At 41.5% G+C, this 144,179-nt stretch overlaps 2 protein-coding genes across 3 annotated transcripts; one reads left to right on the forward strand and one right to left on the reverse strand.

The window, feature by feature from the left end:
* Nucleotides 1-3,040: 3,040 nt before the first annotated feature.
* reck (reversion-inducing-cysteine-rich protein with kazal motifs) lies at nt 3,041-76,732 on the reverse strand. Its single transcript, XM_062379776.1, has 21 exons — nt 76,564-76,732; nt 56,843-56,901; nt 53,606-53,680; nt 49,990-50,026; nt 47,566-47,651; nt 41,654-41,701; nt 40,860-40,893; nt 40,275-40,472; nt 39,017-39,281; nt 38,730-38,903; nt 35,624-35,836; nt 34,603-34,739; nt 32,499-32,642; nt 32,217-32,405; nt 26,781-26,903; nt 26,079-26,250; nt 22,657-22,846; nt 21,151-21,361; nt 20,927-21,000; nt 15,932-16,087; nt 3,041-7,364 (listed from the first exon to the last, which is right to left on the reverse strand). The coding sequence occupies exons 1-21, from the start codon at nt 76,628-76,630 to the stop codon at nt 7,143-7,145; spliced, it is 2,874 nt and encodes a 957-aa protein (XP_062235760.1). The 5' UTR covers nt 76,631-76,732; the 3' UTR covers nt 3,041-7,142.
* A 41,781-nt stretch (nt 76,733-118,513) lies between these two features.
* LOC133932886 (holocytochrome c-type synthase) lies at nt 118,514-125,894 on the forward strand. Of its 2 annotated transcripts, XM_062379763.1 has the most exons (9): nt 118,577-118,632; nt 119,047-119,194; nt 119,819-119,937; nt 120,692-120,739; nt 121,091-121,224; nt 122,249-122,397; nt 123,381-123,500; nt 123,631-123,717; nt 124,532-125,894. In XM_062379763.1, the coding sequence occupies exons 3-9, from the start codon at nt 119,829-119,831 to the stop codon at nt 124,728-124,730; spliced, it is 846 nt and encodes a 281-aa protein (XP_062235747.1). In that variant the 5' UTR covers nt 118,577-118,632; nt 119,047-119,194; nt 119,819-119,828; the 3' UTR covers nt 124,731-125,894. The 2 variants fall into 2 exon arrangements, with proteins under 2 accessions (XP_062235746.1, XP_062235747.1); XM_062379762.1 differs by lacking the exon at nt 119,047-119,194 and having other exon boundaries at nt 118,514-118,632.
* Nucleotides 125,895-144,179: the final 18,285 nt, after the last annotated feature.

Here is a 144,179-nt window from a genome sequence, read left to right on the forward strand (position 1 = left end):
TGAGACCTCATGGGAGGACAGAGATGTAGCTTAGGAGGACCAGCTGATGCTATTACACACATTACATAAACATATCCTCTGGAGTATGTTTGTAACAATTTAATTTCTTTTGTTATCATTTTTTATTCTACAATCATCCTTTTCAGAGAGAAAAGACTAGTTTCTTTCCCTAGCCGACTGAACACAGACTGTAGTAATGTCCACATGATTTGACTTTGTACTTTGAACAGATATTTTCAGATATTCAAGACTGCAGGACTTCATCCTCACTTCATACTGTAAGTGTGTGGATTATCTCTGCAAACATGGACTGTGCTCGCCTGATAAACATTTTACCATTTCGCTTGGGACATGTTTAAACCTGGTTCAAATTCACGCTATTTAAATTATGTCCAATAAACAAGCTTCTTTAGAGTTCTTGTTAGATTTTCTGTTAGGATTTAGATCAAGAAATCAGTCTGCAGTTCACATACACTCAATTAACATAAATGATCTAAAGGCAACTACACTGTAAATGATAATAATAATTTCAATTTTTTTTTATTGGTGTATAATATGATTTAGGTTTAATTGGGGCGGCAGTGGCTGAGGGGTAGAGTGGTTGTCCTCCAAACTGAAGGTCGGCAGTTTGATCCCCAGTCTTCCCCATCTGCATGCCGAAGTGTCCTTGGCCAAGATGCTGAACCCTGAATTGCCCCACATAGAATAACAAAGTGCTGCTAATATATGCACTGTATGAATGTGTGTCTGAATGGGTGAATGTAAAACTGTACTGTAAAGCGCTTTGAGTGGTCATAAACTAGAGAAGCACTATATAAATACAAAACCATTTACCATTTAATTGATTATCGTCAATAGTCAATGACAAACATAAGATGATTTAAATGAGGTAAAGTGTATCTTTATCACATTAAATAGCAGCAATTTCTCTGCTTTAAAGACAATCAATTCCAGTGGTGGCGTTTTACTGTAATGAGACAACTGTTAAACATCATTAGAAAAGTTGCTTCCACCGTTTAAAACCTCAAGATGATTCACTGAAGAAACAGTGTCTGCGAGCCGTTTATCGTAGCTTAGCATCAAGACTTGAGGTTCTGGGAAAAAAGTCCCTTAACAATAGCTTATACTTTGTATTACATTTATTGAATAAAACTTGAAATAAGACGAAAAAATGTTTTTGTATCTTGCAGGCTAAAGCCAGCAGAGCCCATCAGCAGCATGGTCAGACAGTTATATGAACTTCTTTGCTTTACAAAAAAAGATGAAAGATTGTGGGTTTTAATTATTTACAATTGTTGAGTTTTGATTGGGTCTTTTAGGACTCTGCAGAGATCCAAACACAACGTCTAGTTTGTCTTAATCACATTGAATGTCAAAGATATCTCTACTTTAAAGAAAATCAATTTCAGTGGTCGCCTCTTTTATGAGACAACTGCAACACATCATTAAAAAGCTGTTTCCAGACATACACTGAACTCCAGAGATCATCCAGAGGGTGTATGTGTGAACGGAAATTTCTGAGTGAGAATTTCTGTGGACTTTCTCTCTCTGAAAAGTCTGCAGAATGTCCGGTGGAGCCGATGTGAGAACACAGCAGAGGAGCCTCCGCAGGATTCTCAGCGGGTGAGTAGTTGTGTTGATGATGTTTCTAGCATGTGTCAGATGCAAAAACGAAAAGACAAGAATTACACCACTGCTATTGTATGCCTCTGCCAACCAATGCAGTTAATATTTCAACATACATTTTTCAAGATTCATATAAAGGTCACTCTTACCTGTGACATCACCCCCATGAAGTCATGCAATTTCAGTCACATGATATCCATGCTAAACTATAGGAAAATTCCTATCGACTAGATTTAGTTAGAAATTGAAAATAAACAGACTGAATCTTAGGTTTGCCATATTTCACAATGTCCCAGGTTACTTGAACCCCCCTTACATTTAGATTTAATTATATTTAATTAAAATTCTCCTTCTCAGCTATAAAGCCCTTTATGTTATGACTCCATTATGTCTTCAACAGCTCACAGAACCAAAGTCTCCACAAGTAGAGTAGGAGCCAGAACCTTCAGCTATTTAATCATCTGTCGGTTCAGTAGACGACACCGTCTCTTCGTGGACGAGTCGGCTTGAAACCTTTACTTTAGGATAGAGCTGGTTCAGTCCTGCTGCTGTCGTCAGGGAACTGGTGTAAAATGCTCTTCACCACTCAAATGAACAATATAATCATGATTGCATGCTGCTGCTCTGCGTTAAAAATAAACTCAGATACACCAGACTTTGTCTCGAAGCGAAAGTGTCTCCAAGATACTGCATCACATACCACACAGCACAATGGTGCAAGACTGTCGAATAAATACATCAGAAACACATCATGAAACTAAGAAGAACTATGGGAGACAGATGTACTCCCACTTGTTGTTTAGTTACCTGATGAATGAGTTCTTTTCATCCTCAACTGACATCAAACTTTCTTTCAGCTCCTTCAGCTCTGACTAACTTTCAGCGTCTCTGCCAGTGTTCTCTGATCCGGCCTTCAAGCTCCAGACACATCTACAGAAGTACCACAAGAGTTCAGCTGATGCAAGATTGATGTAAACTTCAGCATAGTAATAAAACATGCTTCTGTAGGACTGGATACTTTAGCAATGATGTAATTATTCCACATTTGTGTTAGCAACCCTTGTGTTATACTTGTAATCACTGCATTATTTTTTAACTAAAAAACATAATTTTGCACATTTGTTTCCTCTGCACGTTATAAATATATATTATACTTCAGACCTCCTATGATTGTATTGTATACTGTTATGCTCAGGTTTTTTTTGGATCTCGGTGGATTAAAGATTAATGTCACACTTCATACACCTTCTATTCTGAAAAGTTGTGGGAGAGGCTTTGGTAATGTCTGTTACAAAAACATGTCTTGGTGTCTCTCAGCTTCAGTCAAATATGCAATCATATTAGTAACTGGTTCAATTGTTAAATATTGTTAAGATGGACTTTTAAAAATAAAAAAAATAAAATCCTTTTTTTAAGAACATTTTCAGTTTTTAATACATAGCACTTTTACAGGGTCAAACAAAGTGATGGAAGGGGAGAATAGACAAAAGAGAAATCCAACACAATATGAGGGACGACAATCCTGAGTGTTGTCATGACACAAACCATCGGAGGTGACTGGTGCCAGGTTCATATGCTCAGGAGGGACAGTCCACCGCTTCAATTTAGCTCCATTACACATTTACATCACATGCAAAGACAGGAGAAATTGGCTTAATGCTAAAAACTTGTCTTCGCTTGGCTTCCAGAGATAGCTTTATGACAAGTGATCATATCGTCGGAAAACTTTAACCTTCTGGGAAATCAAACTTTCTTTCTTTCTGATAGTGAGATATAAAGATGGTTACATGATAGCGTGTGCTCCCTGCACCAGCTCTTTATTGATGATCGGCTCATCGGCCTGTAAGACTCCAGAACCAATCACTTCTCTCCTTCGCAAAACACACCAGCAATCAAGTCATTTTCAATGTTAACTAGCTTGATAATGTCAAAGCCAATTTGCACATTATTGACAACATAACGCAAAACAAGCTGACTGCTTGAATTAAAAACTGTGTCAATATGTATCTAAATCTACCTCTGACTTTTCATAGGTTGCTGAAACTCAGCTTGTGGGATCCCTCAGTATTTCACATGCTAGACTTACATTATAGTGTGGGTTAGGTTCAATATGGACACTTCTACTGTGCTGGTTAGAGTAGATGTGTTTTTTTGAACTGTTGTTATTTAAGTTAGTTTTGTTGTGTAATGTAAGAAATGAAAAATAGTCTCATGTTCCTACAAATCCTTTCTGTAATACTGTAGATTTCTCGCTCAGCTCACAAGAGAAAAACAACAATGCTGCTCCTTCATAACATATTTCAGTGGCTTATTTGCCTGGAACATGTCACTGCAGCCTTTAAAGAAAATTCTAATTAGTTTCATCATGACATCGTGTTTAGCCATTAAATGCATATTTGAAACCTTGATTTCTGACTTACTCGGGACTCAGCAACAGCGACGTAAGTCTGAGTTTTCAACTTATGGAGCTAATGCACATGAGGTTGAATATAATTGTGAAGATAGAGCTCCGACAGGTAACTGCCTCTAAACCACCAAACTATGGTAACAAGATCAAGCTTTACACACATCGTTGTGTGTATATTGGGTAGATTTAAATTTGAAGGATGCAACTGTTTCCTGATATCAATCTTTTCATCTCACTCAAAGAAAGAAAGTAGAGAAGTCAACTTCCCAGCATGTTGACGATTCTCTCAGATTCATCAGGAGCAGAAAACTATGTAACAAAGTTTTAAAGTTTGACTGTGTGAACCCTTACATCTTAAGCTTTTCGCCCGAAATGACATGAAATCAAAGTGAACACAGAAATAAGGGAGCAAATCCTTGTTGGCTCCAGAGTACATCAACAAAGATACAACAAACTATTTTAATAATGATAATAATTATAATAATACTAGATAGAGGAGCCGTGGATAGGGTTCCCTGCTACAGAGCTGCCCAGCACAGTAATACTGTTTGACAAATGGACACATTGTATTTTACAGACAGAGACACACACACACAGACACGGGACAACACACTCTGTAATACATTCTGGAGTAAAACACTTCATAATTGTCATCATGCAATAAAGAATAGCAACTGTTTGTTTAAAATACATGGCACATAGATTGTTATTATCTCAACCCATATCAAAAACATATCAAATATAGAGACATTTCTTAACAAATATAAAGTTATTGCATTTTTCTTTTTTACTATTACTTCATATAAGACACTATATGCAAGGCATACTGTGGAATATCTTCTCTACCCAAAGTGGATTGTGGGTAGAGACTAGCTGATTGTCCTTTTGTTAATAAATGGCTTCTGGTTCAAATGTACAGAGAGAAAAGATCCCTTTTAATACTGTTCAGAGCTACTGGCCTCACAGAGGGAGCGATGATCCAGACGATTCTCCAACACAACAACTGAGCCTTCACCTGCCGTTCGTACTAAGAACGGTTCATAAGTGGTGCTCATAAGATTCTCTGTAACACTGTTTCCCTGATACACCTGTGAGCTACCTGCTGCAGAATATTTCATATTCTAATATGAATTAATTACACGCATTTCATAGGACAAAACCATTCATTTGGAATGTCCCTGCCAATTAAAAGAGACTATTCACCGTCCGGACTTTTCAGAGGTAGAAGCAGTCTGACTGCGAAAAGAGTTTATCAAAGTCCTCTGTGTCTCCAGAGCTTTGTTTAGTCTGAGAAAATAACATATTACCTAATACATGATACAATCAAGATTATGTCAAGTCAGTTTCAGACAATAATAACTTTTTGATCAAAAGTCTTTGTGATCGGTCGTAGACCGAGAGTTTAATGAAAAGATCATATAAGGGGCATGGTGGGAATTAGGATCAAATGCCCACTAGACTGAAAGTCAGGGTATGTCAGTGTCTCTTGTCGTCACTTGTGCCACAGTGGATTGGTGGAGAATCGTACTCGAAAGCACACAGTCAGATTTAAAACTTTTTCCAGGTGACTGTAATTTTGTTGACCCTACACTCCAAAGGGGTGGAATTATGAATGATTATTTAAAAAAAAAGTGAAGGGTGTAATCTGACCAGGAAGAGACCATTCATGCGAGTATTGATTTTGGAGAGCAAAATTTTGTTGACGGTCCCGCCCACTTGTCTAACTGCAGCTTGAACATAGAAACCAATGGTTTTCATCGAGAAAATAATGCTGTAGCTGGTTTTGTACATTACTCTCAGTTGAAGGAGGCTTCCCTTGTGTTCAATAAGTAAGGACATTACTTATTGATCAAAAATATAATAATAATATAAGGGGAAAAAACAATATAACACTAAATTAGACTTCTGGATTGGATTTTCTGACACATGGAGAACAGATTCTCTCAACATTTTCAGCCACCATGCAGAATAACATCTGTATTTACTATAAACTGCTTTTTTTACTCATACTCTTTATTCATCAAGCTGTGAAAGTTGTGTGTAGCATGTATTATTGATATTTTATGAGCACCACTTCAGGACAAAGGTTTTTGGGGGGAGAAAAGCTTCATGTTATCAAGTAAAAATGGATTTTAAATCGTGGATCATCAGTTCAGCTCTGATCTGCTTCACCACAGTGCTGTGTGAAACAGAGCAGCAACTGGGCTCCCTTACTTTGCAAACTTTTTGACTGGCATTTGAACTGGTCATGTTTAGGGACAAGCAGTTCAGTAAACTGACTTTGGAGGCTGGATTAGCTTCATCTGAGCTGGCTCAGTCCATGAGCATGGCACTAACACTGCTGAGGTTCAAACACTAGGTCCACATACACCTCACATGTATGTACATGATGCATTGTGGGGTACAGACTGTGCATTCCCATTCAGAGAGAGGCTTTGAAAGTGTCACTGTAACAGAGAAGTCGGGATGTAACACAGATCAGTTTGTTTGAGTGCGTGTGAAAAGAGTGGCCAAGGGAATTTTGGGTAATTTGTCTGACAGATGTGCTGCCAGACAGGGGTGCTTTGTCCTTGTCTGTCTCTGAAATCCAACTGGACACACACACACACACATACACTCAGAACAAGAAAGAGCGAGTCATGAAATTTACATTCCGACTTAATGGTTTCCCGAGGAGAGCTTGCTGCTGGGATTAATGGATAAACACTGCTGGTATAAAGTCAAATGCTTCTTAAAGGTCAGACATACACACATACACACAGACACATTCGCACACACGCTAAAGCAAACTTCACTGGAGGGAAACCCAGCGAGTAACTCATCCACTGAATATAATACTGTTCATTCGAAAGCTTTTCATAATAATAGCTTTTCCATCACCTTGATTGGTTGACGCGCACGTGACTAAATTGGAATGATTGTCGAAAGACGAGGCCTGCTTCTTCCTGCTCGGCCGCTGCCAAAACACACTCACCTCATGACACCCCTATCATCCTAGAAGAGGGGGGGGGGGGGTAAGGGTTGGTTGGGATGGGGGTTGGTTTGTTGGGCACTTTGGAACACGCAGCATAGGTGACGGGGCTGGGGGAGGGGGGGTACTAAGGACTTATTAGAGCTGATGGAGGCCAGGTGCTGCAGCGAGGAGAAGGCCAAGGAGAAGGCAGATGCCGGGGGACAGAAGTGAAGTCGGAGCACCAGCGGAGGAATGGATGGAGGAGGTCTTGATCTCGGAACAGAGGAACGCGGAGAGGGGAACGTGGGAGACCAGTGTGGGGCTGGCATAGTTGATGAGGGAATCGATCTTCTCGGCCTCTTTGCTGCAGGCTTCTATCTGGAAAACACAAGAAAAACACTCTCATTTTCAAACTTTTCTCAAAGGAGCTCTGTCTGCCTCTCTCGGGTTTTTATTATTGAACCTTTTATTTTTTATTCTGCTCATCGGATTAGCTAGAAGCAGGGTGTTGCCTTGTTGGTTTTTGTGTGTTTGTGTTTGTGTGGACAAAATAAGTCGACAGCAAATGGATAGATTTTCAACATAACTTTGTAGCAATATTATTTGGGAGGATATCTTTTTGAGGTATCTCTGCATCCTATTGGAATATAGACACAGCCTATACCCAGTCTGTGCTATAACTGCCGTCATGATGACATCTTTATGAAAAGCCATTATTCCAATATATATTGGAATGACTGCAATGCGGTTGTTTACCTCCAGTGCAGTTACATTCTACAGATAATGTTTTCATACTCGGATATGAGGTCACTGTGACTTTTATATTCAACAACGTAAAATCTAATCAGGCCAAGTGATCATTTGTCTGTTTGCCTTATCGTCCGCAAAACCAGGGCCGCGGATGCAGCCCCATCCTGGATTATGATGGTGGATTGCGTATCAGAGATCGTGCTTTATCGTGTTGTCATCTGATAGTGGTGGCGGACCACGATTGAGGTGGCAGCTTATGGTGGATCCTAATGGCGGAAGTGGACAATGACTGTGGACTATAGTGGCATCCGATCTTGATACATTATTTTTACCCTGTTAAAAGTTTTTTTTTGGTAGTTTATCCTTGTGATCGAATTTGATTGATTGATTTGTACTAACTGTGAGGATTTCCTGCAGGTGCTCCTGAGATATCGCAATCACAACACAAACATGCATTTTGTAAGGAACAGTTAACTTCAACTTTTACATTTTACAACGTATATCGAATCGGTTCATCCTTGGGTAAAAGTGAACATTTGTACCACCTATGAAAAGATTCCCTCAAGATGTCCTTGAGACAGCGTGTTCACAAGAATGGGACGGACCAATGAACACAAAACACGCGGCCTCCAACAACTGCCTGTCACTGGAATGGAGGCTGCATCTGAAGACTGATCCTTCGCAGGGGCGCGACAAGACAGTCCCAAATTCAAAGGCTCCCACAAATGTTTCTGTCCAACCCCAAGCAACAGAGGCTCCATCAGGTGTATCCTTCCCGGTCCAACATATCCCATGATTCATTGCGCTTCTCTGACTAACTGTTTCATAGAGGTAATGGCGAAAGCAATGATGTGGACAGTTAGCAGCGAATGTAAGTTAAATATGTAATAATCTGGTTGCAAATGGTCTATGCGTAACTGAGGTAAGTGCAAAAAGTGTTGCAACCAGCCCCACTCTCCTCCTCTGATGCTTTTCTTTTTCATAAGCAATTAGACTTTAATATATTTCTGTTAAGAACTTGATTTTCATCAAATCACCTCACACTGATACAAAGCTGGAGGGTGGGAATGTGTTCCATGGGAAGACTTTATAATCAAACAGAGATGAATAAATCTGATGATATCTCGCTCCCTGCTTCCTGATTTGTTCAACATTTTTTATTTAAGGAGAAATCAGGCACACAGTAAGGAGCACAGATGTGTTGAGCCATGTAAGACAATTTGAGTTGGTCGTCAGTAGTCAACCTGGGGATAACTATTTCATCACAATATGTGGGAGAAGCTGTTGCTTAGTAACAGCTAAAACTAAAAGAGAAACTGATGTTTGCTTTGCGTTTTCTCTTCTAGTTTATCCTTGTCTTTTTAGTACCTTTGCTATTCAGTCTAAATCTAATCCCCTACATACTTGTATCCTCTGCTTCTCCTTAGAATATTTTTATTTAGTTCCACTCATCATTCAAATTCAACAGTTCAGAATTGCAGAGTTTATTGTGCCCTATGTTTTGCTTTGTCTGTTCTCTCTGGAAATCTATTTTCCAAAGACTCTTCAGACCTCTACAGGGTCGTCTCCGCTTACTTACACTCTTACGTTTATTTTCTCTCAGCTTCAGATACAACTTTGTTAAAATCCTAACCAACTCTGCTCCATAAACTTTTTAGTATCAATGTATAAATGATGAATTATGTATCGGTCAGTCCTGCAGGTTTTGGTCCATTGAATGGGGGAAGCGAGGGAAGGGCTGGGTAAAAGTGAAGGCCAATAAACCCTGATGACATAATTACTGAAGAGGAATGTAGAGAAGCTTTCTTCCGAACTTAAGTGTAACCCAAGAAAATACAGTTTTAGATTATTTGAATATATTTCCCGGCAAACCTGCGGTTGCACAGGCAATCGGACCCAATGCAGCACTGAAATAAACTAGGAATGCCCTCAGACAGAATCTGCATGCAGGCTTAACCATTCACTAAGTGCTGCACTGGTAAAATGTTACTGACAAACAGATGGAATTATCCTTACTTGACAAATATCAGAGGGATGTTATATATCAACACATCTTTAGGGTAATTGCAATGATGTGTGGTGTATAATAGGGTTTTGTGCGTGTGTACCTGTATATGAAACACATTTTCCACTTTGCAGGACAGTAAAGTTTTTCTTGAATCTTGGAAACCATCAGGCACAATAATTACATATTGCTAATGTCACTTTTTAATGAGTTTGTAAGACTTTATGAGCAGAATATGTTTTAGTTTGTGGGCATATGTGAGGGGCCACTATTGATATTAATATTGTAGTTTAATGTTTTGACTGTTTCATAGTTTGATACAACAATTTAAAATTCATATATATGTTTTTTAATATGAATACAATCTGTAACTGACCTAATGACAATTTTAAATGTACATGTATATACATATATGTCCTTGAAATGTATTTTCCATGCATAAGCTTTAGAGTAAAACTGTTTTGTCCCATGCTGTCACCTTGAATAGTGCAGGTGCTGTATCCTGTCACCTTTATCCCCAAACTATTAAAGTTTTAACCAAACTGGGATCAATCTGCTGCAAAAGACAGACAGACAGATTTGCAGACAAGCAGATACAATATTCATTAATTGAGAGTTGTACATCTGCCCCTCTGATATGCTGTTAATCGCCCAAAATGTTTTCTGCTATACTGCTTTAATGAAGGTAACATCGCTGAAGACATCTGTGAAAATAAGTCGACCGTATGGCAAAAATGACATGTAATGGAGGGAATTAAGTGGAACATGAAGCACATCCATCTACCTTTCCTTTTCTATCAACTGTCATTTCTAAAAATAAAATGATGCATGCTTTGTTTTCGGTATAACCCTCCCTGGTATTAGCATGTGATTTGTACCTGGATAGTCTACATGGAGGTCAAAATAATTTTTGCCAGTATAGTAGACACGCACGCACGCACGCACGCACGCACGCACGCACGCACGCACGCACGCACGCACGCACGCACGCACGCACACACACACACACACACACACACACACACACACACACACACACACACACACACACACACACACACACACACACACACACACACACACACACACACACACACACACACACACACACACACACACACACACACACACACACACACACACACACACACACACACACACACAGGTTTAAATGTATAAGTATGGTTGGATATCATTCTCCTTTCAGCTAGCTTAAGCAAGCCTGGCAGAAGCTATAAGTAGTGGCACTATTCCTCTGCACAAAGGGATTCAAAACTAACTAGGGCTACGTTGTAGCACTAACGGGCCCGAGCACAGGCGATTTCAAGTCGGTTGCGGTCGGGGAAGAGAGAGTGATCGATGACCAAGCGCACTTCTCTGCCGTGCGTGCGTTTTAAGCTCTGCAGCAAGGATAAGCGCTTCTCTTTCTGTAGCCAGCAGATGGTGCTATCGTTTTAAATCATGGTGTCTAAGTAGATGTCATCAGGTCGCGACTCTTGTCTTACATGTCTGGTTTGGACTGGATTGGACCAAATATGTCCAAGATACAGAAGCTCATGTTTTAATGGCTTGTAATCAAACTTTGACGTCACGCCAAGGTCACACCGTGAGACAAGAAAATCGATCTTTTAATAACTTATCATCTCCATCTTGTTGTGATGACACTCAACTAAATTTCACGTTGATCTGATGAAAGCTCTACAACAAGTATATCAAAGTAAAAGTGTGGAAAATGGCCAAAATGGCTACCAAATAAAAAAATGGCGGGCTTCCTGTGTGGTTTAGCATATCTGCCCAAGAGACTTATTTCTTTGTCATGAAAAGACACATGTCCCTATCGATTTTTGTAGATGTAGACCAATCGTAGTGCCGGGGCTGCCCTTTAGGGGGCGATAGTCAGTTATTTTTGACACGCCCAATCTTTAAAACTATCTGTATATCTTCATGGGTGGGCTGTTGATACACACATGTAGTTTGAGGGAGCTGGACCCATGAACACGGAAGTTACAGCAATTTCCTGTGTCATGGCGAGTTGAACTTTGATGAAACACCATTAAAAATCTGATGATGAAAAGTCAAAGTAATCGTAAGCCTACATTATCAATGTCTTGAGACCCATTTGACACAGTTTGACATGGTTTCACAAAGTGGATTAGGAGAAATACATCCAAGTGTAAAATGTACCAAAAACAAGACATTTCCTGCTGCTACCAGGAGGCGCTGTGATTTTAATTCACGATTTCTGTGTCGATGTCTTCAGGTCGCGACTCTTGTCTTACATGTGCAGTTTGGAGTCGATTGGACTAAATATGTCTCAGATAGAGAAGCTCGTGTTTTGATGGCGTTTCATCAAATTTGGACGACACGCCACGGTCAGACGGTATGACGAAAAGTTGATCTTTCAATAACTTTTGATCTCCATTTTGTTGTGATGACACTCGTCTAAATTTTAAGTTGATATGGGGAAAACTCTACGAGAAGTACATCAAAGTAAAAATATGGAATATGACCAAAATGGCCACTTAATCCAAAACGGCGGGCTTAATTTTTTCATAATGGTCCTTGAGGCTTTTTTGTGCATCTGGTCATGATACACAACGTTCTTGATTTTCGTGAGGATCGGTGAATGTTTAATGAGAGGCTTTTCCGTAGGTGGCGCTGTTGAGCCATTTTGCCACGCCCATTTTCAAATACTCCAGAATACGTAAATTTACACCACTTTCTAATTTACAGCAAACTTTTACAACTTTTTGAGCATGTTTAAAAATTCTCAGAATAATCCTTTCAATTTCAATAGGGTCTCCCACCGGAGGTGCTCGGGCCCTAATGACTGCTTTCAATGACATCGCCCTCCTGGATATGGAAAGCACATCACTCAGATAATGTATTCAGATACAAAGCACATGTTAATCAGATGATAACAGGGCCTGAAGCTCAAATGAAATCAAAAAGGTCTTGAGAGCCGCCTTACAACTTTGATGGTAGAGTCAGATGTCAGACAGCTTGTTTTATTTGTCAGTAACTGTCTGTACAAATGACAATAACAACATTCAGCCTGTAAACTGAACAGATGTGTCAGCGAATTGTGGTTTTGGGCAAAAATGTATATGATTAGTAAACTCTTATCGAGCATAGCTGCAGTGGCAGATCAAAGGTTTTTTCAAATCAGTTACACAAAGGGGTCACTCGTATGTCCACTCCCAACTCCTGATTCAGTTAGGTGCACATTGAAGTCATACCTCGTTTACTGATCGCTCTATGGCTCCGAGCATTCATTTTGTTTTGAAAATGAGTTCAAAGGCTAAGAAATTCTAAAAATAACTGAAAAAGTTTAGAGTGGCTCTAATTGTTTTTTGGATTATCGCTGGATTATGAAAATGCTTTTACTCACAGTACTGACGCTGGTGTGATTGTGAGTCAGCAGAGGTACAGAGACACACTGTGAACTGTCGGTTCCCACACACTACACACACCTAACCCGTAACACAGGCAGAAGAATGGGTCGAGGTGCTGTAGCCAGGATGTGTCGTCTCACCTCTCAAAAGATACAACGATAGAACTGTCAGGAAACACCTTTGTATTTCTGTGAGACTGGAGCTTTCAGATGCTCTATACAGTATATTTATAACTCCTTTTATGAAGACAGTTAGTCCTTGAGCCCAAAAAACACTTTACAAAAACTGAAATATCTGTGCCGTCACAAATGTACTTTCTAGGCCCTGCAGCTTGCTGAAGAATTTTCTACTGCTGCTGCTGCACTGTGCTGATTTCTCCTGAAAAGATTAAACAGATGCAACTCTCATTTTTGATACATTAGCTCTGCAAGACTGCTTTGAGAACGGTATTCTCCGCTGTTGTTTCTGCTGTTTACAACAGCAGAAACATATTGAAAATATAGCATACATGTTTCTGTATGCTATATTTTCAATATAGCATACAGTAATGCAGATAATGCAGATGGTGACCAGAACCTTGAAAGTGTATATTGTTAAACTGTGAATATTCTAGATTAAAGCTTCTTAAACGTGAACAAATTGTTTTGATGACGGAATTCAAGGAATGTTTATGAATGTGGTATTTTTCTCTTGATGTCTTCATTTTTTGTAGCTTTTGTATAAGGCACGTTCAGCGCTTTCGGGCATTAACTGAATCTGGTCTAAGATTAGATCACCACCAGCAACAGCGGCAGCCGCAGTTGACCACGCGCCCGAAGACATCCCAGCTCCAGTGAGAGTGCGGCAGCTGGACATGTTTCTAACCCACTCACTGGGTGACACACATAAACCTCTTCCTGTTACATTGACTTAACATGACCCCCTTTCATGATCTGAGGCTAAGACAGGGGGGAAAGATTCAGAATGTGCTCTCCTATCAGTCACAGTTATACGATTGTTTCACTAAGCTACACATTTAGTGTAATATAAAGAGCCTTATTTAAAGCTAGGTTCTTGTCAGTAGAGGTATCGGCAGTGTCCTGGTTGGTCTGGTGACTTTAACTAATCTTTATTGTTCAAATTAAATTTAGAGCTACTGGAAAGGGCTGCATCAGTCTTACACGTAATAAAGCACGTGACATGATAGTGATGACAATGACATAAGCCCTTAAAACTATGGCATCATTATACCTTAAAGAGCTCATAGCACCTTATTACCCCACCAGAGCCCTGTGCTCCCTCGATTCAGGCTTGCTCAGCCAGCCAGAGCCCTTAGCTATCAAGCTCCTCTCACAGACACACCACCTCTACATCTAAGACTCTACATCTAACCCACTTAAAACCTTCTTGTGTAGGGTTATAGTTGTTAAAGGTCTTTGACCTGCTCTTAGCTATGCTGCTTTCAGTTTAGATTGTCGGGGGACACATGATACATGAGATTATCTTTCTTCTTTTCCCTCCTCATCAAAAGAATTCCTCGTCAATACATGTTACTGACTTGACCTCTTCCCCCAAAAGCCTTGTGGTTTATCTTTGTAGAGCAAAGATCTTAGCTGTGGCCACATCGTGGATCATGATGGCAGCTTTTCTTGGATTATGATTACAACTGTATCGATTAGATGTACAATAAACCTCACATATATTGGCATTGTTGGCATTACCTCTATCATTTTAGATAACTGTGTACCTGCCTAAAGACTAAAGATAGAAATGAGCTGATAGCTACATCTGGCATATATCTTCTCTTCTCATTTTGAGATTATTGTTTTTTGTGCATTGTCCTTGTTTAATAAAGAAAAGAAAAAAACAATTGTCCTGCTCCCTATATCTTTTTTCCATGTTAAAAGGTTTTGTTTTTGTAGTTTTCCCTTAGTCCTGTCGAGTGTTAGGGGAAGAGGATGTCGCCCCTTATACAGATTGTTAGGGCGTATGAGAAAAATGTGATTTAACAACATAGGGTCTACAAAATGCGACTAATAAACTAATCAAAATTGATTGCTTGATTGCTTGATAAGCATGTCAGACTCTTATATGGCAGTTTACAAAGTTGAACCTCTATTATCTCAGTAACACTGACAAGTCTGAAGCAAATGCCATCTGCCGTGTTAACATTCAGGCTGCAGCACAAGGTTAAACACGATAAATGATGATGATGATGAGGTGATGACATGCAGAGACAGTTATTCCCATCGGGCTATTTACTTGTAACAATGCTCACACTGGCAGGCACATTTTGAACAAGCTAAAAGTTACCAATGCAATAAACAATTATGACAAGAAAGTAATGCAAATGAAGTGGAAGAGGGTGAAGTGAGACACCGAAGAAGACAGATGCATCCTCCCTCTCAGTTCACCACTTAAATCCCTGTGAGCATGAATATTCATGTCCAGAAGCAGCAAAGCAGGTAAATAGCAAAGCTAAATCTAAGCAATGTTTTGTAATCTCTCTAAATTGTTGTGTTTAGAATGCTTGTGTAGTTTAGACTCCATCTTCATCTACAACCTTAAAGGACGAGACTGCTGTTATAACATAATAATACAGTTTCTCATTGAAAAAACAAATCAGTATTTTTCTATAAATGGACAGTAATGCATTATTCAAACAAGAGGAAATAACGCACTTGCTGTGGATTATTTTCAGGAGCGGATTTATAAACTTTTGGAACTTTTTAGGCAGAAGAAATGTGTATATAGGAGTTATCTGAATAAACTAATATATTTGTGTGTGTGTGTGTGTGTGTGTGTGTGTGTGTTACCTGCAGGGGGGTTGGCTGCTGGTCCACAGGGGCGATGAGGACCACCAGCTCATGGTCGATGCTCAGGTAGCCGAAGACGTCACACTGTGGCACAGAGACATGATGCCTCAGGAGCCGCAGGACATCATGGACCGTCAATGGCTGGTTCTTGTTCAGCTGGACAGAGGTGAAAGGTCAGACTGTAGGTCTGATACATTGTGAGCTATTGTTAAGGTAAATTTGTGACTTTATTTAAATATTAAAATATAGGGGTAACTTTGTGAGGAAGAATGCCATTGTATCATGTCACTAAGTCATATTTTCCAAATACCATATCAGTCTTTTGAGAGAAAGAATTTGACTGTTCATCAGTCATAACTTATTATGAAGTAATACTGTGACATATCCTATTTTTTTTCCACCACAGTCGTTCTAAATATCTACATTCAGTCATTTGGTTGATTTCTTATTTGTCTTACAAATGTGTTTGCCACTGTTTGAAATACCAATTCAATTAGTGTCAAAACTTTAGCAGGGAAATAATGGACAGCAAGAGAATTTAATGCAAGCACTGATGTTTATATACTGAATATATTTCTAATTTTAATGTAAACAGCTTTGTGTTCTTCATCTTCTCATTAATCATGCATGAGAAGAATGAAATAATTAACAGCAGTAAATAGCTGCAGAATGTCAGAGAAGAAAACTAAGTAAGTATAAGAAAGTGATTTTAGCTTGAGCAATTAACTGAGGCATTTATCTCCTCAGACTCCCCGGTGTTATGATGACTCCTTTGATATTTAGAGGCTGCAATTTCAGGGAGCAGCACACATGACAAACATCTCCAAGGGGATCAGATCAGACGTACGTATCCTGCCTCCACACGTTGGAATGATAATAAGATTAAATGGTGTGGAATGCAAATGAAAAAAGATATGTATGTAAATCTAGAGACAAGTAGGGAATCAAATATCTAACACAGTACAAGTATAGATACATTGCAGTATAATAATATTAATATGGCAGCAGGACAGATCATATCCTCATTACTGTTGTGCTGTATTACTTTGCTCCTAAATGATTTTCTGCCTCTGCTTTCATTTGAATATCCAGCAGTTAAGTTGTGTCTTGAGTGAACGTTATGATTCGAGAACATGAATAAAGCCACAGCATCTGTTGCTACTTAAGAAAAACCTCCTCGCTCTGCTTCAAACAAACTCAATCTTTTCTACTTTGCCATTTTTTTCCCCGAAGCAACACTGAGGTTGTGTCCTCAGTGTTTCATCATCTATTTGGAGGGTTTAATGAACCTACTTTAAATGATTGTACCGTCAGATTCCTATTTTGTTGACTTTGTATATTATATTATTTTATAAACAAACAAGTAAGGAATTAATTGTTTCCTAATAATAATTTAATTCCTTGCAGTGTGCAGGGATTAAAATAATAAAAAGAATCTAAATAACAATAAAATAAGGATTTAAAGGCTCCATTGCTCCTTTGCTTATTTTGGGCTCTGAGACTCTTTTTCAACATCCTGGCTACGGCCTTGTGAGATTCTGGGTATGTTTTGTCTTACCACTGAAGTAATTAAAAATAAATAAAAAAACATAATAATCATAAACTGTGTCAAGCAACTATTTCAGCTGCAACACAATGCTGTATAATACAGATATATTACTGGCTCAATGTAGTATTTACAACATCAGGCTAGAAAAGAGCAAATCCATCCTGTGGCAAACAAATGCAATAATTGGATGCTTCTTTCTTCAAAGCATGGGAGTGGTTAAATCACATGTGCATGACTCAAAACTTCTTATGCAAATTCTACCTCATTTGATTAACACCTGACTCAATCAAATCTAGTTCTTGGTAAAAGATTAGTTGTCACCAGATAGTGCTGTCCAGTATGGCTGATATGTCTGACATCAAGCTATGCTGTTATCTATGAAAATTATATGTTTTTAATAGGATTTGAAGGTTAACTTACCCAGTGCAATATGTCAAATCAAATATATATGAATTTTTGACAATATAAATAAGTACAATTTAGGGTAGTAACATCTATTTTCTTATTTTTAGAGAAATATTTTTTCTATTACCTCTGAAACTGTCATTTTTGGAAGTTTTGCCAGCTTGTAGTGATATAGTGATTTAGCCTTAGTTACACATTACAGTCTTTATAAACTGAGAGGGACGCAGCACAATTTATTATATTATATCAACGATATCATTAAATCCTGCTACTCCCACTAACTAAAATATAGTTTTATGTCTCGCTGACCTAGAAAAGCTTGTCCATGCTCGTCTTTTCCCTTTTGGACTATTGCAATGTACTTTATAAATGCCTGTGTCACACCTCAGTAGCTCGTTTGCAGCGTGTTTAAAATGCCTCTGCTCGTATTTTAACTAAAACAAACCGTTAGTCTCATTATACACCAATCCTAACATCTCTTCACTGGTTGCCCCTTAAATTCAGGATTGATTTTAAGATTCTTTGATAACTTTCAACGCTCAACGTGGGCTGGCCCCTAATCACGTTTCAAAGCTCTTGATTCCCTACGATCCCAGGCCTTCCTGAGATCGGCCAGTCTGTCCTTGTTAGATGTCCCTAGGTCAAGGCTGGCTACTCAAGGTGACCAAGCTACTAGTCATTTTTATAGGAAAGCATTTTTAAAGTCGCATTGGTAGCTTTTGTGCTACTGTGTGTTTTTAATTCCTTTTATCCCTTTTATCTTGATTTCATTGCAAATATATTTTATATAGTTTCTTAAATGGGAGCTTTTGACTGTTCTTGCCTGTGACAGAAGGGGTTTAGTTTAAAAGGCATAGAGGTAATGATGTCTGATTTACTGAGCTTTTATAGCACTGCCATTCAAGCCAGGAGCCAGTCAGATTTACCTTTAGCCTCAGCGAACGCTCAGGTTCGGCTTCATAACTTTATGAGTAAAAGGCCAACACACCTGTTGACAACTAAGTACAACTGAAGATTATAAGTTTCATTATAACAACCAGTCTGGCAGAGCTTAAATATGAGGTTAGATCAATGTTCCTTAAAGAACACACAGATCATTAATTTTGAAGCCAAGTTGAGGTAATTAATGGGAAACACTATATATAAATAAAGCAACACTTCAACGGTTAACATGGGAGAGATTTAAATAATGCTGGTGCTGATCATAAAAAGAGACAAGGACTAGTACGAGTACTATACCAATCAGGCATCTCTAGTACTGCAAGCCCAACAATATAGGTTCCTGTGCGGTTGTAAAGTATGCCCCCCCGAGCAGGGACGTTTTCCGGGAACAAAACGATTTCCCCAGATCTTAATTCAGATCCTGGTCTGTGGAAATTCCTGCAAAGGTTCCGACTTCGTAGGGGAGGAACTTCCTGCTGTGTAAATGTGACTTTTTATGTGGAGGAGGTAAGAGGTCCCCTTTATGAGCCAATGGCCCTAACCCTCCATCTATCATCTGTGAAACTGTAGCAGCAGCCTGTTGCTGAGCACACAGTGTAGAGGTGCTCTCAGCATGCTCAGCTTTAGTCTCTCAGCAGCTGCAGATTAAATCAGCTCTGCTTGTGTTTGGTGTTTAACGGCTTAATGCTGACTCTTACTATGATTCTCTTGTGCTGAGGATTACGGCCAAGTTGACTTACAGCCAAAGCTTTGTTGTATAATTAAGCTGATCAGAGGGAGATGCCAGTGGGACTTATTAGCTACAAACATGTCGGTGTTTAGACACTGACAGCCTTTAGCAGGCTGGGCACACGCTCAGGGAGGCTCAGGGGATGACACTGCAGTTACAAAGTAATCACTTCTGATTGGCACAGAGAGGATGTTAAGTCAATAATGTTGTCTCAAGATAAAACCTAGGGAGCTACACTGCTATGACGTGGTCAATTATAGCAATTAGTTTGTTGGCATACAAGTTAAATGAGATTTTAATTTACAGTGCACTGTTCAGCATGGCCATCTCTGTTCATTTGACTATAACGTGGACATTTAATAATTTAACTAAGTAAGTCAGAATATTTGAACCTGAACACCAAAGAACTGTGTTTATACTTTGTTAATATTATTTTTGGGGTGAAAGAAATGATTATGTAAAAAAGATGTAAAATCCTTCAGTTGAAAACACTCAGATCCAGCAAAAATACTTAGAATTGAAATGTGACAATTACAGAAAGCAGTTTTTTGACGGAACAAGTCCAAACATACAAAATCCTACTTAGAGGGGACATATTATGAAAATTCCACTTTTGTAGTGCTTCTACACGTTAATTTGGATATTTGACATGTCTACCGTCCCAAAAACTCTGGAAAAAAACAACTCCCGCGATTTGTTGTGGTTCCTCTTTGTCAGAAACGATAAGCTAGAGTGCATAGAATGGGAATACGACCGAAATAAACGTCACAGGCACATAAAACAGGTCAATCTGAGGAGGGCTGTTTTAGACAGGGTAAAAAGGGTGCTGTTTTAAATGATCCTTTTAAACATTTCATTAAGACCCCAAGGAACCATATCAACTGTGGTAAAATGGGCATAATATGTCCCCTCTAAGTAAATTTGATCTAAAGTGTGTATTAAATTTACAAATGTGATAATATTGGTTTTGTAGTAAAATGCACATGCTAAGGCATAACTTTTATTTAGTCTAGTGGTTGCCAACCTAGGGCTCGGGCCCCTCCAAATGTAAGAAATAAAAGGAACCAAATTGTATGTTTGCATTTTCTCATCTTTTGGACTTTCTTCTTAGCTTTGCTCTTTTGGGAGATATCTCAACATGGGTCTCAAACTATGACCCCAGAGTGTTGTTTTATAGGGAGATCAGACAAAAACACAGGGACACTCAGATTCAATCGGGTCTGGGCCTTGTGTCATCATAAACACATCATGTTTTCTGCATCTGAAATTAACTACTAACTCACAAGATATATTTAAACTGAGTAAATGTAACTTGTGTCATAGAGGATTCATGAATACATTACTACTAGACAGTCAGATAAATCCTTACCTTAGAGAAAGAGTTCATCTGATCTTTGTTCCACAGGATCTGCAGCATACTGGCACAGATTGGACAACAAGCTCCTGAAAAGGTCAGTGGTCAGGGGTTTTCATTGCAAAGTCTTAAGAATAAGTCATGCTGTGTTTCATATTCATTCTACAGCTTAAACCTGTGTGAGGATGGTTCGTCCACTAACCCTGCAACATTTCTATCTAAGGTTTTGCTCTACTCACCAGGTGGTGTGATAGGGTGGCAGCCTGGAGTCGACAGAGGTGGACAGGGAATCAAACTGCAGGCGGACTCGGGGGCCCCGTCAGACACGGCCCCCACAGCATGGCAGGAGCCCTCGTAGTCCACAGCAACACGGTCAGAGAAGGCATCACACACTGTGTTGTAGGTCTCGCCGTTATGGCCGCAAACTTCCTTTCGCTTCCTGCAGGCATCCTGCAAACACACACATACGCACGAAAATACACATTGTGAATTATATTTCATAATATTTACATATTTTCTTCACATTACGTGTCTTTTAGCCCTCTTTAAGGCCACATTTTCATAATTATTTTCTGTCTTCTGGTATTAAGTTTTGTTTTTGTCTCTATGAGCCTTTATGGAGACTACAATGGGATCATCTTCTGAGGAGCAAGAATAGTCAAGTTTGATCGTCTTGTCGGCGCATCGCCAGGGCCGTGACCTACTCCGGCGGGGCTGATCTGAGGACCTCATTAAACCATCCAATCGCTAGTCGCAACGGGGGGTGTGTACAAAGGGCAGGGACTTTATAAACGCGAGCACATTCCCCATCCATTTATTTCCGGTAAAAAATTATCCAGGTGCTCATGCAGGAAGGCGGTTCAGTTCAGTCTTCGATATCTTGTCTGAAATTTGTCTTGCAGCAAAACTAGACTTTGTCCAGTGATTTCCTTTTCTCTGTACCAACACTGTGAGGGTTGTTGACAAAGTAGGAAAACTATCCTATTTTGTGTGCTTAGAACTTTTTTCGTTTTGCCGAGTTATCCTAAGGGGCATCTTGTATCATTGAAGTAAAAAATTACATTTTAGTCTTTACTTTTGTACTTAAGAACATTTCAGAGCTTTGGAGCTTTCTTGCTTTTACTTGAGTGAAGGAGTTTAATCAGTACTTTTATACACAAGTATCTGTAATTCTACTTAACTAAAGAATGTTAGTACTTTTGCCAACTCTGTATAAAAGTAAAAAATGTTTCTAACACAACTTTATCAAGAAATGGGATAGTAGGGTTAACACGTTGCCTCTTTCATTTAAAAAATGTTTAGTGGCAAAAATCCAGTGGGTCTATGCTACTTATACTGTGTCCCGTGCATCAACCAGAACAAAAGCGCCAAAAACAAATTAAAAAATAACCACCATCTCTGCAAATCGGCACTAAACACTGAAAAAAAAATCCACAGATTTGATTTAGAACTTTCCTTTTAGTGGCACCAGCAGGCTAATACTTTTCTGTCTCCCTGTGACCGCTCTAGCCTCTACCCCATATTGTGTTGACTCTGAAGGTGACAGCTAACTGAGAGGATTATTACCTTTCGATGGAGGACTGCACTCTGTTGAGTGCAAATTAGTGAGGGCTGCACATTGTTAAGCTCCCAGTCAGAGAGATGCATTTTAGAAACAGCAAGAGAGGGTAAACACTTTGTTGAGCAATTTACTCGACACAACAATCCCTGAGCCTCACTGTCTCCTGCTCTCCGGTGTAACCTACCTGGCAGTGACCCATGTAAGCCAGAGCTTTCCCAGCCTGCTGCAGATGGCACAGACTTGGGTGGACCAGGCCGTCAGTATCACAGGCGGGTTCCACGCTGTTCTTATCACATGCCGCCGGCCGGCCAACACACTCAAACTGTGGGCAGTTTGATGAATCACTCAGACACACACGGAACTTTGGGAGGCACCTGGAAATACAGGCAGAATTTATATTTATCCATTCATCTTTCCACATTTGAGTTGACCAGCTGAGAAGTTCAGACTACAAACATTACACACACGTGTTGACACACACCTGTGTTTTTCCCCTGCTACGATGTTTTTGTGGTAGTCTACCTCACTTTTGAGGGTTAAGGGCAGAGAATGTTGCAAGATGTAAAGCCTTATGAGGCATATTGTGATTTGTCATGGGCTACACAAATACGGCGTTATATATTGATTTATCATTACACAAACCCAGTGAAGGAGGAAAACATTGCATATTCAGCAGTATATTTTGGTTAAGAAAAGCAGAAACAAAAGAGCAAAGTAACAGGAGAAAAAACATCACGAATCTGCTATATCACCATAGCAACAAGTCTCCAAGGCTGGGCACCAATCAGGTGTTCAGCAAATGGGAATTGGCTTGTTGACTTTTACTGCAGTTTACCCTTTCAACAAAGGTGTGTGTGTGTGTTTGTGAATATATGTGAGTGTGAGTGTGAGTGTGTGGAGATACCTCCAATCAGTGCGTGTTCAGGCTCTGAACAAAGAGAGTTTATGGAAGTTTGTGCTGAAGGATAAAATACCTCATCATGGGACGCAAGTGAAGGACCTCAACATGCCAGTGTGAGAATGTGTGTGTGTCTGTGTGTGTTGCGGGAGTGTTTGTGTGTGTAAACATTGAGAATAAGAGGACTTAAACAGAGATATAGTCTTCTAGTTTTTAACACTATACTATGCTAATTGAAAATTCTGGATTCTGATTGGTTGTGTGGATTTACGTTTAGTATATCCATACGTATATATAGATATAGAATCCAGTTAAGCACAGAAATAAAATGAGTGTTGTTATTTTTTGCTATTCTAAATAAATGCACACCCCCTTAATTGTAGCAAAAACAATAACAGCTGAGCATCAGGTGAATCTCAGGTTAGCTCTGTTAGGACCACAGATAAACTAGTAGCAGAGAGAAAAGACCTGACAGGAAAAAGAATATGACCAAATCAACACAGGAAATAAAGAGATGGAGTAGTGAGGGAGTGAGAGTGACAAAGTGACGGTGCTACATGTCTCTGTGTCTGAGGGAGGGGGAGAGGAACATCATGGAATGTTATCTCCAATGGACACATCATTTTAATGAGATCATAAAAAGGAACACTTGAATGTTGTCTGTTCTGAAGACCGACATGAATCAGGGAAATCTCTGCTGCCCGAGTTGATCCCCCCTGTGTAACAAGATATTTTCTTGTAAAGCAGCTCTGGGGCACAGGAACAAAATTTGATGATGTAAAACATTGGAGAGCTAGATAATATGTAGTAAACTGAGTACATTAATGACCGATATCTTTAATTTGATTGCATATTGAATCATATCCTCTCTATATAGTGCCATTTAGAGATAAATATTAATTGGAAATTAAAAATAAGACATTTAAAATAATAATAATAATCGAAACAAAAGGTAAAAGCAAGCACATAAGAAAATTGTGTTTTGTGCTACTTGGGCCATATTCACAATTTACTCCATGGGCTGCTTTAGGTTCAAAACCATTTGTTCAGGCCATAAGAAGGCAAGAACTGTTGTATCATTGCCAAGTGGCCCGCTGGGCCTTTCCTTAAATGAGCCGTCAGACCACAGCTATTCCTGAAGGAGGTGTGGAGCTTAAAAACTAAAAGTAGTTGACTTAAATCTTTTCCTTAGACTGACTTGGTTAACAGTAGAGCAGGGAAGAGGCCATGGGATTATATCCACTGAGCCCGACTCTGAGGGATTCCAACATTTAAAATCAAAGATTCAAGGATATATACCATCATCATACTCAGGTAAAAGGAAATTTATTAAGATGCTTCTCTTTCCAAGATGGCTTTATGTATATTAATGTAAATAACAATTTATAGAAATATAGTATAAAAAGATAGTGGCAGCATCAGCAAATAACTTCATATAGAATAACCCTATTTACAAATATTTCTGACAATAAAAATCATATTTACAAGTAGTGCAAATTGTATAACTTGTCTGTCAATGACAAATGGAAGTATAGGCGTGCGTTGACCTTTTCAGTTCCAAGTTAGATATGCAAAGTTCCTCTTCACAGTTGTTATAATGAACCTGGAGTCTAGTTGTTCACTGCCTACACTCTCTTTTCTCAGCAATGTGGAATTCATCCATGGTGCTTTTTTCCTTACCTTGATCTTCATTGGGGAAATTGCACCAACAAAAACTAACTTTAAAACTGAAACTTTCTACAAGATCCTTGACAAAAAGCAGAAGGCAGAGCCGGTGTGGGTGTTGTGAATGCATACTGCACAGGTGTTCTGGTGGAAAAAGCCATTTTTGATTCACCCCTTCAGTACAAGAAGTAACATAGTGTTTGTTTGATTCCCTCCAGAGTTTACGAGGCTGCGTTTAAACATCACAAAAAATGACTCGTCAAGATGTTGTGCTGAGTACAACACTAGACGTGATGCTCACAGTCAGGGCTACATACACAGAATTTAGCCTACCTTAACATATTTTCTTTTTGCACTAAATGTGCCTCCAGTGGCTTATGGATTATGCTCTTTGAGCTGATGAAAGACTTTTCAGTTTAAAGGAGTTCACTTTAAAATAGTGATTGAAAACAGTTTTTCTGTTAGACAACAGAAAATGGGAGAAGTAGAGTTGAGATGACAAGTCTCTGCATTGTATTGGATTTAATGAGATAACAACTGGAGAATATCTGTAAACAAGGAGATATATAAAATAATAAGATGTAGGTTTAAGAGTGTAAAAATAATTAAATAATATTGTCTGCATGACACATTGCATTTCACTTTGTTTAAAAGGCCATGTAACAAATGAAAGTCTGGGTTAATAAAGGTTTCTTTGAAGCTGAGCTAAACAGAGAATTAAAAGAAACTTCAAAATGCCATTGGTTTGTCAATGCCACTAACAACGCACTTTGTTAATAAAAAATACAGAAGTAATCGATGTTTCCTGTCAGGTTGGAAAAACCTACAAAACAATACTAAGATCACTGGTGAGGGGTCAGAACTAATGGGTGGAGTCCAGGGTAGAGGATGATTTAGGAATGAAAAGGTTAAAAAACAATGAAAATGGTACTGTTGCCACAGCCACTGGACTGTGCAACACGCTGTCAATCACAATTGCAGAATAAGAGATGGCGGGGGAGAAAGAGAAGAGAAAGGAGGGGGAAATGTGCAGCCGAACCCACCTCTGATTTCTCTGGCATGGTTTGTCGGCACAGGGGTTGCTCAGGTGGCACTGGCCAAAGACAAACTGATGGTCCTTGAATCCCATACAGCGAGCCACACAGGCAGAGGGGTAGGTCCGCCCGTTAGAGGCACACACTGGGATGAAGCGGTCCGGACAACTACAGGGCAGACCTGGGGGAGAGAGGGGGAGATACAAATTTTTATGAAGGAGGAAATAATTAATTCCTTCACCTAAAATGCAATGAGTGGACAGGATGACTGGGACGCATTTAAATCATGTGATCCCATAGTTTTCACAGAGGAACCTGCATAGGTTCTTCTGTAAATTACGGAAAAAAGACAAAAAACTTAACCATTTAAAAAACAACTAGGAGAAAACCAATCACTTAATAAAAGCTTAACAATAGTGTTAAAGAGAGATTGACTGTTGAAAGACTGTTGAAAGACAATTCATGTCCACATGAATAAAGTAAAGTGTTAGTTCAGAAGTTGAGTGAGTAGTTTGGGTTATCGAATCACAGCCCTTGATTTAATACTGTGTGCATGAACAAGAAAACTGTCGCCTCTCCCACACCAACTGTGCGCAACAAAGACAATGATTTTATAAAGCAACTTTCCATTTTCTAGATCCTTCAACTGGTGGACTTATTAAATGAAATGACCAAAACATACAGTATAATTAATCCATTACACTGACGAACCAGTAAAGTGTCGTCGGTCCTCGGCTGAGTTGTCGAGACGGAGACATTCTCTGGTGGAGCAGATGGTGTTTCCAGCGAAGCAGGAGCAAGTGTGACAGTCAATCCTGAAGGATGTCCCATGGCCTGGTGGTGACACAAACAGGACAACAACATGTCATTGTTTAAATTCATAAAATATCAAGATGTGACAGAGGCATTTACTGTGTGGTGTTAACATGTACAACTAATGTTAAGTTAGAGCAGGTAGCAACCAGTGCAGCTCGCAAGGTATTAGTTTGAATTCTGTTATCATTTGAGAATGTTTTATTGACTTGTTTCTTAGTTTTCGTCAGTAGTATTCATTTCAACGAACATTAATGCACACCAAAAAAATGACATGAAAAGTTTTGCAATAACAAAAAACTTTGAATGTTATTACGTGAAATAAGTTCAACGTTAAAATCTAAAATAATTAAATGTGCTGCAAGCAGAGGAAATAAAGGAGATTATCTAATTCATATGATTGGATTGAGTTCCACTGAATGCTTTGGTTGAGACATGATGAGATGGTGTAGTTATTGAGCATGCTGGATAACACTGTGATAAGTATGCATACACTAGGGAGGATTTTAAAATGTATGGGGCTGTATAGAACTCTTCTCATTATAAAGTGTACACTTTTCACATAAAGAGCTGCATCATTCATGGAGGTGAGCAGCTGCAGACGAGTGATGGACTATGACAGCGTTCAGGTAACTTGATTCATCGCCTACTGAGTAATGGAGTGTGTTTTTGACTTATCGCTTGTTATTGGTGTCAAGAATCATCATTAATCTACACATTCCTACAGGAAAGCAGTGATTTATCACTACCATTAATATCCTGCTGGCTGGTCTTCTATTCATTAAAAATTCATATATCTTATCTTTACAGATGTTAAAACTCTTGATAGGCCTTGGGGATACCTGCACTCAGAGAAACAGCCACACGCCAGGCAAAGTTAACTTAAAAATAAAAAAAGCTCATTTACTTTGCTCCACAGTTTGAGTTTGCTTGCATCAAATGAAACCTGACATTCTGTTATAGTATAAACATCCTGCTGCCATTGAAGAGGGAAACTAATAAATGCATTCAGCTGATAGAATGTAAATAAGGGCTGTGTTCTCTCATGGTGTCTGCACTTCACACTTGGAATGTTCTTTCTGAATAATTATCAATAAAGGAGTGCTGATATTTGTTTTCATATGCATTGACATTATATAATTCAGCCGGTGATGCACATCAAACTTAAGTAAGTGAGAAGAGAACTGATTAAAATTTAAAAAACATTAAATACTGTTTCCCTCAACTCATTGTAAAGGTTGAAATCTCCCTTTTCCCCTTTAAGGCTACATGCAGGCTGCACTAAACCTCTCCACTAACCATTTTAAAACCCCCCATTTAAAGGCCTTTAAAATGACACACAGAAAAATGAACCAATGCGGAAAGGTAGGTCAGTGTGCATACACAGCACTATCCATTAGGATCTGAGACGCGACCATTTATATACTGCTGCTTTACAAAAAAGCTGCACATGCTTTTATCTATTCTCCTGTTGATTATTTTAATAGCTTTCGGCCAGGGCTTCTCCAGCTGAAGGAAGACGCTGCATGCTGCACTGCAAAGAGGCAGGACCACAACACTTGTGTTTTTGCAGATTTTAGCAATGTCTTGATTTTAAATACCTCTCAGATTGTACCCTGCTGGTTAATCTCAGGTCACAGTTTGTGACTGAGGTTGGAATTTGCTATTTGCTATTGCAGACCCAACATAATGGAACGCTACTGAACTTAGGCTCAAGCTTCTTTAAATCTTTCTTTTTTTCTTTTTGTGAATGCTCTTGGAAATGGCAAGTCCTATTTATTGTATCATATGCATTGTATGGTTTATCCTTATTTCTATTTGCCTTGCCTGTGGCTCAGGAGGTCGAGCAGTTAATTCCCTAAACTGAGGGTTGCTGGTTTCACCTGCTCCTCTATTCCACATAAAATCCAGAGCTTTGCCTTTCACACATGAACTACGCAGCAGGAGATTCTCTGTGAATACGCTGTCACATCAGCAACCAATCATCCGCATTATTCAGCAAGAGGTGGTGCAGCCAGGTGCATTAGACAGAGGAAGGGAGTAAAGTATTAATTCCGCTCAGGGATCAAGGGATTTTCTTCAAGATCAAACAGACACCAGCCTCTGCTCTTATCGCCACAAATTCTTTGGACATCTTTGTCATTATCGGTAGATATTTGTTTTCTTTTCATTTTTACGTCTGTCGCTTGTTAGAAGCGTCATCAACCACCCCCCCACACTCTCTCGTGGTGAATCCAGGGGGGGACTCCCGCTGTGTTCTCACATTGGATTTTCTTGACTTCCATGCTGACTTTACACTGGGGGGCCCAGCGGAGAAAGGTCTGCAGATAATCCGGAGGCTCTCACTTGGACCATGTCATTTTCTGCCAGACGGGGTCTCTCAATTTCAATATACTTTCAATTCAATTTCATTTGTATAGCGTTAAATCATAACATAAATTATCTACATATAGAGTTGACATCGAAGTCACTATCATAGTCAATTTCTCTCACAAGGTTTTTACTATCTAGATATGCACCTTTGACAGGTGACCGAATAAAATTTCAAATGTATCAACCTTTGAATATTGCTGGAAAATGTTATATTATGTTTACAATCTATAAACAATTAACACAAAGAGACATACAAACATATACACATGACATATTCCACATTTAGAAGGACCACCCTTTCACTGTGATAATGAAAACGGTGGCAAAAATCACTAATAATCGATGCGGAACAAGCTCACATGCAGAGAGCAGCAAGAACCGTCTGTTCCTTTACCCCGTGAAAGCAAAACTGTTATATATTCACAAAGTGATGTCTTTTCACAGAGGAATGCCTCTGATTCAGTCGCTGTCTAACTTCTTCAGCAGCATGTTGAGTCCTTGCACCTTCTGTTCTCACTTATTTATATTGAAGTTAACTGGTCTGTTAAAAAGCCTTGGCGTCAACGTCCAGGTTGCAGCTATAAGAAGGAAAGTCATATTTTTCTAAGAGGTCTGACTGGAATCTAAACAATACAGAAGAGCCAAGTAGGCACATAAATATGGATGAATGACGTTTCTCGATGCATATTTTAAACCCTCACAGTAACAACTCTGTAAAAATTAAATAAGCTGTTGTCGGATAATGAATAAGAATCTTTCCTATCTATAACATCCATTCCATATAAATGGAATGACCTCTGCGCGTGTGAATACCATAATAACTACCTAAAATCATCTGTGTAGTTGCCTCAAAGAAGTTATTTTTCTGTTTGACAAAAATGGGAGTGTATAGATGTAAAGCCTGTGAAATCCTTTGAGAGATTTCTGCTCTGATCCAGGTGCAGCTGACAGACGTTACTGACATGGTCTGTGGCACAGATAATACCACTCCACCTCAGTCACCACCTCAGAGGACATTTTGATCTTCAGTGCCTCATTTGGCAAGAACCACAACTCATTAATCTCCACCAGAATCATCTGTAAATGAATTTCTGTGGTGTCTCATGTCATTGGTTTTGAACAGGAGTCTGATGACTGATAAGACTCCTGGCTTCTGACAATACTGTTTCTTTGAGGCTAGCCAGGTCTCAGATTGAGACTGGATTACAGATAACTGCAGACTACGATACAGAGTTTATGATGCTATGCTATGTGAGGCACTGTGGTTGGGTAGATTGCTTAGCTGCATTTTTTAGGAAGTAACCTTTACGACAAGCCATGACATTTAGAAATTAACAACCAAATACAGTCTGGGGGAACTAAACCAAAGATGTGAGCTATAATTAAGCAGATTAAAGAAACCTGGTATGGGTTGCAACAGCCATCCATCAATACATACTTATTTTGCAGTGGTGATTTATTAAACTGGGTTGCGCCATTATTGAATTATCGAATCACTGATTTTAAAGCAAAACTGTGTCATTATTTCACATTAAAAAGCAGATTTAAAATGTGTTCGATGGTACACTGACTTGGAGTAGGGAGAATTGTGCAGCTTTCATTCCCACTCGTCACCCTCTTGCATTGTGTAACTTTGGTGAGTGGGTACAATCTCAAGTTCAAGAGTAATGCTGAATTATAGATCAGTTAAAAAGCTGAAGAAGTGATGAAAAACCTGCATTGATCTCCATACTTTCAGCCAGGAAATACTTTCAATATGAAAAAATCCAAACAGAGTTTTACATAATTGCTACAGCGACACCTTGTCTGGTTCAAGAAGCAGGGGTCCATGGGTAATATCCACCATTCTCTTGGGTTTTGGTTAGATTGATGGGACTGCACAGTCGGTACTCTAGTTAAAAGTTTGATCGTTTTTTCTTTTCTCAGAATGGAAACCACGTTTTCGCTTTGACACCGAGCCCAACAGGATTCATCACAACATGTGGCTGCAGAGGGAAGAGTTTCTCAGTATAAGTTACATAGTATTGATTTAAAGTCTGTGATGTGCAATAAAGCAACTAAAGGAATTCAGTTTGGGAAACTTGAATTTTGGATGAATTTAGCATTTATCTTTTTTTCCCAGCTGCAAACATCAAAGTGTGAATTTTCCACAAGCTCCAATTGATGCCTCTGATCGGCTCCGTTGTTTCCCTAGCAACAGCAGCTGATGCTCAAGCTTGGTATAGAGCTGCATGAACCTACAAAAGTGGAGCTAAAATCGTAAACCTACAGAGTGTGTGGGTCATTTGTGTAAACAAAAGCAATTTGGAAGGGAAATTGGTTGATAAAGTGAATGAATGAAGTAACGTTTTAGTTTGGAAAACACCAGTAGTGAGCAAACAGGGAGGGAAACAAAGAAAATAAAGCACATTCTAAAAGCTGTCCAGAAACTGAGGGATCTCCACACCTCCCAACTGACAGCCAGGCCACCCAGCACAGATGGCTAACATGAAAGGGTCTCTGACATCAAAGATACACTTCTTTACAATTAAGCATCCACTTCCATTTCCTGTCCTCTACTGAAACCACATGCCGTGATGAGAAGAGTGCCCCACTGCTCGACTTTAGATGACGAAGATTAATTATACTTGTCCAAATTTCATTCCCCTCTCAACAGGAATTGATGAGTCTAATGACTTACATCAAATTATTTCCTGAGTAATAAAATAAGAGTCCTTGAGGGATGTCAGTTCACCAACAGTGGCCTTTCTTTCATCGAAAATATCTCAATGACACCCAGCAAGCAGATTTAGTTCATAAAAGTCAATAAGAGAAGTTCTTCAAATTTGAACTTTTGTATCTCACCAGTCTTAATAAACATTTCAAAATCTACTCTGGTATTTTAGACTTTTCAAAGACTTTTGACTTCTAGAGTATCTGTGGAATCATTTAGGACAAAGAGAGACTTGAAGGGGGTCTTACTCTTCCTCTGTCCTCCTACGATGCAGGGCTTGTTAATGTCCACACAGGGCGTCTCCACACAGTTCTCCAGACGCCCACTGGGACCGCAGCTGCACACTTCGTAGCACCCAGCAGGACCAGCGCGAGTCGGCACCTGGATACGAGAATCCAGTGGCACAAGAAACTCAGAGGCTTCACCCAGTTTACAGCCTGAGAACACACACACGTACACACAAACAAAATTACTGCTTTGCACAGTTTTACGCAGTTAAGTTGCTGATCTGTAGCAATGTTTGGTAGTACCTGGTACACAGAGGTATGGCTGACAGTTGAGTTCATCAAGGCAACCCTTCCTGTTGACCTGGCACAAGTGGTTGCTGGGACAGGGGTTGGGGTTGCATGGATGGACAACCTCCTCAACAATGCTGTCGCCAATGGAACTGGGGGCTGGAGAAAGTGTTGGTTTGGTAAAGGCCTAATTATAGTCCTGCGACTGCAACCGCGGAAGGCCACGCAGCTGCATCGACCGATCCGTTTTGGTTTATGCTTTCTAAATGTGTTGCATGTGTTGCAGCGCAATTCACCGCCAGAACACTAGGCGGAGTAACTTTTTTTTTCGAAAACAAAACACACAAAGAAGAGACGTCTTCTTCTTCGTCGAATGTTTATTTACATCGCCACTCCGGCTCCTCATAGCCTATTTCTGGCGGATAAATCGGCCAGTCAGTGACGGGTTATACAAGTGGTCATACTTTCGGATCTCTTCTGCCAAGTGCTCTTCTATTTGGTCCATATTCGTTCTTCTAAATCTTCCGTGATTTCCGCGTATTGTGGGGCATGAAACCGGAAACTAGACTCCGGACGGGATGTAGTAAGCCGACCAATCACAAGCCTTGCGGGCTGCGTGAGGCTGGCGTCGTTTTGTCGTATAGTTCGAAAAATCGACAGACGCACGCAAGACGCCAGAGGGCACGAAAGGGGCGTGTTGCGTGTCTTATGTGCATGCGTGCGTCCATGCAACACGAGTATAATTCGGCCTTAAGGGTTCGGAAAGGGAAAATGTCTTTGAATTTGTATTAAATGGAATTTTGTATTAATCAACCTTAATATACAAGGTGCCTTCAGCGCCTCATAACAAAGAATGTGAATTAGATATAAGGGTAATTGTAGACTCTAATTTAACCATAGGTGTGAATGTGAGAGTGAATGATTGTTGATGATTGTGTGTCTCTAACCCCGCCTCTCGCCCCATCTCAGCTAGGATTGGCTTCAGTCCCCCAGCAACCCTGAAAATAAAGCTACAGGTATAGCGAGTGGACAAATGCTCTGGCACTATACAAATACATTCTATTGAATTGAAATCAACAGCCAAACTAGCAGGAAAGTAATGTAATGTAGAATGTAATCGTTTCTATTGTTATTTAATATAACATGATAAAACTAACTAATTGGCCCCTGAGCTCTTTAGCAGAGGTGTGGACTCACATCAGAGTCGAGTCATGAGTCTGATGACTTAACACTTGACCTACCAAATACAAAAATATTTGATTTTCAACTTTGATGTAAATACCAGTGACTTGAGATAAATTTACATCTCGAACACTGAGAGTTGTATGGAGGATATAGACTATAGCTGTACTGGCAGCCCTGTGTGGATACAGTGGTGCTTTGAGCTAAGTAATGTGTATATTTCTGAATTTCAGCATGCTAACATCCTGAATTAAGATTGTGAACATACTGATTTAATCAGAATGGTTTCCTTTTGATTGTGTTCTTGTACATGCTGATTTTGAGGCAGATGGAAATGTTAATAGTTGCTGCTTTATTATTATTGATTTTACAGGTGACACAATTCAACCTGAGGAGACCATGAATGTCAGAATCAAATTGTAAATGCAATCCTTTGAGGGTTTAGACGCTAGTTCAGATATTTCACGATTGAACTTTATATATTAACCTAATGATGGCACATCACATTATGGTGGTGAAACGATCCTTGTCAGGTTGCCAGAATCACAATAAAAGGATATGATAATGTTTTATCATGTGTCTGCTGAATGTACAAATTGTAATTTTTTTGTAATATAAAACCCAAACAGCTTTTTTAAGATAAGGTGTCGTGTCTTTCAGCTTCTCAGCTTCTGTGTTCCACTGCCCTCTAGTGGCTGCATATCAATTTACGTACAGATCAGGCTGAATGAGCATGAGCCAAGGACTAGGAGTAGAATGGATAAAGAAGAGCAAATAGAAGTGCTTTAATGCCTAGTTTTTTCCTAGTTACACCCTTGCATGGTATTTCCATCTATAACTAAGTCCTTCTACAGGGAAATAAATATTGCTGCTTTACACTGTGAGACTCACAAACATTGCAGGTCTGAAAAACATGTCTTGCACTGTGGGCACTCACTGAGGTATCTGTGGAGCGGGATGCAGCGTTCAGGGTCGTCAATGGGTGACAGAAGTTCGCAGATCCTCTCTGGTGTTTGTCCTTCATTGAAACGTTTCCTGTCCCCACATTGGGTCAGGATGTCCACACAGTCTGACCTGAGGACAGATCAAAGTGAACAGAACATAAAAACAGGGTGAACCTGGACGTACAGTATAACAGTGATTAACATAACATGTCCTTTTATGATAAGTTAGGGTTTGTAAGGTAGACAAGGTGCAAAAAAAAAGAGGCTCTCCCAGCACACACGCACTGTGGCTGGATGTGTGATGGTGTAATATGATTCAAGACATGTGGAAGATTACAACCTGAGAGGAAGGCTGTGTCTGACAAATGACTGAACAAAACATATATACGCCGTGGCCTAAGGGCTGAAGCAAACTCACACCCACACACACATATGCGCACATACACCCCAAAACACACACACACAAACACACTCCAGGCACGACAGAGCAGGTCCTGAAAGTAGGATAAATGAAAGACAGATAAATTCATGCTCTTATCTTTTGTTTACATGACTTTATAATGTGCAACGACGTGATGAAGAAAATAATGACAATAATTCCTTAGAATTTATTATTATTTTTAGAATTGTTGCTGCTGCTAGTAAGAGGCTCTTGTTTTGACATAGAAATAAAAGACTGTTCCTACTGCAAGCCATAGGTCTATTTCTCTCTGCCAGTTAGGTAAATGAAGGCCCTGGCCACTTGAGAGTTTTTGTTATATGAACAATAATGAGCGGCTGGCAGATTAACCAGAGGGTCGCTGGTTCGAGCCCCGATCAATGTCTTTGGGCAAGAAACTTAACGGCAAAGTAGTGCTGTATGAATGTGTGTTTGAATGGGTGAATGTGGCTTGTATTGTATAGAATGTTGAGTGGTTGATGAGACTAGTAAGGCTCCATATAAATACAGGCCTTTTACAGTCTACATCTATTTAAGTTAATTGTAGAATGCATGTTGAATGGGAGTAGACCTACTTGCATATGACACTCCCTCTGAACTTGCTGTGGCAGGGTTTGATCTGCAGGGAACAGGCTACGGCCTTCCACATGTCCGGGAGACACTTCCTGATGTCCAGCACGGGGATGTTCATGAAAGGCATCTTGATTGTTCCATTGGACCACAGCTTGATGTCGTTCATGGCTCCCTGGTCTGACTGGACATTACAGCTACGGAACAGCTCTGTCGGCCTGCAGACAGAGACACAGAGAGTTATGTTTAAAAGAACTGAAGAGGTGAATTAATATTTGTTTGCACTTTTAAAGTAAAAAATAAAAAATAAACAAGATAGGGATTATGGAGAGGTGTGCAACTGGCTTTTGTCAGAATAAAGACTGCTGTCAGCTGTAGCCTTGTAGCCCTGCAGAGAGAGCTCAAGTCCCTCTGGATAATGTGAGGGTTGTTTTCCTCTTCCACTGCACCAGGAAGTGTCTTTCATGTCTGATTGGTGGGTTTGGTCTCAAGTGAGACAGCTAATTGGTGGTTTACAGAGAGAAGGTTCCAAGCAGAAGTTCTGGGTGTGGTTCCACCATTCAATTTTCTCCTTATGAGTGGCTGCTTTGTTTATCTTCTTGCGACTCTCTCTCTCTCTCTCTCTGTGTGTGTGTGTGTTTGTGTGTGTGTGTGTGCGTGTGGGACTACTGATACTGTCTTAATGCAAAATTGTAGAGAAATGCAGATGAGGGCACCACTTTATGAGTTCCTTTCATAGAGGCAACTCATTAGGACACAGCTGCAGAGATGTAGAGAGACTATAACTTCAATGCTCTGTCAAAGAACATTGCAATGTTTCATTATCCCCATTGGGGACTGATGGGCTCAATGTGAATTCAATAAACAACAAATTAAACATCTAATTAATGAGGACGTGAGTGAGTTACTTGTAGGTTTTTGTACACCAAACCATTTCGGAGACAAAACTCTTAATCAGGACTGGCATGATAGATTTGTGTCTAATATTAAGGTTCAAGAGCTGTTCTTTGTCTTACACCCGCACAGAAATAGACAGACACACATACACAAACATGTCTGAGCCACATGCACTTCATCCTGAAAAACCACCTCCTGGCCAGTGTTTGTATTCCATTCTGCTCAAGGCTACACATCACAGCGTTTTAACCCCTCAGGGGAGGAGGAAGCCATACAAGGATCTTCTGGAGCCCATCAAAGGAAACTCTGAGAAACTTTGACGCAGCTTGTTTGCCTGAACCTCAAGTCCCACAATGCCACAATATGGGATCCATGCCATCATGATCCAAAACCACAATTTGTCGTATGCTCTTCTTTGTGAAAAACAACAGGAATATAAAAAGCTTCAAATTCACTTTGAACAAAGCATTGAAATATTTAAAGAGTATTAACATTGCATGTCCAGTATGATGAGATATTGTCTAAATCATGTATTTTTCTGCAAATATCAATACTTTTTACACAGTGGGTTTGTCGGTCGAAATACATTTGCAGTTGATTTGTTTTTATTTAAGTGTAAACCTCATTCAAGTGTTCTCTTTATGTCCGGAAATTGTCTTAAAAATGTCCGCTCTAGTTGAATCTCTCTTGAACCTCCTGAAAAAATCCGCAGAACACGCTGTGAGCATTCGCAGTTGCCTCGCTCACCAGGTAATCAGCCGACTGCTGTGTGTATGTGTGAAGTGTATTTGAGTTTGTTTTGATGTGTGTATTATTGTGACTTCCCGGCGAAGCCTTTGAATATCAATCAGTCAAATTTTATTTGTATAGCCCATATTCACAAATTACAATTCATCTCATAGGGCTTTAACAGGGTGTGACATCCTCTGTCCTTAACCCTCAGCAAGAGTAAGGAAAAACTACAAAAAACCCTTTTTAACAGGGTAAAAATATGTAGAAACCTCAGAGAGAGCCACATGTGAGGGATCCCTCTCCCAGGACGGACAGAAGTGCAATAGATGCCACGTGCAGGAGAACATCATCAATAATCAAAGTCTCTAGCAGCATTGATGAAGCACAGTCCATGCTCAGCAACCATCTAGACCACGATCAACCATCCAGACCAGACGCCACTTCAGTCCTCAGTCACCGTCCACCGCCGCCCACCAGGAGGACCCATCACAAGCCTCCTGGTGGCTTGTGATGGGAAACACTGCAAAAACAAAAGACAGAATATAAATCTGTCTTTTGTTTTTGCAGTGTTTCTTTGTTTCTCCTGGTCCTGTTGCATTTGCTCAGACTTTCACAAGTATGGTTACAAAATTTAAAATGACAAACAAATTGATAAAGACAAACTGAAAACATATCATTGTTTTGTGCATGTTAAATATTGTATGGGTGTTGAGCTGAGGGCATTTGAAATTCCCGAATCAAGTCTGAATTCCGTAACCATGTAAGAGCTGCAGTTGAAAAGTTGGTTTATACTGAATTTTTTGAAAGTAAATGACAGTAAGTTATTCTGTGAAAGAAGCAAATGAGTGATATTTAGATGTTTGAAGGCCAGTTGAACTGTAAAGTGAAGTGGTACAGTCAGTGTTAGAATGTGAGCTTCTCTGCTCACATTCTAACACTGACTAATGTGAGCTTCTCTGAAATGTCAGTTGAAATTGTTGAATTGTCAGCTTAAGGGTAGAGCTCACCTGACGGGTGATTTGAAATTCAGCAAAATAAAGTAGCTCACTTGATAAATGATAGAGATACGTTGACAATACAACTGTTATCCCCTGCTGGAACAAAGTGACGGCATTCAAACATACAGTTAATCTGCTCTTCATTTACTGAATTAAAATGCAGCTGGAATATATAACAAACGAAAGACGTCTGGCCTTATGGACAATGAAATGAGAGGGTGTATGTCTCAACTGTCTGTTATGACGTATAATTCAGCTTAAAAAACAAATTAAAACCAAACTTAACCCAAAAATTTGAAGACGTGTGTTATAACAACTACCTAAAATGAGATTTGTGAAGGAGGCAGGATTTATTACTATTACTGGAGTCAGCCACCAGGTGGCAATCAAGACATTTTGGCTCCACATTTGGGGGGGGGCAGTCTAGTTATCCATCTTTACTTATGGTCTCTTGTTTAACCGTGCAGCATGGCAGTAGTCTGACCTGTTGTTGAAGTTGGTGCAGTAGGAGAGGTCCTTGCAGCCCAGTTGGCAGGGTTCTCGGACATCGGCCAGGCAGTTGATGAGCTCTGTCTCCACTGGGTTGTATTCACAGAGCTGGTCGAAGTCCTGCCACGTTTGGCTGCCCCAGTTAGTGCTGATCTCCTGACACATGTCCCTGTCAGAGCAGGGCACAGAAAAAAATCTGAAAAAACAAACTAACACTCTTCAAACTTCACTCTGTCTTAGAATATATGGGATCTATCTAGTGGACGTCGTGCTTAGCAGTACCTGCAGAGTGAGGTGTTGGCCTTGGAGCAGCAGTGCAGTTTGGCACAGTCCATTTTGGCAGGATGGGGGGTCTCTTCTTCAGGTGGGGGAGGAGGGTTAGCGCTGCCCAGAAAGCATTGCCACATGGGTTCCTGAGGGAGGGGCTGGGAGCCGCACTGATCGATCAAACCCTCCATGATCTCATGCTCTGTGCTCATTGTGCGAAGGATCTTCCGGCAGGCGACCTGGCAGTGGGTAGCCTCTGCCCGGTCACAGCAGTACAGACCTGGATATGAAGGATGGATGGACTGCTGGAAAATGTACTGTAACATGGTGGAATATATAGTAACTACTTCATGTAACCATCTGTCAAGAGTGTCTATACTTCTTTCCACACTTTGCCTCTAAGGATGGAGGCTCAGCCTTACCTTTGTTGAGGTCTTTCCTGTTAATAACAATTATATTATTTCCTAAGTAGCATATTCATGCTAAGAGCTGAGGTCCTACTGTCTTTTCAAAGTTAAGTGGAGCATGAATGATGGATACAATTAGGGATGGATTGAGAGAACATAATATAAAAAAAAAGAAATATTGAGCATTAATAGATCGCTCCACTGTTTAAGGGCTTTTGATAATATCACATGAACTGGGATTTATATTCCTGACATCCTGATTTTGTGAAACACTACAACTAATCAATTTTATCAGAAATTAATCAGAGGCCTCAGCAGACTGACTTAGTTACACCAAGATACCTTCCAAAGTGTTTCTAGTGCCTTTTGACTTTTTTGTTCCCAATTACATTCATTGGAAGCATGATGGCAGGGGATGTTTTAATGGGAGTATGGGCAGGAAGAATGATTACAGCAAACATAAACTGTTTTGATGTTCATGGGCAACTGACTATTGTTTTACTACAGGCTGATACAGCCGTAAGTCCATTAGGAATTGGCTGCACACACAAAAGTGTTTTTTAATATTTTGTGGAGAAGAACTTGGGTAGGAAAAATGTGGTTTATGCTGCAGAAGCGGTTTCTGAGGTGTCTGTGGATATCAAAACCAACATTTCCCTGTGACTCTGGGCCTTGTAACGTTTCTGGGAGGGGGCAGGATACAGACTTTTCACAGCACCGCTTTCATCTCAACAGGGGGTGTCTATGAGTTTTGATGGAGTATTCCCACTAGCTACTGCCGACATGTAAAATACATCTGCTGTTGAGAGTTGATTCTAATACTGCTCTAAAAAAGAATATCCAGTGTAGTGAGCAGACACACTTACTGTCTATGGGGCTGCGTATGGGGTAGGACTTTGTGAAGTTGCTGACACAGCTGAGCAGCTCAGGGTTGTGACTCTGACAATACTCTTTGACAGCATTGATCTGAGACACAGTGGGTGTTGAGTCGGTCCTGAAGATGGCTTGGCAGTACTCCCTACAGGTGGTGTGACGCCCTGCATAGCTGCAGCATGTAGAGCCCACTGAAGGGAAGCACACGTACACACACTGCATTATTTAATTTTGTTTTACCAATGACTGTATGCTGAATTCAGTGCTCAGACCCTCGAGCAGATAAAGACTCATTACAATGCATTATTCTGGCTGATACATTCTGCCAGCGAAATGACATGGCTCTGCTATGTGTGTGTGCATCAGTGCATGTTGTGTATTTACAATGTGTGTGACAGTGCAGGAATGAGACAGAGAGAAAAGAGCAGAGAAAGAATACAAACAAGCCCATCTATTGGTCTACAAACATGGCGATGCGCCACAGAGGTTTATTTATTTGTTGGCTGGAGGTAGAGATGAGGTCTGTGAATTTGTTTGCTTCTTCTGGCTTGAGCTTGTGTATATGAGCAACAACTTACTTTCATTTTTGGTGATGCAGCTGTAGAGGGAATTCTAGAACAAGAAGAGAAAAACTGAGGTTAAACTGGACTATGCTATTCAGCTAACTTCTTTAAAAACAAACAAAAGTTCAAGCACTATCTCTCTGTTTCCTAGCAATTTTGAATGCTTAAGGAGACTATATCAAAGGCTGTAGAGAGTGACGAGCAGATCCACCGAAGAGAGATTTTTTTTTTTTCAGATTTCCTGACAAGATAATGACCGAGCCATTCTGGCTGCAAGAATTGCGCGTGTTCATTGTGGGACCTTTTGCTTTTCAGTTCAGTACTTATGCTATCAGGCACATCCCCTGAATGTGAGCCTAGTTGCTCTTCTACAGAGTCAGGGTCTCGTCTATTTCGACTATGTCACAAACCTAAATATACCTGTACCTGTTTCAAAGTAAAGCTCTCTAGCGTTTCTGTTGACTGAATCCATTCATTTGTTTATGGTTATAATTAGAGTCCTGTTGAGTATACAGTAATGGTACTAGAAGTAGTAGTAGTAGTAGTAGTAGTAGTAGTAGTAGTAGTAGTAGTACTAGTAGTAGTAGTAGTAGTAGTAGTAGTAGTAGTAGTAGTAGTAGTAGTAGCAGTAGCAGTAGTAGTAGTAATAGTATACTGGAAGTTCCACTAGTGCTGTGAAAATACAGGTATTAGGAATGGTGATTTTATCGCTTCTTTACTTGAATTAGTTAGGTAAGAATATTAAAAACCTTTTAGGTTAACCTGCATATACTGAACTGGTTTTACATCTCTGAAACTGCTGGACTTACCTCTGTGATCTTTTTGCAAACTTTTGTTATGTCATTTTTGGATGTTGCCTATAAGGAAAAAGAAAAGAAATCAAAGTAGGTTAAACTCTTGAATGAAAACAAAGTAGAAAACTTTAGGTTACATTCGTAACCCTGGTTCTCTGAGTAGCATGAGTGAGATGACTCACTATGGGATACGCCCCGTCGTGACGTCCGCGTCAAGGTGCCGCACCTTAAATAAGGTGGACGCGGCGTCACACGTCATTCATAACAAGCACACCTCTTCTCGCTTCACCCCAGTAGCAAGAAGGGCGGTCTGGTGAGACATCTCACTCATGCTACTCAGAGAACCGGGGTTACGAAAGTAACCTAAAGTTCTCTTTCTTAGCATTCGTTTCGATGTCTCACTATGGGATATGGAGACTCCCGTATTGCCAGACAAGCTTATCTCGGTGACTGACCACCAGCCCCCCCCCTCACTTAAAAGTGAGATCCACATTGGAGCCCACGCTCAAGACAGCGTGGGTCAGGCCAGGGGATGTGACATCCAACCTGTAGTACCTCGCAAATGTGAGGGGAGAAGACCAGCTAGCTGCAGCGCAGATGTCTTGGATAGAGACTCCCTTGAACAGGGCCCAAGAGGTCGCGAGACCTCTAGTAGAATGTGCCCGTAAACCAGTCGGAACCTGAAGGCCTGAGCTGGAGTAGGCCAATGCAATGGCATCCACTATCCAGTGAGAAAGTCTTTGTTTGGTGACAGGTTTGCCCCAGTGGGGCTTAGCCCAGGACACAAACAACTGATCCCCTTTTCTAAAGCTCCTCGTCCTTTCCACATATGTGTGTAAGGCACGGACAGGGCACAGCATGTGTAACCGCTGCTGTTCTGCAGAACCATAGGGAGGTGGCTGAAAAGCTGACAGTTCCACTGGGGAGCATGGTTTAACAACCTTTGGAACAAATGCAGGATTCGGTCTCAGCGTCACCCCAAGGTTCCCCGGGGTGAACCGCATACATGCTGGATTTACAGACAAAGCGTGAATATCACTTACACGTTTAGCTGTAGCCAAAGCCAATAACAGAGCCACCTTCAAGGATAACGTTTTCATGTCCACGTTATCCAATGGTTCAAAAGGATGACTAGAGAGGGCTCCAAGCACCACTGCTAGATCCCATGATGGTGACATAGTCTTAGAGATGGGCAGCAACCTCCGTGCACCCTTCATAAAACGACAAACCAGAGGATGTTGACCCACTGGTTTTCCATCAAATCCAACATGGCAAGCAGAAATAGCTGCCAAGTAAACTTTGACAGTAGAAAATGCCCTCTTTTGATCAATCAAGTCCTGCAGGAAGGACAGGACTGTACCAACTGGACATTGAAAAGGGATTTCCTGTGCCTTAGCACACCAATCCTCAAACAACCTCCACTTACAGTCATAAAGAGACCTAGTGGATGATGCTCTGGCATTCTGAATTGTGTTAACAACATTATTTGATAATCCAGTCAGGCTCAGATTAAACCACTCACGGGCCAAGCCCACAGGGCGAGGCGCTCCGGGTGAGGGTGAAATATCTGTCCGCGCGCCTGGGAGAGCAGGTCCCTGCGCAGCGGGAGAGGCCATGGGTGACCGTGGAGGAGCTGCCTCACTTCCGCCAGCCAGTGCATGGACGGCCAGTGAGGAGAGATCAAAATTACTGACAGACGATTCTCCCGCACCCTGAGCAGTGTCGGGGGAATCAGAGCCAGAGGTGGAAAAGCGTAAAGCGGGACGCGCGGCCACTCGTGAGCGAACGCATCCAGCCCCAGCGGTGCGCTCTGGTCGTGCAGGGAGAAGAACAGTGGGCACTGTGTGTTTCCCCTCGACGCAAACAGATCCACTGTTGCGCGGCCGAAATGTGACCAAATCTGAGCTACTACAGCCGGGTGAAGTTTCCACTCCGCGTAGAGAGGATTTCCCCTGGACAAAAGGTCCGCACCCACATTCTGAATTCCGGGAACGTGAGTCGCTCTCACTGAGAGGAGATGCTCCTCGCTCCACAATATCAGTCTGCGTGCAAGAGTGTGTAACTGTAGAGAACGTAGACCCCCCTGACGATTGATATACGCCACCGTGGTCGTATTGTCCGTCCTCACTAACACATGATGTCCCTGGAGGAACGGCAGAAAATGTTTCAGCGTCAGAAACACTGCCATCAACTCCAGATAATTTATATGGGCATGTTTGAGATCTGTGCTCCACATCCCATTCGCGGATCTGCCCTCGAACACACCGCCCCAGCCTGACAGACTGGCGTCCGTTGTGATCACTTTTCTGGCAGATATTGCGCCCATGCTCACCCCCGCTGTCAACATAGACGGGCGTTGCCATGGTAGCAGCGCGAGGACGCAGGACGCGCAAGCCGTTACACTGCGGCGTCTGTGGCGCGCAGGATCCAGACTGAGAGAAGCCACCCAGCGCTGAAAATCTCTCATGTACAGCCTGCCCAGCCTCACCACCAATATTGTTGAGGCCATCAGTCCCAATAACCTGAGGCACAGTCCGTATGTGACCCGACGTGTTATGGCAAAATGAGAGAGAGTGGACCTGAAAGTGCGCACTCTCTCGGCTGACAGGCGAGCCGTGTAGGTCAGTGAATTTAACGTGAGACCCAGAAAGGCAATTTCCTGTCTCGGCGTTAACACACTCTTTTCCCTGTTCACCACAAAACCGAGATCGGCCAGGTGAGTCAGTACAATGCTCGTGTGCGCCGCAGCCTCTTGCTCTGAGCGCGCCAGCAGCAGCCAATCGTCCAGATAAGTGGCCACGCGTATGCCCCGCTCCCTGAGGGGAGCTATAGCGGCGTCGACACATTTCACAAACACCCTCGGGCTCAGTGACAGGCCAAATGGGAGTACCAGATACTCGTACACTGTGCCCTGAAAAGCGAACCTCAGATATTTCCTGTGCGGAGGATAAATGGGAGTGTGAAAATACGCGTCTTTCAGATCGATTGACGTGAACCAGTCCCCCGGTCGGATCAAACGTATCAGCGTTGAGTGTGTCAGCATGCGAAACTTGTATCTCCTGAGATACGAGTTCAAAATGCGAAGGTCCAGGATGGGACGTAATGAGGTCCCCCCTTTCTTTGGGACCAGGAAATACCTCGAATAGAAACCCTCCAGTCCCTGCCTGTGTGGCACTATTCGTATGGCTCTTTTGTTTAATAGAGCTGATATTTCTTCCCGTAACACCCGGGCCGACTCTCCCTGCGCACGGGAAGCGATGAGGCCGGGAAAACGGGGGGGCATTGTGGCGAATTGAAGCCTGTAGCCTTTGGCCAGTGTTCTCAATACCCATTCTGACGCTGTGCATGCTTTCCAACTCTCTAGCCTCAAAGTTAGGGGGGAGTGAAGCTCTGTCTGACACAGACGATCTTTGGGGGCCCGTACCAGCTGCGCACTTCCGAGTATCACTGCGCATGCGCTGTCTGATAGGCTCGGAGCGAGCGGAACGGGTTGTTTCACCACAGGTGGGACGCTGCTTCCCCCTTGTGGTGTTATGGGGAACAACAGTGTGCTCTGCACCTCTGTGTTTCGTTGGTTTTGTTTTTGTGTTTTTATGATTTTGCAACCCTGCGTCCTTGGCTGTGAGCCTGGATACATCAGTGGAAAACCTTTTATTAACACAAACCCTGTGTGCGTGCTTGTGAGACATTGATGTGGCGTTGAACAATCCCGCATCTGAAACATGTCTCTTCGCCTCTTTAATGGGACGCACGAACTGAGCTCTGGGCCCACGCGTCGCCGAGAGGGATGGGTGGCACTGGGTAATTTCTCCCCTAACACACGTGATAGCTGGGCTGCCAGTGAACAGGGAACGGGTGGCAGCTCCGCTCGCGGTGGGGTTGACCGCTAAGTCGCCTTCTTCTTCCGCCTGGCCTGCTGACTGGTCGACGGACCCGGTTGAGCAGCCTGGGTTGACGGGGAATAGAAGGGCTTTCTCGGCCAAGCGGGCTTCGTTTCCGGGGGGCCGTTGGTGTTCGCACCCGGTTGAGCCCTGGGGCGCTTCGGGATGCGGAAAGCAGGAGCGGCGCTCCTAGAGGCAACCTGAGCGAAAGTCTGCCGGGGGGGCGGAGGCGCCGCGGCAGGTGCTTTCCTCGGAAGGCAGAGCTGTAGCGCCTCATCCTCCTTTTTCTTCGCCTCACAGCGCTTTTGCATTGAGGCGAGGGCGGAGCCGAAGACACCCTCTGGGACAATAGGCATGTCCAGGATGTCCTCCTTTTCTCTATCAGACAGATTGGTCAGATTCAGCCATCTCGTCCTCTCTTGTAACACCAACACCGACATGCACTTCCCTGCCGCCTGTACAGCGCATCGCTGTACGCGTAGGCAGATATCCGCGATTGTGGTGATCTCGTCCCACGCGGAACTTTCGGGCATGTCGGCTATGTCGTCAAAAAGCTCCGCTTGGTAAGCTGACAACATGGAGGTGACGTTGAGAGCCCTCACCGTCAAAGCCGCTGCTTTATAAGCTCGCTCAGTCATGGCAGATTGGAAGCGATCGGCTTTCGTGGGAAGTGTGGGGGCCCTGGATGAGGCAGCTGACAGCCGTGGATGAAGGTGTGCTGCCACCAGGGGCTCCATGGGAGGCATGCGGGCCATGGCATGCTAATCCATTCCCTCAATATCCAAGGAAGACGCACCTTGAATGGTGGTTTTGCTGGAGTAAGGGTTATGTTTCCATGAGGCGGTAACTTCCTCCAGGAGTTCCGGGAACACCGGGAGAAGTTGTCTCGCAGCCCTCTTTGCTTGGGGTAATTTCTTCCCCTCGTAGCGGGACCTTGGGGCCTCCGCCACGACCGCGGGCCATGGAATCTTCAGTCTCTCTGCGGCGCGTTTACACACATCGTGCATATCGCCACTGGGCTGGGGCGTAATCGTCCCAACCGAGCCCTTTGCAGGGCTTGGAGAGCTGAGAGCCTGTGAAGGTGGGACAAAGCAGGATTCATAATCCTCGTCGTCACCGTCCGACACCAGACAATCCCCGCCGTCGGACTCATCCTCCTCCTCATAATCCAACATGAGGGGAGGCTCCGTTAGCGGGTCAAGCAAATCCAGCGTGGAGCCCCAGCGCCGAATCTCTGATTCGGGAGCGTCCTCCTCGTCCACACCGGGTTGGGGTTCCTCGGTAGTGGCACTGGAAAGGATAGGGTCCCTCTCAGAGACGCTAGCTTGGCGTGCTAGTCGTCGGCGGAGACTCTTCGCTGTAAAGCGGGCGCAGTCGGCGCACGAGGTCGCGTTGCTGACAGCGGCGCGGGCATGTTCCAGCCCGAGACACGCGGAGCAGACCTGGTGAGTGTCCATGCTCGATATTTTATTTCCACAGGTGCACAGGCGATGGGCATCGCCTGGTTGCGTGGTGGAAGGAAGCTTTGCAGCTTGATCCATTTAGCTTGGTGTGCTAAAGGGGAGCGAATTATCTGGAGTGATAGTCGCTTTTAGCTAGCTCCGGTGGCAGGCAGTGTGGTGACCGCAGGCTCCCGGTGCCGTTAAGCTAATCAAATAGAAGCAACTACCTATGGTGAAGGCAGTCGCATCAACGTTAATTCCACTAGCGTCCGGCGATGGAGGTGTTAGCTCCGGTCTGTGGACAGCAGCTAGTTAGCATCAACGCCGATTAGAAAATTGCTTGTTCGTGAAGCGAGAAGAGGTGTTTGAATGACGTGTGACGCCACGTCCACCTTATTTAAGGTGCGGCACCTTGACGCCGACGTCACGACTGCCAGCCTATCAGGGCTGGCGAATTGGAATAAGTGCTTCTGTGAATACGCGCGAGGGGCGTATCCCATAGTGAGACATCGAAACGAATGCTAAGAAAGAGAACACAGTATAGATGGACAGAACCAGAGCATGAATCAATAAAACTGTTTATTTAGACTATTTAGACTTTCACCTGTCTGCATTCCCTGCGACACTCAGCTGAGATAGCCAGCTCACAGCATCCCAGACCCACCCAGCCATCGGATTTCCTGGATACTCCTGAAGACAAATCAAACACCACAAACTCAGCCATGTCTGATAAGAATACATTTTAGATAGATATTTATCTTACACACTGTTATTTATTGGGCCATTATTTTCCTTTATTAGCAGCATGATGCTACAGTTATCCACTGCCAATATGGTGTGTGTTTATTTCAGGGAATGTGTATATAAGGGCTCAAGTACTGATGGCCTAAATATGCTGAAACAGTTGTGTAACTTCTAACTAACACACATCTTCTCTTATGACAAAACATTTCAAAAAATCCAACCCCCTTGCTTTAACTTTGCCCTAAATGTATACAATTCAGGGGACACATCTATTGAAGTCTCTCGGAGTCATACCCAGAACCCAACAGGATTTCCACCATTCTTGGCATATTTAGCAATTTCCATATACCTTGTACTTTGACAAAATAGTCTGTGGATTATTAATCATTTTCAAATCTTTTTCGTCTGATTTTAAGAGAATAATTATGTTAGATTGCAAATGTTTATAGTTTTTGTCGAACTGCGGGTCTGTATAACTGAGCCGTACATTTTCAAATCTGTAACGATGGGAGTCTTTGCCTTAATACATCTTCATGACAATATGGATTCACGGTCACGGTGCCACCTAGTGGTGATAGGAAATTACAGCTTTTACACTTTGACATTCTCCCCCAAGCGGGTTGAACATATCCACTTGGAATTTGGTTAGAAAAGCCTGAAGACCTTCATTGTGAATATTTTGAGTTTTCACAAAAAGGTGTCATGACAGCATGGTGAATATTAATCAATCAGCATGAACATTTTCAGAACTCTAACTAGACTCCTCACAATCAGATCCTACCCGAATTTGATATGCCGATAATGGTCTTGTGTCAGCCTAAAATAATCCAGTACTGCATCAAGCTTTAACACTTGAAAAAACATTAAACAAAGGCATCTGTTACAATGTTTGAGCTCCACTACAATGATCCTTCACATGAGTGAAGTCAGTCCACTGAAACATTCCTGTGAGAAGGAGCAGCAGCGGCAATTGGCCACAGATCATCTGCTGCCCTGGCACTCTCCATCTCCATCCAGATGGACGGACGACAGCCACGTATTTTAATTAGAAATTGACTAACTTGTCTTAATGGACATTTTTAATTACCAGCCACAGCAGTTTGGCCCATATGGTGAGGTGTGTGTGTGTCCTGGAGACACCCACAGTACAAGGAACTGCTACCAGACTGCCAGAGACAGCCTGTGGACAAATATGTCACAGTGATAGCATTATGCAGTCAGGAATCTTTCAGGGTGTGTAGTTAAGCTGAATATGAAAGCCTTAAAACTTAACAGTACATACCAAGCAGGAAGTTTAGCACCTTTACACCCAAGTATATTGAGAGTTCCAACAGGGTGCACTGTATTTTGTAAAGTGGTTGAAAGGCATTCAGGGAAATGAAGGATTCATTCATTGAAGCTGGCGCATTGAGAAGAAGTGGTTACAGGATCAGAGTAAATCCCTAAAAGGTGAACATCAGAGAATCGATGATATCTCTTAGCCTCAGAATCTGAGGGAGGTGTTTTCCTTAACGACTTCAATCTTTCCCTGAGTCCTGAGGCTACCTCCTGGACATCAGTATTTAGTCGGTACAAAAGGTAAGAATAACAAAACCTCCCAGTCTGGAGGCATTTAGGCTTCCGACAGGTCGATTTCTTCCATGGCAGCACAGGCAGCAGGATTTAGAACTTTGAAGCCACTGGCTGCTTTCCACTCTGAGATGCTGGGTCGGCTTTCCTCACAGACTTAACAGCTTCACTTATACCATTTCTTGTCATGCAACCAGATGCACCCAGTAGAGATTGGATGTATGGCATGTGTCAGGTCATTACTAGATTAAAGGTGTTCCCTTTTTTAGTAACTGTATGTAAATTCTGTCAGGAGTTAAACAAGTGGAAGATTACGAATGTTTGTCAAGTGACGGCCTTAGAGATGAAAGTCTCCTGTAACACACTTGTCCAATATTTAGTTTTGGTTCTGTTCAGGCGTCCATCACCTGAGGAAAACCTGACCATTGCGTGTGGCTCTTTTGCTGTCACATGCTTCACTTTCCTTCACAGCCAGTCTGAATCAGCACTTTCCATCAGCTGAATCGAAATAGTAATGTTGCACTAAAAGGAATTTCAAAAGGATAAACTGATTTTAAGATCTGGAGGGGAACTGCACTGTTTCTGAGCTGATTTATCTGTGGGTCTACACATTACACGTAACACATTTGATTCACTGAATGTAAAGATGACATTTAAGATTTAGAAATTTTTTAAATCTCACTTATTGTGTTTGTAATGTTTTTGTTATCTTTACCTGGAAGAGTCGAGTTGATGCACATCCACAGTTCATTCTAAAAGGTAAAGGAGAGGAAAAGGTTAATGTCAATATATCCCGACTTAAACCTTTTAAAATGTTTATCCATTTAATATATCTGTACAAAAAGTTACTCTGAGCTGTGCTGCACAGTTAAGGCCGGCGCATGCTTCTGCGTTTTCACAGGCCCACAAGCACAAGAGCCCTTCCGGGCCCCTTAAGGCCGGCGCATGCTTCTGCAACTGCGTCGGCGGCTTTTCATGCAGCTGTGTCGCAGGACTATTGGCCATTCATACTTCCCCAAGCTTCCCCAAGCGCTGCTTGTCTTATAAAGCAATTCCCCGCCAGAACACTAGGCGGAGTAATGTTTTTTGTCAAAGACAACCTTAGAGACGCCTTCTTTCTTCTTCGTCGATTGTCTATTTACATCGCCGGCTCCTCGTAGCCTTTTTCTGGCGGACAAATCCGCAAGTCAGTGACGGGTTATACAAGTGATCATACTTTCGGATCTCTTCTGCCAAACGCTCTTCTATTTGGTCCAGACTCGTTCTTCTAAATCTTCCGTTGTTTCTGCCGGTATTATGTGGCATGAAACCAGAAATGTGACTCCGGAAAGGATGTAGTTAGCAGACCATCACATCCCTTGCGGGGTCCCGGAAGGGCTCTTGCGCTTGCGGGGACTTGAAAACGCAGAAGCATGCGCCGGCCTTTACGTGCTTATGTATCTCTTCTTACGTGCTTACGTGCGTCGCCCAATTTTTCTATCTATACGACAAAGCGACGCGAGCCTCAAGCAGCCCGCAAGGCTTGTGATTGGTCTGCTGACTACATCCAGTCCGGAGTCTAGTTTCCGGTTTCATGCCCCATAATACCGGCAGAAATCACGGAAGATTTAGAAGAACAAATATGGACCAAATAGAAGAGGACTTGGCAGAAGATATCCGATAGTATGATCACTTGTATAACCCGTCACTGACTGGCGGATTTGTCCGCCAGAAAAAGGCTACGAGGAGCCGCACAGGCTATGTAAATAAACAATCGACGAAGAAGAAGAAAGAAGGCGCCTAGTGTTCTTGCTTTGTAAGAGGCGCAACGCTTGGGGAAGCATGAATGACAAAGACTCCTGCGACACAGCTGCGTGAAAAGCCGCCGACGCAGTTGCAGAAGCATGCGCCGGCATTTACATTGTACAAGAGGAGGTGGGTAACTTTGCTTTTCCATCTACTAATTGACAGAATCCAGATATCGGACAATCTTACTGTGTTGCAAGTCCAAATCTCAAGTCTTGAGGATCAAGTTCCAATTTGAATCCAAATCCAAATGAATTGATGGTGAGTGTATTAAAAGAGGCATTTTTATGTGGAAACACCCACAGGTCACAGCCGTTTTTTTAATGTTTATTCTTTGATAAAATACCTCAGTTTTAACAGTCACAGATTTTTCACTCAGCATGTGGATATTTGAAATTAAGTCTGTTTTCATCCCTTTTGGATTTGCTTGTGTTGATTAAATTGTTCTTAATAGTTGGTCAGTACTTGTGCCTTAAAATGACACATAAGGTCGTTATCTCGTTTTAACTGCGAGTACTGGCAGAAAGAGGCCCAGTGAATATTAGCTGTGAGGGTAAAGTACAATAGCATTTTTACTTTTATTACTGTGAAAAGTAATATATACACTTGGTATAATCTGTCACCGAAAAAAGTGGATACAAAAGACAATCATGCTTACCAGAACGTTTTCATGTCTGAATGCAAGAAAAAAATTATTTATATTTATCATCACATTTGTCCGTCTCCTCTGTATAATGGACAGAGATATACTGATTGGACGGCAAAACGCAGAAGGAAAGAATACATCATGGTGGGGAAAAAATGTAGCTCTCCGTGCTGGTTTGCTTCTAAAGGACAGTCATTTGTTTAAACCTAATACGTCACTGTTAACACTCCCCCAGTGTTTCTTGGCTGGTGAACAAAGGTTCCCGTCAGCAGGTGTCAGAAGGTCTCAGCATCATTTATAGGCCAGACTGAGAAGTAACAGTGACTTTACATGAAGCGTAGACATGATTTGTGAGGAAGCAGGGACCAATAACGCAAAAACACACCAGGAAGAATAATGCTGCACTTTAGACAAGCCAAAGCTGAAAACCATGTCTTTCCAAGGAGCCAGGGCCTTTGTGCACACGGCTCATATAAATCTCACTATATATTATACTAAACCAACCATAAGCTTTTAACCTCACCTCACAAACCCCGGTTTGTGAATCCTCGGCTTGTACTATTGGACCATTGTGTCTTTGCCTTTTTGAACTCTACTCCCTGCTTCCTCTGTGTGTATGTTCCAGTTCCTCCCAGTATTCTTCCAAAAACCTACATGTGTGAATCCAGAAATTTAATAAGAAAAACATCCAAGTAGAATCTTACTCAGGAATAACAAGTTAATCTTTCCATGAGACATTCTCGTTTCAACAAATAGCTTTGGAAATTGGCTATTAACAAGTCCACGGGTGAATGAGAGGAGAGATTCCCAAACAACAATTAAAAACAGGCCTATGCGACTACATGTATGTGTATGTGCTTTCTGTGCTTTTGAATCAGTTCAGCAAAATAAGAACAGGACACATGTTTCAATGATAGAAAACAATTAAGTCTAATTACTGGTGTGGTTCTTATAGACTGCTGGAGAGAGATGAGACACGCACTGAGCTAGCCTCTCTACTTTTTAATTAGCTATGGTGGGAGGAAGGGGGATTGTGCCTGTGTCTGTGTGTGTGGTTTTACCCAGGTGCTGCTGTATTCTGCTAACCATAACCACCAACCCACTTCCTGTATAAATCCGAGAGAGTTGAAACTAAATTTGTCTTAACGTTGACCAAGAGTTAATCACAGGCATCACAACAAGACGTCAGAACTTTACATGTGCTCCTAGTTCAATCAAGATTTCATAACAATTAAAACCATAAATAAACACACTGTCATGACTCATTCAAAGGGTTTCAGCAAGATCCACCACATCCAGAAGGGGATCAAACATTTTCATTCAGCCAATGGATTTAGATTTGCACCAAATCACAGCAGTTCCCTAAACATGCAGGATTCTTTAAAGCACGATCTGGTCATTTTCCAGTAAACTGCATTTCATCATCAGATCCATAGAAAATGGTTAGCCACTACATTCCATGTAAGTAATGCTAAACTGCTTTGACCTAGTGAGAATCAGTCTTGGTGGAGGAATGAATCTGGAACACAAATATTATGTTGCTTATGAACTGTTGTTTTTCTTTCTGTCATTAATACTGATAAAACATGATCACATTTATCAGAATTTGAAATTAAGTCTATATTGCTTGTTTTTGTCCCACAGTATAATATTCAAATTGTACAGACATTAAACAGTTAACTGAAAACCAACGATAAAGCTGCCTTAGAGAGAAACTGTAACTTTCTTGAGAATAAACAAAAGAGCAGCTAAGATTCATCCATTGGGACCTTGATATGATGCAATACCACAAAAATGTGAGTTCCAGGTCAGGATGTTTCACCTCGCTGCATATGATGGTTACACCCACACCTGCTCAATATGTATAAAAATACCTGCAGTGCAAAGACAGAAGACTCACCATAGACTCTGGACAGTAACTGGGTAATCTTTGGAGGAGGTGCTTCAGACGAGACTCACTCTTTATCGTTGCGAGCTGCAGGACAGAAACAGAATAAATATATAACATTTAAAAATCCACATACTATATGTGTGCACAGGGATGATGAAAGCAGAAGACTGTTGTGTTTCCATCTATTAATTACAAAGGCAGGAGCTCATTTTGTTCCATCAGCCACTAAATATACTCCTGTTTATTTATTTCAAGCTATCAACACATTTCAGTTTTTGATGGATTTTGGAGGAATCAGGTAAGTGAAGGATTTCTAACAGTATTCTGCAACAGCTGATTCACACGTCTGAGTCGGTTAAATTATTCAGTTATTCAACAAACCAGTTTTTCCTGCTGACATCACTTTGACATTGGAATTTACTGTGCGAAAAAAACACATCCAGAATCGGAAGTCATTTATTGAGTCTGATCAGATTCAGCAAACACGGTATATCATGTTCACTTTGACCAACGAAAACACCAAAAATGTGACTGTTGCACTTTTAGCCTCGTATTGTATTATTTTCCAGCACAGAGGTGTTCAGGCCATGGGAAAGGGTTGGATAATGTAGTAAGATCCAACACTTACACAAGATCGGCTCACTTAGACAAACCCACAAGTCTGTGGTGTGCATCCACATACACGCACACACACACACACACACACACACACACACACACACACACACACACACACACACACACACACGACAGGACGAGAGCCTGGGAGAGTGCAGCCACTGCCAACATTCTCAGGCTGAAATCAGACATTGTGAAAAATCCAAACAAGTGAGATTTACAGCTTCTCTCACTCAGAATGATAGGAGGACTAGTTGTTTTAGTGGATCATCACTTTTCTTACACAACTCTTAGACGTAAACAGGGGCTCAAAACAGTACAAACAATTCCGAAGAAGTTCTGGTGATCTGGCATCACTATAGTGACTATAAAAGAGATAAAATCTTACGACAAACAACAAACACAAGCCATGTTTTGACCAAATGTACCTAGAGCTTTTGGTCCCCGAATTTTCTTCAGGGAACTAAAGTTGTCTTTCCACGGTAGGATTTTTCCCCAGGAGCTAAGAACCTTTGCATTTCCACTACAGGGTCCAGGGATTTTCAAGGCAATACTTTTACCCCATAAAAAGTCCCTGCTCAGGAGGTAGTACAGTAACCTTAGGGGAGAGGCTTGCAGCAATGAGGATACCTGATTGGTCGAGTTTTTTATTTATATTTCAGCAGGTCAATCGCTATAGCTTAAAATATCTGTTTCCTTACTATAAGTCTGTCTTTCAGGTGTTTTTAATATGTTTTGATATTGTGCTCATTTCTCTTCTAATCAAAAGCAGTAAGAGGCAAATCCTCCTTAGCAGTTTTTAGACTTGACCTCTGGGTGAAATCCGGAAAATTGACCACAGAGTTTACCCAGAGTTCAACTTTCACACATGCACAACGCAGCAGGAGGTTTCCTGCACGGACGCGTTCACAAGAGCAACAAATCCTCCACATTATTCAGGTGAGAGGTGGACCATTCTGGTGCAACAGACGGAGACAGGAAGTGTGTCACTTCTTTTTTACCAGAAGATGTTTATTTTCTTTTCTTTTTTTAGTTTTTGCATCTGTCGTGTGTTAGAAGCATCCCCCCCCCCCCCCCCCGATGGCTCGCTGTGAATCCATTTGAACCTTATATGCTATTTGTTGTACATGGAGAAGTTATTCTTTGTAAATCTTTCACTAGGTTCATCTTTCACTTTGACTAAGAGGTTCGGTTTGTGCTCCACTGTCCATTTGGAGGACATTAATTACCTTAAGGCCAGGCAGCAGGTGCTCATGAAATGGATTTAATCAAGTGTTCTTGGACAGTTCTTTAGTGGAGCAAATTAACTCAATGGAATGCATTGCAGATGACAGACAGGTTATTTTCCATATGCCCCTACACACCCCCTGAACTGACAGAAAAACACCAATAAAAGCAGTAATGGTTTGCTGGCAGATAATCAAAGGAGTCTCCCAATGCAACAGAACAACTCTGAAAACCAATGAGCCCTGTGGGCCATTTGTAAGACTCTCTGTTTGTCTGTATGAAAGGTGAATAAGTGCTGGCTGGCAGACTGACGGCCTCTTTCTACCGCGGTGGACTCATCAAACACTGCATGCAGAAGAAAAACGTTTCAGTGCAGCAAGGACCTCCAATCATTTACCGCCAAGACCGGAGAGTCAGCAAATTCTAGTTCCAACAGGCGTCACTAGCAGCGTATTCCACCGGTTTCTTCTCTTTGTTTGAAGGTTCGTCACTTAGTAGAATTAACATGTGGTGTTTACTAGAAATGAAATCCCACAGACCGTTGGCTCCAAAGAATAATACGATTTGAAAAACATAAACTTTATTTAACGTTATATAAGATGTACCAGAGCAACAGTATGAAAGAAGGTTTACTGGGATTCATTAATTTAATCAGTATTCTTTGAGTTGATTACAACTGGGGCTTTTAAAGGAACCACTCATTTTCTGGGTGTAACCAGGTACAAATTAGAGCTCAAATTGGGCTGGTGATATCAACTTGTGCCTGACACCCACCCCCCATCACCCACCCACACACTCAGGACCTCAACCACCTCTGAAGGGTGTTTTGAGGCCATCACACTTCTAAAAGCCCATTTTCTTCTCTTTTTTACCCTCAGTACTTTCTTTCTTTTGAGATGTCCGTTCCATTTCTCCTCTACTTTATATTCATCTTCATTCGTCATTTCATGTCCTTTTTCTATCCCTGGTCTGTCTTTCTTTGGCTGGCAAAATGATGATGTCAACCAATAGAGCACAATAGGTTCTATCCAATGACACTCCTCACCCCTCACTCCCCCACCCCACTGCACTTCAAAAGCAGGAATGAGGTTTGAACTCAGCCTGTTGGCTGCTTCCAGAGAAAAGCATCTTTCACGTCTTTGTCTCTAGAGGACATGATTGGGGGGAGGGAGAGAGAGAGAGAGAGAGAGAGAGAGAGAGAGAGAGAGAGAGAGGGAGGTAGAGAGAGCGAGAGAGAGAGAGAGAAAGAGAGAGAGAGAGAACTTCTCTGCACTTCGAAGAACCAAGACACAAAAACTTTGCACCACTCTTCTTCAAAAACCTCTATTCATGAGCCGACTATAATGGGCTGAGGAGTGGGCATGTGTGTGTGTGTGTGTGTGTGTGTGTGTCTGTTAATACCTGGTCACAAGCTTCTTTGCAAGACGAGTACTCAGCTGCATGATTGCAACAGGCAGGATCTGCAGACAAATACACATTATTTAGCATCATCATCATTTGTGAAAACAAAGATTTTAAGTTTACCTTGAGAATGGTACAATACATGAGGTCGGGACCTTATTTCAGTTAAATAATCATGCAATGTAAATTTCCTGCCCACTGAATACTGCGATTCATGAGCAGCTACAGGTGGAAACTCTGTTGCTAGCTAACATTCTAGCATTAAAAAATGTATACAATCAGTTAACCATTTTATCATTTTTACACGAGTTTAATTGTATATACTTATAGATGTTAGTATATAGATAGAACAGAGCTTAGGTTTTATATTAATCACATTATCATTTTATTTAATTTTACTAATTCAGCCCAACATTAAGTTCCATGTTAGCAGATGTCTGTTAGTATTTTATTTTGGTTTGCCCTGACCACTGAATAGACCGTATCCGGATGATGTTAGCAACTTCCATTTAATATACTGACAAATTAAAAACTTTGTAATGAACTAACAATCCAATGGGAGAAAAGCAATGATATGATTCTTGTCCACTCCCTGCCTAAGATACAGATGTGCAGCAAGAGGTTCATTCTCACACAAAAAAAAGTGTTAACTATCAAAGCAATGTAGCCCCCACTGAAACACAATATATTTCCTCGGTATGAATAAGAAATTTGCTCCACTCTCCACTTTCCCCAAAAAAAGGGTTTTGACAAGGTGAACCAGAATCTGAGATCCTCCTCCTCCAAACCCTCAAGGTTGTGGGATGAAGCTTGGTGCTGTGGCAAAGATACAGGCCCCATTTTTATCACTTAGGTAAATAATATCCTCTTGTGTGAACAGGAGTAACACACATATACACGTACACACAGGAGATGTTGGCTGGCAGCAGGGTTCCAGGGTTTTCCAGTAAGTGACTTGGCTCAGTTTGCAGTGAACTAACTGCTCCCACCTCCTCATGCATGGACTCACAAACAACAGTCTCACTCTGTGATGCTGAGCTGGACTGAAATTCAGCTGCTCAGCTGAACTGGCAGCAGGGCACGTTTTGCTATCTGTGCCACCATCTGTGTTTGTAGAAGTGGTATTTAAGTTTATTTATATTCATGTTATTTATTGTTCTTGTTTATACTCCGTTTGTGAGCATGCATACTCCTCCCTCCTGAGAGAAGTTTAGGAAGCATGATCGCTATGGTGGGTACAGCGAAAACCATCATTGATGTCAGCCTTAACCTTGTTCTCATCATCATCTTGAAAACAGACTACCGACTGCTTATAATAGAAATAGGGGGTTACAGGACAAACCTATTCTTAATGTTTTGTCTCTAAAAGGACTGTTCAGTAAGAACTATGGGAAAATGTATAGGAAAAGTCCTATACAGCAAACTCAATTTGAGTTGTATGAAGACCTAGCAGGAAGTCATCTACTGCAGATTTCAGGTTGTGGACACTATGTTTGACTTCCGCTTTTCTTCCCTGACCAGTTCCGTTCAAACAGGCAGAGTATAGCTGATTATGTGGTTAATACGGTGGCAGCAGTGGGTTGAGCTGTGATGTGTTTCATTCCATAAATCATTGTTGGTATGGACTGATGTTAGACACAGCAGGGGTTTGATTACGGATCTGCAATGGTACATGCTACAGTAGGATAAATGCACATGAACACTGTTTGTCCACCTAAAAAAATTCCAACTATTTATATTCCTATTGCTAAAATACTATCAGATATTTTTTTGCATCGCTGAGTGAGGAATGAAAGATCTTACTTTTTTTTTTAAAGGAAGAAAAGAGAAAACTAATTCAAAACAGCACAGGAGTCAGGTTACAGCAAGACATAAGGATGACAAATCGCTTGGTCTGTGTTGAAGATTTTTAAGACATGGTCTAAATCCATACTAAAATTCACCCTCTACTGTGTTTCCCATCTCTCTGCCACTGTTTCCCATCTCTGTCACTCTAATTTAAAAGCAATAGAGCTGATCTTTGTAACAATTAGATATTCAAACAGCATTGTCTCAGATCGCAAACCAATGTAAAGCTGATGGGTAAAATATAATTATTTCACAAAATATCCAAAATGCATCCAGCTGAAGGAGTCTTCAATTGGGCCTTAATTTCGGCTACCCGGTCCTTATTTGGAGCTCTCTCTACAACCACTGCTGGCAGGCATTATGAGACTTTTAAGAAAGGCCGTCTACTTGACAGGCCTGACACAGGTGGATGAAATCCATAACACCCGCTTATCAGTACGTTCACGTGTGTGAGGAAGTGAGACTACTTTCAGTCTGCGTGAGTGTGTGGGTATCTGGATTCCATCACTAAGTCGGTTACACTCATCTTAGCTTCTCTGAAAAAGAGCAGGCTTCCACTGGGTGTATGTGATGTGCATGAGTAAGTAAATAAAGAGTAAAACTTACCACGAAGTTGTGACTCTATAGGTCACTGGGTTTCTTTTGCAGGATGATTCTCCATACCTCTCAGTCTCAGAATGTCTTAAGTGTTTTGGCAACATGACATTTTTTTGCTCTAATTCATTGTTTTTGTGGCCACTTGGGGGCAGATGTTTCAGAGTTGTGTTTGTGTTTGTTTTCACCTGATGAATATTCACTCTCCTTTCAGATCAGTTTTGACTCCACCAACTTCAGGGGAAAATAGCTGCCTCTTAGGAAGCCTGCTGCTTGCAGATGTCACATTTCAAAATGTCAAATTCAAAATGGTATTTGTTTAAACCGATTAAAAGCGTCTCATTTATAAGATAAGATAAACTATAATAAATAATAATAAATAGCGTAAACAGAATTTATAGTGTAAAAGTATTTACAGTGAATCAGATGCATGAGCAACTACATTGCTAAGATAGGAATGCAGATTGTACAGGAAAAGTTAAATCTGAGTCTAAAGTGCCGTTTAGACTTGGTGTGTGTGGTCTACTGGGAGCAGAGCTGCAGCAGTTGTACGGCACAACGCAAGGTTAAAGGGCAGAAATAGGTTAAGCTGAGAGTGAACCTTTATAGTGCCCTCTTTTGGAGCACAAGGCAAGTCATTTCAAACTCTCTGCTGCACTTGTTACAGTAAATTCTGAATTCAGGCCTGTCATAAAAGGTTGAATGTTCCCATTTTGAACAAAAAGTGACAGCCCTGTTGCTGGGTAACAACAAAAGCTTGGATGAATATGTTGCTGGGTATTCATCCAAGCTTTTGAAAACTGCTGCTGGTTATTGAGAGTTTAGTTTGAAGTTATATATGTGCTGAAACCTCAGTTCCATACCTCTCCAGTTTCCAGGAGTCCAAAACGCAAGTCAATGACTGCATGATTTACACGTCTATTTGAAAAATGTTGTCCTTGAGCTAAAAATCGTGCTGAAAATCCAGGTTTTCTTGACCTTATCCTGCAGAGCTATGTGCTATGTGGCCTGAATGACCTGAGAACAAAGGAGCTCCCAACACCTCTCTCTCTCTCTCTCTCTCTCTCTCTCTCTCTCTCTCTCTCTCTCTCACAGCAACATTTTCAAACAATGGCAGGTGACATAATAATGTGAGGGAAGGGGGAGGGGGGTGGTGATGGAGTCCATTCAGTCATGTACAGTATGAGGCCCCTGGCTGGCTGCTAATGAGTACTGGCCCCATTCTGGCTCAACAGGGAGAAGCGCTCCTCCTCTGCTACATTGTTACATTCAGAGGCACAGGCATGAAGTAGTCCACTGCATTGTTGCACTCGATTCAGCCACATTACACGTTATCTCTTACTATATACTACAGCCTGGATGTCAGGTATCTGTACTTGAGAGTATTGCACTGCAGTGTTAGTATCTACATTTGGAATTAAGTGAACTGGAGTTAGAAATAGTTCAACTCCTTTTAGAGAATAAAATGGTTCATGACAACATGTGTCTGTAATACTTTGGGATATTTCAGTTCTATCAGAAACATCATGTGTATTTCCAAAGCTAATAGTTGAGATCTGGGACATCTTTAGGCCTGACGCTACAAATTTAAAGTTGGGAATGCATTACTTTGGATATTAGTCACATGATGTTCAAATCAGTGTTACTTCCACATTGAAAAACTAGAAAGAGTGCTGTGTGAATCTCTAACTTGATCACACACTATCACTACACTAGCTCTCCTTTGCTTGCTGAAGATCTAGGTTGGTTGATCTCTGTGTATCAAGTCTTAAGGTGCCCCTTTAGTCTCATAACGTGACCGGTGTAGTGTTATGATTGGGTGATAACATAGGTCCATAGAAAACATAAAACCCTTTTCAGATGAGATCTTGTTTGTGATGAAAATGTTACATGGCGCTTCTGGGTAAAATTCATGTGATCTGCCTTTTTTCTAAATCAGGGGCCAGAAAGGGGCCACATTAGAAACAGAGGGGTTAATTACATGTCCAACATCTGTGCACATTTAAGTCATTCCTTAGCTCTATAGCTTTGAGCAAAGCCACACATCATTGACTATATTCTAAAAACTGTTCCTAATTCAAGCACATAAAACGCTTAAAATGTCATATAGAAATGTAATATTTATCTTTTTTATTATTGGTTTTGTAAGTAAGTGACCAATTAAAAAAAAAAACTTACTGAGAGGACCGGGGAATTTAGGGGCCAATTAGATTTCAACTTGGGCCAGTGCCCCCTGGCTCCTCACCCTCGATCAACTAGAAATTAATTAAGGATAGTAATTCATATTTATACAATGTTTTCAGTTTTTATTCTGGATCAGTTTCATGCAGAATACATTTTGTGCTGCTTTGTGTAGTGATACTGTTATGTTTTTTCCTCTTTTAGTCTCTGTGGTACTTTTCTTGTTTTATTGAATCCATATTTTCTTCCCCCTTTTTTTCTATTATACATTTTTGGACAAGTGTGTGATGAGTGGGTTGTCTCATTATGAAATAAAAACAACCAACTGTGCACAGAGAGAGAGAGAGGGAGAGAGAAAGAATGTAAAACCATTTCAGAGGAAATGCATCTCTTGATTATCTCTGCACCAACAATAAACTCAGTTTAAGTGAAAAACATATATACTTTAAATGCGATCCTGTTTATTTCAGATCGGTGGTAGATACTGTGGCTTTGAATAAAGGAGGTAATACCAGGCCCAAGACAAATTATAATATAATTATGAAATTGTTAAATGAGTCACAGGTGGCATCCATCACTGGTGCAATGTCTAAATAATCTCTATAGATTCTTCTTGGGAATATGCAGAATCTATTTTCACCAATCATATTTGAGCAGGCTTTGGTTGCCCACATGTATAAAGTCCACATAGAGAGCAAGAGTTAGAAAACATTGACTGAAAACATCCGCTATAGCTTTTTATTCATGTATATGCATTAATATGCAAATAGTTGTTATTAGAGATTAGCCAAAAAATCACTTTAAAAGAGAAGACGACAGCTGAAAAAGTGTTTTTTACTTGCCTTTGACAATACAGACACAAACCTGCCAGAGATAATGAATGTCAACATGAGGTGTGAGATATCTGCAGGAGGAACATGTGGCCCAACTGGGGAGCTCACTTGTTGGGTGATGGAAAAAAAACAAAGCGATTTGGGGGGGTTGAAACAACACCGAAAGAGGCTGTCACTCACAGTGTGAGAGCTAACATGCTGCTTATTCTGTCTGTTCTCAAATCCCTCCTGCATATCACATTAGCACTGTTGTTCCAGCACCTGATTGTCAAACCGAGTTTTCCCCTTCAAAAGACACCAGCGTCAGTGAGAGGACATTTTAACAATTTAAACATCTAAAAACAACTAGGCATCGAAAACACAGGCAGCTAAGAGACAGCAAAATAGAAAACCAAAACAGGAAAAATCTTCTGACTGGCAATAAAAATCAAACTGCATTTGAACTCCAAATCCAAATTCTCATCAGAGAGAAATGTTGTGATGTGGTTGAAATGTGGTGTAAAGTGGTCAGAGAGGCCAGCTGGTGTTTCAGTCAAACTGAACCCAGCAGCATCGTTCCAGTGTGGAGTGAGAGACGTCTCTGATCTGGGATGGTACACACAACAGTGGTTCCTTTGGAGTGGAAAAAAATAAAAAATCACGGAACTGGAAATGGAAAAGTTCTGTCCAACCTCTAGATTCCAATTTTACATCTCACAACTATATTATGTGTATCAGTATGAGATGAGTTTATGGCTCACTGGTTAACATGGATTCACAGTGGAGGTGCACGATATGGCAAAACACAGTCTGGGGCTTGTTTTGATCACTCGACAGAACTTTTGTGGAACATTCATTGATTCTCTCTTCACTGTTTGACATGATTCTTGCTTCTAGGTGTTAAAAAGCGTTAGTGGTGTTTGAGTCGGACACAACATTAAATGAGTGATGACATGCTCTTTGTGTCTCCATCAATTCATTATCTAAGCTTGAAGTTGCCAGTCACAGGGTGACTTATGCCACTTAGACATGAACCCAGGAAAATGTTTACACAATGAGGTCCGGACTTTCTCTGGATTTTGTCTTTCACATACGAACAACACTGCAGGAGAATATCCTGTCAGACATGTTCACTAAAACAGGAAAATCTCTGGATTGCTGCGGTGGGGGGCAGAATGTATGAATTCTGCTGCGGTGATCGTTTGTTTTTGTTTACAGCACATAAACACAGATGTCGGCCCGCATCACCAAAACCTCTCAAATCTCGTTTTCTGCCCAAGTGGACATCTTTGTCAGTTTAGGACATTCTCATGAGTCTTTACAAGGGAGCTGGCAAAAAAACCTCCTGAGAATGGACATTAACATTCTGGCATACAGGCATTTACGGCTAATTTGAGGAGATTGCCTGGAGTTCAGTCCATGTCTGAAAGCATCTTTACAGAAACAAACCACCATCCATGCTCAAATTCACACCTTCATGCAATGTAAAGTCTCCAATTAACCTAGCCCTGAGCTGAGACAGAATACCCAGAAAGAATCCCACTGATCATTAAAACACTGTATTTGTGTCAAAACATCATGCTTTCACAGTATTTTCAGGCTGCATCCCAGCCCACATCTGGCAAGAAGCAAGACAGACAGCCCAGCCGACCAAATCGATTTCATGGTTCCAACTCTGTCTGAAAGAGTTAAATGAACATATCGACACATGAAACGATCACAGAGTAAGTTAACCTCGCTGCCACATAGACAAGAAAGTTGTCTTCTTTACTTGCCAACTATTTTCCCAGCTCAATAAACCTCCAACAGCGCATTCAGGACAAGCGTTGCAACCAATTATCCAGTTCAGGGTTCAATGTACTAAGTTGATCTTCACTGAGCTCTGAATAAACAGGTGAACAGCTCTTTGTGCAGCTGATGTGGCTTCAGGGTTCTAATGATTGAGTCCAACAGATGGTTTTATTTTCTTCGGCTCAATTACTGCAGGTCACTTTTGCAGCATTACCGCAGGCTAATTGAATTAAACCCATTCTAAAGGGTAGAACAGGCTCTGCACCAGTTTTCTTTCATAACTGCAACATGATTTAATTGATAAGAATCCAGGTAATGTCGACAGATTGTATTTCACTCTTTACACATTCAACAGGAACAATCACAAAGAAAGATAGAGGCCACAAAAAGCATTCTTTAACTTCACTCCCTCTTGAATTTACTAGGTAGGTTAGGTCATTGTTTAGCAAAAGCTCAATTTACCCTGTACACACTGAAAATCCATATAAAGACAAATACACTTAAGGAAAGTCTTGAGTTTTTTGGGCCTGCAGAACCTTTGTGAACAAAAAAAAGAGAATATTTCAAAGTAAAGGACAAAAAGGACACTGCAAACCCTGACATCTGTTAGCAAGAGTCTGGAGAAAACTAAAAAAGCCTGGCAGTCAAAGACGATAGACCTCAAGAGAAAAGTAGGGTGCAGTCTGAACCAGAACAAACTGGTCAGGAATCAAACCATAACTGGGGCACAGCATGAAAGAACAAACAGACGAGAGCAAAATGGAAAAGAAACAAAGAATTGATTATACAGTAGATTATAACTGTAATTCGGCTTGAAAAGTGCTTGGTATTCTGTTTGTACCGTGACCAGTCCAACTTATCACAGCATGCAGACTATTATAGAAAGCTAATTTCCCTAGCTCTGTTTTACCTCCACTATGGTGGAGTCCAACGTATCAGAACCGACGGCCACTCCACTTCAAATGGCCAGGAAAAAAAAGTACTATTCCAGCTATGAGAAACAATCTGGAAATAGCAGCCACGCTTGTGACTGGGAGCCAGCTGCTGGGACGATAAGAGGAGGAATTTCAGTGCACCCCCTTCTATGTAAATGTAACATTACTCTGGGTTTCCTGCCAGCTAGTTTCCTGTGTGTTATGCATGGACATAGCAGTGGGACTCGGCCCTCTCTTTCAGGATGCATGCAGGTTTCAGAAACAGAAACACTCAATACAACCCTTTAAAGGTGAAAACTGTTTTCTGTTCTGTTTCATCCAGTCCAAAGTTAAGGAAGACAGCAGGATATCTATATAAATAGAAGAAGAACTATTTCTCATTCAGCAGCTTGACAGGATACCCCAACCACTATAAAATGTGCCAATTCATCATCCTCTGCCACACTGATATACACTGACAGTTTATGTTTTGAATAACCCAGCCTTACACAATTCTGAATGTTCAGGTTCAATATCTGGTTTTATTCTCCACTAACTGCTGGAAAGCTTATAAATCTGAGCTGTCACTCATCTGAAAGCACCACTGTGGTTTTGCCCATTTACTAAAAACTGCATATATTTGACACCACTCCCGGCCATTTTCCAGATCATGATGCAGTGTTTCATTCCGTCAAATGTGGTTCTGTCATTGTTTTCCTTTCTTCAATGGCAGCTATTGGTCAACAGGACTCACAACAGCTTGCAGAGACTCAAAACTTTCAAGAAGTGGACTGATAGCAACTTTTGTACTCAAATAAGCAGGGCAGGGGTATGTTCACATCTCCAGTTGTGATGATTTTAGTCCACCTGTGGGAATCTTTCTGTAAGCATTAGTGGTTCTGTTAATACTAAACTCAAGTAGAAAGGAATGATGTTGCTACATCTAACCTGGCACAACAAAAAGTAAGCTTGATTTTGTGGGTGATAAACGGGATCAGATTTTTGTTTTACACGATTTTCTAAAACAATGTCCACATGGCCCCGTCTCTTCTTCCTGGGAGTATTGCATCAAGACAGACTTGTCTTGAATGAATAATAATCTTACGAATCAATGTCCCAGTGCTGTGTTCTGAATCAAATTAATCCCATTTATTTGTTTAAGTAATGAAATGGCAAAATATAGCAGAATTTTACAATTTTGTGATGTACATTGAACATTTAAGAAGCTTTGTGAATGACAGATTTTGTTTGACATGAAAGCGTAATGAGACTGAAGAAGCCAAACATGGATGATGGTAAATGAGCCAGTTTAAATGTAATGATTTACACTTCGTCATGCAGATGAAAGAAAGAGAAAATTATTGTAAGATGTCAGTGTGATAGTGTGTGTCGGAGCATGGAGGCCTCTCGTATTAGACCATTCTCCTTCCTGCATTCCTCAGAGCTGCTGCAGACTCTCTGGGGGGGTTGGGTTAATGGATGGAGGTCAGAGGTCACTTCCTGTGCATGGATTAATTGAGATTTGCTATACAGAGCTGAGCATTAAAGTCTCTGCCGAGTATGTTTGGTGCAGAACAATGGGGAAGATTCAAAATGTAGGGTTTGCTTTGCATTTGTATTGATCATGTGAAAAAATAAAAGAATACCCAGGGTAAGAGACTTTTGTAGCCCATAATCGTCCAAATGCTGTTTACGAGGCTTTTCACATAGAGGCTTTACATAGTTTTCGTCAGATTTGACAGTGACCCCTATCCAAAAGATCAGAATTAAGTCAGTGAACATTTGGTAACATTTAGTGTCACAGTACACTACTAACATTGAGTGACATACGAGACATAAAACGTTTTTGTGCTTCAAAGGAGTTTCCTTCGCTGAAAGCTGGTTCAAATAGCAATTCTGTTCATGGGTGTTTAGTAGGATACAGAACTACTTGCCTGCCTATCTGATTTAATCTCACCCACCTCATCTTTGTACTGAAGGTCAAGGTTTAAATACATAAAGTCCATAAAGTGAAATTATTTGTATGTTATGAATCAAAGTTCAGCTCAGAGATGGCAGTTCTGATGGTGACACGGCAGTGTCCACTAGAAAGAAGACGATTTGTTGTTACAGAGTTCATTTGTGGTTTTTCTGTGGTCTGAATGAGCGGAGGTTCTTCCGTCCCAAACTATCTTTGACAAGTCGTGACAGTAGAGTGCCATGCAGAGAGAACGTCAACTGACGGCAGCCACATTTAATTTTGGAAGCTGTAGTTCAATATTTATCCGTGAGCCTGCATGAGCATTTTTCCAAATTCAAATTCATCACCAATTAGTATTCCTTATTCACACATGTTAATTGTTTACTGGTTTATGCAGCAGAATACAGCCTTCATTAGCAGATTGTGCGGCTTTGAGCTCAGCTAGTGGTCCACAGCAGGGCTGCGTGGACACGTGAGAAAAATGACTTTTTTAAATTGACAACTTTGGTTCTGTGTTTTTCACTGCATCAGTTGTGTTATCAACACTGTTGTTGGGTAAAAAAATCTGGCTATTTGGGTGGAATTATGTAATGTTTTCACAAGCATCTTTTGTCGGAAATTATGCATCACTCGCTATGTTGACCCAAGATCCTCCACTAGCTATTTTTAATACCAGGCTATTGGGCAACCTACACCCAGAATGCCAGCCAGTGGTGTAATTTAATAAGTACAATTATTAGTGTAACAAAATATTAATGCCCGTTTCATGGTGATTTACCCTGCAAGAGAATAACTTGTAGATAAATACTATAAAATTACCACAGTCCCCTCAAAATTGTCAAAACAGCGCTCAAGTGACAAACTGTATTATATAATTTGCTGCATATTAAAAGGTTACAGCCGTTGCTATATGGGGGTATGTGAAAAATTCATAATGTGCAGAAAATTTATAACAGTTTACTGGATACTCCTCAGCACTAAGTAAAGGGGGTCCTTTTTAAATGTTTGACCATAAATTAATGAGTGTGTGTGTGTGTGTGTGTGTGTGTGTGTGTGTGTGTGTGTGTGACGGGTTGAAGAGTCCAGCCACATGATATCCAGGTGTGTAATCATACATATCAGCCACTAAATCCTACAGAATACACCCGCTTCCCATCAGAGAAGGAGCATATTTCTAACACATACACACACACACACACACACACAGACACACACACGCACACACTGTTGAGCATGTCCTGCCTCACTAGTTTCTTATTCAATTAGCTGAATCAAAGGAGGACGTAGCCCTGATGTACGTTATTGCGTGTGTGTGTGTGTGTTTGATGGTAAATTACTTAATGGGATACATGTGCCCATACAGGATGAGGTAAAGGGTCATAGAACAGAGAAAGAGATGGGGAAGGAAGGAGGAAGGGATACTAATAGATAACCCGTTTTATTGTTTGCGCTACATTCACCTACTAGATACAACTGATGTCTAGTTCACATATTTCATTTAAAATGGTTGATAAAAATGCAAAGTTGAAATATACATGAAAACATGTTAATTTTTTGGCGTAAATTGCCCAGATGCTGCTGTGTTTGAATCATTTTCAAGAACAATCATTCAAACCCTGATTCCTCAGTACCTCACCCAAGTATAAGATCAGATGTTGTCAATAAAGACAGGCAGACAGATGGACGGAGACTGGAGCCAGCAAAAGCACATCCATTAAAGAACTTTTAGCCAAGTCAGATCAAATGAAGATAATAACTCAGTTAATAATCATATATATTTTAAGAAAGACCTGCAGCTGTCCAGAGGCTGTTGTTTTAGAGTCTGGAGATTTAGTATCACAGATTCGCTGCAGAGCAAAGTTATACCTTTATTTCATAACTCTGCCTGGTGTTTCTGTTCTCTACCCACAAAGGAGCACACACTCATCAACATTCCTGTAAATGTGCCACTGTTTATCACCCAGCTAATTTTCAACTGCAGCCTTTTTGCAAGAGCTCTATAAACAAGTTTTATCCATACAAGTTAGCCGAAGTACAAATTGCACCTCAGACATGAAAGAATTGGCACACCCTTCATTGGCCTGGAGTGATTGATATGAGAATTGATTCTCCAGGCTATTAAGACAGATTCATTCCCATTGTTTGCTTTATGGAGGTCAACTTTGAAAAATTAACTTCAGAGAGCTGAGGAAAAAACCGAAATTAGAGAAACTAATTCAAAATCTAAATTGCATTTGGTGTAAATAGTTTTGCTTATTTAATATATATGTCTTTGGCAGGCTTATTTTTTGAATTAAACTATTTTCCCTAATCACAAATGTTTGCAGGGTAAATGGAATATGGAATTTCCCTTGGAGAAAATGCATATTAACTGTCCTTTCTTCCATGTGAAGCAGGGCATCAGTGTATAAGAGCACAAACTGTAACAGGATAAAAAAAAGTTTAAAAGGCTGCGACAGAGAGAGGTTGTGTGGTACGAGGTTGGAGTAAAGTAATGAAAGAGGAAGAGAGGGGCCAAAGTGACATGAACAATGAGGCATCCACTCCAGAATGCTGCACTAAGTAGAACAGTGTGGGACAGACACTCAGCAGTACTTTAGGAAGTCCTGTTTGTTCTGCTGGAACAACGTGTGCAACAGCCTCACACTAATGTGTCACTTTGCCAGTTTATCAGACCGATTGCAGCCACTCGCTGCGATCTGCTTCTAATACAGACGTTTCCTCTTTGACCACAGATCACATACACACCATAATAACTAGAACTTACAAAATATTAGAAAAGTGCATCTTTTTTTGATTTCTTGCCATCTTTGATTTCCATGTCTCCAACCAAACAACCGTTGGACAGACTACATTCCCTGTGGTTCTGTCTGGATCTGCCTTCTCTCAGTCACAGTTCAATAAAGCCCACTAAAATCCAGCTGTAGTCCAATAAAATTGAATGGAAAGTTTGTTTTCAAGTCTTATGGTAAACAATTACAGCTTCATTAAATTTCAAGTAGAACAGCGTATGGGAAAAACTTTTATGTCAAGAGTTTTTAATAACAGAAAATACATCCTGTGATAAATACAGCATATAAGGTATGTACTGTAAGCATGGCCATAAGGAAATTAGTTGTTAATGTAATTATGCTGCAATTGCTCTTTATTTATTTTTAATACGATGAAGTTACAAGGCCAACACGTCAGAGACTATTCACCCTTGACTTTTTAACATTTTGATCTGTTTTGTGTGAGATATTTTAGTGTATAATATATATATACATATATATTAACTGAGACCTTGCACAAAATGAGCGGATGGGGAGGAAGGGGTTGAAGAAGTGGAGTCCCATGCTAGCTCTCGCTTGATTGTCATGTAATAGAATTGGCTGTAATAGAAACATGGCCACTGCAGCTAACATTTAAGAAATAACATTAGAAGCATACCTAGTATTGTAACAATGTAATCCAAATTTACTTATGAAAGTGTTACTGTACGTATAGTTGGCTTGTAATTAGATAGTAATTGTAATCTTGCTAACTGCTGGTATAGCTTACTGTATGTTTTTGTATCACTAAATAAAGTGTTTTTAGCTCCATGCAGTAGCGTGCTCTTGCTGAGCATTAAGAAAAGGAATGTGGAAGCAGTGTGGTCGTCACTTTGACGAGTTCATATGCCCTCCCTGGGCGAGCCACCGTAACCTGAAGTTAGACGGGCTAGCCTAAACGTAATGAATTATGGATATGGAGTGGTAATAACAAAACCTTCTCTTAAGCTCATATCGGGTAATTGGCATAGATTGTGAATAAAGATGGACGATGCATATCCATTTCAATTACACAAATTAGGCCAAACTATCCCAGATATGACTGCTGCTATATCTTGTGCTTTTGGTATAATTTTGAGCCAGAGTCTCAACAGTATTGAGTGTAGTGTGGAGCTGAGGTGTAGAGGTCCAGCCCATACATGTGTTCCACAAATTGCACATCAGTCTTAGTTGTTAATTATGACATTTTGCTCTGTTATTTATTTTAGGTGGGGTTTATGATCTATACATCAGCCAGCCAACAGGGGAAATCAAGATTGCTTGACTTCACTTTTGGGAAGATCTCATGTTGTCCCCCTTTAGAAAAAGTCTGTGGTATTCGTAGACAGTGGCGCCAAGTGATTGAAGGCCAATGTATGCTTCTCCGTTCTGACGGTGGCTGGTTAGGGCCCTGACGGCATGTGTGTATGGTCACATACCGTTATAACAAACTTTCGTAACTCCGCTAGCGTGCTAGCCACCATTCTAACTGCGGTTGTAACAGAAAAATTAAGCAAAAAAAAAAACTAAATTCCACTGCTATCATGACACTGTTTCTCAAACACAGACAGATTAGAAGCAAATACTTGGTAGTAGTTAGTATAGGGAGTCCCTGCTGACTGTGTGTGGAAGCTGGGGGGGAAGCTAGCTGCTTCTGTGTAGCTTCAAGTAGTGGAATTAGCAACGCAGTTCGGAAACAAGACCGGGGAACCGCTGTGCTAAGAAACGATAACATCAGCATCATGACCCGCTGGGTGTCACTTTATTTTATTTAGTTGCCATTGTACACTGTGTGTGTGAAAAGCCGGGAGGAGATAAATAAACTACGTGGGCTTCTTCTGAGAACTCATGAGGTAGGCTTCTCTAAGCTCGTCTTCCATTGCACAACCTACTGATCTGGCGCCGAATTGTCTTCAGCACCGGAGAACTATAAATGAAAAAGTGTCCTTCCGATCCATCCGTCCCTCCGTCCGTCCGTCCTTAACGGACTAGGAGAAGCATACATTGGCCTTTAGGCATAGCGAAGCCCAACATCCTAATCCTGTACAAGGTTTGTCCTACATGCCTTTTCTCAGGCAATACAATATTTTTCAGCAGTTCCTGGTAAGGAAGCAAAGACAGGCTGAGGTACTCGAATCAGGAGGATGATGTACGTGGGTAGTTGCCAAATAAGGGTGAAACAGTATTTTTTTAAATAAAGACCTAATGAGGATTATAATGTTCAAATGCTGATTTTTTTTAAACTGCTAGTGTTCCGTAGATTTTTTGTAAATTTTTTGAATAATTTTGTTGGTATAATTTCATTATTTTTTTAGCTTTTCTTATAGCTTCAGCCACAATTTGTCCTGCAGTGTGTGACATGTCACTATGACAAAATTAAAATATTTTACTATTATTGATTTCAAGTACAAATCAGGTATGTTTAAAGTTTAAGAAGTACTCTTACAGAATGACAGAATCACCACAGAACATGGCCGTCACACCACAGGACGGGCCGTCACACCACAGGACATTTTCATCCTAGTGGCCATTTTGAGTTATTGCTATACAAGACTGACCTTAGCTATTATGCTAACTGAATAATAACACCGTTTTAACCTTAATATGTTTAATTTAAAAAATATATTTTTTACAAATTTTGAACTACAGCCGTCACACTACAGGACTCTCAAAAAAGGACATTCATTGTGTGACAGACAGAGTGAAATTTATGAAATTTATCAGAGGTTAACACTCACTTGGTAGGGGGATAAACTAAGGACCCCTATAGGAGTCCATGTAACTGCCGTTTAAAAAATCAGATTTTCCATGTCATGCCACAGGACAGCATTTGTGTTACGAAAGGTATTTTGCTGTAAATACTAATATACTAGTTTTGTGCATATTAAAACCTAATATTAATAAAGTCATTATAAACAATATAATGCATTGGCAATTATTAGCTGCTCCAGATATTTCTGGTTTATTTTATTAATATGTAAGTTTAATGCTTTACCTATGTTACGGTCACACCGCAGGACATTTAGCATATTCACCTTAAAATATAATCAAAACATAACAGATATTTCATACAAAATCATAAGTTTAAAACAAAGTATCATAATATGCCTCACATCCATGTGTTGTTTCAGTGGCAAAATGCATCTAAATAAACATTTACACTTAATTACAGGAAAATCATGCGTCATGTCATTCACCCACATGCAGAACGTTCCAACGTTCTAGATTTTGGGACTGTCAGCCTTCATGTCATAGTAGCATGGCTGTTGTGTTGCATACATGAGGTCAGTGATTGCAGATGATGGTTATATTCAAATTCAATGTCTTAAAATGATTGACCTCTGACAATGTAGTTACTATTTAGTGAAGACAGACCATTGACTGAAGACTCTTATCTCTAAGTTTCTTTGCACCAACCAAATGCACATCGAAGCATCTCATCATCTTTCAGTCTGTTTTCTATAGTTTCAATAGTGTAGAATAGTTTTTATAAGTTGTAGTTGTACTTCAGTGTGATATTCAGTTTTATTGTTTGTAGAGCTGAAAACCCTAGGTAATCATCTCAGAGTGAAGGGTTGGACGCCTGCTCTCTTCTCAGATCTTTTCTCCCTTCTCACAAAGTTTTATTTTCATGTCCTGAAGAAATAATTTAAATCGTAATTCAGGGCATGGATTGCTTAAATTGTAATACACATTAGATTTATTAAATTAACAAAACCTTTTGACCAATAATATAAATGTAAATTAGCGGTGGTATAAATGATCCACCACTTGGGGTTTAACCGTGATGCAGGATTTTTTTCATATCCCCATCAACATACATCAATGTGTTTTGTATTTGTTACAAGCTCAATAGTTTTTCAATATGTCATTTAATATAGGAAAATCGATTTCAGCTTAGTTATGGGCATTTCTTCTGGGATGCATTCTTTTCTAAATTCACTTTCATTACACAGGAGCTTTAACACAGTTAATGTGGTCACTAACAGGAGTGCTGTGTGGAAGGATTAGACACCTCCAACCACCAACATGACTAAACACCAGCTAACCTGGCTTTTATAAAATCGGTGGTGTCACGAGAGTCGAGAGACTAACTGCAGGTGCATGCAGTACATTATAGAGTATCACTATAAACCTGTAGCAGCTGGTGCTTAATGATAACCCCACCTGGATATGACGTAGCCCATACAGAGCATCTACAGCACAACGTGGACTTTAAGAGCCTTCCTGTTTACTATCAAGTGAACCTCAACTATGACAAGACTGTTGATGCTGCCTTTGATAGCAGAGTGTTTGAACTCAGCGTCTGCAGGGAACACAGCCAAGGCAGTGGTTTTAGTCAAAGCAAAACTGTTTTGAAACAACGTAAGGCTCCTTTTCAGAATAGAAAGTTAATTACTGCTTAACATTTTTAAAATAAGCTATATTATCATAATTTAAGGTCGAATTTTTAGAATCGCACTGAAATAGGACAATGACAACCAAAGGGGGGATTCCTTTTATAATTCCATGGGTGTATTTCTCTTTCTTTATATTTAGCCTTGAGAAAACACTAGCAATGGGTAACTGGTTGGAAAAACATTATCATCCATGGTCAATTAAACAATCACCATACCAAGAGATCCAACTCTATGCTGCACTTTAATCTTGTGTTCACAGAACTATAATTATGTTTGTGGGACTCCAGCCCATGCCCGCTCACAGTGGACATGGAAAGAAAAGGGCTGCCGTTCACCTCCCTCCTTCCCCTTCCCTTCCCCTTCTGCTTTGAGCACTCAAATTGGTTCCAGATGCATTCTCTCACGGCTAGCTCCAGAACCAAAGCGCAACATGAAAGAAATGAAGGCGAGAAGTTTCGCAAAACTTGATAGAGGACAAAAATGTATGGAATTTCTAAACAGATCTAGTTGAGGGAGGAAGAAGAAGAAAACATATCTTCTTAGGGGCAAAGCCGGCTGATCACTTTACAACATGGTGCTATTTATCACACTGATAACCCTTTTTAGGGTTTCCCGAGACACAAGACTTCGGGAGACAATGTGCTCCCCAAATGAGGATCTAAGACCCATGTTTCTTTCATGTTCCGGGCAGATGTGCCAGGAAAAAAACTGCACAAAGTGATATTTAGCCAGAGAAAATCCACATCCTGCATCCATGTGGACTCAACATCAAAGACCTACCCACAAGCACGTTAGACCAATTTATAACCCTGCCCATGGAGCCCCCTCAGATAAAACAGTCACTGGGGGAAGCTACGATACACGCTGGCCAAAGGAATTGCGATAGCAGCAGAGGGTTGGCCGAGGCGACGCCGTGCCAAATGGTTCAAAAATGTAGCAACATAGTACAAAGTGGCAGCTCCATGTTGACTCAGCCAATTAACAAGTGAAAGCAAATTCAAACACAGCTGCTCGACAGCACCAACACACACCTATGTGTTTGTCTAACTGCCCTCACAAGTCCCTCTGCATTCATTAGCACCCTGAAAAGCTAATACGCTCATCAGTCCCACAGTTTTTGCCTCAATGCTGTGCTTTCTTTTTGGCCCCCAGACTCCGTTCAAAGCAGCAGGCGGCTTCATTACTCGGGTTCCTTTTCTTTCTGAGCAGACAAGGCTAATCAAAAAATACTTCATCATAACCTGCAGGCATGGCTTACACGCGATCCACATATTTATACCTGGGTTCAATTAAAAACAACGGCATGTCACAGTTGCCAGTACACCGGCTGTAAATGTGCAACCTGGAAATAGAAAGATGAGGGAATAATATTTTCAAACATACACACGTACAAGTGGTGACTATATACGATTAATTAAGGTTTGGGGTGGACACCGAATTGAAGAATGGCTAAAAAATAAAAAATAAAAGCGGTGCGCATTTGCTGTCAGCCAAGGAGGAAAATGGACATAACGGTCCATATTCCTCTCCTCAGATCCGGAGAAGAGAGGGAAGCTTTTCCTTCCTATTCCCGGTTATTCCTCACATTCTTGTTTGGACAGGGGAGAAACTAAATGTAGTTTCCAAACTATTAAAGTCAAGCAGCAGACCAATGCGGCGAAGAGGGACGTTTGTGTTTACTACGCCACAGTTGTCGCTTTGTCCTTAAAACTTAAAGGGTTCATCCGAGAGATGAACGGGATGCTAACCCCCCATAATACCGAGCGTCATGCTAACGTTCATCCCAAACAACGGATTAACTACTCAATGTCGCCACTTTGCTTTTCGGCGAAGGTACCCAGCAGCACGTCATGACTGAAAGCCGCTGTGTCAGTATTAACGATAAGAAGTTAATACACCTAGGTCAAACTTTTACAACGGTTTTCCCGTTATTCTCACAGCCGTGTCGCACCTACACACTCCGCGGTGGGCGGCAGCTAGCGCCGGGAACAAGTTACACCGGGCAGGTTTTATGGATAACAGCGCAAACTGGTGGGTCCCGTATGTTCCCGAATTTACCAATAGACTTCTGTGATTCGGAGGACGTCTTAATAAAACCTTTCCGTGTTGTACGAGCTCAGCAATAAGCAAATGAGCGTCACATTGTTAGGATTTGTGAACGGAGTTTGGCGCGGCATTCCCGACCCATCAGAGTGAAGTCTATCGGCCCAGCAGGATGCGAGCTGTCACCGGTTCAACAAGTTCGTCCTGCAACGACGAACTTACCTCCAGCTGCCTCCGTGCGAACACACTGTCTTATTTACGTTATCATCATTATCTCAGTTAAGAAGACACACACAGCTCCGTGAACATATGACTTGCAGCTATGTGTGTGTGGGTGTGTGTGTGTGCGTGGGTGAGAGAGAGAGAGGAAGATGAATTCATACACTTACCCTGAGCTCTGAGCGGCTGGAAGTTGAAGGCGCAAAGGAAAGTAACTATCTGGAAACACACACGCATCTTATTGAAATCCTAAAGTGCATCGTGGACAAGAAGAAGACATAGAAACCACCAGCACTGTGACATGCTCCATGGATCCTGGTACCTCTCTCTCGCTCAACCTCCCTCTCTCTCTCTTTCTCTCTCTCTCTCTCTGGTTTGGAGGTGTGGAGGTTTGGAGTGCGGGGGAACCTAACTGCACATGCGCAGAACTGGCCCGGTTAAATGGGACAAAAGCAACTTGTAAAAGTATCAGGAACACCAAGCTCTTTTAAATTAAATTGCACAATATTTCCCTGCAGATCAACAGCCAGCTCAGGCAATAGAGAGTGGTACAAACTCTATTAAATTCCATGCAGATGATTCCCCTGTTTACAGATCAACAGTCCGCTCATGCAATAGAAAGTAATACTGGAGGTTGACCCCCACCACCATGTATAAGCTCTTGTACATTTTAATGATTATATTCACAAATATGATTAAGCAATGAATAAATGAATGGTAGACCAAAAACACTCACAAATGCGGTTGTATGCGATTAATATAGGACAGTTTTCAGCAAACTGTATTTCATATTAACAATAATCACAACTCATTTCATCTGAATCATAAGCTACTTTCAGACATCCACTCTCTGGAGTTTTTTCTGGCCAGCCCTCTGGTAAAAAGTCCACAGAACTCCCTGAATGTCCCAACGTGAGAACACAGCAGGAGATCCACCGCTGGGTTCACCGCAAGCGAGTGGGAATGTTGGTGATATTTAGAACAGGCGACAAAATGAAATAAACAAAGAACACAAATATGTCGGAATTTAAAAGCAGAGCCATACATGTAAAATACACTTACCGAACACTTCAAGAGAGATTTTGGTGATAAAGGCCAATGCCGGTATCAATGTGCTGAAAACAAAAACATGTGATCAGCAGAATGAATGCATTATGTCCTGCCCCTGCATGCGGGCCGTGAAAAACAACCTTGATGAAAACAACCTCTGTCCTGCAGAGAATCTCCAGATGGGTCCGGACTTTCTCTGCAGTTCCCACCAGCCCCACTCAGTCAGGGTGAGCATTCCCTCGCAATAAGTAAGTGCAAAATTGTTCACTTATCTTAGATCTCTAACTTGGTGTTTTGCTCTGTTGCTGCATTGTATAACTATAGCTCAAGCCATAGTCAATAAAGTTTGTCCACTCAAACCTCATAGTTTCAGCTGCAGTTGTGTGCGTACCTGCAAGTGGCATGCAATGCATCTCTCTCTCTCATTCCCGCATTCCCGCATATTCCCTCACAATAAGTTTTGCATTAACTTATTGTGAGGGAATATACAGGTAATGCATATTGCATTACCTTGCAAGAAGCCAGTGTCTGTGTCCCATTCAGGACAATTCAATTTGCTGTCTGTCAGTAACCTTACCTAACCTGCCCGTGCTCTCACTGCACATAGCCGGAGTCTTCAGCCTGAGAGAGCTTATATCACAGGAGCCGAGACATTCGTCAAATGCCGTCTTCTATCAGTTTTCAGGCAGTGTGCGTTCATGTATTTTGGGGCCTAGCTTTGAAAAGAAGGCTGATTTTATGGGGTGGGATGGATCGGATGTAACCCTAACCCTAACCGAACTTTTCCAAAGTGGAGCCTGCTCTTGCTAACCTTTACAGGACTACACAACCTAGATTTAACACATCATTCATTCACTTTAGAGTCACTGTAGAGTTTATGCACTAGAAGAGCATCTATAGGAAATTTTAAGATTTCTCACTTATATAGCCTGCATGTCTGAAAACTGTTGTCTGAAGAAAACCAAGTAAACATGACCATGCATTTAATCTGTGAATGATTCTCCTCTTTGGTCATGCTGCTCTTGGAGTTATTACTCTGCTGTGCATTTAGTTGCAGAAGCTAATGGACAATTACCACACAGAGACATCCTGTCAATACTGCAACCATGACACATTATGTGTACACTGTGCAGCTTGAAGCACATCAAGTAGTCACAATGGTGCCTGTATAGATAGTGTTTAGTTATATCAACCTTCCTGTCAAATGTTGAAATGGCTGCCGTGAAAAAGGTTTATTGACTGGTAGTAACTGTATGCAGCATTGGTAGTACAATACTGTATATACAGCATATATGTATAGTATGTACATTCAAATATATACAGCCTTATTGTGCTGCGCCAAAAATCTGCACTGCACTTTCTTAGTCTACATCTGAAGCCAATAAGTTATTCAGTTCTAAAGATATGCGTCCAGTTAAGTAGGTAAATTATTTAGTAGTATTATAAATAGTATTTGAACATAAACAACAAAAACATTTAAATTAAATCTTAGTTGTAGATTAACCAGGTTGGATGAGCACAACATTTTCTAACTTCATTTTGCACCATAGACTGTTTATAAAAGGCTCTTCACTCAATGTCCAGCAAGCAAAAACAAACAATAATTAACAGCGTGTTGCAGAACTGGTTTGAGGAGGAGTAACTAATCAAAGAAGCAGTCATAATTGTACTATACTCCATATGTACCATTTACAATTTGGAGAGGAAAGATGAAACAAATCATAAGGAGCCTTCCATCTGTCTAACTCTAACTGTACTAGTATAGTCAAAGGTGAAAGTTTCAGCATGTTAAGAAAACCATTTAGGTAAGACAGATAGCAATTTTTCTATACATCCATCAAGTGGCAGGAAGTGTTCTTTTCCAGGGGGGTGGCCTCCCAGTCTGTCTCCTCATTGTGCCTCTTAATGCCCATGTCAACAGAGCCAGGCGGCTTTTTGTGTCATACAGCTGTCAAACAGCAGGGAAATCTCTGTTCTGGGAGACACCCTCTTTTGTAATGGGTCAAAGGTTGAGAGTGAGGGAGGATGTCAGGTGCTGGAGTCAGCACTTTGGCCCCATGTGGCTACATCATACTGTCGATTGGCATGAATAGTGAGGGCCCCGAAGAGAGGGCCAAATGGCATTAGAGAAGAGTAGAATGAATCCTGCATTCATACTGATGTACTGAGGTGGTCTGGAATAGACAGTCCTTTGACTTAAAAACATGCTTGCTGTATACTACAGTGTATCATTACCTCCTTACATACAGTACCAGTCAAAAGTTTGGACACACCTTCTCAATCAATGTTTTTTCTTTATTTTTCTTTCTTTCTACATTGCAGCTTAATATTGAAGACATCAAAAGTATGAAGGAACACAAATGGAATTATGTGGTTAACAAAAAAGTGTTAAACAAACCAGATTATGTTTTATATTTTAGATTCTTCAAAGTAGCCACCTTTTGCTTTGATAACAGCGGTGCTGCTCTTCGCATTATTTCAATCACTTTCGTGAGGTAGTTTCACCCAACGGAACCATATCAGCTTGTGGTAAAATAGGCATAATATGTCCCCTTTAACACAATCTACAGGCTGATCTTTTGATATTCCCCATGCAGCCAAAAATTAAGACTTTATTCTTGGAAATGTACAACTTTATTCTCTTGATATTACAACTGTTTTCTCCCCTGTAAGTCCCCCTGATAACTCGTTATATGAATGATGGGTTCACAGATTAAAGAGTAAAAGAGAAGTTCTTGCGTGAGAGAGAGAGAGAGATGCATTGCATGCCACTTGCAGGTACGCACACAACTGCAGCTGAAACTATGAGGTTTAAGTGGACAAACTTTATGGACTATGGCTTGAGCTATAGTTATACAATGCAGCAACAGAGCAAAACACCAAGTTAGAGACAGAGGTTGTTTTCATCAAGGTTGTTTTTCACAACCCGCATGCAGGGGCAGGACATAATGCATTCATTCTGCTGATCACATGTTTTTGTTTTCGGCACAATGACACCGGCATTGGCCTTTATCGCCAAAATCTCTCTTGAAGTGTTTGGTTAGTGTATTTTACATGTATGGCTCTGCTTTTACATTAGAATATATTTGTGTTCTTTATTTATTTCATTTTGTCGCCTGTTCAAAATATCACCAACATTCCCACTCGATTGCGATGAACCCAGCGCTGGATCTCCTGTTGTGTTCTCACGTTGGGACATTCAGGGAGTTTTGTGAACTTTTTTACCAGAGGGCTGGCCAGAAAAAACTCAAGAGAAAGTCTGGAGGCTCTCACCCTGGCATTTGCGTTCTCACATACAGCCCCCTCCGGATAATGTCTGGAGTTCAGTGCCTGTCTGTGTTTCACAAAACTTGATGGAAAGATGTGGTATTGGTGATCCATGTCACTCTATGCAGATCCACAGTAGAAGAGCCAAGGGAAATCATCCCCTGGCACACTGTAATAGTAATCTATTCTTTATAATTGTTATTATTATGGTTCTTCAGTGTAAGTGGTATTTATCTATAAATGGGTGCTGGATGTGTGGTCTTGTTTTGTTTCAAGCTCCTGCTTTGGTCCTGCATCCTGATTGGAGTCGCACTCAGTCCAGCTCTCAGAGGCTACTTTCAGACATGCACTGAACTCTGCAGTTTCTCCGTATTTTCTACAGAGGAGGTGCAGGTGTGAACGCAAATGTCTGAGTTAGACGCTCCGCAGTCTCTGCAGACTTTATCTGCATGGCCTTCTAGTATTAATTCCATAGAAATCCAAGAGAATTCGATGTGACAAACCAGTTTAAGGGTTGATGACGCTTCTAACGAACAACAGACCAAAAATGAAAAAACCTAAAAAGCTCCCGGTTAAAAAATCGTAGCACACACTTAGAAAACACAGACGAATGTGTCAGGAGAGTTTGTGGTAATAAGGGTAAACTAGTCAATTCTCCCAATGTTATCCGCAGGTTATGTCTGAAAAAGGCTTGAGTGACATCATCACATGACAGTGACAAGCATACATGAACATCAGTCATGTAGCGTCATGGCTTGCTGCTGTCAGTCGTCAATGTTTGAGTGTGGTCAATAAAGTTTTAAATGCAAGACTGCATGTCACATACACATTCCGTATTTCATGCTTTAAAATAAAATTGTGAATACATAATTTTGGGATCCGGTTTCACCACTTATTCAGAACAGGGGAAGTTTTCAAATCAGTTCCTTTGCAGTAGCATCTTGTATTTTGTTTACAGCATTGTATTAAAGTGAGGCAAAGAATTAATCTTTCACTATTTTGTATTTCTCACCAATTTGTAAACCACCAGAAGCGGTAATAATAATAAGGAGCGTACATCTGCCCACAGCAGCAGCTGACTGAAAAGGAGTCTGGAGGAAAAGGAAGAGTGCGTGGAAGAAAGAGTCTCTTGTTTTCTGTCAGACCGACAGTACAAAGCCTGAGGCCAGAAGCTCCATCCGTCACTGACTGGCCAACAGGCTCCCAGCTCCAGCATAAAGCTCCATTGTCATGGCAGATGTAGTAATACACCATGATGAATTCAGTGTTGTTGTTTTCCATTAAGTCTGCCACCGTCTGCACTAACCAGATGTTTAATTTCAGTTATTACACAGCATTAGAGTTACTGTGTGTGCGTGCATGTGTGTGGGTGTTTTTCTGTCTGAATTAAACCCATGTTCAGTATAAAGCCAATGTGGGCCTGTTATGTAGACAGGGCCCAGTCACTGTTTGAAAATAAGCACATCATGTGTTAGAAGGACAAGGTTCATCTAGTTCTTGACTGAACATGCTCATTTAAACATTGACAATCAACTAATTTATAATTAATTCACATTCATACAATTACTTTGATTCCAAAGGATGTGATTTAGGTTCATTCTTAAACTATGAATTACTGAGAAAATGAATGTGCATCAATCATTTTTGTGTTTTAAGCCTTTAGATGGGAAACTGTGCAGAACAGCACGACTGGTATCTGATCACTGCTCCAACCCTCTCAAGTCTGGTGCTAACTGTACTACTAACTAATAACTACTCTACACTAACTACCCATGTTAACACATGCCAATACACATCCTCTGCTGCCCTCCAGAGGGACTGACTCTTTAGCTTCAGCTGCTGTCAGACGTGCAGTGAGCTCTAGAGAACCTCCGGACATTCTCCAGATGACATTTTCCGTATGTGAGAACGCAAATATCCAAGTGATAAGACTCTGGACATTTTTCTGACTTTTTTTTTTTTTTTTTTTGCCACATTGTTGAGAAGTTGAGAATAAAATGAAATTATTGAATCAGTAACAGATGATTACTAATGGTACTAATGGGGGAACAGCAGTGTGTTATGTTGCCAACTCACACACACAGCTCACTGATATAAATTCCATTCATAGTTACACAATCCCTGTCTGCGATCTTCATGGTTGACAAGTCCCACTGACACTCTGCTGCAAGGATGAGTGTGTGTGAAATCAGTCACATGAAGGAAAAGTTAGAACGAGGAAGAAGGATCCAACTGCATCCTTTCACTATTGACTGTTTCCTGTTTGCATTGTGAAGTTGTCAAATGTTTCAGTCCCTGCCCTGGTGCCTTACTTGCTCTTGTCAGTCAAACCCTAACTCACCTACCCTGGGTTTGCTTCAACCCACCCTCCATATATTAACTTCATGTTAATTTATGGAGGGTGGGTTCAGTCAACTTCAGGTGTCCTTCCATTACTTTCTTGTCTGCACATAAGCTCCTTCAGAAATGTGGATAGCATTGTGTGTATACAAATACATTAATCAGACATTATAGTCCATACTTAGATCATAGTAGTCCTTCCGGAACTTTCCTGTCTACACATCAGCTCCTAAACAAATAAAAGTACATGCCCCTCGTAGCACTCATTCTGAGCACTGCGCTCTCATTCTGAGCACTGCGCTCTCATTCTGAGTACTGTGCTCTCACCTCGACCTAATCTGCGTCTTAGCAAGCAATTCTTAACCCTCAAAGAGTCCTTCAAAAAGTGAGGAGTGGCCAAAATGTCCTCACGTTGTAAGGTCTATGCTCGAAAAGGTCCTCACAAACCTATAAAACACAAAGAGAGAAGTGAATGGAAACTCCACATGTCCCAAAGCAAACGAAATTGTCAAGTTCACTGCTCATGTACGCTAAATGTTCATACAAGCTCATGGCTGAAGTGCCCCCCCACACACACACAAACACACACACACACACAAGCACACACCTTTTAATGTGCACTGAAGCATGTGTATGCATGAAAAAGGCAGAAATGGAGAAAGGAGGAGGCCATGTCAGTGTTTTGGTGTCAGCCATGATTGATGGAGAACAGGAACATATGCTTTGCTGTTGTTCCTCAGTAAGTCCACCTTTATATAGGGCTGTTTGCTTGGTTTCCAGGCGCCGGGCTTGACATGGCTGGGGTCATGACTCACACTGCCACAGAAGGTAATGAAGGGAAATAACATGAGCCACCTGTGGCCCACTCGAGTCAGGACTGACGGCTGAGAGCACCACGTGTGCTGTATTTCTGTACCTGAGGAAATCCTTGACTCCATGGAGTTGGATGTAAATTAAAGCATTAATTAACTGAAAATGAAAGTAGTTCATTTGATAGTTTTATATCAACAATTAATGATGTAACTATAAGTGAGGGGCTCACAAACAGACCAACAGGGAATCATCACCTCTGCGACTTTATTATAGGGAAACAATAATAATATAAACATATGATCACATTAATGTTTTGTAGGTGGCAAACTTAACCACCCATGCAGAGTAACCACTGAATTCTGAAGTATGATGACATATAAACACCACGTTTAAATGAGGAACAGTTTGAAAAGACAAGATGGAAAATAGCAAGAGAGAAGGGGGAGACGAAAAAGTCAATTTCGCTCATATATATTCAATTATTTCATTTTGTTTCAAACTCAGTTGTTTAAAGCAGCCAAAATCAATACAATCGAAGTAACTGGGAGACAGATTCTTCAAAAATAAAAAAACTAACTGTAAAATGCCTCCGTACTACTCCTGTGGTGTAAATTCGACTCAGAACGGCAACATTTCCTCCATGTTTTTAGTTTAAATCCATATGCCTTCAAGGCTCAGTTATCTGCTGTAAACCTTTTCTAGCATGCCCCCCTTGAGAAGCAAACATTTTTCAAACCCCCACTTACCTCATTTTGTCAAATGAATTATTAGCAATGACAGAGGAAGCCACTAATAAAGCAGGATCAAAGGGGAATTTTAGTGATATCAATTTCGGCACAATAGCATCAACAGATTTTCATAAAAATTTTACTTTAGTCTATAGTTTTCATTCATGCACGTCCCTGCTATGGCTCTATACCAGCAGAAGTTCAAACTTTCTTTTGAACTGGACTGGAACAGTATATGGTATAGTATAAAGTATAAACCCCTGTAGACCGACATAATATGAAGTGGGTAGAGTCAAAACTGTGGGTAACAAACTTGCTCTGACCTTCTAAAATCCACAGAATAAAAATATTTACCAATTAAAATTATTGTCCACAGCTTACTCATCGGCTCACTCTCATAACTGTACTCAACAATATTTGACAGTATTTACAACATTACACTGTGGCTGTATTTACTCAGGTCATAACTATGGCGGATATTTATCAGCTCAGATCAGCTAGTGCAGGGGTCGGCAACCTGCGGCTCCGGAGCCGCATGCGGCTCTTCAGCCCCTCTGCAGTGGCTCCCTGTACAGTATTGTTCATGTTGCGCATATTTTTCGCGAACTGTGAACTTAACGAATCAGTTTTCATATAATGAACGTGAGTGAACATCATGTTCACGTTCATTTTTTTAAATCATCATCGTATCAGGCCAGGGGCAGCTTCTGGTAGGGGAGAGCGGGGTAATGTGAGACATCTGGTAATGTGAGACACCCCCTGTATCTAGGCAACGGTACACATTTGTGGTCATGTGACCATTATGTTTTCAAGCCCCTCCCATTCCCCCCTTGCCATGAAGGATAAGTTGGTGCTTTGGAAAGTATGCTTTTCACAAAAATTTGATTTTTCCATGTAAAAGTTTCTTGCTTGAACTTAATCAACTGTTGTGTCAAAACAAATTGATTCAGCTAGAAAAACTTATATCATACATGTTGGTGAACTTCCAACATATAAAACCATGTGATCCATGCTAGCTGAAGATTAGCCTGAATTGGTAAGAGATGTTGTTTTTTGTAAAATGTTGGCTGTGGGGTAAAGTGAGACATGAAGCACAAGTTAAGTTTAGTCTTAAACATATTTTAGTGTAATATTACATTGCATATGTTTTATTTTTTTATGTCATAAACATTGTAGAAATGCCATCATGCCAAGAAACTACACCAGGAAGACAACCTGGGGCCAAACACCCATCGCAGAGATGGAAAGGGGAAGCCGCTGAGGTCATGCAAGGAAAGAAGTCCTTAAGAAAAGCTGGAAGGGATAGAAATATTGACAAGAAGATTGAAAAGATTCATTAAGAAAAAAGAGAAAGGGGAAGTAAAATCAGTAGCCTGGGGTGCAGTAGCTGAGGCAAAGAGAATATCCACAGATGAGATGGAGGAGGAGCTTGCCAAACACTAGCAACTAGCTGACCAGTTCGTTGGCCTTGCTCCAGTTAAGTGCCGTGAAATGGCATTTGAATATGCAGAGAAAAACAATATCCCATTCCCTGCCAATTGGACAGAGAAACAATGTGCAGGTAAGCTAGGGTGTGCAAGAGATCAAATGAATCATAAAAATCATAAATGTGCTTAATTGACCAATCCCCATGATTCTGTTACTAATCCGATATTAGTTTTAGATTGTGTGGTTGTCAATCTAGCTGTCAGGATTTTTACTATTACAATATGTGTTGTTATGGTAGTTTTAAAGTGGAAAAAGTAAGTGGATCACTTTACCCCCTTGATTTCTCTGGTCTGTCTCACTTTACCCCTTAGCTGGGGTAAAGTTAGACACAAGACCACTTTTTTTTAAACAATCGTATTTTCACTGTCCTTTGTCCTGAAGACATTCTGATCATTACCATTGCTATAGAAATATCCTGAATTAATGGGAAATGTGTACATTTTACTGATATATCATTTTAGCTCGCCTATGTAAAAAATGATTCCCGCTCTCCCTTACAGGCGACATATGAGGTTGCCTCGGGCGCAAAATGCAGAGAGGGCGGCACAAGAGACTGATTTATCATGACGTGACACATGCAATGTAAAACAATACATTAACGTCACACCCTCATCCTCTAACACCGGGGACGCACCGGAGATAGAACCGCCGCGAAAAGCGGTCCGCCTGATATCCTCGCCCATGTTAAATACTTGGGCTGTTCGCACCGGCAGCGTAGTGCCGGGAAGAACCGGGAAGCGCCGCGGCCAAACACACACACAAGCACAAAATCTCCTGTGGGGGTCGGCGGCCACAGGCTTGCGTGGGTCAGTCACCTGTGAACAGTGTTGTGCATGAACGCATTCAAAAGAACTCGTTCACTGAACACGTTCGTTTTTATGAGAACGATGAACTGAACACAACTCAATGACAAATAATGAATTTGAACGGTGAACACGTTCACAATATGAAGACCATCATCATATTCCCCCTAAACCAGTACATTGAACGGGTTACATTTAACAACATGCGGAGATAGTAGAATCGCGGGCTGACCGGCGCTGAGAAATGCGCGTCCGGAGTGAACAGCCGGGCGCCTCACTTTCCACTTTAAAACTATGAAATGAACTGAACTATGAACTAATTCAGATTTTAAATGGTGAACTATGAACGTGAACTATTCATGCTTACTTGTATGAACTGAACTTTCAACTAGTTCATGAGAGTTGTGAAAGTGCACAACACTGCCTGTGAGACGAGCATTATTTACCACTGAAGCAGCGCGGAGAAATGTGCTCCCTTGGCCACAGAGATGAGCCAGCCCCACGCCAATACGCTGCCATGGGTTGTACGCAAGACACAACGTTGTACGCCCCTTTCGAGCCCTGAAGCAGCGCGGAACACGCAACACGCCCCTTTCGAGCCCTCTGGCGGCTTGCGTGCGTCCGCCAATTTTTCTAACTATACGACAAAACGACGCGAGCCTCACGCAGCCCGCAAGGCTTGTGATTGGTCGGCTTACTACATCCCGTCCGGAGTCTAGTTTCCGGTTTCATGCCCCACAATACGCGGAAATCACGGAAGATTTAGAAGAACGAATATGGACCAAATAGATGAGCCCTTGGCAGAAGAGATCTGAAAGTATGACCACTTGTATAACCCGTCACTGACTGGCCGATTTGTCCGCCAGAAATAGGCTATGAGGAGCCGGAGTGGCGAAAGTAAATAAACATTCGACGAAGAAGAAGACGTCTCTTCTTTGTGTGTTTTGTTTTCGAAAAAAAAAGTTACTCTGCCTAGTGTTCTGGCGGTGAATTGCGTTGCAACACGCGCAACACGTTTAGGAAGCATAAACCAAAACGGATCCGTCGATGCAGCTGCGTGGCCTTCCGTGGTTGCAGTCGCAGGACTATAATTAGGCCTTTACTATACCACAAAGCGACGCGAGCCTCACGCAGCCTGCAAGGCTTGTGATTGGTCTGCTGACTACATCCAGTCCGGAGTCTAGTTTCCGGTTTCATGCCCCATAATACCGGCAGAAATCACGGAAGATTTAGAAGAACGAATATGGAACAAATAGAAGAGCACTTGGCAGAAGAGATCCGATAGTATGCTAACTTGTATAACCTGTCACTGACTGGCGGTTTTGTCCACCAGAAAAAGGCTACGAGGAGCCGCACAGGCACAATTTATTTGCGAGGAAATACGCAAATTCTCCCGTCAAGTTTGATTTTATAAAACCCAACGTTTGCGTGAGAATTGGCATACGCACGTTTCCGACCCCGTTTTGTGCCTACGCAGCGGTTATACATCCGACCCCAGGAGCGGATGTATTCGTTCTATAATTTAATAAATGCAACAAAATATAGTTTTTATATATACTGTATAACTATATATACAACTTTATAACCTGTGTTATAAAATATGGTTTGCGGCTCCAGTTAGATTTAATTTGAGGGAAGAGGGGGCAAAATGGCTCTTTTGATATGAAAGGATGCCTACCCCTGAGCTAGTGGGTTAAATCTCAGTTCCCGATGTGACAGGGTCAACCTTTTGCAGTCATTGAGGGATGAGTCAGTGAGGTGACCTATGTGCTTGGTAAGTAGATCTAGATGTTCATTAAAGTATTGCTAGATAGTATTGCTAGTCTATATGAAAAGAAGAGCTAAATCATATCAAATAAACAACATTCTTAGACAGGCACATCTCTATCTTCAACTTTCAGTCTAATATAGTTAGTTGCTTCTTCGCATCTACAAAAAATATATACTTTTTATCATTAGGTCCAACACATTCACCATGACACAGCATTTTCACAAATTTGAACAATGATAAATTACTGATGGCCACCTCGAGGCTAATGCAATCCACAACAACAAACCAAATGAAAATCCAATGCAATCCCACTAGTACTCATTTGATGTCTCCAACATTTAAGTATTTTTCCTCGGCTACAGACCTGCTTATAAGTTGGCATCTCTTCACCACACACCTTGTTTGCAGGCACTGGGGCAAATGAAAGTCCCATAATGTGACTCTCCCACGTAATCATTTGGTCAAGCTGGGTTAGGGTTAGGGTTAAGCTCTTTATAGTAATCTCTGGGAAATGTGTGTGTGGCTACACTAAGCATGTGTTTGAGGGGGGATCTGGGTGAAGTGCACCTGGAGGCCATATGTGAGCCAAATGTGCTCAAGAACACCACAGAGTGAAAAAGTCATGCACACACAAACATAGGTAAAACCTGCCTACAGGGCTGTAACATGGCCTCTGTACTTTGTGGTCACAGGATGCCAATAAATGAGCCAGAACTCTGTGATTGAGTCTCATTTAATGTGATACCAGATTGAGTTGAGGTCTGCTCACATATGCTCCGACTTCCTCTCGGTCTTGGTATGAAGCAGAGCCTTTTTTCTGGCTAAACAGCAACCAGTGGTGGGGCCGACCCTATAAATGCAACTGTTGCTGTCTGACTGAGTGTATAAACTATTGGTCAGTCGAATGGCACATGACTGGTAGATTAGGTTTGATCATTGGATTGGCCAGCTTAGTTTTAGGGTTATAGCCACAATAATAGACAAATAATTTAGCGTCTCACTTCCACTACGTCTAGGCCTGGTATCCACACTACTAATTTTTGAGCCTCTAAAAAGGAGGACCTGGAAAATGCTGCTGTTGTCGTTTTAGATTGAGAACTCTGGTGTTGCATTTTAGTCTTAACAGGCAAAAACTGAGACATCCCTGATTTCCTTGGTTCTTATCAGTTACAACAACATTTCTACCAGTGAGTGCAGTAACAGTTCCACCTCATCGCTTGTCCAAGAAAGTAGATCCCTGCTCTTACTTTTCCCCAACTGTTATTGTTTCTTATGTCATCGTGTTTTCTGTATCCAAGCAACCAACATTAGACAATCTGCTTCCTGTTTATACCAGCACAACCATGCCCAATAGGTGAATGGTCATGTGATTTGCCTTTTCAGGTATGTCTGGACAGAACATTTTAATCTTGTCGGAATGCTGTTAAAATATGTTTTAAACTTAAACATATTCGTATGACATAGTTTTATTCATTTTCGTAATTGACGTTGCCATTTCAAAATGAATTAATGCAGTTCATATTCAGGGGATGATGTAATGGAAACTATTCCCAACAGCCCAGCAGTGACAGCTCTATTATAACCGGACCGTCTTATAAAAGAAACAGAGGAAATAGCCCACTGTCCCCATCAGTATATAAAGGTGAAAGAAACATGTCTGTGTGATGTTGGGGAGCTGTGCTAGCTCAGGAGGTCAGGCTGCAGGCCGACTCTCGGCACTGGATTCAACGTCTTTATCTACTCGTCTCCGAGAAGGGGGAGACCCTTGACTCCGAGCAAAGTTTGGAAGGGATCCATCTGCAGAGAGGAGGACATTGATGAGAAAAAAGGGACAATGTCTTTGGGCGTTATTACAGAATGTAAGAAAAGATTGTGACAGAGATTTTAAAGATGCAAAAAATTTATGCAATATGGAGACAGAAAGAAGAGATTTAATTTAAGCAATGACAACAAAATAAAAGATTTGATATGAAATCTTGTTGTACTTAAGAGCTTCCTGGTTTCACATTCATGAATGTGAGCTGTTCTATGTTAGTAAACTAAATACAGGTCGACCCACGCTCCGCGTCCTCCAGACTGCAAATGAATCGCGCATGCGCAAAGCCACCGCTGATCTGGCTTCTACGTACTACGGTGGCCCTGAGAGCTCAACGAACAGCAACTTAAGAAAACACATGCAAGTTGACAAAACACAAGCAAAGTAAGAAAACATCTTCATCAATTTCACAACACATTACAGAAACGCGCTGCAAATAGACAAACGCACTGCAAATAGAGGCGAAAACACAATGGAAGTGTTTCCAGAGGACAGCTAAAAGGTATGGACACCGCTGCCACAGGAGACGTGAGTGAACGTCACGTTCATTTTTTAAATCATCATCGTATCAGGCCCTCAGGAAATACCAGGAGCGGGCGTGGGTGTGTGTGTGGGGGGGTGTGTGTGTGAGTGTGGCCAGCGCACCGGGTCAGCCCGCTACACGCACACGCACACACACACACACATGCACACGCACGTCTGCGCTGCAGGAGATGTGTGCTGCAGGAGATGTGCGCTGCAGGAGATGTGCGCTGCAGGAATTGTGCACCGCAGGAGATGTGCGCACATCTGCGCAGCAGGAGATGTGCACTGAAAGAGATGTGTGCACCTCTGCGCTGCAGGAGCTCTGGGCAGCAGGAGATGTGCACCGCAGGCGATATGCGCTGCAGGAGATGTGTGCTGCAGGAGATGTGCGCTTCAGGAAATGTGCGCACATCTGTGCTGCAGGATGTGCACCGCAGGATGTATATCCGTATTCTTCTGTTGATTAGACCATCAATTCTCATAAATCCATTTTGTCCTGTATTGTTAAATGTTACAATATCGAATTTAATCAAAATGCTGCTAAGTGGGGCGGAGATGTGCGCACATCTGCGCTGCAGGAGATGTGCACCAGCATAGATGTGCACATCTGCGCTGCAGGAGGTGTGCGCTGCAGGAGATGTCTCCTGCTGCGCAGATGTGCGCACATCCTGTGGCGCAGAAGTGCGCACATCTCCTGTGGCTCACATCTCCTGCAGCGCACATCTCTTGCAGCACACATCAAAACAATAATCAACAGAAGAATACTGATATACATCCTGCGGTGCACATCCTGCAGCGCACATCTCCTGCAGCGCACATCTCCTGCGTCGCATATCTCCTGCGGTGCACATCTCCTGCTGCGCACAGCTCCTGCAGCACAGAGGCGCGCACATCTCTTGCAGTGCACATCTCCTGTGGCGCACATCTCCTGGTGGGCAGATGTGAGCACATCTGTGCCGGCGCTTATCTCCTGCATCGCAGATGTGCGCACATCTCCTGCGGCGCACACCTCCTGCAGCGCACATCTCTTGCAGCGCACACCTCCTGCAGCGCAGATTTGCACATCTGTGCTGGCGCACATCTCCTGCAGCGCAGATGTGCGCACATCTCCTGTGGCGCACATCTCCTGCTGCACAGATGTGCGCACAGCACATCTACTGCAGCGCAGCGCAGATGTGCACATCCAAACCCAGAAAATCTTTTATCAACCCTAAAGAATATGGAGGACCATACATGACATAAGTAAAAATAAATAAATAAATAAATGTATAAATAAATACAGAAATAAATGAATAAATAAAAATGGAAATAAATAGAAACACAGAGCTTCTCTGGTCACATCTGCTCAGAGATCAGCGGCTTCATGATCAGAGCAGAGGCTGCAGGTGGTTTGTACCGAGCTGGAGTTTCTGTTTCCTCCTCCTCTCGGCTCGCTCCTTGTGCTCAGTACAACACGAGACGTAACGCTCACAATCAGGACTACTGACACCTAAATCATCCCAATAAAAAATAACCTTAACTAACCCTCTGAACTTGAACTAGTTCATTTTAAGTGTGAACTGGCTCAACGCTGCAAACAGCTACTGGACACCAGCATTGAAAGGCAGAAGTAGTAGGGCTGGATCATTACACTCCTGTGACCAATCCTGCATGAGACTGCGGTTAGGCCCGCCTTTCTCATTAGCATAAGGACACTGCAAATGCAAAGGAAATGTATCAGGGAAAAAATAAATGTTAAAATATATTTAAGACATTTCTTTTGACATTTCTTTTGGTATTAACATATTTATTTATTTATTTCTGTATTTATTTATTTATTTCCATTTTTATTTATTCATTTATTTATTTATTTCTGTAATTATTTATACATTTATTTATTTATTTATTTTTACTTATGTCATGTATGGTCCTCCATAAAAGAATAATCCGACCCGTATTACAGCTGATCTCCATTCCTGCAGTTTTTCCAAGGTATTTTATTTTTATCTGGTATTATAAGAGAACCTTGGGATGCACGATAAGTTGTTTGGGATTTTTTTCCCCCTTCCTAGACAGGAATTTAGCACAGTGGGAGTTTTCTTTGAGTTAGCATCTCGGGAATCTGGAAAGCATCTAAATGTACAAACAATTTGCAGCTCATGCCAGTAAAGGTTGCTAACACACTACAGGTAGCCTTTTATCTTTTATGTCCCTCACGTCCCAATCAGGAGTTTAACTGAATCACAAATGGTAAAACTCTGCTGCTGAGCTGCTGGCTACAGGACGGATTCCCAGCATGTGGCCACATGTTAAACAATGATGTCACAACAGGTGTTTTCCATCACCTTTACACCTGCTGTGACATCATTGGAGGTGAGCTCACACCTTTATCTGAATGTATTCGGAATACAAATTGACAAATACTGGTTTCCAAACCATTTTAACCAGCCTGAGCTAAAACACCACAAGCTCATAAAAGAAAAGTAGAAAATCACACCACTATAAACTGAGATCAGACACACAAGGTCCGCCACTCTCTTTCAGTGCCTTGTCAGTTGAACTTTCGGTGGTCCAAGAGAAAAACAGACATTAATTTTAACCTTATAAGAATCTAACTGAAATTAAAACACATTATATCATAAATCAGAAATGTGGGTTAATTCAGGGTGCCACATTTACTATAAAAAGACAATTGAGTGAAACATTTAATTTAATCAGTCAGCTCTTTTGCCTGCTTCTTGTTCATTTGGATTTGGTATAAACATCTGTCCTGAGTGATCTGATTAAAAGCGATCACCCAAATGCTTCCTGAATATGTCTTGAGTCACTTGGCCCACCTACGGAGGTGGCTCTGGGGCCACACTTTTTTTTGCTGTGTGAATACAAATATGTCAGACAGTTCTCAAGTGGTAACAGAAGACATGTGTGACCATACCAACTTAATGCTTTCCCCTGGTGAATGGATTTATCAGGAATGATGTTAATACCAGGCCTTCACAGGGTCATTGAGCGAGTGATTTAATAAAAATCTAATTTTTTCTGATCGCCAGTACTTTCATCTCTGACTTATTGCATTGATGTATAAATGTATTCTAGGGTGGCTCAGCACATTTAGATCTCACTCTTAGCTGTTGTCAAATGTGAAACATGAAAAAAGAACTTGAATCAAAGCCTTTCAACTTGATGTCAGTCTTACAATTTTAGACTGAAATACAGTCGATCTGCTTCTAAGGGACAGATTTTTTGATTTCTTATTCACTCTAGCTTCAGTTTAGGGATCTTTGAATGTGTACTCGGTTACACATGGGGGCAGTTATCTCCATTGTGTCTTGGTTAATAGCTTCAAGAAACCTCCTCACATGCTGAACATCGTGTAGAAGGATTGAATGTTCTGAGGCTCACATCTGTTAATGTGTTTGCGAGGTATGCATGTTTAATAAATGCCTTTTAAACATCCATGCAACCTTCCAAAATAGCAATGTAGGCAGCACATATGTATATACACATATATACGCCCTCATTTATACTGAGACAGCTGCTGGGATCAAGCAAGGAAACTGCATAGTTCTCAACTGCAGCAAAATTCTAAACTTAGGCATCATAGAGGCACACATTTAACTGAACCCAAATGCAGACACAGAGACAAAGTAGAGATTGAAAAGGTTATTTATTTTAATAAGAATTTAATAGAGGAGGGGAGCAAGGCTGGAAGTTAAGGCAGGTGGGAGTAGGGTCTCAGAGGGAGGATTCTACAGGTCCATGGAAGCAACGGTTTATTCAATGTCCAAAATCTAGAGATCACAGACAGCGGAGTGGTGAAGCTGAAGTCTTTAAAATGGACAAATTAGCGATTCTCCAGAGTTTATCTTGAGGAGGTATACCTGTATGCGTGAATGCAAAGGTCTTAGTGAGAGCATCCGGACTGATTTCTTGCCCCCGATAAACTCCTCAGAAACTGGAGAGGACCTCATGTGTGAATCCAACGCAGGATCCACATTGGGGTGATGACACATCAAACAAGCAATTGACGCAAATTGTGAGATAAACAAACAGAAAACCAATACCTTTGCATGAAAAGGTGAAGCCACACATGTAGAAGATGAAGACGTCGGCTTTAGTGTACTTGACCTGATCAGAGGCTGTTAGTTCTTCAACTAAAACACCACTATCCAAAAAGTTGGCCCTTCTTTACAACGAAGTAACTTTGTGAGAATTCATGAGTATCTGTCAAAGTCAGTCGACATTTATTTTGGCAACACCCTGGGACGTTAGACAGCTAGCCTTTCAGCCAGCCGTGGCAGCGCACATCAAGATGCATGAGTCCAGCAGAGCATCAGTAAAACAGCTGTAACTGGTTTACAGTGTTTTTGAAGAGGCACCCTTCCCTTTCCATCAGGAAGCCAGAGGCCACAGGCCTTATTTTCATTCAACAAACTTCAATAAAGAACATTTTGCAACTTTCTTCAAATACAAAGAAATCGTCATGTGTGAGCACATATTTCCTCCAGGGGACATTTTTTGCAACCTAAAAGAACTTTCAAGCACTCAGGATGGCTGGAATGCTCCCCCATAACAAGGATGTGTTTTCTGGACAGGATTCTGCCTAATCTTCCGTTACAGTGTGACCAAACCCTGGGTTCAGCCCTGCTGACGATGCTGTGCCTGGACCAAGTCTGGTATCTGGACGGGTCCTTTCCTGAGGGCTCCTAGCAAAGCTGGTGGAGCTGTCAGGTGTAAAGGAAGATTGCCAAAATAGCAGACGCGTCAAAAAAAATTAACTAGAGGAGCACACAGAGCAAAGGGCCAACATGTAACTGGCTCTTCAGGTGCTATATTTGTGCTTCTACAAAAAGTTGCTACTGTTACAAAGTTCCTAGACTTACTTTTTGAGATAAAAGTTATTCACCAAGCATCTTGGCCCTTCATGTTGTACCTAAGAGAAAAACTATGGCCTGAAATATAACAATGGGTTTAAGTTCTCCCATTTTGAAATAATTTTACACACAGCTAAATTAGATACATAGTCTGCAATTAATATAGCACTGTTAGGCTTGATGACCACTCAAAACTCTGTACTGCACCAGTCATGCACACATTATACAGTGCATCTATGTGCAGCACTTTCTCAATCAAACATCATTGGGGTTCAATATTTTTACAGAGAACACTTCAAAATGTAGACTGGAGGAGCTGGGGATTGAACTGCTGACCTTCTGGGTTAGGGTTAGGTGTTGGGACATGGTTTTTGTGCAAACCACAGGCCTCCTCTAAGTCAAACTTGCCGCATGTGCTGGAGTGGACTCAATCCCCCAAGATGCAACAGGTTCCATTGATCTTTGAAAGTCAAGGAACTCAGTCTCCCAGAGGATGTAACAGGATGCTGCATGTCCTGGGGTCAGGGCAATATCACACAAAGGTGTCAAGAGCCACCAGGGTCAACTCCTATTGGTCACTCTGGTCCAAGACCTGTGAGGTCACCGGGGCAAATATAAGGAGAGGTCTCCCCAAGATCTTTCTCTTTCTACAATCCTTCGAAGGCCAGCAGGCTGTCCAGCCTCTCTTCTCCTACATCGCCAAGGGGGGGGGGGGGGGCCTGGCTGTTCCAGCTTCCTTCTCAATCCAACCCGCAACTGGAGGTCAGAGGTGCAGCTCCCCTGCCCACACTCTTCAAGGAAATCTCCTCGCCCTTCAAGCTCTACCAAACTCCTCGTAGCGACGCGATGTCCTGCAGGAAAACTTCAACCAGCATCTTAGCACACGGCTCGACAGAATCGCGAATGCAGAAATCTACGACCACAAAGCCAGGAGACGTCACAGAACTGCAAACTGAACAGCAACTTCTTTTCCTCTTTCCCTCGGACTGGTAACATAATCTGGGCTTAATAATTATACTATGCTAAGCAAGACTGTTTATTTGATCGGTGTGTGCTTATAAGTTTGATATATGCTCTGACGTTGTAGGCATAAGTTAAAGGAAGGTTAATAGTTAGGCTCGCCACAGGCTTTGTCCCTGACTATCATTATCTGATTAACATCCACACAGACACGCATAGCATCTCACCTAGTTAAACCTTCCCCCTGTGCCGTGAGGCAACCTCAGAAGAAGGGGGGGGGGGGGGGGGGGGGGGGGCTCTTATCTTAGGGAGCATTCTTTAAAGCATGCTAATTTACATTCACACACACACTCACACACCTCCTAGTTAGTTAGTTTGATTGTTTAGTAACTTGTGTTTTTATACTTTATTATGTTAATAATAAATTTTCTTCTTTAACAAATGTTCTGTCATTAATATTGCATAAGTGAATCGTGCCAACCGTTACACTGCTAAGAACTCCATAACCTTCATTGTTCATTATATAATCTTTAATGGTCAAATATTGAGATTTCTAATTGAACTAGATCTAAATGAGACTGATCTTAATCAATAAATTGGCTATCTTTTCCCTTCTATGAAGGGTGGTGCCCCGCGAGAACTTTAACCAATTAAAGTTATGATTTAATATTAATATTTTAAATATTAATGTTTTACATTTTATTTTGATAACCATTCTATGGTAACTCTTTTCAAGCACTATTGCACAACATAGGCCATCCATCATACTGGACAGCTAGAGTATACAGACTGGGGAATGTAGAGTTAGGTGCTCCGTCTAAATGATGTTTGTTTTGCACCACCACTTTTTTCTTTTTAGCTCTTTGTTTTTCTCACGCCAAGTAATGTAATGAAACAAATTATAAAATATATTTTCCTCTGAATGAATAACAATTTCATTTGCTGTGTATTCAACAGTGGAGAGTCTGTTCCTGCTGCGCTGAAGCACTTTGCTCGTAGAGGAAGCCAGAGTGCCAGGTCGTCTCTTCCCTCTGGGCTTAATATCATCCCGTTTCAAAATCTGCGATCATTTTTTTTTTTATATATATATTACTGCTGAATCTGCCAAAAGCCAGAAACCAGCCTCTGTGCACCGCTGACCTCTGAGGCAGAAAACAGAACAAATCTAAAAATATGTCAAAATAGAATATGCCTTTCATTTGTGGTATTGTAATGGGCATGACTTTGTATATGATCTGTGTGAAGCATATTTATTCATTATAATCTAATTATGGCCCAAGCACTGACAGTGGGAGGCCCTATTGAAATTGTAAGGATTATTATTATTAACATTATTAGTATTATTCAGGCAAATGAATTGGCTTTTTGAGGGCTTTATCATACTCAAATTCGTACCAAAATTTGAAGAAAGTTAGAAAGTGGTGAAATGCAAAATGGCTCAATGGTGCCCTCGAGACCCCCAGAACGTGTTCACGTTGACCGATCTTCCCAAAAATCGATACACAGGTGTATCATGACCAGAAAAACCAAAAAGTCTTAAATGCACTTGGAAAAACGCAACAGGAAGCCTGCTATTTTGCATTTAGCGGCCATTTTGGCCATATTCCACATTTTTACTTTGTTGTACTTTTACCAGGGCTTTCATCAGATAAACTTCAAATTGAGAACAAGATGGAGATAAAAAAGTTATTAAAAGAGATTTTTCATCACATGACGTGACCGTGGCGTGGCGTCAAAGTTTGATTACACGCCATCAAAACACGATGTTCTGTATCGCGGAAATACATGGACCATGAATCCTTTGATGCTGAGCCGTAAACAAACAACTTCTATCCTGCAGTGTTAGTGGTCGACGATCAAAGGAATCTTTATGTCTTGCAAAGGTTACGTTTCTCTGCCTCTCAGAATTGGGACATTTCCTCAAACCATGTAAACATTGACGTACGGCGAAGGTTCATCCTTCGCCAAAGAAGACGATGTTGTCATAACTCCACTGTGCATTGTCCTATCACCACCAAACTTCTGTCTCATGATCAGAGTCTGAGCCTGAACAGCTTAATGTGTCAATATTTCCAGTGTCATTATTTATTTTTTCAGGCAAAACGCATACAACGCTTCAAAATGCATGGGCTTGGGCCCGCTCAGTGCTGCTTTGCAGTCCTAGATTTATTTATTTTTTATCTAAATTTAATTTACAATATGCCATGACATTAATTCCTCATCTATATATAAATCTCTCGTTCCTCTTTACCTGTATACATACATGTATATATGGGGGGGGGGGGGGGGGGGGGGTACCTCCACTCGAGGCCTGGTGATAAGATAACTGGAAAGTTTTCACATTACAACGTGATAATATATCACGTTTCGATGATCCGCAACACGTTAATTATGTTCGGAAGATTGGATGTGTGTTGTTTTGTATGACAGCTGTATTTGTGTGTTTGTATTGTTTCTGTTGTTACAATGTTTTACTGCCTTCTTGGCCACGTCTTGTGACCCAAAAGTGGAATTTTCATAATATGTCGCCTTTAAGAAACATTGTTTGTCTTCTGTTGCTGTGCTTTGTTCGTATGAATAGTTGCAAACTAAATTAATCACACTGATTTGTTTCACTCAATTGATCAATGAATCCTGTATCTATATTCAGAAAGACAGAGGTAGATGTTATTGTACTAGTTGTTTTTATTCAAAAAGTTTAACATATTTACAACATTCACATCATTAAATTATTTCAAATATATACAAAGGGGGACAGGGGAGGGGTTTGTTTTGAGGAGTAGGAAAAGGGTGAGGGCGGCGGGGGAAAGGAGGGAAGGAGTGGGTGAGGTAAGTGCTTCTCCACCTCTTCTCTCTCCTCCAGAACATCTCGGCCTCCTCCTTTCTGCAGCTCAGTCCCACAGTTGGAGTTGTCTCCTGCTGCAGTTTCGTCTCCTTTCGGGCCTGAAGCGAGCACCTTCTCCTTCTCCTTGTTGACCTCCACCTCACTGGTCCTTCTTGTCTCAGGCTCCTGTTGCAGGCTCCTGGTGCAGACTTTTCTGGACCTCCTTTATGACACCATCTGTGTCAATCTACTGATGTTGCGGTTGCTCCACCTGCTCCTTCAGGGCCTGGATCTCCTTCTCCTTCTCCACCTCACTGCTAAATTCCCAGTCTCAGTACACCAGCCAGAAAGCAGCCCCCATGTTCCTCAGCGCTGCTGTGCCTGCCAACTGTCCGAATGTCCTGGGCATGGCTGGAGTGGGCACCGGCTACAGAGAGACACTTAACTGCCTCAGCAGGAACATCAGGAGCACAATTCTGCTGACTGACCCTGCACTGTTTTTCACGCAAATGCAGCGCAAATGAGAAGAGAGAGAGAAAGAGAGACAACGAGATGTGTTGAGGCGAGGAATTGATGAGGAGAAAGTGAGGGAAAGACAGAAGCAAGATGGAGGGTTTGGTGGAAAGAGAGCGATGGCCAAAGTGAGAAAGACTGAGAGACAGATATGGTAAGCCGGAGTGGCTAGAAATTAGTAATTGAGGGAGATAGAGAGAAATTGGTTGAGAGGGTGTGAAATACGAGAAGAGAGTTTCATTTGTTGTCTGGCAGTGTCGTGCCGTCAAAGAAATGGGTTTACCAGCCCCTACTTTGCCATTAGTGACACTCAGGCGCTCCTGTAGAAGAAACCAAATAGGTTCATAACTGCCTCATGTATCCTCCAAATGTCCCCATAGCTCTCCGTCTGTTGGACTGTGTCCGTCCGCATGTCTCCTTTCCTCTCGTCATCCATCCCCCTCTCTGCTTCCCTCTGTCTTCAATCTCTCTAATTTTGCGTCTGTTTGAGTATTTTCCATGTGCTCCTGTCTGTTTACTCCTTGTATTCGGCCTTTCTCCAAGTTTGAACTGCTGTTTGTTTTCATGATGGGAGGCTGACCCAGAAGGGCCACAGTGCAATGGAGGGCGGAGGAGTGGAGAGCATGCAGATGAGAGACGGCAGGACGCATGCAGATGCTGTGTCCCATTTGAGGGACTGCCTCCTTTGACAGATGTTGCCTGCCAGGGTGTAGCCTCCCAAAACGAGATGACATGTGGAAGATTCATCACAGCATCATGAGTGTCCTCTCACAGACTTGTCCGCTTCAGTTTGCAAAAATTGTGTTGCCAAAGAAATTAACACATATTACCATCCGGATAAGAGAGTGACATTAAGATGAAGAGCCATTGCTAAAATTAGAAGTAAAAATCAAAGTTCCTATATTTTACACTTTTCCTGTTTCCTTTGAATTGTTTATATCTTTAAGGCGACATATTTTTTAGTGTTATGTACCAAAACTATCTCAATGCAGTTTTACACCCTCTCTCATGCTCTCTGGAGCTCTACAAGGCGTTTTGTGTTGGTCAGCCAATCAGAAGTGAGGCTTAGACAAAGCTGTGAAGCATCGTATCCCTTTTTTCTTTTCTTTTTTTTTTCGGGGCTCCAACTCCCAACAGTGGATATCATTCCTCAACTGTGAGTAAGCAAGTTTGCAGCTCACACAGTATTGCTGGTGTATTTGAATGTAACTTATGAAACAACATCAATGATAAAATGTGATGCTTCAAACAAAAACAAAGTAACAAGACGGAGAGAACGAACCGACACTAATTACAGTCTTTAATAAAGAGGGAGGGGGGAAGGGAGGGAGGGAGGGAGGGAGACGAGAAATGGCTGAAGTTTAGAGAAAAAAAATGTGATGTGGACATAGAAGTAATACTGCATGCAATGACAATATTTAGTGATGGAAAAATGTGTTATTCATTTTGGTTTTGCATGACGATTGGAAATTTGTCATTATTTTCCACTGATGAAACCAACAAACATATATATATATATATATATATATATATATATATATACCCTGATATACAATATGATATATGATGTCAGCTAAAAATGTAGATTGGTTTTATCCATTTTATTCATTATTATACAAGGCTGCTGAACTATGCCTAACCCAACAAAACTGTTAGCATCATCATAACAAATGGTGCCAGCGCCCTGACTGCTGTATCTATCCACTGTCGCAAATAATACATCGTGCCACAGACTCTTTCCCCAGATTGAAAAAGATCTATAAAAAGACACTTTGAAGGCCACAATAACCAGTCCTGTGTCTGTGGGGCTATATATGACCCCTTACTGTATAAATAGGGTGGATACAGCTGGTGGAAAACATTCTAACTTAAAGCATAGATGTAAATGGTCTGTACTTATACAGTACTTTTTCTCGTCCTGATGACCACGAAGAGCTGCTATAGCCACCATTTTTAGACCTTTGTTTACACAATAGCAGAAATTACAAGTGAGAGTACGTAACAGTTTTTACGGAGGAGGTGGCTAGGAGAGTTTTGATGATGTAAAACCAAAACTATGAGCTAAAAGAACAAGGTACTGATGCGTTACTACAAGTGACACTTTTTACATTACACACAGTAATCCTTTGTTTCTATAAAAAAATAATGAAGCTCTAACTTTGACATCCTAACATTGACCCTCTTCTACTGGTGGTTTGTGGGCATCTTTGCTTTACTTTTGTTTTTCCTAAAATCCACAATAATTATGGTGAACAGCTGTGCCCATATTTTCATACTACACACGTAACTAAGCACGACAGTTGCTCTGATTCTTTCGCAGCCAAACCCAGGTCCTGAGAGAAGCACTCCACCATCGGCAGTAAACTGTAATTTCGAGCTAAAATGGGGATGATTTAACCACACAAAAAACATCCCATTTAGAAGCAGTATTGAGTCTGCGCTATGGAACTGTTTCCAGAGCGCTTTAACCCAGAAAGAAGTCAAAGACTTGATTTAGAAAAATTGCTTTTATCGCTTTGCATTGTTCTGTTGTTTGTAAGCAATGCACGGAGATCAGAGGGAGGTATGCAGAGTCTGGCTGAGAGGATGCATTATCAGTATCTTTTTCCAATGGGATATATTGTTTATTTATTCATTGAAAAGAAGTGCTGACTTTCAGGCAAATGCTACTCAGTTATATCAGAGGACCACACATTTACTAAATCTGCAAATTTCCCATGCAATATATATAAAATAAAACAATGGTGTAGCGCCGTCACCCCCTAGATAGATGTAGGGGGGCGCTTTTTGGCACTGACATTTTTTTTTTGTTGCATTTAATTAACACAACGGTTCTACAACAGGAAGACAAAAATATCCCCGGGAAATGCAGAAAAAAGCTAAATCGTACTAGAGAAAGAAAAAGAGCACATATCTAGAAAACCTGCTAATCTGATTCCATGCACATATTTTGGAAAAAACATTAAAAAGAGTTACATCACAAACATAACAGAATAAACTGTCGATTCATACCTGCTGTAAAACTCAAAACTAGATTATCTACAGACTCGAATTTATCATCAAAATTTTCATAATAATCAAATGACCAAATGTTTTAATATAGGGAGACAGAGCCTAGTGGAAAAGGGGGAGAAAGCACCTTTTCACAAATGGTACAACAAAAACTGAATTCAAAAGATTTGTTACCATTGAAATTGTACAATTCAATATTTGGTTAACACATAACCGTACATTTATAAAAAACGGCAAAATAAACTCACGAGATTCCTTGGAATAACAGCTGTAAGACATTATAAAGTGAATTAGAAACTCAATAAAATGTATAGAAATAAAAGCTAATTCAATACAAACACGAATGACCCTGTCTTGGTGTTGTTGATCAGTATAGTGTGTCTGTACAGATGGGTTTCATAATTATTTCCCTACGACAAGATTCTGTGCTTGGGCCATTATTTACAATCAACAATATCATAACTTTTTTTGTATGCAGACGATACAATCTTGTGTGCAATCCTCAGCAGCTCAATCCATTTGTATATTCCTGTTTGCCTTTGATGTTTTTCAGACATCTCTTATGCTGAATGCTGGAAAGACAAAATGAACCAATAATATGTTTGTCTGGCTTCTATAAAAATAATGGCAGTAATATCAAAGCTGTTTCCTCTGCAAAAACACATTGAATAAACTGAGATAGAAATCTGGCTTTTAAACTTCAAGTTGCACACAATCTGATTAGAATAATATTTCTTATATTAAATTACACTGTACGTTTTTTTTTTCTCTTGAAGACAGGAAAGCCATTGTGGCCATAATTTTTGTGCTTGTTTATGAAAAACTAGTTCACACTGCTCATTTTATCCAATGCTTATATAATCTCCACTGTGAGCAATTTGAAAAAGTAGCTCCTGTCTACAAGAGAATAGCACTTAGCCTATCTACCACTAAAGTGGAATTTTACATTTCTTTTCAAATTTAGAAAAATCCCGGAACAGGTTTACTCTTGATATCCCACAACTGAAATCTGAACCTGGAAACATTGCTTTTGGGACGTTGCATCATGAAAACAGAACAAATGTTAGAGGACTCTGAGTCTTCAATATTTAAAATTGTTTGTACTTTTGTAGAGATTTGTGTGATTATTGTGATTGTTTGTGCTGTTTTTCTCTGTTTGTCTGCGAGTGGCAGTTTTTGTATAATTCAAATCTCTCTCACTGAAATTACCGGTGAAAATCAATATTATAGTACGGTTTGCAGATACCCCAAAATAACAAATCAAGTATATTTATAAAGCTTTTTTTTAAAACAACCAGAGTTGACTGAATTGCTGTACAAAACGAAATGACAATCAAAAAAAGCCACTTAATAAGCTTAAGATGAGTTCACAAAGCAAACCCGTCGGCATAGGCTAAACAGGCTTAAAACACACAGACTATGGATGAATTAATCAATAAATTAACATCACTTGACCAAGGACAGTCAAATGCCTGAGAGAACAGGCTGGCCTTAAAAGTCTCAATAGAGCTGGAACAATTAATTGAAAGAGGTAAACTGTTCCATAGCTTTGGGGTAGCTCTAGTGAATGAGCGATCACCCCTAGCAGTTGGTCTGAGGATATAAGTGATCTGAGGATAGAAAGGGGGCAGAGGAGCTCTGAGCTGTACATAGGCACCAGTAAAGTCATGTAGAAGTCATGTAAATCTTTAAAAACTATTAGAAAAACATTGAAATCAATCCTCCACCTGAGCCAGTAGCCAGTGCAGGAATGCAAGAACAAGTGAAATACTGGCTGTGGCCGAAATCACCCATGCTTTCACTAACCCCTACTTTAGGGTCTTCTATATAGATCAATATATAGTGAGCTCATCAGAAAAGAACAGTTTCTGACACTAATGTGCGCATTTTCATTGCGCCGGTAATGACATCATTGCCGTAGGATTATGAGATACTATATCAATAACTCTGACCAGTGGAAAATTCTAAAATAAAGTGTATATCTGACATTCAGTATTTATACCTTTTGGTAACATAACATACTGAATGACCATCTTTAAATGTATAAATAAACGTGTTTGCTGCAGTTTGGCAGCAGTGCAGTCTGCTATGCTTGTATTTACATTGTACGAAGGTCAGACTGTTCCTGCAGCCCTAGCTCGTATTGTCTCTCTGCCACGAGTGCAATGCATGATGGTATATATTGTTCAGTTAGTGACCATCGGTTATACCCTTTATTTAATTTGGGAATTACGGCATCATGGGAAACAACACGGGGCATTATATAGGGTATTCATTTTTTTTACTAAGCATTCGGACACTACTATAAAAATTACTTTACTATACAATAATTAGAATCAAAAAGGATTTTGGACACAGCCACTGTCCCTCATCCTGGAACCAGTTAGCAGTCTAGCGGCAGCGTTTTGTAACCAGCAGCAAACCAGACAGTGATGATTGGTTAACGCCCAATAAGAGGACGTTGCAGTAGTCTAGCAGAGAGTATATAAAGGCAATGTAGACGATCCTCAAATAATTAAAAGAGAGGGTAAGTTAAGGGTTTAGCTATACTTTTGAGCTGTTAACATGTTTACCACATTTAAGGCTGGATCAAAGATTAAACAGATTTTTGGCCTGGACATTGATGTGAGGCGCCATTGGCTCAAAGTGATTTGGAAATCCCAGATGGAAGAGGAGGGACCAAACAAGAGATTATCTTCCTTTTAAACGTAATGTCTTGATAACTTGTACACTCCGTTAAAACAATCTTGCATCTCGCCACTCCTAAAAGAGTAAAATATGTAAATCTATATGCTAAAACATTTCATTGGAATCATCAAGAAACAAAAGGGGACGTAAGGATAAAAGATGGGATAAAACTGATCCCTAATGTATACATGTTAAATGGGATGTTTTATATTTGATCAGTTCTTTTTACATGTTGTAATTTTGTCCACAGGTATACCGAGGTGATATATCCCTGTTGAAGGTGGGATGTAAAGGAGTGGTTTGAGCGTGGTGGAAAAAACTCTCAGGGAGACTCAGCGATGAAGGTGAATAAAGGGAATTATTTATTATTCCATAATAAGGCCGACAAGGCAGAATTAACTTGAAAAATATATAAAAAAAAAAAGAGCAAGAAAAAACAAACACTTGCAAATAAAAAAAAAATAAAGCGGCACCTGGGCCCAATACAACACAAATACTAATATACTTCTCAGCGTAATACTTTCAAGGGGAGCTCTCAAACTTACGTCCTTCTCTTAGCTTCCCCCCTTGCAGACTGAACCGCCTGGCTTAAATGTCACCTAGCTCCACCCCACAATTGGAAGAGTCCAACATATCATCATACACAGGGGTGTCACAGGTAAGGCCATGCCAGAAGCTTTAATCAGCTTATCCCAAAAATCCTTATGTGTGCAAAACAAATTCACAACATATCTGTCATACCATTGCTCCCTGCAGGCATAGCCAAATAATAATATGCAGCATTAACAAAATAAAATAGTCCGCGGGTTCGCTTCCGGCTAACCCGGAAGTCGAACGCCTATTTACTTCCGCGTCGCGGGCTGCTCGCTTTCAACACAAACGAACAGAGACGCGACGCGGACCACGGTAAAACAACGCTGTGTAATATGCAATTAATGTGACCTTTTAAACTAAATAAACGGAACATTTATAACATAAGACATTGTGTGGAGTGGTGATTTTAACGGAAAACTGACGGGTACAAAGGTGTATAAACTGTAGCGGTGTACTTGGTGGAAGGAAGCTTTTGCACAGATGTTTGGATGGAAATGGATGGGTTAATAAACATGGTATGTGGCCACGGACAACAGACGTGCAACACGTAGTTAACATTTGTAGAGATACGTGTAAACGATGCAGCGTATCACTGCCGTGACGGTCGCCGAGCGCACCGTCACACAACCCCCCCCTTAAGAGAGAGCGTCCATGTCATGACGCGAAAGGAAGTCCGCAATAATATTGTCCTTGCCAGCCTTGTACTTCACAGTAAACTTGTAGGGCTGCAACGACAGGTGCCAACGGGTAATCCTTGAATTAAAATCCCTCATGCGATGAAGCCACTGCAGGGCCCTATGGTCTGTCTCAAGGACAAAGTCTTTGCCCACCAAATAGTATTTAAGAGTGTCAATGGCCCACTTAATAGCCAGAGCCTCTTTCTCAACAGTGGAGTAGCGAGTCTCACGAGGGAACAGTTTACGGCTCACGTACTGCACTGGTCTTCTGTCCTCCCCCTCACCCTGCAACAACACTGCCCCCAGGCCAAGGCCTGAGGCGTCTGTCTGTACTGTAAAGGGCAAGGAAAAGTCTGGGCTCTGGAGCACAGGATCCAGACACATGCTTTCCTTCAAGTCTTGGAAAGCTGCTTCACACTCAGCTGTCCAAACCACCTTGTTGGGACTGGTCTTGCGAGTTAAGTCCGTCAAGGGTGCAGCCCGGCTGGAGAAGTCAGGGATGAACCGTCGATACCAACCGACTAACCCCAGGAAAGACCTCACCCCCTTTTTGGTAGAGGGCGGCTGAGAATCGCGGATGGCGTCCACCTTGCCGATTTGCGGTCGGATATTGCCGCCACCCAGGCTGTAGCCCAGGTAACAGACCTCAGACCTGGCGAGCTGGCACTTGCTGGCGTTCACCACCAGCCCTGCTCGATGGATCCGCCGGAAGACATCGCGAAGGTGATGAAGATGCTCCGCCCAGGAGGAACTATGTATAATGACGTCATCAATATAGGCCGCGGCGTAGTCCTCAGCACCCCTCAGCACCTCATCCATGAGACGCTGGAAGCTTGCTGCGGCGCCATGAAGACCAAAGGGCATGACCCGGAACTGGTACAGACCTGATGGAGCTCGGAAGGCGGTCAGCTCCTGTGCTCGGGGGGAGAGTGGCACCTGCCAGTACCCCTTACACAGGTCCAAAGTGCTGAGGAACTTTGCCCTCCCCAACCGCTCCACCATCTCGTCCACACGGGGCATGGGATAGGGGTCAAATGTCGATATGCTGTTCAGTTTTGAAAAGTCAATACAGAAGCGGAGCCCGCCATCCTTTTTTGGAACCAGGACCACTGGACTGCACCACTCACTGCGCGAAGGCTCAATCACCCCCATCTCCAGCATGGCCTGTACCTCCTGCTTCAGCGTAGATATCAGACGCGCTGGAACCCTGGTAGCAGTCTGCCGGATGGGACCTGGAGACGTGAGCTGGATGTCATGGGTGATCACCTCGGTCCGCCCTGGCTGGTCTCGGAACAGGCCTCTGGGGATGATGCTCAGCAGGTCCTCCTGCTGTTCAGGTGCCAGGTGGGTGACGGACGGGTAGGGAGACTCACCACCAGCTGTAGGAAAATACAGCTCCTCTGGTTCTTCCTCCTGCACCACGGTCCGCGCCCACAGCTGGTTTTGGACGGCCGCCGGGCGGTCTGTCCATCTCTTCAGTAGGTTGACATGGTAGAGGTGCTTTGAGCGACGTCTGTCCGGCATGGCAATTTCGTAGGTTACTTCGCTGGCCTTGCGAAGCACTTCATATGGACCTTGCCATTTAGCCAACAGACTGCTCTCGGATGAAGGTAGCAGCAGCAGTACTTTCTCTCCAGGATTAAAAGAGCGGCTGCGTGCAGTCTGGTCATACCATGTCTTTTGTCGTGTCTGCGCCTTGGCTAGGTGGTCATGTGCCATGGAGCTCAGCTGTTCCAGCTTCTCCCGCATCTTTAGGACATAGCTCACGATGTTTACCGGCTGGTGAGGAGCATCCCCCTCCCAGCTCTCACGGAGAATGTCAAGTGGGCCTCTCACCTCCCGGCCATACAAGAGCTCGAAGGGGGAGAACCCGGTGGATGCCTGCGGTACCTCTCTGTAGGAGAAGAGCAGATAGGGGAGCCACTGATCCCAGTCAGCCCCCGAGTCAGACACGAATTTCCTTAGCATAGACTTCAGGGTTTGATTGAATCTCTCAACCAAGCCGTCAGCCTGCGGATGATAGGGTGTGGTTCTGATACCCCGGATCCCTAACATAGAGTACACCTGCTTCAGAGACCTACTAGTGAAGTTGGTGCCCTGGTCTGTCAAGACCTCTTTGGGGATCCCCACACGGGAGAACAGTTGAATTAGGCAGTTGGCTACCTGCCTAGCTTTTGTATTCCTAAGGGGAAAAGCTTCAGGGTAACGTGTTGCATAATCACAGATCACTAGAATATACCGGTGGCCCGCCCTACTCCTTTCTAGGGGACCAACTACATCCATGGCTATGCGACTGAAGGGCACGTCTATAATGGGGAGACTGATGAGAGGCGCTTTCAAGCCTCTGTGCGAGCGAGCAGCTAATTGGCACTCCGGACATGACCTGCAGTATTCTGCTATGTCCCTCTGAAAACCAGGCCAGTAAAACCTGTTGACAATTCTTTTCTCAGACTTTTCTTTGCCTAAGTGTCCTGCCCACGGAATGCTATGCCCCAGATGTAATACTCGGCCTCTCAGAGCCTCGGGAACCACCAACTGTTCCCTGTCTGCACTCTCCCTGTACAGTTTCCCATTATGCATTATGAAACAAACCCCTCCCTCATTTATGGCTTCCCTAGCCTCATCTGGGGTTTTCACCGAGGCGAAGCTAGAGCTAAGGGTAGGGTCTTCCTGCTGTAATTTACCAAAATCTGGCACAAGGACTTCACTGCCCTCCAGTGGTGGTAGGGAAAGACTCTCTGGCAACGGTGTACCTGCCACTTTAGCTCTACGCTTCTCTGCCTTGGATTTTCTACATTTGCCACCTTGGCAATTATATGGTAACTCCGCTAAATAATCCGGTTCTGATTTCTTCCTGGCCTGTGCCCTCGTTAAAACATAACCAGAAGCTGTGTTAACATTTTGCAACAACTCTGTTAAGATTGGCACATCCTGGCCTAGAATCACAGGATAGGGACACTTATCCAAGAGACCTACAGTAAGCAAAAACTTTTGACCGCTGATTACAATGGGGACCTCGCTAGTCTGATGCACAGACTCATCTCCATGGATGCATCGAACCCTCACGCTACCAACTGGCTGATAATTAGACTTTAAACAAGATCTAAGAACAAAAGATTGACTACTACCAGAGTCAACCAAAGCCTGCAGCGTTTTGCCTCCTATCCTGACGGGGACAGTTACATCAGCCGGAGTGAATGCTATATGTTTACTAGGGCCCGAGGGATAACACAGTCTTGAATCACTGGCTTGCATCACAGGGCAATGGGGTCTAATGTGGCCCTGCTGACCACAGTGGTGACATATCAGGACCCTAGATGAACTAACTGGAGCGGGCTTAACACTGGGGCTGGGCCTATAGGGGCTGTTAGAGGGGCTGAACACACGACCACTACCACCCACAGACTTACCGACCGGTGTCTTCAGCGGCTCATGCTGGGCTGTCTGCTGAGGTCTTCTCCAGGAGTCGTGTGGGCTCAGCTGGTAGCACCGTCCGGACTGTCGGGCGGCCACGAAGGTCTCCACCAGTTCCGCCGCTTCAGCCGAGGAGTGTGGGGTGCGTTCCCTCACCCACACCTGTAGCTCCTGGTTAAGCATCCCCAGGAACTGCTCCAGGATGATCTGGTCACAGATTTGTTCCTTTGACTTAGTCTCTGGGTCAAGCCATTTACCCAGGAGGTCTTTGAGGCGATCATGGAGCTCCTTCGCCGTCTCTCCCTCCAGGATAGTCTTGGAGCGGAAACGCTGGCGATAGGTCTCTGCGTTGATCTCAAATTTCCTGAGAACGGCTTGCTTCACCTTGACATAGTCACGACTGTCCTCAATGTTCATTGCTACGAAAGCAGCTCTGGCTTTCCCTTTTAATAAGGGCACTAAACACAATGCCCATGTATCTAAGGGCCACTGACTGGCTGCCGCGAGCCTTTCAAATGTCTTTAAATAATGCTCAATGTCTTCGTCCTCTTCATATGGGGACATTTTGGGGTTTGTCCACCCCGGATTGAAGTGTGGAGGTGTGGCTAGGCCGATACCAGTGGAGTCCAGGGAGCTCTGTAGTCCAGACGCTGGACGTGGCTGTTGAGCGGGTACATCCTGAGGGGAACCTTGGGGATTTATCCCTTGGGTCGAAGAGGGGCGGGAGATGGGCGGGTTGTTTTGCTGCAGCTCTATGAGGGACTGTCGCGCCGTCTCCCCTCTCACCAACCTCTGTAGCTGGTGAAATTGATGCTCCATAGCTTTCCACCGCTGATCATGGCGCTGTGCCTCTACGTCCAACTGGTCCTGCTGCCTCTGCTGACAGTCCACCACCGACTTCAAAATATGCTCCAGCCGATCGGTCCGGTCTACGACCACTGGGATGTGCGTCCTGGACGCCGCTGCAGATTTCGGTCTTGCTCCCGGGTCTCCTGCAGAGTCAGCCCCAGGGAGTGCCGTAACTCCACTTCTGGTCTCCATCTATACTCACTGAGAGCCGCTCGCGGTCACTGGATCCCACCACTGCCACCAAATGTTGAAGGTGGGATGTAAAGGAGTGGTTTGAGCGTGGTGGAAAAAACTCTCAGGGAGACTCAGCGATGAAGGTGAATAAAGGGAATTATTTATTATTCCATAATAAGGCCGACAAGGCAGAATTAACTTGAAAAATATATAAAAAAAAAAAGAGCAAGAAAAAACAAACACTTGCAAATAAAAAAAAAATAAAGCGGCACCTGGGCCCAATACAACACAAATACTAATATACTTCTCAGCGTAATACTTTCAAGGGGAGCTCTCAAACTTACGTCCTTCTCTTAGCTTCCCCCCTTGCAGACTGAACCGCCTGGCTTAAATGTCACCTAGCTCCACCCCACAATTGGAAGAGTCCAACATATCATCATACACAGGGGTGTCACAGGTAAGGCCATGCCAGAAGCTTTAATCAGCTTATCCCAAAAATCCTTATGTGTGCAAAACAAATTCACAACATATCTGTCATACCATTGCTCCCTGCAGGCATAGCCAAATAATAATATGCAGCATTAACAAAATAAAATAGTCCGCGGGTTCGCTTCCGGCTAACCCGGAAGTCGAACGCCTATTTACTTCCGCGTCGCGGGCTGCTCGCTTTCAACACAAACGAACAGAGACGCGACGCGGACCACGGTAAAACAACGCTGTGTAATATGCAATTAATGTGACCTTTTAAACTAAATAAACGGAACATTTATAACATAAGACATTGTGTGGAGTGGTGATTTTAACGGAAAACTGACGGGTACAAAGGTGTATAAACTGTAGCGGTGTACTTGGTGGAAGGAAGCTTTTGCACAGATGTTTGGATGGAAATGGATGGGTTAATAAACATGGTATGTGGCCACGGACAACAGACGTGCAACACGTAGTTAACATTTGTAGAGATACGTGTAAACGATGCAGCGTATCACTGCCGTGACGGTCGCCGAGCGCACCGTCACAATCCCTAATACACATGTTTTATGGATAGAAGTACAAGTCCCGAAAAGTGATTGAAGACCACTCATAACATCAATAGGTGTTAAATTCAGTGTACAAATTACAATTACAGGAGAAACAAAAAAACAATGCAGAAGTCAACTTTGCATTATGCACACTTGTACTGATACTCTGATGTTATACAGTTCCAGTATCATGATACAGAGGAGGTAACCTGCAGCATTCTTATGTTATTCAACCTGAACTAAGTTTGCTGCATTATGATAAAAATAACCTCCCATGAGTGTCTCTTACACCTGTGAGTATAAACTGTAGCGGTGTACTTGGTGGAAGGAAGCTTTTGCACAGATGTTTGGATGGAAATGGATGGGTTAATAAACATGGTATGTGGCCACGGACAACAGACGTGCAACACGTAGTTAACATTTGTAGAGATACGTGTAAACGATGCAGCGTATCACTGCCGTGACGGTCGCCGAGCGCACCGTCACAATCCCTAATACACATGTTTTATGGATAGAAGTACAAGTCCCGAAAAGTGATTGAAGACCACTCATAACATCAATAGGTGTTAAATTCAGTGTACAAATTACAATTACAGGAGAAACAAAAAAACAATGCAGAAGTCAACTTTGCATTATGCACACTTGTACTGATACTCTGATGTTATACAGTTCCAGTATCATGATACAGAGGAGGTAACCTGCAGCATTCTTATGTTATTCAACCTGAACTAAGTTTGCTGCATTATGATAAAAATAACCTCCCATGAGTGTCTCTTACACCTGTGAGTCCAGATTCTGTCATAGTGACAGTCTGTCGGCCTCTTTGCCCCCAAGGTTACAATCTGCATTTTTTCCTGGCGGCGGAAGTTGTTCTCATCGTCCTCCTCCCCTCTCATTATCTGTCACTCATCCTGACAAGCTGTCCACTGTGAAAGAGCCTCTCCTCTGAGGCTAGAGTAAGTGGCGGTTGTAAAGCTGTGCTCTGACTTCAGGATGGATGCAGATATCGACAGCAGCCAGCTTACATGTGGACAGCAGATGCACACCTGGTATATCTATACAAATTCAGGGATACGTGAACGTGGACACATTCTCACTGGAAAATGTAAAAAAGAATATAACCTATGTGAAAGCTAAAAGAAATAGGTCTAATGATTAGCAAGACTATATAATGGATTCAGTGGACATGTGACAGTCAACAGATAGCGTAAACGTTTCCCTTTGCTTGGAATATATCTCAAAGAAAAGCTCATCTGTGGCTTTACTAATAGAGCTTGATGTGGGACGCTGCAAAAGGATATGAGATAATTTGCATGTACTGCAATGCAAAAACTGTAACACAACACAATTAGTTCTTAGATAATAAGAACATTAATTTACGTTTAGAAAATGTCATTAGCAGCTACAATAAGTTATGTGGAGAAAAACATTTTAAAAAAGTTACAAAAAGTTTAAACCGATATAGGTTTGTTTATATGCAGTTATAGGTAAAGCCACTTTGCCAAAACATTTTTAAAACAAGAATTGTATAAGTTTATCACTGTGAGCATATTTAAAAGACAATTTGTGAAGATTTGTACCAGATCTTATTTTCCTGATTATAGTTTGAGTACATTTGAAAAACCGAAGGAGAGAAAAAAATTGATATTTGAAACAGATATTTGAAAATAAGCCTTGGATTGTTTCACTCAAGTAAACTTGGGAAAGGGAACTGCACAGTTCATAGCTTACATTCGTTATATCAAATCATCAGCATTGCTCTCATTGCTATTGACTCTCATAACCACAATCAAGCTCTCTATAGCCACTGCAGGCATTGTATTTTATTTTATCTGCGTTGCCGCAGTCTTTTGAAAACCTACATTGAGCGGTTGGATTCAAACTAAACTGTTATAGCCCACAGCTGAACACAAGATTTGGGAATTAGAAGGATTTGACATGGTAATATGAACACCATTTAGTTTGGATTGTAGCTATTAATCAGAAAAGTAACACTAATGACCCCATTGTCTTTCGGCAAAAATCCTGAATGTAAAGTGTTAGGCTTTCTCAGAGCAAGGAACCAATCGCAGACCAAGATGCCAAAAAATACTTCTTTAATTCAAAAAAAGAAAAACCAAGGATCCAAAAAGGCAAAAAATGACAAGAGCAAAAAACAGAAAAATCCAATTCAATAATTTGGCAAAACAGAGTTCCAAAAAGGGAAAATCAAAGAGGCTCAAAAATCAGGGAGTCAAAAATCAGGGAGTCAAAAATCATACCAGATAACAGAGCAAAAAAATGTCAGTATCCTGGCATGGCTTCTTCACAGTCAAAAATGATACAATCCGACGGGACGACAGAAAGACTGAGCTTAAATAGAAGGGGGAACAAAGACAAGACACAGGTGAACTAATCAGGCAAACACTCAGCGGGAAGCAGTAGAGGGCGGAGTCTCAGGACCATAACAAAACACACATGGCCTGACATCATAAACACAACAAGCACATGACAACATAAATAAACAGGGAGAAATACATGACATAACAAAACACAAGCAGGAGGCACAAGGGAAAATGTCTTAAATCACCGGGGTCTTAACAGTAAAGAGTATCTCATTTAGGGCAGATGTAGTCTTAATTAAAAGTTAAAAAGATGCATGCCCTTAATTTAGCTTGAGATACAAAAGTTTCCATTCCAGTGTCCAGTCTTGTGCAAATAATGTTGAATGGGACAGCTGAAATTTATATGCAGTCAAAATGAACATATAAATATGTCTCTTTCACTGAAGGGCTCTGAAAGGCCCGTCAGAGGAACAACATCCTCCAGTTGAGTTTCTCCAGGCAAAGCAGACGGGCCTGGGCTCTCATGTGTCTGATCAAAGCCAGAGAGAAGGGAAGGACAAACAGATACAAAGACAAACTGAGTGAAGGACACGTCTCAAAAACAGCGTACTGAAAAGAACACATTCATCATCATTTCGGTCCCAGCTGTGAACGCACTGGAATTAATCAGGAGTACAAAGCCATGAAGAATCAAAGTCTGTGATGCAGACCAAAGGAGGCCTGTTAACCCTCAACTAAATCCCACTGTGTTTACATGCTGGAGTCAAACAATGTGACATCTCCCAATACAGCTGAGCATTACGCAACATACAGTAGTTTGAATCCAAATGGGTTCAAACTTATTTTCTGTCGCTTACTGACATCAATCAACTTGGTTGCATGTGAGTGAGGACAACACACTACTGGAGAACAAACGGAACCCAAAACACTGTCACCCACATTATTGTCTAAGAGAAGCGAGACCAAGTAGTTGATTTCCAATAAACATGTACTGTAGGTTTCAGGTCGTGGATATGATGCCCAGAATCATATCCTGAGTCTAAAGATCAAGACCAATAAGTCAGGTGACTAGTGAAGACCAACAAGTGAGACAAGGCTCAAGTCAAGACCCTTAAGTCAGGTCCCAAGTCAAGACCAACACGTGAGACAAGGCCCAAGTCAAGACCATCATGTCAAGTCCCAAATCAAGACCAACATGTGAGTCAAGGCCCAAGTCAGGAACAACAAGTGAGACAAGGCTCAAGTCAAGACCCTTAAGTCAGGTCCCAAGTCAAGACCAACACGTGAGACAAGGCCCAAGTTAGGAACAACAAGTGAGTAAAGGCCGAAGTCAAGACCATCATGTCAAGTCCCAAGTCAAGACCAACAATTGAGACAAGGCCCAGGTCTAGAACAACAAGTGAGTAAAGTCCCAAGTCAAGACGAACGAGTGAGACAAAGCCCAAATCAAGATCACTGAATCAAGTCCTATTTGAAGTTTAATCTTAAGTCATTAGTTTATGACGTAAGTCCAAGTCGTGTTTTGAGTTCACACCTCTGCTCTTTGAAACCAACTTATTTTCAAAGATATAGGTCTTAGTCAATGTGGCCTCAAATTTTACTATATCCCTCCTGTTACATGTGCACATTGGTCCATTTGGTTTCCATGTGTATAAAATGTGCTTATATGCCTTCGAGCATGCTTCAAAATATTCAGAATGAAAGCAAATGTAGCAACACATAAGCAGATGGTGGTTGTATGTCTGAGTGAACACTATGTGTGGGGAGCGGTTGAGAGTAATTATAAAACTTTAACCATGATAGTATCGCAGTAATATGTATCAGCTGTGGGAAAATCACAGTCATGCAAGGAACCATGTGAATACACATTCACAAATACATATAATGAGCGATAGCCCAACCTTTACAAACCCAGGACACATGCACACACGCAAATGTTGTCTTATGTTGGCAAAGTGGCAACATTAGATACAAATCTCATTACTGGGATGCATAAGTGCTGGAGATCTGGAATGAATTAGCAAACTCTTCTGCCTCAATATGTTTAACATGAATGAACCTTTGTGACCAGCCAGTTTTTAATCAGTGAGACCGGTGTAAGGTTTCACATGCGTGTAATTTATTGCAATCCGGATGGTTACAGGGGTTTGGCAGGTGACCATAATGTTCAGCTAAAAGTATAGGGTCCTATCACATCCTAAACTGTTGCCTGCTAGAAGGAAGAAGTGTTCACATTTCACCATACTGTAGCTGAGATCCATTTATCATGAAAAATAAAACCCTTCAACTTTATGCAATCAGTTCATTGTTTACACTGACATGATCCCTTTCTACCATCGCACTTGGAGAGTTGTGGGATAGAGTTTGTGTTTTTCTCATTTCTCATTCTGGGCACTGCATGGTCTCACTTTCATTACGCATACAAACAGCTAATTGAGCCAAACCCAAATTAATATCACTTGGCATCCGTCGTTCTTCTGCAATCCCACTCTTAAAACGAGGAAAAAGACACAAATCTCTAACAGTATTGTCACACTTTAATGCTCAGAGCGTGGTGAACAACACAAAGGTTGGTTTTTAATATGAACACCGATGAGAAGCTGTTCTTCTGTTTATACATTTGGCTCCTTCCCCAAACCCTAACCCTCTGGTTTAGGCTTAGGGTTTCTAAGCCAAGTGTCAGAATCTTCTGATGACATCAGGCCAAGATTCATTCAGTTGCACAAGATACTCCATGATCAACGTTACATTGTATAAGATTCAATCATGATAAATCAAAGGGGAAATTAACATGATTACATTGCGCATGATCAAAACGTTACATTTCCCTTACACATCTAAGAAATGTCGCAATATGAAATCGTTTGTCAACACTCATAAGCACAAAAACACAAGATAGCAGTGTTATACAACTTACTGAATACTGCTCATTCCAAAATGCCACTGTCAACACTGGACTTCTTTACATCCTTGATACACCTACATGTTTGAAGTCGGATAATCCTTTGTCGAGAAAATCTAAATATAGACAAACAGAAATTCATTAAGGTTTCCATGGATGAATTTCTGAGAGGCTCTACTCTCTTTTCCATATTTCTTTAGTTCAGAAATTGGTCTTTGAGAATGCAAATGAAATATATTGGAGGCAGACAATGATAAATATTAGAAAGAATAATCCAATTCAAATCTGCATTTACAATTCAGACGAAGTGTCTAAAATGTACCATTACTAACAACAAAATCTTAAAATAAGGCTGGGTATTAGCACCATCGAGTGGTCATACTCTTGTACTACAGGATGTACTTAGTATTTTTTCTTTATAGATTTATATATAAAAATGTTTTCAATTCAACACAAGTTGATTGGTTAAGATAACTGAGGTCTGATTATTACTTGATAATGATAACTAGTTGTAGTTGTAGTGTACCCAAACCATTGGGTACACTACATTTTTTTTCTTTGTCAGATGAAATGAAATATTGAAGAAATGTGTCGCTTATATTGTGTTTCTATACAAACCAATACAGACATTACCACTCGGTCACTGTTTGTTACATCATTACACACGAGTGTACGTTATAAAATGTGTACGTTTCTCTCGTGTCTACGTGATGACGTGTTACTGTACGTAGGGCACGTGCGCAAGGTTGTGCAACTCCTTCAGTGAGAAGTCCTGCACGTTGACATTGGTGCAGTATCCTGAGAGAGGAACCTTCTGGGCTTACTTCGCTAACAGGTCAGCTACATCTCTCCCGTCTGGTATTTATCTCTGTGGTTTATTTAATGAGACACACTTGGCTTCCTGCGTGTGCCATTAGTGTGCCCTGTTTAAGCTTTAGAATAAAGAGCAAAGAAGGCAGTCATCATATTAGCCATCGTTAGCATAGCCGCTAGCTAGCGTGGCTAACGCTTACTGGGAGTAATTGGTGCTAAGCCAGGTCAGCACCGTTTATTTAAAACACATTATTTTTGGACACACAGCCACACACACTCCTCAGCTGTAATGTGTTGTGCTCTAAAGGTCTAGACACAGGTTGTGTAAGTCCTGTACGTGCAGTAGCTCTGAAGCTGTGATGTTCACGTTTGCCGTGAGGTTATTCAAGGATAACTTCAGACAGGATGTACAATGTCAACCTCTCCCTGTCTGCAGCTCCACCTGAGTGTGTTCGTGTTGGCTACAGGAGCTCACTTGAGACATCCACTTTCTCCTCACACCCTCAATCAAACGCTGTTAACTGCCCTCCTGCTGGTTTGTTCATTTTGCTGATCTGGACTAAATCCGTAGTCATTTGTGACAGGTTCGTCGCTTCCTAATAAAAGTACATGCTTACAACTGAGAGGTCATTTTTAAAGGTTAATTGTTTAAGATTGAGATGGAAGGGAGCTATTGGCAGATACTGAATATACAATATTCATAGGGATGTTTTCAGTAGTGGGTGATTATCTTAGTTGTTCGAATGTCTGTCTTCTTTAACCCAGAATAGACCATGTTTAAATAGTTAGGGCCACCATGTGTTTTTTTTTACTGTAGTAAAAACTGGACAAACTTAACACCTTTTTAGTTTTTATGACTAATGTTTTGAATAGTCAGCTTCCTTCAACATGCAATCACCACTAAATCCTACACACTGAACCTACAAGTAGTCTTGAACATTGCTGTGGTTTATTTATGACGGGGTGTTCTTGTACATGCTTTTCTGTGTTTCCTGTCCCTCCATTTCATTACCCTGATCTGTGTCTGACTGAACACCCTGGCTACAGGACTGAAGAGGAATGATCAGTTTATATCATTCAACTCAAAATTGTAGGGGTTCATTGTCTTCTGTAGCTCCCATCTTCAAACTAGTTCGCCACACCAGTGCAGCTGACTTCAAGATCCCTTTTTACTTGTGACTGATGTATTTTGTTTTGTTTCCTTACAGAGAGTGCAGGATGGGAGCCTCCATGTCTACACATGCTGCTCCTACAGTGATGGCAGAGGCTATGACGGCTGCCCCCCCGCAAGGCTGCCCCATGCACAAAGAAGCTGAGCCTGCCACAGGTAGAACATAACTCATTTTACTAATGTCTTTCTGCCTGTCTTTGGAACGTATATATAGTGTTATCTTATCATCCTCACACTTTGCATGTCTATTGTAAATTGCCCAAGTAAGTGAAGTGCGAGCTGGATGAAATATGGACACGTGATAAGTCAATATTATAAAAAATTACGTAAATAGTTGACCAGTGCCCTGTTGCGGTCAGTAGAGGTGAAACAGAAGGTCTGTGGGCGGAGTTTAAAATGTCTTGTCAGCAACCAGTTCTGTCATGGCAACAACATTCATAAAATCACTACTTCTTTAACAAGTTGTCTTCAAATTAAATGCACAACATTGTTTTAGAGGCAACAATGCTTTTTATTGTGCTGAATCAGTGCTTTTAATATGAAAAGTTGAAGAACTTTGGTCTGAAGATTGTGTGGCCTGCTTAACAAAGCTCTGAAATAGTTAACATGCAATAATTGAAAGTAGTTAAGCAAATCATCAAAACATATGAATAAACTTCACTTTGCACTATAGACTTTTCATGAAAAGCCCTGCACACAAGGTCCTGCACTCAAAAAATTAAAGACAGTATATTGTGGAACTGTTGTAGAAAGACCCACTAATCACCAGTAATCATTCTGAAGTAGTTCTGGATTTTTTACCACATGCCAAGAAAACAAACATATTTAGAACGGGTACTGACTTCACTGGTATAAAACAATTTTAATAATGATTATATTTTGTTAACATACTGTCATTTTTCTTTCGTAGTTTCTCCACCTCCGGGTTGCCCCATGCATCAAGCTCAACCTGTCACAGGTAGGTTTACAACCCTCAGGGTCATGGCACAATCCCATAGATACTAAAGCTACTACATGTTAGGTTTCTCTGCCACTGACCACAGTCTGTTCCTGTTAGTGAGTGGTGTTGACCAGTGTTATAGGTTGTGGTTCACCCTCTGAGCAGTGCTACTGCGTCAGAGCAGACTAGATGCTACAGTAACTCACTGTCTTTAGTATCATTTCACAAGTTAAGGGGATTTTCCCTCCTCAACTGAATTGTTTTAGCATTTTCCTGTATCTGGGTCGCTGTGCTGTAGAAATTATTAAAAAAGCTGTGGGTTAGTATTGTTCTCATTATGGCTCAATCATGTGTTTGTGTCTTCTGTAGCCTCTCCTCCGCCCGAGTGTCCGATGCACAAAGCAGAAGCAGGTCCCGCCCACCAGGAGCGCGCCTATGAGTTTGTGGAGTGTCCAATGAAAGCTGCAGCAGCCATGAACAGTGACATCGACCCAGCAAATATGGTAATTTCACCAATTAAGTGTAGGAATATAAGGGGGGGGCTGACTGGCTGACTGGCTGGCTTGCTGTAGGGGGAAAAGGCACAAAAAGTTGAAAGTCAGTCAGCAATACTTATGTTGCTTTCAGACACACACTGAACTCTGGAGAACCTCCAGAGGTTCTGTGACAAAGACAAACTCCAAAGAAAGCCTGTGCCCAATTCTGTGAACATCTGCCAGAGAAAATGTCTGTGCTGTATATATGTGGAGTTGAAGCTGGATTTTGAGTGAATTTCAATTTGGACGGGATTAATGGTTCAGTGCGTTAGATTTAGGTGAAAGGAATCTATTGGCAGAAAGTGATTTATAAAATGATATTACTCAGTTTTTCCAAGTGTGTGATGATTGTAAATCTAAATTGTGTAAATGGTTGTTTTCCTAACTCTAGAATTTACCCTTTATATTTAAATAAATTATACTCTATTGAGGCTGCAATGTTTTATACAGTAGCCCAGACTGGACAAACAAAACATAATTTAAATGTTTATGAATGTTTATGACAACTAAAGGCTACCACAGGCTGTCTTTCATGTTTGGAAGGGGAGGATGAGGTACAATCAGCTGCAACATGCAACTTCAACACTGGATGGCACTAAATTCTACAAACTGAACTTTTCACAAAATATGAAGCAAACTTATAATGAAGTAAAGGTTGGTGCAAGGTAATGGTTATAGAATAGCGACACTGTTTTTTTTACTATGCACTTCTACCTACCAGCGTTTGCAAAAACGTTCTTTCCTGAAACTATCCGACGGTTATATTGGTTGGGGAGATGGCAGACGGAGGAAAAATAATAACTGTGAAAAACTACTCGGTAAAAGATGAAAGACTTATCTGCTGGGACAAGTTTGGCTTTGGTCCCAGTTGTCACAATGAACCGGCTGACTACTGAGAGAGCCCCTTTGAAAGTCTGATCGGTCAGTCAAGCAATCATCATGGTCATTTGTGTGTCGCTGATTTTTTTTTTCCCTTCCTTTTTGTCTACAGATGCCTCCTCCGAACCAAACCCCAGCTCCGGACCAGCCCTTCGACCTTTCAATCGCGAGACAGGAGTCCAACATACCCCGTCACGGTGCAGAGAAGAACTGGGTCTACCCATCTGCACAGATGTTCTGGAATGCTATGCTGCGAAAGGGGTCAGTTCTTACTCAATAGGTTTCAATATAAAGCTTTTGCTGTTTTTCAGACAGAAGGGAAAAAAGAAAAATGCAGAAGAAAATATTTTCATGATAAAGTCTGAACAATATGATCATTTAATTTAGTCTCATCGGCCACAAATCTTACCTTCAAACTTAAACCACCGTCTCATGGTTACAAAGACAAAATAATATCGGGTGGTTTTCATCCAGATAGTCTCCAACCTGCATGATCACAAATAAAAAGTGAATGCTCAGCTGTTTTCAGACACAAGCTCCGGAGAATCTCTCCACAATTGGTTTCAGAATTGGTTGTCAAAGTCAAATATGCAGAGCAATAAGGCGAGGGTTGGCGCAGCATGCAGGAGTGAGAACATAACCAAAATATTCTGCTGAGGAGATCACATGTTCCACAACAGAGTCAGTCCATATCACCAAAAGCTCTTTCCAAGCAGACATCTTCATTAATGTTTTCTTCTTGTGTGGCTCCTTATTTTTTATCCTGAGATGTCCATATTCTTTTTATTTTTGTTGTCAGTTTTGGTCTACATTGCGTGTTAGAAATGTCATCAACGCGCCTGCCTGCTCAGTCGCAGTGAATCTTCCAGAAAATCTCCCGCGCTCATGTTTTACCAGGAGGCTGGTACGAGAACGTTCGCAGCCTCCGACGCAGACGATGTGCATTCTCATATACAGCCCCTCCAGATAATTTCAAGAGATCAAGTCTGAAAGAAGCTATTAAGTCATTGCAAAATAAACTGACAGGTGCACACATGAAAGATGAATGTAGCAGAAACGTCTGTCTGAATCCAGGAGACAAATCTGCTGTAAACAGCTTTGGGTTTTCAAGAATGAAAATGCTGTACTTTCAAAAACCCTTTTGCTGCACATGATTACAATGTAATGCTGATGTAGACGGAGCGGTTGGTGTTGAAGGATTAAAGGGTTCTTAACTTGGTTTTACATCTGTTTCTGTGCTGCAGTTGGCGCTGGCGTGAGGACGACCTCGCTCCTGTTGACATGAACAACATCATTAAAATCCACAACCGAAACAATGAGCAGGCCTGGGAAGAGATCCTTAGATGGGAGGCTATGCATGCAAGGTGAGTCATGAAACAATAACATACAAATCAGAAGTAAACAGCCTGGTCTTGATTTGATCTGCCTCTTCATCAAAGTATTGGAGTAAATAGTATCTATCTGATGAGTGTTTGGTCTCGACTGTTCTCCCAGTGAATGTCCATGTGGGCCGACTTTGAAGAGGTTTGGTGGGAAAGCCAAAGAGTACTCTCCCAGAGCTCGCATCCGCCACTGGATGGGGTGAGTGTTATCTACTTTCATTTTAGTTTACAACCTAGATTTTTGCCCCAAATTTGCAACACATGATTTTCTCTGTATGCTTTTATATTGTAATCACAAGAATACATTGAAGTTGCTTTATTTGGTGGCGAAAAGTATGAGAGAGGAAAAACGTCAGACCACAACTTCTGTCATTGTTGAGACCCTGAGTCGTGCAGCTGTGTGACATTAGAGAAATATTAGAAGCAGCTGATGCCTCACATCAAACCTACTAAGCTGAAGAAGCATAATGAAACGAAGATGTTAATTTCACCTCGGTCTCATGTCCAACGACTGCAGCTGCGTCATCGATCCGTCACATCTGCGTCATTGTTGGAAGCATTTCACATGTGTAGCTGCTTCAAGTGGCCACAATTCCAGATTAGATTAAAGCTGGTTTGCTGACATGTCTTTGTTGCAGGCAGACTGTAATTCATTGGTTTTTGATACCTTTTATTTTATTTTGTATCAATAAAATGAAATAAGCGCACAGTTTACAAGGCAATGTTATTTAACATTAAAATCTGTACTTGAAAAGGGAAGCAAACACCCTTCAGTAAACATCAACCACAGTAATCTAGCTAAAATATTAACAGGGGCCACAGGAAAGAGGAGAAACAGGTTTGCAGTTAGTTTGGTGTAATATTCTTAGGAATTTCCTCCCACCGACTCAGCCCACACACCCCTTCAACCCTCAAAGGATAAGTGATGGATGGATACCCTTTTTAACTGTTGATCTTATAAATCTTATATCAATCAATTAATCAATTTCTGTTACCTCTATCCTCACCGTCAGCTACGAGCTGCCTTTTGACCGGCATGACTGGATTGTTGACCGCTGTGGGAAGGAGGTGCGCTATGTCATCGACTACTATGATGGGGAAATCAACAAAGAAAACTACCAGTTCTCAATCCTGGATGTTCGCCCTGCCTATGACTCTTTAGGTGCCGTCTGGGACCGCATGAAGGTGGCCTGGTGGCGCTGGACCTCTTAAAGAAACACACAAAAACACACACTCAAAGACTGTGATCTGTATCCTCATTCAAGCTCTGTCCGACATGTGTGGTGCTGTGAAAAGAAACAAAGAAGACCGGATAGTTTTTGCAGGAGCTCACTCAGTTTGTCCTACATACATGAAGCTTTGTCTGTTAATCATATTGATTTTTGTGGAGAATACAACAACACCCTTTTGCTACAGGTCACATGATGCTTCACACTGCTTCTGAGATTCTAAGATACTTTGATTTTTACTACATCATAGGAGATCTGCTTAGTCTGTGGAAACAGTTTAATATCCTCTGTGACTCTGGAGGAGCTTTATCAAGTCTGAGAAAATAAGATTTATCACAAACAAAGAAACCAGAAATTTCAATCCCACTGCGTTTTCAAATTCACAGCATAGGAATTTGATTTGAAAAGTTTATATTGTTCATTTTAAATTAATTCTTTATAGTAGGCATGCAAATTGTCGTCTTTGCAAAAAAGTTCCTCTATTGGGACAGATGGAGAGAATCACTTTGAGACGACATTGTCGACCAGAATATCCTGTTGATGGAAATGTTATACAAATGTACGTTAACAGAATAGACATACAGATCCCTTATGCTTATATTTTTATTCTTGCAGAAAAAGTCCTCAAATGCACCTCATAGATGACAGTAGCTTGTTTAGGGGTTAACTTAGCAGTCATCTGACCAGATAATATACTGTATTATTATGTTCTTGTAGTGTTCAAATCAAATATTACTTTCCTATTTGGGGGTTGACACCTCCTGGAGTCCACAGCAACACACCTGCCAAGTCTGATGTTGATCATATGAACGGTTATTGGGGTTGTCTAGAATTTTTAGCTGAATTCTACTGCAACAATATCAGCAATTTCTACAGTGCTGCCCCAATTCTACAGAAGGGGATTAGGGCCACTTGAAAACTTTCTTTGGAAAAAGAAAAGATCAAAATTTCTTTTGGCCCTGATCCTCAAATAGAATACCCTGTCTCAGCTCTGGTGTCTCATTTTGTTGTGCTAATATTCATAATTTTATTTATTGTATGATAAATACGTATAGATTTGTGTGCAGAATCTTGAAGTTTCTGTTCCCAGAAAATGTTATTGTTCTGGTGGTCAACTATAAATAAATCTGGTTTTCCCCCTGAATGATATTGTCTGTCGTGGAGTCTTATTTGAATTCTTCAATGTAGTCCATGAGGCGTCAGGGATGAGTTCAGGACTCTTGTCTGTCAACTTCTACACCAGCTGTGTTTTTATGGCGCTGACAGTTGCACTTGGTAATGTCATAAAGAAACAGGCTGTTGTCTAACACATTAAATAGTATACAATTTATTTTTGTTAGATCTTAGGAATCTAGTCTAAATTTATTTTAGCACCATCTGCTGGACTAAATTCAGTCTGACATAAAAACTGATTTGTCAGATCCCAGAACTGTTAGTTTTCAGCCTGTCCTGTCAGTGCCTGCTGGTATGATGTGAGGCCTATCTCAAAGGTCAAACAGTTTGATTGAGAGGGGTCTGACCATGTGATGCTTTGTAAGTCAATTACAATTTTAAAAGTCAATCCTACAAATGACTGGAAGCCAATGGAGACTAAACTAAAAGTGCTGTACTGTGAGGTTTACTTCTAGTTTTTAATTAAAGTCTGGACCACTTGGAGCAATGGAGTCGTGAGGATATCCATTGATGACCTTTTTCCAAATCTATGGGGCTGAAGGGTCAGATCTTTTGCAGTGCAGTTTCAAATGTGAACACAAGAGGGAAGTGTTTCACTATAATTTAAATTTTCTAATGTTTTTTGAGGAACTGAACTAGTTAAATATAGCCCCAGAAAACCTTGCTATATAAACAGTCTTAGTAATACCTTCCTGCACTTGCAGCAGGCCTATTGGTAGCCTAATCTAAGGAGTAATTTGCTCTAGTCTTTCTTAGAAAGCTCATAGCTCCAAGAGCTAGCCTTCTAGCTAGCTAACTTCTTCCAACTGCAGCTAGCCCTTTTCTCCTTTACACCTACCTTTGAAATCTTCAATCATCCACCGTGTTGCAACAAATAAAACACCAGCACTTGAATACTATTCTGTGCATTGTGTAGATTGTGTACTGTTCGTTTTGTTACGAACCATTGCCTAGCACAGCCTTATTCATTATTCGTGTGCAAGTAGCTCACAGCCACACATACAAACATTACATTACATTACATTTTACAAACACACTCACAAGACCACAACGTTGCAATTAGAACTTTATTAACATCACACACACTGTATCAGCAAACAAACACAACTATGGACAAGTTTCTGATTCGCAAAAGTCCAACTACCCCTAACCAGTGTCGTCGCCAGGCACTAAACTTGACCTCGCCTCCGGCGATTGGACAAGTGTGTTTGTTGATCCAGGATTTGAAAAGGAATAATTAGACACTTATACATGAAGTTCTGGAAATTGAACATTTATTGTATTCAATGAAATACTTACAGAGAGTCTCTGGGGAAACATAGATATCTCAACACCAGCTTTGGGGGGGGCCAGCTTGCAAAAGTTAGAGAACCCCTGCCCTACATAGAAGACTTAACAAAAACAAAAGCCAAAAGCAGCTCACTATTCAGAGTGATGATCTACTTTCTGTTACTGCCATGCACTGAAACCCAGGGAAACTGGACATTCTCTGGAGGCGGCCTTTGTAGAGGAAATTCACAAATGACAACGCAGCAAAAGAAAGTAGCAGCGCAAGGGGAAACTATACTAAGACTAGAAATATGAAAGGAAATATAGAGATAGAGATAAAACAATGTAAACACAAGGCAGTTAAAAAAAAGGTGCAATACAGAGATGGGGATCAGAGTTGTGTTCATGTGAATTTGTCCATTGTTTATGATATGGGAGAGCGCGGCCTAGGGGATAGAGCGGATGCCGGTTCGAATCCCACTCTATCCCATCTGCATGCATAAGTGTCCTTGGCAAGATACTGAACCCCTAAAAATGGCCCCTCATAAATGCTGAGTGCTCTAAAAATATAAGTCGCTTTGGACAAAAGTGTCAGCTAAATGACATGTAATGTAATATATTTTGTGCAAAATGTGCAGCAGTTATTTCCTGAGATATGGTTTTCATAATCTGGCTGTAGGTTCTGTGGCGTTGTGCAGTCTAATGGCTGATGGCACAAAGATGCCCGGCAAGCGCATGGAGGCACATGGCTGGATGAGTCTGTGGCTGGACGTGCTCCTGAGCTGCGTCCGCTCAGCAGAGATGGGATGAGAGGGGTTGTCCATGATGGCGTTTGGTTTTGTCCTCTCATCCCCATTACACTCACTGCTCACACCGTCCAGTTCCATCCCCACCAAGGAGCTTGCCTTCTTCACCGGTTTGTTCAGTTTCCAGCACATCACAGCAAAGACCATGACACCGGCCACTAGATAGATAGATAGATGGATACTTCATTAATCCCGAGGGAAATTCAGAACACTACAGACTGGTAGAACATATGTAGCAGTCCAGAGCGCATGTTAAAAAGACCTGGACCTACTCAGGAAGAACATCCTGCTCTGTCCCTCCCTGGAGAGGACCTCAGTGTTGTCTGACCAGCAGTTTATCGTTCAGATGCCCCCCCAGATGCAAGTAAGTATTCATCATCTCCACCCCCTCCAAATTAATCACAACTGGGGTGGGGGATCTCCTTCTGCTTGCAACGTATATAATAGCTCACAAAAATGAATAGAGAAAATCATTAAAACTATCTTATTTTCTGATGGAGAAATCCAAAGTGAAGCACGTCAACACCACATATTTACTGATGCTGATATAAGCCTTTATTTTCATGTTGCTACTGCGGCTGCAGACACATCCTCTTGTTATAATGCATTAGCCCGTATTTATTGAAAGGCTTTTTATTCTTAACCATCCACTTAAGTACCTGGAATAGATTTTTTCCACCATGGATGATTGGAAAATGCCTTACTCTCTAAAAGAACCTTTGGCTCTTTACTTTGCCTCCACCCATCTTCTTTATTTCAACTTCAAGTAATTGTTTTACTTCTGTCCTCAGAAGCCTTTAGACAACATCAGAAAATATATATAAAAAAAGCAGCAGCACTGAGCTGCTGCTTTTTTTTTATCTCTATCTATATTTTATATATATCTAAACCCAAAGTGCATATATGGCTACATTGAATTTCTGATCAGCTGTGGGTTATTCATGTAGGTGGATAGAGCAAGAGCTTGAAGCACAGTGAGGGTGGTGAATTGAAACATGTCTAGTGGCTGCTGCATTGCATTCTGGTCTATTCATGTTTTATTGTTTCAGTGAATCAGATCTCTCCGCTTTTTGATTGATGGAGGCCTGCCTGTATGATTGTTGAACGACAGCGCAGGAGGAAAACATCTCTTTTTAAACGAAAGGGGAGCCGACTACTGACATTTACGGTCCATGTTGAAGGCAACATGTCGTTTCAACGTGACGTCTCATCGGCTATAATTGGCCAGTCAAACTTGGAAATAAGAGCAGATCGGATCTGGATCATACGAGTGCACTTGCTCTTTTGCAAGGAGTTCTCCTTTAAATATATGACTGTGTGGGTCGACCACTGATCCGGTCTATGTTGCCTGATATAATGTGTGCATGTTGATTTCCCAAGTCCTTTAGAGAGGCCAGATAGCTGCACAGCACACAGCAGATGTCCAAACCGCCCCTGGCATTCTTTGTGAAAGTCGGATATTTTATCATATCTGCTCTCCGCAGTCTCCATTTCCATACCAAAGAGGAGCCTCTCTCGCACCCTGTCTGCCAACAGCCACCCCCTACCCACCCATTACCCAGCTTGGACCACATGTCCACTCACCATCAGTCCCGGGAGTCGTCTGGTTAGAAAGGGAGGCTGCTCTCTCTGCCATTTTACATGGAGATGACGGTTTGCTACTTTGTCAGATAACGATGCAATCATTCAAATGTCTTTGTGTGTGGGAGTTTGGCCCCGATGTCAATTCTCAAATGTTTCTTCTTAAGCTATTAGTTCATCTCTGTATCATTTTGAAACAGGCTGGAATGAAGGGGACTAGATATTTGATTTTACTCTAACCCCAGGTATTATAATTTGGTTTAAATAAAGCTACGGAAAAAATGAATTGTCCATCAAGCCAAATGTATATACAAAAATAATGGAATGTGTTAAAATATGTATTACCAGTAAATAGAATATGATGCATCAAAACAGCTACATGACACACTGATTGAATCCCCTTCAGTTAAAAAAAGATATAGGCTATTTGCAAGCATCCAGGTCTAATATGTTGTAGTCACATGATACTAATCTTGATAAAGCGTCAGTGGACATCTCATCATTACATTTAAATAGACAAGATGATGATCATCATCTAGGCTATTTTCAACGGACATAAGTGCCCACTGACAAAAGATAACAGATATATAACATGACTTCAAATAGACAGACTTCTGCTCACACATCGACCCTGTCCACTTTATGGTATGATTACATTTACTGCATGACAGCTAAAGAGTTCACCCTCTAACTGACGCCTGAAACATTTGCAAAGATGAGAACGATCAGAAGTGTTGTTTAACATATCCACCAAAAATGCCTGCGGTAGTAAAATAAGCCCATGAGGATTTATGTTTGAGAGGCCAGGGAACCTGCTGCGTGCTACTGCTAACAGGGGATATTTGACTGCAGTAACAATGGGAAGTTTAGTGAGCTTGCATACTCTCTCTCTCTCTCTCTCTCTCTCTCTCTCTCTCTCTCTCTCTCTCTCTCTCTGTGTCTCTCTCTGTCTCTCTCTTTCAGCATCCTTAAGCCAAGTACAGAAATATCATCTGTAATATACAGTATATACACTGTGTGCTGATTGATAAGAGGCTGACACCTGATTCATGAGGATAATTGGTGAAGGCATATGAAGGCTTGTTTCCCAGACAGTATAGGGATGTGGGCTACTTTAGGCAACGATGCTGCACTTGTGGCCCAAACAAAATGGATTTGAGCCTAAAGTTGCCCATTTGAAAAATAGCAAATTTGGCCCGATGACCCCAAATCAAGTGTCGGCCTTTTTTGGCAGAAATGCAGTCCTCTAGGCAAGTTGTCATCTGGATGTGAACCAAAGTGGCCGATGTGAAAAATTTTGAATCTGGCCGAAAAAGCACAAAACTAGTTCAAGCCACGTTTGGTTGACATGCGATATTGATATGGCTTATTTGTGCCCAAGTACTCCACCTGCTCCTCTGTTGAGGTGTTTTTGCTTGAGCTACACTCCGACACCACGACATCTACCCTTCTGCCGAGGGACCCAGGACCAGACGGCCTTGCTTTTGAGGAAAAAGTCAATCATACATTCAGATATATACTATTGGTTCCATCCTTGTGCTGGACTTAGATTCAGCTCACAAGCTCAAGGGGGAACATTCCTTGCACAATATGATCAGAGAGGCGGACGAAGCTCATTATTGTCTGGCCCTTTGCTCATTAAATGCACTTAGGGAGAGAAAAAAACAGTGGCATGAAGCTCTGGGGGAACAAATTCTCCAAAGAATACTGTACAGTGAACTCACAGGATGAATTTGGTGGGCTAATTGGTTTCCACTGAGGAAAGAGCTTGTCAGGTTTTTTATTTTTTATTAGGGGAGGAAAGTTTAGTTGAGAAAAGTTCTTTTTAACAAACAAAGATGTAATCTGAACATTTCATGAACATACTGTTATAACTGGTGTACGTTAGTAAAGCCCCAGCATAATGTTGTTCTGCACAGATCTCCTCCACCACCTTGCCACCTCCTTAGCCTCATGAAGTTTCATGCCCTGTGGCCATATTTTGCCATGAAAGTAAACTCTTCTGCATTAAAGCTCTGCAACAAAGGCCAAGAGAATCTGTTATTGTTTAATTGATGCTTCCTCCTGAAGTGCCTCGAGGCGTCCTGTTGGTTTTTCTTCGAGCAGCTATGGAGTGGGACCCAACACATCACAGTGAATGCTGAAGGTGGAGAGAGCAGGTACATTATTAAGGAGCAGCTGGGTTTGACAGCAGGGCTGCTGGGAGGACGGCTCTGTCAGCTCTGATGCTGCCAGTCTCCATCTATCTCAGTCTGATAACACAGAGGCTTTAACTCTTTTCTTCTTCATCCTAATCGAACGCCAAGCAAGACCAGAGTCCCACACCAATGACAAGACAACTTCAAGACCAATCAAAAAGTAGCATTCACCCTCGTGCTTGAAAGCCCAGACATGAATTATAGAAGGAGTCAGGGTAACATGAGGTAAAGGCTGACGTCCAAACACAGCGGCGAACAGAGTTAACGCAGCAGTGATAGAAGAGGGCTAAAAGAGATGGAGCACTGGATGAAATAGAAGTCGACAGCTCGGACGGAGCCGAGAGCTTCATCACACGTCTCCTCAGGGATGTAATCAGTCCTTCTACAATTTGGCGATCAGCGCTTATCACACTACCGGGAGCCATGACCCACCGACTTTTACGGTGTGGTTGACTGGCAAATGGAGAGATAGGTCCAGTCGGCCTGCCAATGTCTTTTAATGAGCGCACCGATAAACAGCGAGGAAGAGGGTCGGAGCGGAGCCCCTTTATAATTACTTCTCCAATGATCACCCTATTTCACCCTGTATACCAGATCAATAGTACAAGACATGGCCCTGATGACTTCCAAAGTCACTTAATCTCACTTGATACTCGCTTCACTGAGGGAGGAGGGGAGGGGGGGCCTGAATACACAGGGGAATTCCTGAATGGAGGGGGGGGGGTTAAGGAAAGAGGAGCACAAGTCCCCGGTTTGCTACAATTTCTCTCTGGAAAATCTGTTTCTCATGTGCAGTGGATAAGAGCCAATGAGGACTGTGCACCCATCATGCAGTATGACGTCATGCAAGACCTTTTTCATTGACCTCCCATTTTTTATTTTAGTTAATTCATGTAGAGGAAAAATCTTTATTGCCAACTAATATATTTCAATTAGTTATTATTTATTTCAATTAGGAGTTTTTTATATTACACACACATTATTGTGATGTCTGTTCTCATAGCACCAGGAGCAGCTTTAAATGTGATACAGGAATGAATCATCAACAGCAGATCATTTAAACTTCGTTATCACAAATTTAAGGGACTATTTTGATCAGAAGGTGAATTTTACTCTTCAAGAATTGGTTTACCATGTACTGCCAGAATACATAGAAAGATGCTATAAACATGTGAAAGGCAGCATTCAATACAGAGACAGTTCACTTCATGTGGTAGTCGTAAACATAGTAATTAGAAAGCAATGTTCCTGTGAACAATACAAGTAATGAAGCACACTGTATACAACCCACCTCCACACACAGACACTCACATACACACACACAAACACACACACACACACACACACACACACACACACACACACACACACACACACACACACACACACAAACACACAGGCCTATTCATGAATGTACTTTATTTTTCTTCATATTCCAATTTGTTGTCACTCTGACCCCTATTCTCCACCTATGCATGCATGATGAGCGAGCCATTCACTCTGTGCCCATTCACATCACTGTTAGCCATTGTTTCTGCTCAACAAGGAAACACTTGTCTGGCAAACACTACTTACATCCTTGATTAGGAGGAGAAGCAATGAAAGAAATAGAGTGCGCAGTGGGTAACCCCCCCACCTCCCGCCTCGGTGTGTGGACGACTGACGGTGTGTGCACACATATGGATCTTAACATTGTTTAGAGTCTAGACAATGGGTCCAAATTAAACACACAGCCCTGCACAAATTGACGATAGGTGTCAGCTACATCATGAGTACGATTTTCTATTACTGGAGCTGCATGGTTGCATGTGGATATTTAAATTGGAGGCGCAACAATTCACCTGGATCCTGGGATCTAATTTGATTTGATCTAGATAGTCGGAGGAGAGGAATCAATAAACATCCTCCTGACATTGCGATGTAATGAAAATAGGCTAAATAAATATGCCAACTTATTTAAATATGATATATATTTTACTGTAAGGTCATCATCTGACAAATGTTTTTGTATTAATGATTGCCTTCTCACATGAGTAGGTGTGGATACCAGTCATGTGCTGTAATGATGATACTCTTTTCAGGTAATGGACTAAGGGGCATGAGTGGAAGTTCAATCAACAAATGAATCAATCAAAGTATTCATACAAAAAGAAAACGTCTGACAGAGATGAAGGGAGCAGCAATGACAGAGGTATTGTTAGAAATAACAGAATATGTGAGTATAGGCATATTCTATATACAGTATAAGCAGTGTAGTTGTAGACATAGTCCACAATCAGCTGCCATCATGATCCACGACGTGGCTGTGACTCTGGATCTGAAACGATAAAGCACAAGGACAATCTAGACCAATAGCAGCATAACTAAGAGCAGGTCAGAGACAAGCCTGAACCAGCTCCAACTACAAGCTTTACCAGAGAGGGTGTCTGCCTCATGAACTGAAAAAAAGCAATAGAACAACAGATTAAAAACATCGTAGTGCAAAGATCAATAGAAGATAAATCAAAGGCTTAAAAGAAAATGAACAGATTAAATGCAGTAAAAGATTAAATTAAAATGAATGAAATGAAATAATGATGTCATTAACAGAATGGGGACAGACTCTGGCTTAATTAAAAGCTAGATAAAAACAGGCAGTCGTCTCACTGAGGAGCTTGATGTGAAGATGATGCAAGTGACCTACAGAATGTGGAATCAGGAGATCAGTGATACACTGAGGGGTTTAGTTTGAAGAACTTTTAATTTTGAAATCTCTAGGATGATAAAAAACATGATAATAACTTAGGAAACTAATCATGACAATAGCTCGTACATGTTTTGGTCTTGAGCTGACAATGGGCAACAGAACAATCATAACAATATGGTGCACCAACCAACAAGCTCCATTCGTACTGTTTTGTCGGTCTAACATAACACATCTGTTATATTTATACACATGTGTGAGAGACCTTTGAGTCAGTTTCAATATTTCCTTTGCTTCCACTGTTTGTGCTAATCCAACTCTAAATTGATATAGTTTACTGCCAATTTGCAACGAAAACCATAATTGGAAAGACATGCCTAGATTATTAGCTTACTATAATAAACACAAAATATAGCAACTGTTACATAATCAATGTTTTTATTGATGTTTTATTGTTGTGTTTTATTTGTGAAGTCAAATCAAAGTTCTTAAGTAAACACTACAGCTGCTTTCACGCAAATTAACATAAATGTCAGAGGGAGACGTTCAGTTTCTAAGGACTTTATCCGCCTGGCCTCCCTGTAAAAAGTCAGTTGAAATCCCGCAGAAGTCGATACACAGGAGGGGGGGATTCACCGGAAGCCAATGGGGGGGTTGATGACGCTTCTTAAGACCTAATTATAGTCCTGCGACTGCAACCGCGGAAGGCCACGCAGCTGCATCGACGGATCCGTTTTGGTTTATGCTTCCTAAACGTGTTGCGCGTGTTGCAACGCAATTCACCGCCTGGTTACACTGGAGTAACTTTTTTTTTCGAAAACAAAACACACAAAGAAGAGCAGCTTCTTCTTCGTCGAATGTTTATTTACATCGCCATTCCGGGCTCCTCATAGCCTATTTCTGGCGGACAAACGGGCCAGTCAGTGACAGGTTATACAAGTGGTCATACTTTCGGATCTCTTCTGCCAAGTGCTCTTCTATTTGGCCATATTTGTTTTTCTAAATCTTCCGTGATTTCCGCGTATTGTGGGGCATGAAACCGGAAACTAGACTCCGGACGGGATGTAGTCAGCCAACCAATCACAAGCCTTGCGGGCTGCGTGAGGCTCGCGTCGTTTTGTCGTATAGTAAGAAAAATTGGCGGACGCACGCAAACCGCCATAGGGCTCGAAAGGGGCGTGTTGCGTGTCTTGCGTGCATGCGTGCGTCCGTGCAACACAAGTATAATTTGGCCTTAATAACCCGCGACAGATGCGAAAATGAAAAAGAAAAAGAAAAGAAACAAAATACCTCCAGGTGAAAAGGTGGTCACAGACACTAAGAAGACAGCGACATATGTCGAGAGAGTTTTTGGGGATAAGCGCTGACGACTGGATTGGGTGCTGCAAACAAAAACACGTGATCTACCCAGCGGAGTTAATCAGTCACTTCCTGTCTTTGTCCACTGCATCCAGCTGCTCCACTTCTCACCTTTGTTGCTGTTGTGAACGTGTCTCTGCAGAAAACCTCACATTGCATTGTGCATGTTCGAAAGGTGAACTCTGGGTAAACGCTTTAGACAATGCTCCAGATTTTACTCTTTTTTTTTTAATTCTACCAAGCAACAGCACCCTCTGCAGTCATATCTGGTGATTTCTTCTGTTGGGCTTCAACTGAAGCAATTGAGTGGTTTTCATGGAGGGAAAAAACTAAGTCTATCAATTAGTTAAATGTGTCATCCAACTCACTGAACTGAAACACAAAGGGAGTGTGGATTTTATCCATAATCCTCAACTAGGTCCTGGCGAAATATTGGAGATAATTGGACACAATTGAGCAGCGACTTTCAGTCTTTTCTCACACAGGAAATCTCATCAAAGTTACATAGTACAAGTACAGGTTTTCAGGGTGAAAATGGAAGTGACACCATTCTTTTTATTGCAAGTCAGTGTCCCGGTAGCGCCGTCACCCCAAGATAGGGGTGGAGGGCGCTATCTGGCACTGAAAACGAGAAAAAAAAGCAGCACTGAAGAAGCAGGAGTAGATGAAATAAATTGCATTTTATACACAAAAAGGTTCCACAACAGAAAGACAAAAATGCAATAGAATAAATATCATTTTAGAGAAAGAAAATTAGCACAAAAATAGAAAACAGTGATTCTACAGAATCTAATTTATCATCAAAAGTCAAATAATGATCAAATGAATAAATTCTTTAATATCGGTAGACATTTCACAGTCCCACAAACAGAGGCCGCTATTTTTAAGGTCAGGGAAAGATTGTGGGTTACATACTGAAAAGATTAACACTGACACCGAATACAAGACCGTATATATATATATATAGTCCGTATTGACTGGAAACTGCTTCATAAGCCAGGCAGCGATTGCTCTTTCTTCATATGTATTTGACATTCTTTTTAGGTTTGCCAGCCCCATAAAATATGTATATGTACAAATGCACAGTACACCATTGAATGCATGCAAACAAGCAAAGTGCATTTTCCTATGCAAACACCTAACCAGCCACAGGGTAACATAACACATCCTTCACAAATTTCATTCAGACCACCTCCCTTTTATCTTGTTACACTAGACCACTGCCCAATCAGGGGGCAATATCTTTAGAAAGGGTTCTTCAAAGGACACAGTTCAATACCAGCTCCCAATTCAGTTCAACTTTACACACTGCAAACGTTCCATGTTCCACCAATCAAGATGGCATTTGTCCTTCAGAGTGCTTCAGCACACTAGAGGAACTGGCAAAGGCTCTTGCCTAGTATGCTAATCAAATTCTAACGATTTAGTATTCCCCGCTGCTGCTTGAGGGATTTTTTCCAAGATTAAAAAAGAAAAAGAAACCAGGATTGTGCCCCCACACCTGATTTGCTGAAAACTTTAAACACCTAATCAAATCCTGCATCACCTGATGCAGCATCTCCAGCACGCTCCAAGTATTAATTCCACTAATACAGAGGGATGGCAGAATATCATGGGTGGATATTGGAAAATAATTTCTTGCTTGGTTATTCATTGTGGAATTCATTAAAATCCAATTTTGTGAAATTGAAATAAAAACAGCCATTTGCTGTGATAGACTGGCACGCTACACCAGCAAATATGTGAGTGTGTGTGTGTGTGTGTGTGGGGGGGGGGACATGAATATGTTAATAATAGAAGATGGAGGAAATGAAGGGGGGAGGAGGGGAGGACAGAACAAAATAAAGGGTGAAACAATAAACAAAAAATGTTTCTCATTTGCATTTCATAAAGTAGTGGGCTGATCATAGCTGTTTCTGCCATCTGTGCAATGCATTCTGGGATAGGTGTAAGACTTATGAATGGTGTTATAGTGCATCTTTGAGAAGTAACCGTGCCTCCCCCGTCTTGTACAGAGAGCACCACCGGCAGACACCTGTTTCTATTAGGCCTTAATGTTAGCTACCACCTCCCCACATTAGCCGCTGTACTCTCGTAATTGCAGTGACAGTGGGACTGCATTAGCTCATTAGCATGCTGGGCCACGCGCTCCGGAATAAAAGCAGAGAAACACAAAACCCTGCTGTAATTAAGCCAGAATGGTTGTTTCGTGACAAAAATGCACAGCCTTGCAATTAAATCAAAGAGCGAGGCTGTACTTGTCGGAGATTACTGTTTCAACCAAATCACTACTGATATTTTTCAGTCTAGGGTGTCTAATGATAATGCTAAAACATATGATCTAAAAATATGGTGATGTTAAAATAATGCAAATACTAAGTGTCTCCACAGATATACTTGACAGATCATCAATGTTTACAGCAATAACAAATAAAAGGAATCCTCATACGGCGAGTGGCCTCCAAATCGACCCCCCCTTCAACGAGACTCTGAGACTCAGTAATACCATTATCAGCTTTACAGAGGATTCAATTAATGTCATTTCTGGTTTTGCAGATTGTTTTATATGTCTGTTGACATGAAGGTTTTATGATATTCACAGCCACTAGAGGTCGCACTAGCACTAGCATCTCAGACAAAAACCCAAGCACCTTTCGAGTTGGTGTTGCAGTCTATGGATGACAGTGTTCCATAAACACACACCCAGAGACACAACTGAAAAGAGTCCACCTGTGAAACAGATGTGGTAAAATAGATGCATCGGGTCTCGTCCAGATGTTGGTGCTCCCGTCAGTGTTGGAGTATGGACCTTGAACACAAAAACCTGAACATGCTCTGGGGCCAAACCCAAGAAGAAAGAAGCTGGGATTTCTTCATTCCCTGCATGGGACGGCACACAGTACGGATCAAATGTATCATAGTAAGATCAGGATCAAGTTGATTATATTTATAGCATACTGTAAACGTGAAAGTTGCATTAGCACATGTCTGTAAATCCCTGAACCCAATGACAAAAAGTAAACACATCATTCTCATCAGTAAACTGTGCAAGTTGTTCTACCATTTCATTCAAATAGCACTAATCCACCACAGCAGATTCAACAAACGTCCCCACAGTTGGCTGCAGCCTTTCTGGATGTTAATAAAAACACCTCTATGGCGCTCATCTGCCAGTTATCAAATTAAACTAACCTCATTTTAGATAAATGGTTGGCATTGGCTGACCCTCTCTCAGGACAGATGGAAATCTATTTTAACGGGACAGAGCCAGACCCTGGGCAGACTGACATCATTGGTTTTAAAATAAGTTTCTAAAGAATATTTTTGCTGCTACTCACTGGATTTGTAACTTCAGTAAACGTTTTGCAAAAGAGTTGATAGTTTCAAGTCTTCGTAAATACTACATGATGTCATTTTGTAAGTTTTGGTCCCTTTCATGTCAAATAGACAATAATACACTATTTGTATTGGGTTTTCTATCGCCAAGCACAGCCTAATGACACGGATGGTGCACATTTGCGTCTATCACTCGAGTTGAAATATTTGAACTTGGGCAAGACATTTGTGTGAAGGAAAGCCAATCAGGGCTGAGAGTTAAACTCACCGGACCCGACCAGTGGCCCTGGTACCGACCCGAGCTAGGGGTTGATCAAACCTTCCAACGGTCCGCTTCAGGTAGAGCTGGAGACGACAGTCATCCAAACACAGGTTCTGGAGAAGGGGGGGAAATTCCTCGAGCTGTGGGATCTTCTGGATGGTCTTGTGACAGAAGGTGCTGGCCTTTTGTGTGTTGCTGTTTTGCTGTGTTGACTTTGTTGCCATATTCCAAAATCTCATTAATGACTTTGATGAGAACAGTGTTTCCATAACCAATTACGATGATGGCTCAAGGTACAAAACTAAGGGTCAGTAATAAATCATTGCTCTGCAGATCTGGAACTGAGTGAATACGGTGAACAGAACTAAGTTCATTTGAATGGCGCAGGCTGCACAGCCACCCCCTCCTCCTCACTCCTGTGTTGTTGGAGATGCAGAGTTCATAGGACTGAAGAACTTTTGGTCCTCAGCCAACTTCCACTGGGGTCAATCAGAGTGGACTGACACAGGGTCTGCATCATGCTCACACTCGCCTCTCCCAGGTCTTCGTTAATATTATTTTCTTGCCAAGTCTTATCGCTGGCTTTATGGCTCTCCTCCATGTTTTACATTTCAATGAGGGATACCTTGGTATATTTTTATGTGCATGTTTTTGAGAGATAATTATTCATTTTTGACGAAGAGGTTGGATAACCACATGAAAGCGATGGATGCAAACTGAAGCTGGGCTGCTACAGGACCATCACAGCCTTGTGTTAGGTATACTTAGCTGCAGGATTGGAAGGACTAGAGGACGTTGGTGCAAAAACACATCCCTGTAGCTATCGTGTGTAGCTATTGTGCTCATGTGATAAATAATTGTGTGCAGAAATATTCCTGTACTGCAAAAATTAAAATGTATTAAATTTCTTATTGAATTGTTCCGTTTTTCTTTATAAAATCTACAACGAACACATCTGCTTTCTATTGCTTTTCTCGAATCAAACCTTTCCTTTACACATAGATTTCTAAAGGATGCTCTAGTGCTGCACTTGCTGAATGGGTTATTCTACTTTCGAGATGACTCTCCACGGTTTCATTTGAATACAAACATCTCTTTTCAGAGACAAATCTCTCACCGTGCGAATGTATTTAAAAATCAACTGTGTTCAAGAGAAAGTTAAGAAGCCTCCTCCCGATTTATGGTTTGTTCAAGTCCTGGTAAGGGTCTCCGAAATCTGACACATAGTCCAGAGGAGGCAAACAAAACAGACGTGCATTATTAGTTATTTTCAAATCCAAAATCAGACACAACAAAAAAAAGCTTGATATTTTATTATTCAGTCAATTTCACCCCATTTTCAGTTTTGTGCTTTAGATTGGACATGAAAATAACCAGGGTTTGAAGGCGTTCGTTTTTACTCGGTTGGACCAGCAAGTTGACTTCTTCATGTCTTGCACAAAGTGTTCAGTATAAATATATATGTGAACACATTGAAAAAAACTCTATTTGATTAGATACAGATAAACTCTAAAGCTAAAATTCATGTATCCCCCTCAAATACAATCTAGGGCTTGGTTTCGCATCGGGGGGGAACAGGGGTCTGGACCTTGTTGCTTTAGATCTAACACTCAATAGAATAAAACACAGGTAAGTGTACAGCAGTTATGTCTGACAGTTTTTTGAACTATCCATCCCTGCCGAGGACATCACTGTGTCACTGAATAAACTTACACAAACACTTTTAGAGTAAGTGCTGGAACCATAGTGGACAAGGAACCCTCAGCTCTGACTGTTTAATGGCTTGCTCTGAATAAAATCAAACCTCACTTGGCTCTGTTAGCACCTGACTGCTGCCAAAGAAACCCTTAGCCCTAGCAGAGGCTACTGCTCCACTCTTTGCAGCTCCGCAGCGCCGCATATATCAGACACTGACAGTTATTCGTTGAGTAGATATTTTCCCCTTGACACCTGACAAGTCCAAAAAATCCTCTTTCACCCAAGAAAAATTAGCATTTGACACAGAGCTACATGTTTAAACCTTGATTCTCGTTGAATCCAGCCCAATTAAAGGTTGCGCAGGCCTGGAGCCACATGCCGCCACTAGAGGCTGCTGTTGCACCGTGCAGCACCAGCGGCTGTCCGCAGCTGTCAGAGGCGTGGGAGGTCCCTGTCAACGCACATCTCGTCTCGTCTTTCTGCAGAAATGCCAGTTAATGAAAGTAGAGAGAGAGATTATGTTGAGCATAACATTTAATTGGACTTCTTTAAATAACACTGGAACATTTGTGTGTGTATGTGTGTGTGTGTGTGTGTGTGTGTGTGTGTGTGTGTGTGTGTCTGTGTGTGTGTACACGATTGTGTTCTCACACTGTCTGAACGGACAGTGAATACCTGTTCATAACATGTTTTCTTGCACTGGTGTGAGATCATATTTGTGTTACCATGCTTCAGCTCTCTCATATAATGTACAAAACCATATCTTTTTATGTTTTGTGAATCTAGAAAACAGCACTGATCACATATACAAGAAAATAAAATTAGTATCATATTCATCTTCAATTTTATTTCAACTTACTCTAAGCAAACGCATTTCAAAGATACACCTCAGTTAGTGTTGCCTGTATGTAGCAGGCGGACATCTTTCAGGATCAACAGGCTGATCAGACTGAAGGAAGGTGTCAGTACACTGTATACCTCTGCTCAGAGGGAAAGATGGAGAGAAGGAGGACAAGGTTTGCGTACAGAATATGTAGGATTTACAAATGCAGCAACAGCACTTGATGGAGAGAAGTTGTCACTTGGACTATAAAAGCTAATATGGCCTTAGCCCATCTAAACACCTATCGTTTTGATGTATTACACCCTGTCCCCACTGATGCAGATATTTTGCAAAACAAACTTCACTATCTGCGTTTCACGTCCTCACGTTTATGCAGTTTAGGTCAATAAAGCAGATATGGTTTAGGAACTCTATTTTCTGTTTATACTAATCTGTACAACGGCGGCTATATACTGGTTTCTCAATGTTTGGTTAAGTCTACTCTTAAGTTTGCAGTTAACTTTTGGAATGTGTGATCACATTACCAGCATTCACATCCTCGCCCATATTATTTGGACCACAGGATCCATCTCTGGTATTTGACGGATCATTGACATTGACTTTGTATCGTGTGCTTTTTTGAGCATTTGGTGATTTTATGTCATCCTCTGCATGGAAATATTTGTTTATCAGAAGGGAAACTGTCCGTTTAAAAAATGAAGACAAAGCCTAAACAGCTCTCTACCACCATCATTAAAACGCCAAATGAAGGAATGTATTTTTAATTTTTCCTTTCATTTCCCACCCATGTGTGTGTGTGTTTGGCTGTGTGTATTAGAGAGAGAGAGAGAAAGAGAGAGAGAGAGAGAGAGAGAGAGAGAGGGAGCAAAGAGAGAGAGAGAGAGAGAGAGAGAGAGAGAGAGAGAGAGAGAGAGAGAGAGAGAATATTGTGTTTGCTTTCTGCTATTTGGGAAGCTCTGACTTATGGCTCAAGGGCTGGCCGATCAATTCTGTCTCTTTTGTTTCCTTTAAATAGACAAAAGTCTCTGCTTTAATTGCTACAGCAATGAGGCACACACACACTGAACCTTTAATGTCACTGCCCATCAGGGTTGCACAGTTTTTTTTATCTTTCACCATTAATCTCATTTCATCTCCCTCTCTCTGTTTTTACTCCTCACCCTCTCTGGGGTACCTGTGTGTCCCTAACTAGTCGGAGAAAGGCTTAAAGGGTAAAACATGGTGGTCACATTTTTGCCATTGTGAAGATTGCATTTGAAATTTTATAATTTAGCCTGACTGCAGAGCTTTATGTACCTGCAGCTCTGTGAGGGGGCTAATCTCCAATATACACCCACAGGGCAAACACAGTCTCCCACCGCTGACACCGAAAAAGCAATTAAAACAGCCTTTAACACTTAAATAATTCTACAGCAAACTTCTCTCCTGTATGTTTCAAGCACTGAGAAGCTGCATTCAGGGGAGACAGATGGTCTGCAAATATAAATAACCCAGAATTAAAACCTGTTGAGGTGAACTTTGTCCTGATGATTGGAATGAGAGGTGATGTGGGTCTGCGTCTGTGTTATTTTTAAATACGCACAGCAACAGCTGCTGTGGTTAAGTATCATAAAATTCACATTCTGTTTTGTTTTGCTAAAAAAATCACTTTTACACTTTGCTCACACCATTTACAAACCTGTAATCCAATGATTTAAAAGATGCAGTGGTATTAGCTCACCAGTCCATCTCACTGGACATGACATGACTTGAGGTGAAAGGATCGGTATCAGGAAACGAGGTGTAACCTTTGTTTCGAATACTGAAATGTAACATTTTTTTTTTGTAAATCACTTGTTTAAAAAGTCCACATATGAATATTACACAAGGTTTGATACCTTAAACAAAGCAGGACTGTCAGTTGACAGGTTCGCTGAAGTTAGAAAATTCTGTTAAACCCTGGAACCCTATCGTCTATTTTATATTCAAGATTTTGCCCTTGGTTGGACAACTGCTCCCTATTACCCCCAATAGGCACTAGTTAGAGGCCCCTAATCTAATGATAGCGCTATACCTGTTTTACCAAATAAATAACTTTATTTGCTATTACAATTTGTTTATTTCAGATTGTACAGTTAAGGCAAGTACAGGGTCATCAGGGGGGCCCAACCCATGCAATGCTACATTCTGTAACAGGTTATAGTCACTTTTGTCCACAGTATCATCTGTTAACACAACTTTGTC

This window comes from Platichthys flesus, chromosome 21 (genome assembly GCF_949316205.1).
Source record: "Platichthys flesus chromosome 21, fPlaFle2.1, whole genome shotgun sequence".
Lineage (NCBI taxonomy): Eukaryota > Metazoa > Chordata > Actinopteri > Pleuronectiformes > Pleuronectidae > Platichthys > Platichthys flesus.

What these genes read in the sequence shown, in the direction of transcription:
- reck (XM_062379776.1), bottom strand. Translation starts at nt 76,630, where the DNA reads ATGCGTGTGTGTTTCCAGATAGTTACTTTCCTTTGCGCCTTCAACTTC. An exon ending in GTCGCAGGGAATGCAGACAG is followed by an intron (nt 41,702 to 47,565) that starts GTGAAAGTCTAA and finishes TTTTCCTTATAG; the next exon opens with GCAACATCCAAAAATGACAT. An exon ending in CTGCATCACCAAAAATGAAA is followed by an intron (nt 40,473 to 40,859) that starts GTAAGTTGTTGC and finishes GCTTCCCTTCAG; the next exon opens with TGGGCTCTACATGCTGCAGC.
- LOC133932886 (XM_062379762.1), top strand. Translation starts at nt 119,829, where the DNA reads ATGGGAGCCTCCATGTCTACACATGCTGCTCCTACAGTGATGGCAGAG. An exon ending in TCAAGCTCAACCTGTCACAG is followed by an intron (nt 120,740 to 121,090) that starts GTAGGTTTACAA and finishes TGTCTTCTGTAG; the next exon opens with CCTCTCCTCCGCCCGAGTGT. An exon ending in CGCATCCGCCACTGGATGGG is followed by an intron (nt 123,718 to 124,531) that starts GTGAGTGTTATC and finishes CCTCACCGTCAG; the next exon opens with CTACGAGCTGCCTTTTGACC.